Source organism: Microchirus variegatus (assembly GCF_963457635.1).
Source record: "Microchirus variegatus genome assembly, chromosome: 11".
In the NCBI taxonomy this organism is placed as follows: Eukaryota; Metazoa; Chordata; class Actinopteri; order Pleuronectiformes; family Soleidae; genus Microchirus; species Microchirus variegatus.
Genome location: NC_139812.1, coordinates 19,367,614 through 19,509,302, shown reverse-complemented (window position 1 = coordinate 19,509,302; position 141,689 = coordinate 19,367,614). Strand labels below are relative to the sequence as shown.

At 42.1% G+C, this 141,689-nt stretch overlaps 11 protein-coding genes across 11 annotated transcripts in view; 6 read left to right on the top strand and 5 right to left on the bottom strand.

Moving 5' to 3' along the window:
• Positions 1-9,780, top strand: part of oga (O-GlcNAcase) — an 11,613-nt gene extending 1,833 nt beyond the window's left edge. The window contains exons 6-18 of the mRNA XM_083897704.1: positions 1-52; positions 444-728; positions 852-1,010; positions 1,269-1,459; positions 1,604-1,858; positions 1,965-2,168; positions 2,509-2,683; positions 5,711-5,796; positions 6,870-6,974; positions 7,276-7,367; positions 7,452-7,644; positions 7,746-7,905; positions 8,033-9,780. The exon at positions 1-52 is cut by the window's left edge and continues 47 nt beyond it. Of these exons, the coding sequence (XP_083753830.1) occupies positions 1-52; positions 444-728; positions 852-1,010; positions 1,269-1,459; positions 1,604-1,858; positions 1,965-2,168; positions 2,509-2,683; positions 5,711-5,796; positions 6,870-6,974; positions 7,276-7,367; positions 7,452-7,644; positions 7,746-7,905; positions 8,033-8,169 (2,094 nt within the window). The 3' untranslated portion in view covers positions 8,170-9,780. The remainder of the gene's footprint in view (positions 53-443; positions 729-851; positions 1,011-1,268; positions 1,460-1,603; positions 1,859-1,964; positions 2,169-2,508; positions 2,684-5,710; positions 5,797-6,869; positions 6,975-7,275; positions 7,368-7,451; positions 7,645-7,745; positions 7,906-8,032) is intronic.
• Positions 9,781-11,325: 1,545 nt separating this feature from the next.
• Positions 11,326-16,295, top strand: npm3 (nucleophosmin/nucleoplasmin, 3). Its single transcript, XM_083897668.1, has 5 exons — positions 11,326-11,462; positions 11,652-11,755; positions 14,218-14,337; positions 14,415-14,508; positions 15,870-16,295. The coding sequence occupies exons 1-5, from the start codon at positions 11,390-11,392 to the stop codon at positions 15,983-15,985; spliced, it is 507 nt and encodes a 168-aa protein (XP_083753794.1). The 5' UTR covers positions 11,326-11,389; the 3' UTR covers positions 15,986-16,295.
• Positions 16,296-24,612: 8,317 nt separating this feature from the next.
• On the bottom strand, positions 24,613-34,122 carry trim8a (tripartite motif containing 8a; the record flags this gene model as incomplete). Its single annotated transcript, XM_083897414.1, has 7 exons — positions 33,981-34,122; positions 32,705-33,307; positions 27,103-27,198; positions 26,738-26,971; positions 26,441-26,472; positions 26,217-26,332; positions 24,613-25,247 (listed from the first exon to the last, which is right to left on the bottom strand). Exons 2-7 carry the CDS (start codon positions 33,275-33,277, stop codon positions 24,613-24,615), a joined length of 1,686 nt encoding a protein of 561 aa, XP_083753540.1. The 5' UTR covers positions 33,278-33,307; positions 33,981-34,122.
• A 1,453-nt stretch (positions 34,123-35,575) lies between these two features.
• On the bottom strand, positions 35,576-43,044 carry sufu (suppressor of fused homolog). Its single transcript, XM_083898151.1, has 12 exons — positions 42,736-43,044; positions 41,993-42,127; positions 41,468-41,604; positions 40,352-40,494; positions 40,039-40,124; positions 39,772-39,844; positions 38,821-38,977; positions 38,587-38,689; positions 38,145-38,279; positions 37,242-37,380; positions 37,074-37,142; positions 35,576-36,975 (listed from the first exon to the last, which is right to left on the bottom strand). Exons 1-12 carry the CDS (start codon positions 42,882-42,884, stop codon positions 36,886-36,888), a joined length of 1,416 nt encoding a protein of 471 aa, XP_083754277.1. The 5' UTR covers positions 42,885-43,044; the 3' UTR covers positions 35,576-36,885.
• Positions 43,045-48,047: 5,003 nt separating this feature from the next.
• mettl18 (methyltransferase 18, RPL3 N3-histidine) lies at positions 48,048-51,510 on the bottom strand. The gene is made up of 2 exons (XM_083898006.1): positions 51,341-51,510; positions 48,048-49,067 (listed from the first exon to the last, which is right to left on the bottom strand). Exons 1-2 carry the CDS (start codon positions 51,443-51,445, stop codon positions 48,099-48,101), a joined length of 1,074 nt encoding a protein of 357 aa, XP_083754132.1. The 5' UTR covers positions 51,446-51,510; the 3' UTR covers positions 48,048-48,098.
• A 309-nt stretch (positions 51,511-51,819) lies between these two features.
• zdhhc16a (zDHHC palmitoyltransferase 16a) lies at positions 51,820-56,671 on the top strand. Its single transcript, XM_083897542.1, has 11 exons — positions 51,820-51,957; positions 53,420-53,677; positions 53,770-53,964; positions 54,045-54,133; positions 54,238-54,266; positions 54,345-54,478; positions 54,686-54,772; positions 54,875-54,960; positions 55,666-55,789; positions 55,892-55,962; positions 56,061-56,671. The coding sequence occupies exons 2-11, from the start codon at positions 53,426-53,428 to the stop codon at positions 56,161-56,163; spliced, it is 1,170 nt and encodes a 389-aa protein (XP_083753668.1). The 5' UTR covers positions 51,820-51,957; positions 53,420-53,425; the 3' UTR covers positions 56,164-56,671.
• Positions 56,672-58,890: 2,219 nt separating this feature from the next.
• On the top strand, positions 58,891-67,575 carry ubtd1a (ubiquitin domain containing 1a; the record flags this gene model as incomplete). The annotated part of the gene is made up of 5 exons (XM_083898224.1): positions 58,891-58,942; positions 59,456-59,542; positions 64,445-64,672; positions 65,322-65,507; positions 66,682-67,575. 5 exons carry the CDS (start codon positions 58,891-58,893, stop codon positions 66,894-66,896), a joined length of 768 nt encoding a protein of 255 aa, XP_083754350.1. The 3' UTR covers positions 66,897-67,575.
• Positions 67,576-68,014: 439 nt separating this feature from the next.
• rrp12 (ribosomal RNA processing 12 homolog) lies at positions 68,015-80,387 on the top strand. The gene is made up of 34 exons (XM_083897276.1): positions 68,015-68,194; positions 69,594-69,823; positions 70,028-70,111; positions 70,202-70,278; positions 70,391-70,496; positions 70,584-70,700; positions 70,804-70,942; positions 71,040-71,167; positions 71,272-71,370; positions 71,732-71,823; positions 71,902-72,013; positions 72,393-72,493; positions 72,579-72,693; positions 72,775-72,917; positions 72,989-73,110; positions 73,196-73,260; positions 73,904-74,066; positions 74,153-74,307; positions 75,314-75,381; positions 75,482-75,575; positions 75,672-75,830; positions 75,953-76,033; positions 76,109-76,214; positions 76,820-76,927; positions 77,011-77,168; positions 77,269-77,360; positions 78,113-78,268; positions 78,363-78,526; positions 78,634-78,744; positions 78,833-78,882; positions 78,997-79,072; positions 79,555-79,622; positions 79,716-79,798; positions 79,887-80,387. The coding sequence occupies exons 1-34, from the start codon at positions 68,056-68,058 to the stop codon at positions 79,987-79,989; spliced, it is 3,864 nt and encodes a 1,287-aa protein (XP_083753402.1). The 5' UTR covers positions 68,015-68,055; the 3' UTR covers positions 79,990-80,387.
• A 1,228-nt stretch (positions 80,388-81,615) lies between these two features.
• On the bottom strand, positions 81,616-110,057 carry antxr1d (ANTXR cell adhesion molecule 1d). The gene is made up of 18 exons (XM_083897278.1): positions 109,733-110,057; positions 104,770-104,841; positions 104,592-104,663; positions 103,749-103,830; positions 102,530-102,560; positions 102,371-102,444; positions 101,757-101,825; positions 100,909-100,989; positions 100,713-100,773; positions 94,438-94,536; positions 94,000-94,069; positions 90,152-90,230; positions 89,752-89,847; positions 88,417-88,455; positions 88,176-88,274; positions 87,914-88,078; positions 87,733-87,813; positions 81,616-82,321 (listed from the first exon to the last, which is right to left on the bottom strand). The coding sequence occupies exons 1-18, from the start codon at positions 109,909-109,911 to the stop codon at positions 82,007-82,009; spliced, it is 1,764 nt and encodes a 587-aa protein (XP_083753404.1). The 5' UTR covers positions 109,912-110,057; the 3' UTR covers positions 81,616-82,006.
• Positions 110,058-112,491: 2,434 nt separating this feature from the next.
• Positions 112,492-114,400, top strand: znf488 (zinc finger protein 488; the record flags this gene model as incomplete). The annotated part of the gene is made up of 3 exons (XM_083897413.1): positions 112,492-112,704; positions 112,933-113,161; positions 113,343-114,400. 3 exons carry the CDS (start codon positions 112,492-112,494, stop codon positions 114,398-114,400), a joined length of 1,500 nt encoding a protein of 499 aa, XP_083753539.1.
• Positions 114,401-118,048: 3,648 nt separating this feature from the next.
• gdf10a (growth differentiation factor 10a) lies at positions 118,049-121,200 on the bottom strand (the record flags this gene model as incomplete). The annotated part of the gene is made up of 3 exons (XM_083897186.1): positions 118,049-118,240; positions 118,326-119,434; positions 120,960-121,200. The coding sequence occupies 3 exons, from the start codon at positions 121,198-121,200 to the stop codon at positions 118,049-118,051; spliced, it is 1,542 nt and encodes a 513-aa protein (XP_083753312.1).
• Between the last annotated feature and the right edge of the window lie 20,489 nt (positions 121,201-141,689).

Genomic DNA, 141,689 nt, shown 5'->3' with positions numbered 1-141,689 from the left:
CTTCATACAGTGGGAGAGAAGCTACTGCCTGGCATTGATGTGCTGTGGACAGGTTAGTCTGATTAAACTATTTATACCCATTTGTTGAAAAGATTCCACAGGTACTGCTTTGATTTCCTAAAACACGAACCTAACTCATGTCTGCCTCAATCAATTAAATGGTTACAAACACCTTCTCCCTACATCTAATTTTTCTGCATTGCAGTAATTCCACTCAAAGTAACTAAACTGTTTTTCAACAATGTATTGGCTCCTTCTTAAACATGATGCACCAAGGTTCAGTCACCATTGTTTATTGTACACATAGTGGCATCATAGCCTTCCAATGATAAGTTCTGTTGTACTCTAATTATTGACATTTAACGATTGCAAATGTCAAAGAAAGCCATTCACAATGAAGAATAAATCAAATGATTAACTGGAATATGTTTTATTTTCTCAAGGTCCCAAGGTTGTTTCCCAAGATATTACCGTGGAATCAATCGAGGAGGTGTCAAAAATCTTGAAAAGGGCCCCCGTGATCTGGGACAATATTCATGCCAATGATTACGACCAGAAGAGGCTTTTCTTGGGTCCATACAAGGGCCGCTCTACAGAGCTCATCCCTAGACTGAAGGGAGTACTCACCAATCCAAACTGCGAGTTTGAGTCCAACTTTGTTGCGATACACACGCTGGCCACATGGTACAAGTCTAATATGAACGGTGTGCGCAAGGATGTGGTCATGAGTAAGTATATTGCTATGATTGTGCTCTTCTGTAAAATGTTGGCATGGGAACAGTGTGGACCATCTGTCTCTATAGGAGTTTATTCTTACCCGTGGTTTGATTCTCCATATTTTCCTTTACCAGCGGATGGCGAGGACAGCACGGTGTCCATCCAGATCAAATTAGAGAATGAGGGCAGTGATGAAGAACTGGAGACGGACATGCTCTACAGCCCACAGCTTGCTCTGAAACTGGCTCTCTCCGAATGGCTGGGCGAATTTGGTGTGCCTCATCAATACAACAGTACGAGCAGTGCCATTAATGTACCATATTGTTTAGAGCTGTAACTAACGATTGTTTTCGCAATCGAATAATATGTCGATTATTTTCTTGGTAAATCGTTTGGTCCAGAAAATGTTAAAAAATGTTGATCAGTGTTCGTCAATGTTTGATATGACGATGTTCTCGAATGTCTTGTTTTGTCCACACACCAAAATGATTCAGTTTTAATGATCAAATGCAAACAAAAATACGATGCAGTGAAATGGTATTGTCTTTCAGGCCGTCAGGTGCCTCAGAGTGGTGCCAAAAGCACAGTCGTAGATGTGTCGTCCATGGCTGCTCCCTCTCTTTGCTCCTCCACCACAGTCACAACTGTGTTCCAACAGCCCATCATGTCACCTGCTATGCCACCTCTCTGTCTGGATCCACTCTCACATCCCATGGTAAAAATACCTCAGGAGGTAGAAGAGGTGAGCTTTATGACCTAAGTAAGAACTATAAAGTCCTACATGTTTAGACTAGGAATCAGGCTTTCTCTTTGGGGGTGTTTTGTCATTAAGTTTTTAGTTTGGGGAAGAGAATTTTAAGTGTGCTTTTTATGTGCACCTGTCTAGGTGGAGGTGGAGGCGGAGAAGAAGGATTCAGAAGAGGAGCCAATGGAGATGGTGGTTGAGAAGCAGGATGAGCCAGAGCCGGAAGTTGAAGCTGACCCAGAGGAGAAGGATGTTGGTCCACTTTTGACCGAGGACCTGAAGCCCATGGATACAGACAAAGAGAGTCTTGCAGAGTTAAAGTCCCCTGAAGAGTCTCTCCAGGAAGACTGTGGGAGTGATATCGCCCCCATGCAGACAGATGATCTGCTCAAACAGGTGCAGCAAACATATGTGGCTTTCTTTGTTTCCCTAATGCCTGAAATTGTAGATGAAACCATTCGAAATTTGCATAGTTTTCATCTTTGCTTATTTGTGCCCTCAGGATTTTTTTTTGCCCGGGCCCGACGAGAAGACCCTGTTCACAGCCGAGCCTCTCACTCTCGAGGACCTGAGCCTGCTCGCAGAGCTCTTCTACTTGCCTTATGAACATGGACCCAAAGCCGTGCAGATGTTAAAGGAGTTCAACTGGCTACGTGCAAACAGCAGCGTCGTCAGTGTCAACTGCAAGGGAGAGGAAACCGAAAAGGTGGGTTAGTATGTTACAGTGTTGCTGAAAACAAAATGGTGGATGTGTACTACCCATACTGCCCATTGGGTGGTGTGGTTATGACATGATTGTTCTTTGCTTCCCTTACTAAACCATCAGCCTTCTCTTGCTCATTACAGTCAGAGAAGTGCGGGCTTAGAAAATAATAAAACTGTTTTATGTCTTGTCAAAATGACTACGGTATACTGAGACATTTGAATAAAACTTTCATAGTTGTAAATAACAACTTTCTAAATGTTTGTTTTAAAGAAAATACTTTTGCAATATAAAAAGATTGAGTGCTGTTCCTTAATCAATTTATTCATCTACGTGGTGGCAGGTAGCAGAATGGCAACTAAGAGCGGAGAAGTTTGAGGAGATGTGCTGCTCTGTCATCCAGATGTTCACGCGACTGTCCAATTCAGCCAACCGCACCATCCTGTACGACCTCTATACTTACATCTGGGACATCAAGAGCATCATCTCTATGGTCAAGTCTTTTGTCCAGTGGCTAGGTATGTATACAGGGAATTATACGTCGCTTCCTCTTAGCGCACAGTAACGGCAGAATATCATAATAATCAGACTAGATCGAGTCTGGAAATCCTGACTTTCACAACTTTTAAAATGTACACATATTTAAAGAGAATTCACATAATATACAGAAAAATCACTTTTGTGATCAGTTGCGTAGATGCATGGATTATGACACAGTCCAGTGCTTTTATAATACATAATACACTCATGCTTAATTGTCTGCTTAACAGATGATAGCTTTACTGATCAAAGACTTAAGAGAAATATGGCTCCTAGTTGCCAACAGAGTAATAGTCCTCATTGTTAATATCTTAGCTCAGATGATTATCTGCCAGCACCACTTATGATGATTCTGTGAATTGCTCTTGTTTCATACATGTTGAATTTTTATTTTTATTTGATTTTTATTTTTTTACTGACTGAATGCCGCTTGCACTGCCCAGCATCGTACTTATTTATCCCGCAGTAAGCTGCTCCATCTTAGCGTTCTGTAATCTGGGTCTCGGTGGCAAATGTCCCAGCAGGGTTGCTGCTGCTTGCTGTGTATCCAGTAACATCACTGCTGCATTCCCACACAGACAAACTTGCTTCCATCTCTCTGTCTGTGGGGATGGGCACCAGGGGGACGTCCCCGACTCCTCCTCCATGTCCTAGCGCGCACGCGAGCTTGGAGAGCAAGTTGACTGTACAAGGCCATTCTGGTGCATAAAGTGACTCACATGTCTGAATCACTAACTGATTTTTAACAGCCGATTTGAGCACAAAATATTCAGACATAATTCAAGAAACTTCAATTTTAAACTCTCTGAATCATTTCTCAATCTGTATTAGGGTGGGATTCGTCAGCCTCAGCCAGGATTCTCTATCTCTCTCTCTCTCTCTCTCTCTCTCTCTCTCTCTCTCTCTCTCTCTCTCTCTCTCTCTCTCTCTCTCTCTCTCCCCTTCTCTCTTCATCTTCCTCTCATTCAATCTTTTGAGATGGTGCACTGTGATACAGTTTGAGTGATATTCAGCTCTGTGATTAAAACATCTCCACCTGCCTCGGAGTGTTGTTTTAAATAGTGTGAAGCACCAGCATGGCCTGTAGGTTACTCCCTATAATCCAATTTCATTCGCAGGTTTCTGTCCTGTCCGGCTATATGGTAAAGCTGAGGACTGTTGCCCACAGTACACAGCAGGCAGCACAGCCACACTGGCAAAACCACATCCAAGATCCATACTACTGCATAAATATATCAGGGAATCACTCTCACCACTTGTCAACATAGTGGAAAAGGAGTGTATAAAAACAGTTATTGTTGAATCGTCTTAATAACTGTTGACTTCAGTTGTTGCAATTCGGAGGTGTTTACACCAGTCCCAATGTTTTCCCCTAATTATAAGCTGTGCAGCCGGCACTTAGTCACAGCCTCCCTGGTTATTGAACTGCAAACACTTACTAATAACTATTTTCTACTGTTTTCTCCCTTCACTATGTACAGATGGAAGAATCCTCAGTACAAGTTTCTACTGCTATTGGATCGACAGTGGCCGATGTATGCACAGTGCAGGCGTCGTTTCTGTCTTCAAGTTCAAAATTGATCAGTTTAATTGTTTGTCGCAAATTAGGTAGCGCAAATTTAAACGATTGATTTAGGAGGAAAGGAAGCAGCTCTGCAGATGAAGTCACATTCAGGGCGGCGATTTAGCTTTGAAGTGTTAACTCCCACAATTTCTCCCTTTGGCAGCTTCTCTCTAACTTGTGTTTTTGTTTCTGTCAGTAGGCCCATAAAAAATGGCTCAAACCAGCAGGGTATGCACCTACTCAAGGGAACTTATACTTTGCTTTGAAATTTAACCACAGCTCATGATCCTCTTACTACACCGTGACGTGCAGTATTTGTGGCTGTGTAGTGAGGATCAGTGTCATTTGGACGATGCAAGAGCAAGAGTTCCTTCAGAACTGCTCGTGCCAAGGTCCGATAAGAAGTTTGTGTTGTTCATGTTCTGTTTGGGGCAGGGGTAAGCAAGTTCAGAGTTCCTTCCCATGGGTGCATCTGCCTGCTGAGTTTGAGTCATCTCATCAGAGGAATTGTATTAGTGTTCAGGATAAGCTTCATATGCAATGCAGTTATTGTGCCCGCGCGCTGCATTTGTCTGGTCACATGGCAGGACTCGTCAACCAGGGTTAGACTTTCTCGGCAGCGACGTTGCTTTGTACAAACTACACAACTGCCCCGAGTGCTTTATTAAGTACTTCTTAATTGCTGCCACCACCTACCGTGTCTGTGGTTTGCCTGACTGTGGCTTTTAACAGAAAGCTGAGAGGCTTTTTAACTCTGGGGAAACTGCTCACGCTTCCCGTCGCTCTCGCTCCCTCTCCCTGGTGTGACGATTCGGCCGTGTGACGAGGCAGATAAGATGAGAATGTGACTTCACACGAGTGCTGAGCTCAGTGGGGTGATGGCAGCTGAAGCTTACCTTTGTAGTCCATAGGCAGTGTGGGTCAGTAAAATATTTATGAAGTCTGTCATCTTATCAGCAAAGTATTACCCTCATTGAAACACAAAGGGGCCAAACTGCACTCAATTCTGTTCCGTCGTCCGTGTTTGGAGAGCTTACGTACGCACCACTGGCTCAGAGAACTTATTTCTGAAGACTTGTCCCCGTACAGTGTTTTGTGAAGCACTGTGTGTAGTTACATTGACCGTAAAAAAAACAACTCAATATCATGTACTTGATTCCGTCTTGCAGACACGTAAGCTTTAGTTGCTTGAGCCCCATTTAATCAGAAAATATTTCCTCCTAATATAATTAATCACTTCCAAAATTAGTTCCGGTTATGTTTTATTAATTAAAAAACAGTACTGTTATGCTTTATTAATTAAAAAACAGTACATCTATTTACGTGGACTATGCTATTAGATACATATGATCCCCTTCCTCCCCGTCTCCCCACTCCCATCATCTGTGTCAGAGAGCCCCATCTTGTGGTAACAATGTCCGCTTGGCTCTGCTCCTAACAGGGTGTCGTAGTCAGTCCTCAGCACAATTCCTTAGAGAAGACCAAGAGCCCTGGGCCTTTAGGGGAGGTCTAGCAGGAGAGTTCCAGGTATCTAATGCACTGAAATTACAGCAATCAAATGGAAAAAAGAGTGTTGTGAGCAAAAAAGGACAATGGTAACATGTGCGAAGGTATTAAGGGCTTTGGTCTGTCAAAGGTGAGCCAATTAGATTGGGTCAGGCTTCATTAATATTGATTCCATCCCCTTCAATTTTCTTCAAAGGGTTCTGATGTGTTATTTTTTCAAATTGTCACTCAGTGTGAGGGGAATGACTGACCTGAAACCCATCCTGGCCAAACGGGTTTCAGCCCATGTTTGGCATGGCAATCTTTGACTGATTATTTTTTTTTAGTTTTTTTCAGCAACTGTCCAAGGAGATGCTGCTTTTCCCTAGCGCACGCGGCGCAAGCGAGCATGGCTAGGTTTTATTTTCATGACATCTCATTTCTTTGCAGGAAAGCACAGCGCACAAATTACCAAGCCAGCCCCTTTGCAAGCGCACGCTCAAGCATCGCAAGCGCCAGCGAGTACGCAAGCATGTTTACAGTGGGAAAACTCCATGATCAAACACAGCTCTCCATCCTCAAAGTAGTGTCTCCATCCGCAGAGACTAGCCAAGAGTCACAATAGCAATTCATATGCTGTTGAATGACTCAGTCAGCTCACATTTTTATTTTACTCTTTGGTTTTTTCCTGGAGTTCTCTCTGTCTCTCTGCGCCAGCATCATTATTTTTCTCAACAGGAGGGTCCTGCGCAGCGAAATATTGCGATGCCTCATAAAAGGAAAAGAAGCATCTCCTTCAGCCAGTAAAACCTTAGTCAGACCAAAATACCACCCTTGAAAAGCAAATATGTGCGTGCTTGTTGTGCTACGTTCCTTAAGCAAAACTGAGAAAGTTGCAATGTTTGCTCCAGTTACTCACTGTCGGATCATCAGGAACATCAGTTTATGTAATTGGTTTTCATTACGAGTCATGAAAAAGGACATTTCTATCTCCTTTTAGTTCCTTTTGGTTTGACAGTGGTTCAGCTGTAGCAAATGCACAGTGAGGCTGTCAGCGAAAGTGACACACCGCCTGGTCTCAGGGTAACTAAGGCTGTTTTGTTTGCTACCCACAGAGGTTGTTGCCAATAGATGGGGCAAACGATCTTTTCTACCAGCCTCCACCTTCAATGCCAACCTCCAAAATCTATTCCATACGGCCATACTTTCCCAAAGATGAGGTAAGATGTTTTTGCACCTCTTTACAAGAGCTGAGGTCTTTTTTTTTTGGTTATTGCCAACAGTTTCTGCATATTAATGTTAACGAATGTATGGATGCTGAAATGACGTTGGCTAGTTGCAGATCTGACCTAGTTGCAGCAGGGAATGCTGTTTCTCACAATACTAATAACCCTGACTGCTGTTTTGCAGCAAATATGTGTGTTGAATGTAAATACTGTGTCATATCGAGTCTTGGGATAAATGTTACAGGGTGCCATGTGTGTTCATCTGCCGCATCAACCGCTGTACTCTGTTTTATAGGTTGCCGTTTACACAATATGTAAAGAAATGTACTGTGAGGGAATGGAGGATTTAATTTTCCCTGATGATGATCCCAACCTCATCGGAGACAGGTAAAAATGTTTGTTTGCAACTGAACTATGGTTTCTTCCATGGAGGGCACAACACCAGTATCCTTACTGCTCGTTCTTTCGCAGGTTGGTGGGCGGTCTCCTGACGCTGAGCTCAGACTATGGGTTTGTGCTCGAGGACGATGACGGGATCTGTGGTTATGCTCTCGGGACTGTGGACGTCAAGCCCTTCATCAAGACGTGCGAGTTGAACTGGATTCCCTTCATGCAAGAGAAATACCACAAACCCGACTGTGAGAAGGACCTCACCGAGGCTGAGGTAGGATCTCGGTGCAACTCTCTTCAAATTAGTAATATCTATCATCGTGTGGCATATACTTGGTCTGCTAATGATGAATTGTTTTTGTGTTGTCGCTGTAGAAGATGATGCTGAGTTTCCATGAAGAGGAGGAGGGTCTTCCAGAATCTTTTCTCTCCAACTTCCCCTCTCTCATCAAGGTTGACATTCACGCCAAGGTGACTGACCCCAGTGTGGCCAAGAGCATGATGGGATGTCTCCTGTCTTCTCTAAAAGCTAATGGTAGGTGGTGGAGTTGTAGCAATGTTTGTTCAGTGCTATTTTTGACTACTTACAGATGCACCATATTAATGTTATTATTAATAACAGGATCTGATTGGTCTGACTTGATTTCTGTGTACAATTCCAGGTTCTCATGGTGCGTTCTGTGAGGTCCGTCAGACCGATAAGAGAATGTTGGACTTCTATGGTAAGCTGGGATGCTTTGAAGTTGCCAAAATGGAGGGATTTCCCAAAGACATCATCATTATGGGACGCAGCTTATGAAGAAACATCTGGAGAGAACAAGTCAACATGGCCTGAATACGTTTGTTACCTTCATGAGAAAAACTTCCATGACGATTTTATACTACATGACCATCAAGGCCAGCCCCGGGAGACCTCTTTTAAGGATTTGATTACAGAAGCACAGCAGTCGCACATCGTTTCCCTGCGCTGTCCTTAGATGCAGTCGCTCTGTTATATTCATCAGATCTGAAGCTCAAAGGCCAAGGGGTGATCTGTAGTCGGTTGATTTGAGCAAACATAGGAGAGTGACACCCCAGCATGGATTTCTGGGGTCCCTCCACCCATATACCTCTGGAAGGCAGAGAGTATTAACTCCTTTAGCCTTTTTCTGATTTAATCCAACAGCCATTCACATGGATGTTGGCTGCATTGCCTAAGCGCAAAGAGTCTGTGTCTGAAATGGAGGCAGAGCTGTGAAATGAGGGCGTCCTGTATCTCAGGTAGTGTCTCACTGCCCACATGTCTTGCTTTCCCCCAGCTTTGACACAGAGAGCAGCACAGCTGTCGACATAAGTAGGACGGCTTTATACATGATTTAAGGTGCTGTGTGAGAGTTTGCCTTTCATCATCACATCATGAGATTTCCAGTTCCCCCACAACAGCCTTTTGACTGGTATATTTCCAACAAAGCCTGATGTGAAACAGTGAGTCTGCACACTTGATGGGTGGAGATAGGTAGCTTTTTGTGATTTCTGGCAGGAAATCATCACAAACCTCAGATGTAGTATGCGTTGAGACGGTTAAAGACTCAACTGGTAGATCCCTCTGAATTTCAGTTGTGTTCTGCCATTTGGAGAACAATAGGAAAGTTTACAAGCTTGGTTCTCAGCCTAGTTTTTGTTTAGGGCTTTGTTTTTGGCCCCCTCTTTTTTTACCAGTCAGCAGCTTTTTTTTCCCCTTTGAGCTGTTGCCTTTTGGTTCATTGCCTTTGGATTTCAGGTTTATATTGCAAAGCCCCAGTCTCTGGTGTCTAAAATAAGGAAAGGTTGACTTTGGACACTGGCCTTGTTGCTCAAATTCCAAAAACAGCCTGACACTGACAGTCACTTTTCTTAGTTTTACCCTTCGCACATGCCAAACTCCGTCACAGATGTCCTTCAGCAAAACAATGCTGACGGGGAAAATTCTGTCAGAGGAAGCTCAGACTGATTCTGCCTAACCTATTTATTTAGTAAATGCTGAGGGGAATTTTTAAGTTTTGTACATGATAAGTTTGTTTCAATAGTTAAAATCTGATTTGCCTTTTTTGAAAGAATTAAAAAAAAGTATATTGAAGAGAAATTCACATTCCCCCCTCCAGTCCCTGTGGGACCATAATCCTAACATATTCTGATAAGCTGTAATCATAATAATTTGAGGTAATTATAAAAAAAAGAAGTCCAAACACTCAGTAGGATTGTGTTCCCACTGAAGTAACACTGCTCAATTCACCCTCACCAGAAATTCAAGACCAGGGCTGCAGTTTCAGGTGTTCTGAACCTCGTCAGTCATTAAAATAGTCGGTTTACACGAGTCTTCAGTTTTCCCTCCCTGCTTTTGTTTTCAGCATTGCACGCTCTCAAACAAACGTCCTCTCAGCTGAGCTATGGCGAGAACATTAGGGGTCGCCAAGGCTGTTCAATTCTGTCAAAGTGGCAGTGGCTCCCACGCTGTTGAACTGAAGTGGTGGTGGGGTGATGCAGAAAATTCCTCTGCCTTCATTAGGTGCCCGTTGAATGTTTCATACTTTGATGCATTTTCCATTAGTTTTTGTACATCTATATAGTTAATAAAAACAAAAAAAGAAAAGCACTTTGACTATAGATAGGAGTGTTCTGTTGGTTACTCGAGGATCATCAGTTGCTCTTAAGTAGCTGCCTGCCAATGTGATGTTTTTGATACTGTGTACATTCTTAATGTGCATGAGGTGTACTGGATTTGCTGTGGCAGTCGTTGAAAAATAACCTTGTTTTACACAACGAAAAGGAAGATGCATGCCACTCACCTCTGTAAGCATATTTACTGTAGTGTGTGGAGACGGTGTGTTCACACTGTCGATCATAAAGTGTTATTATTTTGTATATCTTTACTGGGACTGTGGCTGACATTTTGGTTTTCTGTAAAAAAACAAATGCTGGCTTTGTTATAAAGCACTCTCCTGTACATTTTGTCCCTTTGGCTTTTTTTCTGAAGAAGAAGAAACCACCAGATTTGCTCTTTGTCTACATAAGCAACAGCGGAACTTTCACACTAGTTTTAAATGGTTCACTGTGCAGTTTGTAGATGCACAAGCTTTCTCCTCTGCCAACCAGGTTTAACAGATGTGGGCTGTGACGAAGAGAAAGGGCTCAGATTGTACATTATGATTATTTGAGTTTGGGGTGTTATACAAAAATAAAACAAAATAAAAAAAATGTCAGTTTCCCAATGTAAAATTTGTATGTAAGATACATAAGATTAAAAATGAATAAACCACAATGAGTAATTTTGTATTTTGTGTCTCTTGTGTTGGTTTATGTCTCAACAGAAAATGGAAAGGAATGTAGATATTCCTGTGTACATGTACATATACATGTGTTATTCCTTATATATAAAATGTTGTTTTTTTTCCAAATACTTAAAAAGTAAATTTGTAAAATCTTAAGTGCAGAGTCTCGGTTCTTGCATTGAAAGTCGGTTTATTTAAGAGTCCTAATGGGAATTGTTTGCTTTGTTTTACACATTTATTTTTTCTTCCATCCGCCATCTGTACTTTCTTATTTAGTTCCTCCATTTTAGTCATAATTATCCATCTATTCACTCAATAATTTATTAGTATTAACAGTATTAGATTTATACGCATTTAAAAGTATTTTTTGTTCCCCTTTCCTTTTTCATACAAGTTTATTTTATTTTAATTCTATTTCATTATATATATATATATATATACGTACGTTGTATGTTTCCACATTTATGTAGTTTTTTTTTTTTTTACTTTATTGTCTGTGGTAGTGTTTGTTTATCTCAAAATGTTCAGTGTTGTTAAATGATAAATTAAAAAAAATTTTTTTTAGATCCAGTCGCACAGTGATTACGTAGTGATGACGTAGCATAGACGCGGTATTGACGCATACACTCTGCGCCGCGCTTGTTATTTTTCATTCGAAGGCTCGTTTTGTAGTAACGTGTGGACGCTTTGCAAACCCTTGCTCTTGTTCACTTGAGGAAAATAAAAAAAAACATGTCTTTCCCCGACGACGAGTCCTCAGAGGTCGGAATGAGCGGCCAAACCAAGCTGGACAGTTTCCTCTTCAGTAAGAAACATTTACGTCGTTATAGTTTGTGTCGGTGTCCGCGCGCACGTGGGTCTCCTCTGTGACTCTGCCTCGGTGTTCACAGAAATTGTTCGAACATTTCACAGCCTTTGTGCGTTTGTAATGTTGAACAGGAAATAGAGTCGGTGTTTAATCGCGGTTTGGGTGTTTTTTTTTGGTTTGTTTCAGGTTGCGAGCTCTCCTCCAAAGTGCCTTTCTACACTTTCCAGGCAGACGAAGAAGAGGAGGACGAGGAGGAGCTGGACCTGGAGCATTTCCTGGAGCTCAGAACAGTATGTACTGCACGTGTGTCAAACTCAGAGGCGATTCTAGAGCCTGTAGGGGCCCTAAGTAAAAATTCCCAGGGGGCCCTTCCAACCAGTGTTCATTACCATTATGTTATAAATAATCTGACACCAACGAAAAATGTATGAGTTCAAAATATTTTTTTTTATTGAATGAAATAACATGTTAAAACCTTGTAATTAAAAAGTGTGTGAAACTATAAATGTAAAGAACAATAAAATACTGTAAATAGCTTTTAAAAAACTATATAAACTTAGTAAAAAAACATTGCACTGTAAAGAACCCACATTATAAAACAATATAAATATATAGAACAATAAAATACTGTAAATAACCGAAAAACATATATAAACTGAGTAAAAAAGTTATGCATTACACTGTAAATAATCCTCTTCATTTTCCAACTTGCAGAACGATAACTTCACACAGGTTAAAGTGAGGTGGGGCCCCTTTAGGGAGGTTTCCTACTGAGATGTCATTGCAAATCGCCCACTGTTGTTTAAGGGGGAAGGGGAGGCGGCTGCTCACTGCACATTTCAGTAAAAACAGCCCTCAGGCTCCAATTGTCGGGGGCCCCCTATCAGCTCGGGGCCCCAAGCAGTTGCCTGCCTTGCCTGTTCACAAACAGCGCCTCTGGTCAAAATCAAGGCCCGGGGGCCAGATGTGGCCTGCCATGTCATTTCATGTGCCCCGCCAGTGGTTAATTGGTCTTAAAAATGTGTGTTAAATAGGTCTATGCTGCTTTAAGGCGCGCATTGACCATAAACTACATTTCCCACAATGCATGACGATTGAGTTACCCGCAAAGTGACGGCATCACCACCGCGGATCAGGTTACATCTATAATGCATCAGATGTGTAACTTTAATAATTAATATATACAGAACGTTATTTAGCAATATGATACGGAGTAGTTACCTTTATTTTACATTATATTTGGTTACGTTTATTCTGTATGACGGTCACATCTGGCCCTTTGAGGGTAACCATTATGCTTATGTGGCCCTCAGAGAAAATGAGTTTGACACTCCTGACGTACTGTGAAACCTGTGTCGTCACATTATCACCACGTGGAAAGATAAAAGTGTGTAAAGTCCACACTCGAGTTTGATCAATACCGGCCTTTATTTATGGCTCATACTGATAGCGACAACATATGTTTGTCTTATTTGCTCCATGGTTCTCAGACTGTGGTACGTGGCCTATCAGTGGTACACGAGCTTCCTCTGATACTTGGTGGAAAATCAGTAATACAAATAATAATTAGAATGAAAAAACAATGATTTTTGGTGGTAATAACTGATAGGGATAGGGATAGGAAGTGATGCCATGGTGGCTCTGTTTCTAGTGGAGGGATAGGTTATCTTTTCATAATCTATTAATCTGCCGTTTATTTTCTTGAATAATTGAGTAATTGTTTGGTCCAACGAAAAACTATTCTGTTTTAATGATTTCTTTGTCTCATGGAGGGACATAACGAGAAAATATTGACCTTTAAGAAGCTGAAAAATCAGAAAACTTGTTCTAATTCCTTAACGCATTGGCTGCCAGCCATTTTCTGCGCAGAACTGCCAAGGGTTTTACAGCATTTTGAATGATTTTCCAAAACCCAGTTTAAAAACACTCCAACTGATTAATCAATTGTCAAAATAGTTGACGATTAATAAAGGATGAATCGAGTAATTGTTTCGGCCCTAGTTAACTTGTCTTTGTGATCTTTTAAGAGTATTTCTCGTTTTTCCTATCATCACGTTGTCATTTCATCAAGTATCCAGAATAATACCCCACGATATGTGACACATGGTCCTCGATACCAATAATATCTCTATTCTGTGATAGTCAATATATTGCAAGACAATCGTATAGCGATGCATCAAGATATATAACTAACTGAAGAAAACAAAAAGGTTCTGTGAAAAGTTAAAAGTGCAGGATTTCTCTATTTATTCACAACATGGAGAACGAAGTGCATAAAGTCTATGTGTCGACCGTGGATGGGGCATCTCTAAATGTAGATTTCTCTGCCATTATCCCGCTGTAAACTCCCTCTTCTTTGACCAGGTAACTTCCACCCAAGTTTCCTTCATTCATTTGAGCAGCGCCACCGTGAGGCGACATCAAGTGAAACTGGCAGGGACTGTTTACTTAAGTTTAAGCGTCTTTAATTTGTTAATTGTCGTATGGATTATCGTATTGCAAGAGGAAGGACGACGGTATATCACCAAATCGATATTTTGACCCACCCCTCTAAAACAGGTAATGACACCTTTTTCAGCAAAGAACACGTTTTAACTTGCATAAATAAGGAATAATAGACAATTGAGTTCTTGGCTGATGCCAATAAAAGTGTTTGGTCCTGAAGTCTTATGTGTTTTATTAATAATCAACAGAATGTATGAAGGCGGTAGTTTGAATAATCGGCCTCTAAACATATCTGTGGTTTGTGTAGGTTTGTCTAGGAGAAGGTGCCAAGGAGGAGAGTAACGTGGTGGAAGTCTCAGCCATGAACCACAAAGGAAAGACCATTTCAGTGCCCATCGCCAACCTTCATATCAGCTGTCTACCCATGGTAAAACCAACAAAAACATTCACACACAGGTTCATGTCACACACAGCAGAGGCTGGAGCTTACTCTTCTCTCTGCAGGTCAGTCTGGGAGAGTTTGAGCTGAAAGCCCCGGTGACCATCCGACTAAGGTCCGGGTCAGGACCAGTCACTGTCAGTGGACTGCACCTCATCGGTAACTAACGCCCTTTTTAAACCTCCATTGTTTTGCATTCTTCTGGCTGTGGTTTCAATTTAAAGCTCCCATAGACCTGGAAGTTCCAATAAGAGTTTTGGTGTGTATTTGCATTTACCTCGTTTATGAAGCCCTAAAGTTTAGAAATAAGCAGTTCAGCCATTGCTGAGAACGCTGGGTTTTATTGTATACTCGGGCTCTGCAAGCGGTCTGAGAAAGCCTGGAATCATGACGTAAAGGATCCCGTCTCCTGAACAGCAGATCCTCCTGCTCCGGATGTTGAACCGCAGCGTCTTCTGACGAGTCCAACTTTGATAATGAGTAGCAGTGCATCCACCCTTCCAGAGGGGGAGCTGCACTTCTGAGAGCTGACGTGCTAATTACGTCACTTCCAGGTATTGAGGTACTTCTCAGCGGCTCTGTTATTGTTGTAAATTAGACTGTGGCAGCAGGGCCTGATCTAAAGCCCAATTTATACTCTTGCGTAAAGTGCTCTACGTAGGTCACGCAGAGCCTGTCAGAGAGCCTCCGTCGTCTCCGACTGCACAAAATAGTTTTTAAGTGTCCGTCACTCCGTCAAGGGACAACGGAGACGGCAAGGGCTGCGACTGGTCCTCAGGACAGGCCGACATAACGCTGCTCTGTGCCGGCTCACAGTGCGCACCCAGTATCCACAGAGGCAGAGCTCATCACCGATAACATCGCTGCCAAACTATAAATATACGTCATATCTTAATAAACAAATGTTTAGACTCTAAATGGACAATTTCTCGCCTCAAATGATCTTAAAACTGCGTTCCGTGTCACAGAAAAGTGAGAAATGGCCACTGTTTCAACAATAACAGTCTTTCTCTCTCGGACGCCATTGCTCACTGTAGCCAAAAGCACAACAACCTTGCGCAGTGACCCCTACTGATCGGGCGGGAAATTGCAGCGCGTATCCATCCACGACGCAGAAGTATGAAGGCTCGAGGTGTCTCCGTGGTTACGCAGTCGGATAACGCATTATGCAGTCGGAGAAGTGTAATGTGGCCTTAAGCTCTAATCTCACAGTGCAGTATTTTTTGTGTGATTCATTAGGTTCGGAAATGCCTTATACCTTTATTTACTTTCTCTTGAATTTTGACCTGATGTCATGACATGATGAAAAGTGAGACATTTCTTTTGGCAATGAAAATCTCTTTTCTATGAAAATGAAAACAGAGACCTTTTGACATGTTTGAGGTGTACGTTTGTAAAAAAAACTTTTGTGATATGCACTTAAACCAGTTGTGAAGGGAAAGCTCTGCTCTGCTCTATGATTACATCTGCCACCAGAATTCAGATACTCTTATTTAACACTGTCTTTTGTTCCTGTGCAGCCTCACAAGCGAGAGACTCTGATCTGTCTGAGGATGAGGACGAGGATGATGATGACGAAGAGGAGGAGGAGATCACCCCTATTAAACCAGCCAAGAAGAAGCAGCAGCAGAAGTAGTGGGCAGAGAGGTGACTGATGGGTTTTTGGAAAGGCCTTTCTTACGCCACTGATTTGTCTTAAGAAAAAGCCGAGTTTTGTACCAGACGGACACATTTTTGCAGAGTCGTTACTTCTTCTTCTCACTTCCACGTGAATCTCACTCATGCGGCAGCTGAACATGTTGGCTCTGATGTTCTTGCCTCTCCTCAAAAGTCAGAGCGGTGTATTTTAACTGCTTTAATGAAAGACATTCACTTATCGAAAAAACTGTTTTTTGCTATCAAGTGATACCCAGTGTTTTATACTGTATGTGATACAGTGGATTTATGGCACCAGTGGTGGGAAAAATACACTGTACGTCGTTTGAGCATGTGTGTGTGTGTGTGTGTGCCCTAACCCCCCCCCCCCCCAGACAGGAAAGAAGTGTTTCTCAGCTGAGCAGTTCAGTCACATGACTTACAAACGCACAGTGTTTCCGTTTCCAGTTTGTACTGTTTCAAAAATACAGTTTGTTTTTTCTATGCGAGTCATAAATGTGAAGACTTTGTACACACAGTGAACGCTTGCTTTTCACCTTTTTTTTCATTTAATCTCTTCCGAATTCATATGAATCAATTCATTTCATTGTTTCCCAATGTCAATGACGACAGCAAATTCAAATTTTCATCAACACACTAAAAAATTCAAAAGGAAGGTGAAATAATAACTTAAAGGAAGACGCTCACTGAGAAAGTATCTGTGAGATTGTAATAACGTGACAGTAAAAGAGCTAAACAAAATAGCGCTGCCTGCCGAATGATTGATAACTCAAATATTATGTTGCCTAGAGCTGCAACTAAAGATTATTTTCACAATTAATCGTTTGGTCCATAAAATGTCAGAAAATGCTTTAAAAAAAACGCTGATTAGTGTTTGTCAAACCTGGAAATTATGTTCTCGAATGTCTTGTTTTGTCCACAAACCAAAATGATTCAGTTTTAATGATTTATTTGTTATGTGGAGCAAAGAAACAAAAGAAAATATTCACATTTAAGAAGCTTGTTTTAATCGATTTTCAAAATAGTTGACGATTCATTTAGTAATCGATTAACAGTTTCAGCTCTAATGGTGCCTTCATCGTCGTAGGTATCGCCAAACAATAGCTTGGTTATAATAATAGAAACTGCGTGTTTGGGTCAAAAGGTAGGATTCGTTTCAACTCGTTAACCCGATTGTCTTCATATCAAAAAGTATCAGAAGACGTTGCATTGTCCCAAAAAGTGAGTCACAACTGTGTCGCTATCATTTGTGCTCACACCTGACAAATGATGTATTGGTGTGTGCAAAATATACTCAGCAGAAGACGGAATTAAATGCATTTATACACACTTTTAACTGATAATTGATGCTCTGGCCACATACAATATAAAATAAGGTAAAGAAGTTGATAAAGAAAAGAAGTTGCGGGGTCTTGAAGAGTCTTAAATCCAATCATTTGAATTCAAGGCCTTAAAATGTTTCTCTCATAAAAGGTCTTAAATACAATTTTGAAAGGTCTTAAAAAAATCTATCAACGTTACCTTTATTTAAAACTTCAGTCTCTCTTTGAAATGTTTCTATTTTTGAGGATGCGATAACATGACTGCAATACGGAACTAAAGTAGGCCACCTGTGCTACCCGGTGACAATTTATCGAGCACCACTAGCTAGTGTGCTGTGCGCGCGCCGCGTTGTTACAGCTTAGCATAGCAGCGGAGAAAACCTAATGAAAGCCCACAACTAAGCCAAATTACAAGTTCAACTATTTGTGTCTTTTGTACTTTTTTTGCCAGTATGTCTTTGAAATGGGTTTAAATTGCATTATTATGATCTTAAAAAAGTCTTAAATTTGACTTGTTGAAACCTGCAGAGACAGTGGTTAATATGTTTTTGTAGTAATTACAAATAATCTATTGATTCCAAAACTATTTAATGTGAAGTTATAACTCTGTGACAATAGTGTACAGTAAGGTATTACTTTGTAAATAACATGGTTACCACAACGTGTTAGCATTTTTAAAACCAAGCTATTGCATTCCATAGCATTAGCATGATGCTATCACGACATTAAGAGACATTATTACTGCACTGCACGTCCAGAAGGGACAACTTTTGTCTCAACAACTCATTCATGCCTGCTGCTGCTGCCATGGCAACATGAGGAATGCACTACCTGTGTGTGTGTGTGATGCACTTGACAGTAGCTTTTCTCCTGGTAACAAGGAGACCGGGGTGAGCAAGGGAAGTCAAGGAGGACGGGGGGCTGCTTTCGTCAGAGAAAGCTTAAATGAATCTATTTTTAATTATTGCACTCTTAACTCTTACCCTTGAGAGTCTCAGCTGGTCGCTGCTATTGTGACAGCGAGAGGAGGGAGCTGAAACACCCCCCCCCCCCCGAGGAAACAGTGCAGTGCCTGCTCTAGATTTTTGATGATCCTCCTCCACAGATGACGAGAGTCTCTCGGCTGCCTTTGGTGCAGTGGGACAAAGAGTCAGGAAAAACCCTCGCGGTGCCATGTGGCCGAGAGAGCGAACCGCCGCGTGGCGATCCTCGCAAACGGTTAAAGTCACTGCGAGCAGGTGTCGCTGCTCCTTATTTTCTGACTCATAAAGCACATCCATCTGGCGAGTGTGCTGTGCGGCAGTTAGTGAACCTTTACGCAACTTTTATTGGGCATGAGGTTATTTTTTTTTTATGGTACAGTGTCGGCGCGACCTTCGAGTGGCTGAGGTTACAGCTGCGTCCCGGGCCGATGCCTGGGAAAACGAAAGCAGCGGCAGAGAGAAATAAAAACGGAAAAAACTGGAAGTGGGGAATCGTCTTTGAAGTCACTTTATATCAGATTTTTGTCATCGAACTGCACTGAACATTTAGTCGTAAATTCATTCATGTGGTACCATATGACAGGAAGTGACCAGCCATGTGATTGTTTTATTTCTTCTAGTGTTCAAGATGAGTAGCACATGGATATTTACCTCCACCGAGGAGGAGGAGTTTGTCTGTCCGTTAAGCCCAATTTATACTCCTGCGTAAAGTGCTCTACGTAGTTTACGCAGAGCCCTCTGCGTCGTCTCCGGCTGCACGAAATATTTTTGAAGTGTCCGTTACCCCCGGATTTCCACTGGAAGAGGACATAGGGTCACTCTGTCAAGGGACAACGGAGACGACAAGGGCTGTGATTGGTCCTCAGGACAGGCTGAGCTAATGCTGCTCTGTGCCGGCCACAGTGTGCACCGAGCGTCCACAGAGGCGGAGCTGATCACCGCCGACAACGTCGCTGCCAAACTATAAATACGTCATATCTTAATACACACAGCACATGTTTAGACTCTAAATTGCCAATTTCTCGCCTCAAATGATCTTAAAACTGCGTTCCGTGACACAGAAAAGTAAGAAACTGCCACAACAACCTTGCATAGTGACCCCTACTGATCGGGCAGGAAATTGCAGTGCGTATGACGGAGAAGGCTGGAGGGGTCTCCGTGGTTACGCAGTCGGAGAAGTATAATGTGTCCTTTAGTTAGCAATATGACTCGAAAGTCACGGACGGATTAGGATTAAATTTTCCGCAAATGTCCCCAATGGGACCAGGAACAAGTGATTAATTTTTGGAGCGTGATCCATAGACGCTATCACTGGTTACAACACTCGCTGTCTGACCCAGGCGTGCCGGCAGGGTGTGTTTTGTAGGCACTGAGCTGCCTTGGTAGGTAACACTGGATGATTCCAGGTTCATCTTGGCCAGAGTTTCAACATGAATGCTGAGGACTCGCTCGAGCTTTTCAACAGTTCAACATGTTGTGCGATAGTCACATTATTCTGTATGTACTCTGATCACATTAAAGAGGGACCTTATCAAAGCATGGGTTCATTTTGTATAACATACGGACTAATATTCTCAGTGTCTCGCGTACAAGCTTGCCGAATACAAAATGTACAACAGCTCAAGAGCGTTTTCACTGCTTTTTGTTGGACAACCTTTTGTGACCATTTAGCGTCCATAGAGAACGTTGAGAGTTGTTAATCCACTATAATAAAACTCACAAGAACGTAGGGATGTTTGGCTTTTGGATTTGTATTCAAACAGTCGTCTTCATCATCATGTTCAAATTTTCCACATCATGAGACCAAGACAACACTTTAAAATTGATCAAGTTATTGAGACTTTGAGATGTTCTGTTGTGGTTTTGCCACCACTGTTGTTAGCTCTGGTTTGAGATAAAGAAATGATTTTGCATCCTTCTACTTAGATGCCCTGCTTTCATGGTAGAATATCATTGTAGCATGAACATTTCGTAGGGACACGTCTTCACCTTGAAATGCAGTCATTTACATTATGGGGACTTGATTTTTTGTCCTCATAATGTAAGACAAATCCCCATAATGTGACTGTGTGAACAGATTGAGGTCCCCACAACATAAGGAATACCAGCAAACACACATACACACATACATATACACACCTCTCAGCAAAGTCAAAAGTCTATTTGCATTTTCCAAAGAAATCAGACATTTTCATTTACCAAAAGACCGCGTTTAACTTTTCATGTCACCGGGTCAAATTCAAGAGAAACTGAACGATAGAACCAATTTTTTTTTTTTTTCTCAGAACCTCATGAATCACAGCGGCACATCACACCAATTCCTCAGGAATGGCATTCATGTTTCCACATGTAGGGAATCGATTAATCCGCTGATCACCTTCAGTCTACGGGAAAAGTATGCGGACATGCAGTTCAATAGAAAAAAAAATCTCTCTATATATATATATATATATGGACTGAAAAGAAATATACATTTCATATCCTGGTATTTATATCCCACCACACAACACACACAGCTATTATTCTTAGGACACTGTGGTGGATTCCATTAAATTAGACGAGCATTATCCCTTACCTTACCTTAACCAGAACCAGTTAATGTCTAACCACAATTAAAACTAAACCAGTTCTACTAGTCCTAAGAAGGTCACAACACACACATTTGTATAGCAGTCATAATGAGGATATTCATAGATATAATACATTCTCTAACCCTAACCATAAAACCAGACCAAACCTTAACCCTGAGAAAACCATTTTTAGGGGTGTCCTCACTTCCTTATTTCCCCACTTCTTGGTCCTCACAAAGACACCTGTATAAGAACACAGACACACACACACACACACACACACACACACACAGACTTATTTACACAGGTTTTAAATTTGCCTGTTCACCTCTGGCTGAGAACTGGTTTGTGTTACATTTATTTCCATGAGCAAAAAATAGATCTGGAGATCAATAAACATTGGCCTTGCCTCTTTACCTTTGATGTGTGTGTGTGCGTGTGCGCATGTGCGTGCGCGTGTGTGTGTGTGTGTACTCATTATCCTGGATTGTTTTTGAGTTTTGGCACAGGTTTCAAAAGCCTGTTGTATCAGATGCAGGTTAGCATTCTGCGTGGTTGTTGAATAGCTGCTCTGTATGCATTAGGCTGTATATGTCCATGTAACTGTCAGCATTAAAGGACTGTGTGTGTGTGTGTCTGTGTACGCTCTTGTCTTTATATGCTTGTGTGGACCACCCCTGGCAGAATACCTTTTTTGTGCGGACATTTTTCTTTGTGGTGACATTATGCCCGGTCCCGAACGTGGTCCCCACAATGCAGTAAAGACATAGATGTGTGTGTGAGTACGCTCTTGTCTTTATATGCTTGTGTGGACAGCCCCCTGGCAAAACATCCTTTTTGTGGGGACATTTTTCCTTGTGGGGACATTATGCTCCTGGCAAAACATCCTTTTTGTGGGGACATTTTTCCTTGTGGGGACATTATGCCTGGTCCCGAACGTGGTCCCCACAATGTGGTAAAGACATGTAGACGTGTGTGTGTGTGTGTGTGTGCGCTCTTGTCTTTCTATGCTTGTGTGGACCACCCCTTGGCAAAACACCTTTTCTGTGGGGACATTTTTCCTTGTGGGGACATTATGCCCGGTCCGGAACTTGGTCCCCACAATGTGGTGTAGATGTGTGTGAGAGAGACAAACATCCATCCCTAACATCCTGTCATTTATTCATATGAAACATTAGCACAATAATACTTCAGTGTTGCCATGTCAGCCACCTCTCACACGCACCACTGAACTGATTGAGTCATTACTCAGATTTATGTTGATAATATTCATCAAAAGGCCGAGTTATCGAGGGGCAGGGCCGAATCTCATTCACTCACCAGCGTACGCATTATTTAACATTGGAGAACATGGAAAAAGTAATTTTTTAAAAATTCTGTGATACTGACACTAAATTGCTGGATCATTAGCTGAACATCATCTCATCTGTTGGCGTCAAACGTAAATATAAATATGAAATACTGAGAGATTTTGTGTGTGTTTGTGTGTGTGTGTGTGTGTTTGAAACAGACGGTTAAAAAACCTCCAGCCAGTGACTAAAGCACACAAACAACAGCTGCACAACAGCTGACAGTTCCGTATGCATTGAACCCTCACACACACACACACATACAGACACACACACAGCACGTTCTGCTGCAGGCAAGGGCGTGTTGCAGATACATATACAGCTTCGACACACACCTGCCACAACAGAGCACAGCTGTCAAGTGCATCACCCTTCACCCTATTCACAACCTCAGTGAACACACACACACACACACACACACACACACACACACACACACACACACACACACACACACACACAGAGTGAGTCTACTTCTCTATACATATTTGAGGAAACACACGAGCTGATTGTGCGCTGTGACACCTGAGCACACACGAGCTTGCACAACAGGATTCGACGCGCTCCAAGTCTGCACACGAGGCGGCACAAACCAAACACGCACAAAGCTGCACACTTTTAACTTTAACGTCTAACCCTAACCCTTACGGTTTTAAATGACTGGTCGATACAAATAAACAGCCGTCGTTGACATTATTTATATGGATTAAATTAACAGCATGGCCTCTTTTTGTGTCTTGTGTATGTTTTATTAATAACACAAGGGGACTAATAATAGATTAACACATACACACACACACACATTCTTAGCGAGGACACTAAGACATTATTCATTTTCTTGCCCCTAACTATTACAACCCTAACCCTTGACCCAAACTCTAAAACCAGTCCCTCACACAAACACACACACACACACACTGATGACACAGATGTTTGCGTCCACATTGTTGAAATCAGGTGAATCCAAAATCACGCCGGGGGGAAAAGTAGACAAGGGAGAGCGAAACAGGAGGGCAGAACATTTTATTAGCCATAAATAAGTGATGCGCATCACTTGCTCTCCGTCTCCCCCCTCCCCCCCCCCCTGCTCCTTTACCGCTCTCCCTCCCTCTCATCCCTTCACTCCGCCCCCTCCATCTCACAGTCTCACTCTGGGTTGAGGGAGAAGAGGGGGAGGGGGACGATGATGATGAAAAGCCTATGACTGACAGATGAGTAGATGACTATACTGTTGCAGCCCTCATTAAAACTCTGCGCTTATATCATCCGCCGCTCTGACCCTCCTCCTCCTCCTCCTCCTCCTCCTCAGCATCGAGCCCAGGCAAGTGATACGACGAGGAGAGGGGAGAGGGAGGTGCTTATTCATCAGTTATTCCTGTTCTCTGACCTAACTTGACAACCAGCTCCAATAATTAGATGAAAAAAAGGGATGAGACTTTGCCAGAGACCAGGATGTTGACAAGGGAGTGAACGGCGCACTGTCCAAACAAGCGCGTTCCGAGATTTCCCTCTATACACAGCAGATCCCAATCGTGCGGTCGCCCAGTCTCTGTCTATCTTTTCCATCTACGAGCCTTGAACTATGAATAGCCGCTTGGTGAATTTCAGGGTGGGATGCACTGAAATAACTTGTGTGTTTTCTTTCTTTCTTTCTTTCTTTCTGTTTTTACAGGAAGCTCTAGCATTTTCAACTGTAGCCCAGTGAGTCAAACCCGTAAAACCTCTTTCTTCAAACAAGTCACATTACGATGTCCTCAGACCTCAGACTATAATAAAATAGGTTTTTAAAATAGTAAATCTATCACCTGACATAAAAGGTTACATTCAATTCTGCGAGCCAATGCTTTAAATGCAGCACACAAGTATAATTCAATATGCTTGTTTATTCAGTGTTTTTCACTGGTTTTGGTTTATTTATTATCTTGTATAAAAAAAAAAAAAATCCATGAAAAACCTGACAAGCAGTCGTAGCCCAGTGTGTGTTTTTAAAAGCCACATGGACTTTGGAGCGCACAGGGAGGCTCCCTGCTCACTTTCAGCCGCAAACAGGAAATAATCAAGAGTCTTTTTAGGCACTAGAGTCTCTGGAATCCCATGTCGGGATTTGTAATGAAGGATATGTCGTGTTTTGAGTTCACTGCTTTCACATTAGCACTTCCAGTCAAATTAAAACACAAAATAAATACAATATAACAAAAAGAAAATACCAACTTTGCTTTCAAACGACTGCTGTGACAGTGATTCAGGAAGCTGCAAAACTTTACAGGGCATGGTTTCCCTAAATAGGGTAGTAAAGGGAGAGGGGAGGTGAACAACATCTGTCTTAACCAAAATGGAAATGAACAAAAGAGAAAATTCTATTTTTGTCTGGTTTATTACTCGTTTAAAACACCAGTCTGTCTAAAGACTGTCCATACGGACTGTAGAAGTCGGGGTGCCTGGCAGTCTGGGAGGTTTCCATCAGTCCTCTGATGGGATAATGCTGCAGTGGCTGGCTCGCAGATAGTGGGACATGTGCAGGAAACTCCTGAGAGGTCCTGGAGGGGAAGGAGTCCGACGCTGGGTACGGAGGCTGGACCCGGGCGGCTGAGGCCCTGGAGTAGCAGCAGTTATTCTGTGTGCACATCAGGACGTTGCGCCCTTCGTACATGGCTTGTGTCGAGGCCCCTCCACCGGGGAAGTGGGAGGAGGGGAAAAGGGTCCCTGAGTGTTGGCTAGAGGAGGATCCAAGAACCACAGCTGGATGGGCTGGAGGGTCAAGGGGCTGACTATGGCCAGGGCCAGCGTGAGGATTTTGGGAGAGGAATTCAGTGGAGTACATGGATAAAGCACGGTGGAGGAAGGGTTTTTTGCCGCTGGAGTGCAGATGATCCTGGGACGTGGAGTTCTCGGTGTCGCTCTCCACGAAGCTTATGCTGCATTTCCTTTTCTTTAGTACTGAACGGTTGTCTGTTTGGGAGCCAGCAGACCTGCTCTGAGGCTGGAAAAACTCAAGAATGGTAGCCTCTTTGAACGGTTCTGAGAATAGAAACCAGGAAAGGAGCAGATGGAGATAATGGTTAAACCGGATGACATTATATTTATATTATATTATATATTATACGGGCCGGGTCTTACTTACAAGCTAAGCTCTATATTTACTAATCGAACCTTTGTGTCACTCTATTATTCCATGCATGTGAGCTTTGCCCTCTTTTGTACACTACCGTTCAAAAGTTTGGGGTCACCTATACAATTTCTTTGTGTTTTCCATTAAAACTCACACTTTTATTCATCAAAAGAGTTGCAAAATGAATAGAAAAGATTAGAAATAAGGATTTAAAAAAAAAAAAATATTTTGCCCTTCAAGCTTTCGTCAATGAACCAGAATCAGCTGTGCTAACATAATTGCACAAGGGTTTTCTAATCATTCAATAGCCTTATAACGCGATTAGCAAACACAATGTACCATTAGAACAGTGGAGAAATTGGCTCTATACACATATGTACATATTCCATATTGCATATATATATATGCAATATATACTGTATATGCAACAATATATATTACATATTGCAGCTAGAATAGTCGTTTACTACATTAACAATGTATAGAGTGTATTTCTGATTCATTTGGTGTTATATTCATTGGGGAAAAAAATGCTTTTCCTTCAAAAATGAGGACATTTCTAAGTGACCCTAAACTTTTGAACAGTAGTGTGCGTCCTTGTAATATTTGAGTGTGCAGTTGTGCATGCGGCCCAGCGAACTTTCTCATATAACCTGAAGCTAATGTCCATGATTACTTCTATTTTCTGGAACTGTTCTGCTAAGCGGAGCAGGTGTACAGTGTGCGTGGATTCTAGCTTGTGGCGAGCTAGCGGTCTGCGACAGAAATGGACGAATGACACATAAAGTATAGCTCGGGCCCTAAAGAAAAAAACCTGTTAAATATCTTACAATCCGCATTCCTCTCATCTTTCGTGACTCTTTGCATTTCTTTCTTACCTTCCAGGGTTTTTCTCAACTCCTTCTCTCTCACTGAAAGGTCTGACAGCAAGTCATGAGAGCTGATCTGGCCCAGTCTGACCGGAGGGATGGCACTACTCAGGTGTGAGTTTGACCTGAAAACGAAACAGATGTTAAACCCTGAAACGCTTGAGAGTTTTCCGCGCACTTCCAGACGTGATAAAATGTTGTGCACTGAATAGAAAGAAACCAACAATCCTTACCTGTCTAGTAGCAGCTTGTACGGTTTTGTATTCTGAAAAATGAGACAATAAGACACAAGTGTCACTCCAGATGCAGCATCTGCACCCTTTTAACCTCCCACTTACAGCTTCACTTGCTTTGAGAAGAAGAAAAAAAAACACACACTAACAATGCTGTTGGGTGTGTTCACACGTCGGTGCAAATGAGATCTGTATATGAGAATGCAGTTTGTGTTCTTTCAAATCTGCTGAACGCTCAAACGCGACTTCCTAACTTCTATTTGTGTGACTGTACAGACTGTGCTTTTTTTTTTTTACCTTTACACAGTTGATGCTTTCTGCTCTTTGGAACAACGTCTGTATCATGCTCAGAAGCTTCTCCGTCTCGTGACGGCGGTCTTTGAGCTGCAGCGCCTGATGGGAGTTTCTCCTCTCGTACATGGTGCGTGTGCTCTCCAGCATCTGCATGGCTTCGGCCTGTTTGGCTTCCAGCAGCGCATGCATCCTCTGATACTGGGCTCTCACACGCTCCTTCAGTTCAGACACTGCGTCCTGTGCAGAGAGAGAGAGAGAGTTGCAGAATAAATCCTGGAGGCGCAACACTTCCTGTATTGTTGCACGTCACAGAGTGGCTTAGCCAAAAAAAACTGTCTCTCTGTGAGGGATATACGTGTGCGCCGCACCTTCATCATCGTCCCGTCCGTCTCCAGCTTGGTGATCTGCTCATCTATGATCTGGACACGACCCTCCAGTTTGCCTTGCTGTTTCATTAGCATGGCCTGCACAGAGATAACAAAGAAGAGAAAGTTTGAAGTCACACTTTTTTTCAGAAAAAGAGTTGCAAAACGAATAGAAAATATAGTCAAGACATTGACAAGATTAGAAATAATGATAATTTTGTCCTTCGTCAGAGAACCAGCAAAACTGTTAAAAACTAGAAAAGCACTCGGAGACCGCAGACCTCCCCCCCACGGATCACGCTCAAAATGTAATCACTTGTTCCGGGTCCAAATGCAAACATTTGCTGAAAATGTCATCCAAATCCGTCCATGACTTTTCGAGTTATGTTGCTTATGAAACAGACAGACAAACTCCGCAATAACATATAACTCCTTGGCGGAGATCAACCAGACGTTTGCAGCTAGAATAGTCGTTTACCACATTAACAATGTATAGAGTGTATTTCTGATTCATTTAATGTTATATTCATTGGGAAAACAAGTGCTTTTACTTCTAAAATAAGTGAGCTAATTGAGCCCGAACTTTTGACCGGTAGTGTAAATCTGACAACCATGTCCACAAACCTGATTAGCCAAAACAATGATCTATTAGAGGAGCAGTAGCAGAGGCAAAGAGAACGGCACAAATCCATCTCTGATTGTTTCTAAATTTACGCTCCCATCAACAGCCACCAGGTAGCTTCCTCTTTGGGCTAAATCAGACGACAACAAGCCAGTAAAACATCCAGGAAATACAATCCTCCATTTACAGCTATAACCAATTTACAGTCAGGGGGAGGTGCAGGTGTGGTTTTCATGAACTGTCTCTGATTACCAAAAAAAAAAAAAAAAAGCTCTCGTAAGAGAAAACTTGCTGTTGTGGCAACAAAGCCTCATATACATGTTTTTATACCATGTCTCGCGCGTGAGAACGATCGGGCCGCGGCGTCACACGACTCCTCTGCGCCTTAACGTTTGGCCACAAGCGTGACTCCCCTCTTTTGTTTGCCTTTGCCTCCGTGTCAAAGAAAGTTTGAAGCACAGAAGGGGAGAATGATGACATTCCTGCAGTCTCTAGTGAGCAACTTTCGAGGTATATACAGAGCGGTATCATAGCAACAGCGGCCCTCTCTCCGGCTGCTGACAACTTTCACGGAGCCTTATGTACAACAACTGGCTGGCCACGGAGTTTTTGGCCAAAGTGGAATTACAGCCTTTCTGGGAATACGATACGATACCATATAGTTCCTGAAACTAAACAATAAAAGGACACACATGGGCAACATAAGGCCCGGGGGCCAGATTTGGCCCGTGAACCAGTTTTATCCGGCCCGCGACGTCCTCACAGTTGAAATTACACTTTCTTTATAATGTTTATTAACACACCCAGACTTTTATTTTCAAAACAATGGGTTGGTTACACATCACAGCAAAAAATGCTCTTTTTAACAGCATTTTTACTTTAAAAACCTTGTTTGTGGCAGTTGTTTTTGCTTCAATTGGTAAAAAATGCTCCTTTATAATTCTGCCTCCATAAGTTCTCTTTCACAATTTTAAATGACTTTAATTGTGAAAGGAACTTTGGCAGTAATTAAACCATAAAGGGGAAAAAAAGAGTGCACTTTAGCATTTATACTGATAAAGCAGTATAAAATAAATCAGTAAAGCCAAAGTAAACATAATGTTAGTGAATGTGTTAGAAATAATGGGTCCAATAACTCACATGCCGCAGACTCGAACCAACATTAGCATTTGTTTGGAGACGTACTGTATCTCTGGCACATCCAATAGCCCAATATCACTCTCCTTTTTTGGTTCTACATGGAGTCCAATGTGGCCCAGTCCATGTCACCAACTAATCTATGTTTATAGCAAACATAAACATCGCTGTGTTGACTGTTCACGCTACTTTATTCTACCAGATTATTTATCTTTGGACCACATTTATTCAAACAGTGTAACCAAATCCATGCAACAACATGTAATGGGACGTGAGCGAGAATCAGCATTTGTATGTGTGGGCTGAAGACTCGTCTTAATCGAATCATCATTATGAATGTGTGACCTGTGATCAAACGTTGATGTAGCACAGGGTTGTTGACTGCATTTCAATCACCTGGAATCTCAAGTCTGTGGCGTCTCCCTGAATACCGAATTGTTTGTATTATGTTCGACCAGCGTGATGAATGTGTACCAAAGAAAGAAAGAAAGAGGAGGGGGAAGGACGGTCATTTGTCAAGTAGAAACATGTAGACACTGTTCAAATCATCTGATAGATTATAGCACTTAGCATTACATGCATTCACTTTTTGTGCACCTTAGGAGGTGGTGGTTCCTTCTAGAACACGTGTCAAACTCAAGGCCCGGGGGCCAGATGTGGCCCGCCACGTCATTTTATGTGGCCCGTGAGTGGTAAATTGGTCTTAAAAATCTGTGTTAAAATAGGTCTATGCTGCTTTAAGGCGTGCGTTGACCATAAACTACATTTCCCACAATGCATGGCGATTGCGTTACCCGCAAAGCGACGGCATCGGGTTACATCTATAATGCATCATATTTGTAACTTGAATAAGTAATATATACAGAACGTTATTTAGCAATATGTTACGGAGTAGTTACCTTTATTTTACATTATATTTGGTTACATTTATTCTGTATGACAGTTACATCTGGCCCTTTGAGGGTAACCATTATGCTGATGTGGCCCTCAGAGAAAATTAATTTGACACCGCTGTTTTAGAACAATGACAGAACTTTGTCAAAACGAGTCCCATTTTTGATCAAATCAGCAGTGGCACCTTATTCCTTTGGCACGTCCCACACCTGTAATACATCTCCACAACATTCACTGCATATAAAGAGAGGCTTCACAGCTCTTTTCAACTACTCTGATAATGTGCTAATGTGGTACAGAGGTTGCCCAAACTCACACAGAGCCTAATTAGTTGGCAGTGTTTCTTGTTACATCCAGTTTTTCACATATTGCTTGCTGCACATTACATTAATAATCACAATCGTACACGCCCTGTACACACCCTGTGCTACTATTAGGAGAACTTCGGTGTGACTGTTCTGGGTCACTGCTGTGAAGCATTACATGAAGCCCTCTATGTGACTTGGCTGTTCATAATGGCAGCAGCTTTGCTCTGCCAAAAATGCCTCAGCGCAACCTCGTTTTTGCCCGGTTTCCTCCAATTCCCCCCGTTTCAGAGGCGGCAGAGAACGTCGCATGACCCGCTGATCTCTCTCTGCAGCGGCATGAAAGCCTACCTTTATCGAGATTAAACCCACCAATGATCACTTTCCCTACTGTCCCGTTTAGGCATCCAGACGCCCATGGTGTGCCAGGAAGTTCGTGTTTAAATGAGGAGCCTCGGGGCTCAATGAACAGAGAGCATCTTTCACAATCAACTAACAACTATTACCCACGCCTGAAGTCAATGGACTGCCCTCAGCATTCTGGGGAGCTGACTCACTCCACCCCGGCAACAAGAAACTGCAAACAGCCGAGCCTCCATGAACGACCGTTTCCTGCTGAGATGCCTGAGAAAACCAAGGTGAGGTTGTGTGGGTGGAGGGCTCCTCCTCCTCCTCCTCTTGCCTGTCTCACGTACGACACTATCACTATCCCATTACTCGTCCTTCCTCATCCCAAAAATGACAGCTCACCTGCAAAGGGTTACTGCGAAAGTCTACTGTGAGAGCCAAAATAACCGTAGATAAGAACATGGCTACAGTCTCTGAATCTGAATCTGGCTTTTTGCCCTTTGTTTTTTTTCCAGAAAAAAACAACATGAGTGCTGCCAGGGGAATTTCAAATCCTTTCACCAAATAGACCACGGCTCTGCAGCGGAGAACAAACTCTCAGTAAGTCACATTGAGGAATTAAATGAATTTATCAAATGACCTGCAGAGACGGCTGCTGCCACGTTTATCAGTGTTACGGCGCACGAGAAGGATGAAGAACTCAGGAACTCTGACTCCTGGATAACTCCTTTTTACCGTCACACATACAGTTGTGAAAGAAAAGAAAAGTTGGTGTGTGTGTGGAGAGAGAGAGCAGCTGTGGAAAGGGCTGAACAAACATCTTTTGTCCCAATAATAGCTCTCCACCAGAGCAACAGTTTGCGTCAAAGACTTCCATCAATTTGAAACGTAGTGATCTACTCGCAGGAGAAAATGTCTCTGTGACTCTCCCCAACTGGAATAATGCAATCGTTGCATCCATACAACAAGGCACTGCTGCACATGCTCAAAATTCTCACTCCGCCCTTTCACAAATAAAACGGCAGTGTGGGAGGTTGTTCAAACCATGCAACTGACACACACAGACGTCAAGTGAAATATGAATTAAGTGTAGAACTGAGGGAAATGCAGTGGGTGGACAAAGGCATGACCGGTTTGCCTCAAGCAAGGCACACATCCTGCCGTTGGAGGCCAACGAAGGCAGGTCATAATTCACTTGTTGTCAGGTAGGCTGACACAAGTCGAATCTGCACGATTTCCCCCCCCTTTTTTGAACACTTAACAACACCTAGGAACACCATAAATTCAGAGTTAAAACTTCGAAACTGTGTTGAAGAACTTTGAACTGCGGGGAAGAAACATTCTCCCAGTAGAGGGCAGTATTTGCACCTGTTGGTGTAGAGCCTGGCGGAAATTATGAGAGGAGGAAGAATAACCGGTTCGATTCCTGTGTCGGACGTCGCGCTCATGACCAATAGAGCTGTAACATCGACGTCACATTTAAGTATCGCCTCAGCTCGCGTTGGAACCTCGCTATTGCTAACCGTGGAAAAGCCGCGCTACAACTGCGTGGTGGAAAAGCGCCGTAATATGTCGCTACACTGATAAGTCTCTGAATCCCTGAGTACATGTGGGTCCAAGCACACGTGCGCTCAGAGGATATTATCTCCGGTGGATGATGTGCAATAGATTACATCACAGTCACAGTACTTGCCCCAAAGCATGGGGTGACTCATGTGAAGGTGTGGCAGTATGGGAAGGGGGTGCTAGAGACAGGATGTTGCAATAGGGTTGGCAGGAGAGGCAACTGCCCCCACCACAACAAAAGAAGCTAGAAAAAGGCCGACTATGTTAGTCCAAAGCACTTACAATTGAGTGAAAACCCCCTTAAATTTTATAATCAGCTATGTACAGGAGGAGACTTGAACAACACGTTGTTTGAAAACCCCCTAAAAGGCCTCGCGTCACAAGGTTGCAACCAAAAGCTTCACAATTTCAGAGCACCAAGGTTTAAAACACGGAACGCAATTATTTAAGCTTGAACCTAAAGTGGGTCAACGTAGGCCTCTTTGGCCTGGAGTCCTCAAACGTCCCTCAAAACGTTCCAAACGTAAGCAGATAAAACAGTGTGTGACGTGGTCTGTCCGTCTCCCCTGAATGTCTGCCTTCGCAAAAGATTAAATCCTTTCTACTCTGGTGAACCAAAGGAAAAACAAATCTTTGCTTCCTTGAAATACAAATAAAAACCAGACACATTCTTTTGTCCGTCTCCTACAGATACAGGGAAGATACCGTAAAAGCGTGAGAGCGATTTATCTACCTGCACTTGTATATGTTTCGCATCCACATCACGGACTGGGTGTCTTTTTTTAGAGCAGTGGGAGATGCAGCACAGAGGACACAGAGCCACCTGCTCTTCCTCACAGTGCAGTATCCTGTACTCCTCGTGCGTGGGGCAGGTCCAGGCGCTCAGCTCGTCAGCGTCCACTAACAGGTGTCCCGGGGCCGCGCACGGCTGCTGTAGGTGCATGTGGACGTGGCTTTGGCAGCAGGGCTCCTTGCAGCGCAGGCAGACCTTCCTCACAGGCAGCGGGGGGCCTCGTCTACAGAGGACGCACTGTAGCACGGCGGGGGCCTTCTCCGAGTTCAGTGCGTTGAATCGATTGGCGATGTTGGCGAGCTTGAAGTTTTTGTCCAGCGTGGGTTTCTGGTTGTACTCATGGTTGCACTCTGGGCAGCGGATACCGGTGCTGATGACACCGGACCAGGCCTCCGAGATGCAAGTCTTGCAGAAGTTGTGCTTGCACGGCAGCTGGATTGGTTCTTCGAAGACGTTCAGGCAGATGGGACACAGGAGCTCCTCTTCCAAGGAGTTTTTCCAGCTCGCATCCATGGCTTCTTCCGTCTGGACTCAAAACGGATACTGCGTGATGACAAGGAGATCAAGTCAAGTCAGAAATGGCACAGAAGCATGGTACATGTTCAAGCTGAGAACCAAAGCTGCTTTTCAGTCATGCAATGAACTGCAGAGATTGTCCACAGGGGCTTAATGTGTGAACACAAATGTCCTCTGGAGATCCAACTCTGGATAATGTGAGGAAAAACTCCACAGTATCTTTAAAGACATGAACTCTGGGTAATATCCAGTGAGTTTTAGGTCCAGAACCCAAACCTAGACCACAATAATCTTAATCGACAGTTGTATTAAAAGGCTCAGAGAGAAGATTATACTGGGGGAGTTGGCAGAAGAATCTCTGGAGCTACTTCTGTGGACATTTGCGTTCCCACGGACTGGACAGACTCTCCGGACAACCCACGGAAACGGGTTCGGGCGGTTCTCCGTAGGCAAGTTCATCATCTTTTCATCAAAACGAAAAAGTGAATCGAGTCCTTTTCTATACGAACTGTGACAAACTCGAGGAACAAACGCAAACTGGAACTTTACTCGAGTCTTACTCTTATCTCATAAAAATGTCACACTGACATTTTTCTTTTCAGGGCGAGGACATTCTTGTCCTCTGTAAAGACAGCACTAACACAACATGGCAGATGTGTTATTTTAACAGAAACAACAACAACAACAGCAGCAATGTTACCTGTTATTATTCAATGTCCATGTCGTGGGCAGACTCTTAAATCCATCCGGCTCTTGTGCTTAGATTACGGCTGTGTGTGTGTGTGTGTCCTCCACACTGGGCTCGGTGCTGGTTAATAAAGACTCCCCCGGCTGTGTCGTCTGACTGGTTCCGCTTTCCCGTCAACTCTGACTAATATTCAGTCGAAAGTGCAAGGAGCTTGTGACTCGACGGGAAGGAGCTCAGTGAATTCACACGGACTCTCTCTCTCTCTCTCCTCGGTAACGTGACCCGGCACAGAGTCGGTGCACAGACGGAGGGGGAGGAGCTCCGGGGGAGGAGCTCCGGGCGAGGGGGTGGGCGAAACGAACGGTCACAGCGAACTCTACCGGAGAGACTGCGCATGTGCACCTGTCACTGAATAATATAATGAGTGAAGAAGAAAACACAAAGGCAAACAAAGCATACTAGGACATGAGAAAAGAGCAACAACGAAAGCTAATAAGACCACAAAAGAGTATATATTAAGGTGCATTTAAAGGAACTTGGCTTGTAAACAAGTGGGTTGCCAGTTAGTTTGGTCCAGCGCTGGCTGGAGTACCCCAGAGCAAGGCACCTGAACCCCAGTGACCCCCAAACCTTCTCTCTAAAATACATTATTGTAATTAAACAAAGTGCAAATACATTGTTACTGTATAGTTGGTAATGGTCTGTATTTATATAGAGCAGGGGTCTCAAACTGGCGGCCCGGGGGCCACATGTAGCCCCCCAATCTATGACATGCGGCCCCCCGTTATAATGATATAGTGTGTAACGGAGGCACAGCTGCCAGCGAGGTGATAGAATATAATATATGTTTGCTAGCAATGTTTTTATAACAGTAATAATAAGACATTTGGTCATTATTATCCCATTATTAAATGTATCATATACAACATTCAATTACATATATAAATACACTTGTTAGGGCCTAAGCCACAAATGGCAGTCCACACTATTTTTTATGTAATTTAAAATAAATGTCGTTTTTTTATATTAATACATTAATTTTGCTTCATAAATAGTATTAAGTATACGTAGGATATCATGATGCAATATTGTCAACAGTTGTTTTTTTTCCCCCACACTTTTTGTTCTCTCTTGACCACAATAGATGCGCATTGGCCCCCATACATACAGAGTAGTATGCTACTCTGTATGTATGCTAAATCCTAACTCCTCACTTTCTTAATACTTCTAAAACTGAAGTACATATGTCAGAAAAGTGTCCCTTTAATGTACTTTATACAGGACTACTTATAGAGGATGGGTTAAATGCAGAAAACAGAAATCCTCCTATGGGGATTAATAAAAGTACAAATGCAAAAAATACAAATAAGAAACCATGGCAACAAATTAGGAAAAACTCCCAATTGAAACATGAGAAAGTGTTTAGGCAACATATGAAATACAAATAAGTAAACAGCTGTGTCATTTACTTTTATTATTAAACTGATTATCAATTACTAAAGGGATTTCTAGCAGTCCACAAGGAAACCTTTTCAACACACTTTCACAAATGTACATCTCAAAACTTCCACAATCGTTCCGATAGCGTTTTGTGAAGTTAGGCATACTGTAAAGACAGATACAGTACTTTATTCTCATGGAAACCGTTTCTCTGTATTCCTGCATTAGTTGTGTTCCAGCTTTATTTGTGTAAATATCTACACTCTTTAATGCACTTGGGATTACAATCAACCAGTTCAATCAATAAGATAGAAATTACAAAAAAATACTTACTAAAAAAAAATAAAAATAAAAGTACACTTTTGAAGAAAAAAAAGAGAAGTAGTCTTCTCTTTGTTTTGGCGTTCACGTGGAATGCACTGACGGCGTCAGAAAAAGACAATGAATGCAGCAGAGTCCTAACAGTCCGGGATCTGAGGGCAAGAGTCGACAGAATGCGTGGTCCTTTTCAACACAAGGCACTGAAGAATTCTACTCCCAGCAGGTCCTACTTATCAAAAACACATTTTACGTTTCACTTTCCACTGGAGACGAGACATGTGACGACAGACTTGAAGGATGTAATTTCATTACTCTAAAACATGCATCATTCAGCATGAAAAACAAACAAAACTGTAAGAAGACGTTACACATATAGAGGAGCCATGTTCATGACACAAGGGAATAATGTGGTTATACCAGCAGCATTTGGCAAATATCTAAAAAAACAAAAAAACAACTCTGAACTGAATTGGTTATTTTTGAAAAGCCTGTCATGTCATTTATGACGGGTCCATGACACATTTAAGACACAGAGTTATAACTTTGGTATGACCACAAACGCACAAGAAGAAAATGTCCAGCATTTGCAAATACTACACACATCAGCTCAGGTTAAAAAGAAAAACCACAACAAAAAAAGGTTCGACGTGGATTTTCTGTCACTTCTAAGGCCACTGGAATAAATAGAACTAGTTTCTGAGAACTGCAGCGCAGCCATTACTCGGGATGTCACGTCTGGTGATCACAGGATGCATGCTCAAATGCATTTGTGACCTGGCAGGCCTTCCTTGCTTAAGGAATGACAACATCCTGTTTTGTCCAACAGCAAATGTGTCACCTATGATTGTTTTTAACCATTCAACCACCTGGACGAGGCTGGATTGCAGCTGATTTAACACTTTCAATAGTCTCTCGTATTGTAAACCATAGTTTTGAGAATGCAGGAACAGCCAAAAGGTCTTTACATCATCCAGTAGATCAGTTTCACACATGAATCAGTCTCAGGCCGTCCATGGTGGGAACTACATATCTGCATGGTTCCCTGGAGTTGCTGCATGCTCTGGGATTGCTCCGGTTCATGGTGGCCCACCTTGGAAATGTTGCAGTTTTTGGTATTTTTATGATGGCATTTGCTTCGAGATTAAACACCTCTGCTTCACTGCAATGGATTATCAAACACAGAATCTGGTAGGACAGAGATCTTCAGCTTCTTCTCCGGCCAACTGTACTCCTTTGGTAACTTTGTCTGTACAAAGTGAAAGGGTAAACCAGGTTAAATATATCAGCACTCGAACAGAACAGAAAGTGAAAAGTGGAGTTAAAAGCAGGGGTTTTTTAACTGACCTCCTCGCGAGTGTTGAGTTCCTGTAAATCCCCAAGCATCTGCTCCACAAACTCTTCAGTCAACAATATCTAAAATAGAAAGAGCAAGCAGTCCAATATGTGCATTAAATATGAAAGCCCTACATGGTGAAATCTGTGATTTGTGTGTGTGAATCTGTGTGTCTATACCTGGAGCCAGGGGCCGTGAGCTGCATACGGATGCTCTTCAGTAGCAAAAGCTCCTTCAACTCCAGTGGACACAAACGTAATGGCTGTGTCGCCATTGATACTTTTATAAGTGAAATGTCTCCCATGGAGCAACCGGCCCCTATTAAAGATTAAACAAAGAAGAGTATGATGTACAAATGGTTATTTCATATATTCATCTTAAGCTATAACTACTCTCCTCTCTCTCTATTGGCAAGCTTTTTCAAAGAATTTCTGTTAAAGATGACAACTTTAGAACACATTTTTGTGTTAAATATTATAATTAGGACTGCAATTTTAGAGATTATTTTCATAATTGATTAATCTGTTGAGTATTTTCCCAAATAACTGAGTCCAGATGATCGGTGTTTACTTAACCTGGAAATGATGATGCTCTCAAATGTCTTGTTTTGTCCACAAACCAAAATGATTCCGTTTTAATTATTTCTTTGTTATCTTGTTATTTAATTTAGTAATCAATAAATCATTGCAGCGCTAGTGATAATCAGCGTTAATTTAATGTTGCGTTTCCTCATTTGAATTTACAAACTAGCAACACTGACCACCAAATGGGCACACTATTTTCAATTTGTGTGGTCATGTTCATCTGTCCTCTCTGCCCTACATTAGGAGTGTGCAATACTGGTAAAAAATATACATTTTTGGGGACTATGGGAAAATTAAACATTTTACAAATTCCCGCTAAAATGTTTGTAAAAGTCTTCCATATTGACATAGAGGACAGTTCATATTATATAAGCTCAGTCTTGTTCATTCTGTTCTGTTTTATTTAGACATTTGGCCACATAATTTAGACTATTCTTTATCGGTTTATCTTACAGACATCAAAACATGAAGTGTGGGTGTGGGAGAGAGCGCCGTTACCGCAGGCAGAGCGGCAGCAATGTGCCCGACTCTTGGTTGAATTTCAGATGGACGCTCTCCAGCTGACGTGTTCGCACCAACTCATGTGGAACAATGGCCGCTGAACTCTCGCTCTCCAAACTGTCCTTCCTACTCCTGAAAAACGGACAAAGAAGAGAGAAGAAAGGTACAAGGAAAACGTAAGTAAGGAAGTCCCAAACAATACAATTGAGCCTCTTGGCTTTTGTCTTTATGTGCAAGATGTGAGGATTTCCAGCGAGCATGCAACAGGATAGTGACAAATGACCAAACTATACCGGTTTCCGAGAAACAATGGTGATAACAGTTCAGATGTCGATAGCACTGAGTCACTACCCTCAGCGGAGGGAGTTATCCTGGTGTAACCTGTGCTGGTGTGCTAATCCCCTGTTAATGTGTGTGTGTGTGTGGGAGGAAGACTCACTGAGGTCTCTCATGGCTCTGCCTCTGGCTGCTGATGGGTGGTAGTGTTGCTTTACTGTTAAACTCCAGTCCTTTCCTCAGAGTCTCCCTGATCTGCTCTGTGTCTGTCAAAGCACAAAGATCAACAAAGAGTTAGCTCATCATGAACTGCTGACACAGAGAATGTTTAACCCTTCTTAAATCCTCTGGGCCTGTAAGGATTTGACTATTTCCTTTCCTTTAGGACTCAGCCTACCTTTGTCTGAGAGCCTGCGTGGCTGCGATCCTATGCAGATGGAGCGGCTGTCCTCCTCGTCCTCTGGCGGTCGACTCAAATCGTCCCACACACACTTGGCACTGACGCCACTAAGGTTAGAACCCTCTGTCTCAATTCCCTGGTCCACTCTCTCCTGCTTAGATGAGCAAGACATATACGCAATCATTAACACTAACTCAGAGAACTTGCCTAAGGTAACCCATGAAGACAAGACATATCCATAAAGATGAACCAGCAGGAGGCACTAAACATCAGGTTCTGTATTTGAGTTACTTTGTCCCTTATGGCTGTTGATCATACTTTGTGGCTGTATAATGCCTGCAGGCCAGATGTTCTTCAGCCATCGCTACATACAGACAAAAAAATCCTTTCTTTATTCCATAAATCTTGTATTTGAATCGGTTTCCTTTAAAGAACTTAAACTTCCACATCCAGAGGTTATGACCACATTAACATGACCATAACATTAGCCAAACTGAAGCACTGTCTCCTTAACTAGAATCCTTTGCAGGCGTGAAAGTACTCGTTTTTCCCTCCAGGCCTCAAATTGCACATAGTGCAATTTTAAACATCGTAATCAGCAAAACACAAGAGCTGCAATTTAATAGTTTGTATTTTGGACTATTACATCATCAAAGAAACGTAGCATGTGTTGGAAACAGCTCATATCTGCAACTGCAAAGCTGAAAATCACCTTATTATGTACAAAACAATATAATCACACTCTCCAGAGAAAAATATACTTTTTTACTACACACAATGGGAAATAAACCCACTCTATTTTCTTCAACTTTGTATGTGAATATTCTTTTAGCCATCCACCTAAGATGCATGTTTGTGCCAAGTTTGAAGAGGGCCATACATGTGCTACTCACACCACCTTCCATTAATATACTCTATTGTGAGTGTGAGAAATTGATAAAGCCTTACTTGTAGGTGTGGATCAATGTCAAAAATTGTCTCTCCTCTCCTCATGTCTGTGATGAGCCAAGGGCCACCAGCTCTGTTGCACAAGAGGACCATCATCAACATTAGTTACCAACACAAAGTTAATACATGAACAACAACTCTCTTTCTCCCAACATGTTTGTTTCTCGTCAATGACATATAGGGTTAAGTTGTAGCCTAATTTAAGAAACAAATACATATGTATGCAAGTGTGTACTCATGTGTACAATAATACACAGATTTACTCACATTTGGACTCCACGCATCAGCTCCAAAATACCCTGGCCGTTCCACTGTTGAGCTGCTTGTAGCTCCTCCGTACATACACCAACAATCTATAAGATACAATGCAAAAGCATGAGGGGTGTGGTCTGCAGCCATTACCTGTTGATTTTGATTGGTGTGGTATAATTTGGGGCTGCAAGGGAGAGGTGTGGGATTGAAGGGAAATGTCTACAGAAGACACTCTGGACTTTCTTTTCCCTCAATCCAAGCACAGTATGGATGCCCAGTGTTGGCTTTAATTTAGCCGTCAGATATAGTAAGTTATATTTGAACTCACCTGGAGAAAGCTCACTGAGCCAAAAGGTGTATGAACTGGTTGGATCTGTGGATCCTCTGTGAGCAGCATGTGCTGAATACGAGATTCACTGTTGTCCAGCGGATTGTGCCACGATACATGGTCGCCACTACAAAATGTGTTTTCTGTCAAACAAAGATGAAACGGACAGATTTATTTCAGGGGTGGACAAACTGGGCTGTTTAAGCCGTGAATAAACACTCAAGAGTGCATTTGAAACTTCAACCAGTTGTTAAGAGGCACATCATTCCGTACTTTTCATTATTTGACTTAGTGGGGGGAAGACGCAGGAACAGGAAAGGAGAGGGCAAAGATCAGCGAGAGAATGCAACTGAGTGAGTGTGGGGGAAAAAAATATATATAAAATCAATATTTCCTTGTGAGGAAACTGCTTGGGAGGTAACATCCACCCAGCCTAGATTTATAACAGGAGAAGTGTGAGAGGGAAGATGGACTGGAATCAACATTCATTTAGCTCGAGGGTCCAGCCCACCCACGCGCAAATTGACCCCAGCTGGAGAATAGAGCGAAAGGCTGGGTGGAGAGAGAGGAACCAGGAGAGAAAAGCCTTCTTTTTGCTGTGTGGCTTTTAAATGCCTCCTCCCTTTTGAACCACATTTTGTTGTGTATGTTTTATACACAACTGAGGGGATTTGAAGTACTTAGCAGAACAGTGTGTACACATTACTCCTGCACTCAGTCACTGGCATACAGTGCCTTTTTAAATACCATGCATTTAAAAAAAGAAGTAAAAGACAAATGAAAAAACAAATATATCATTTTTTAATCAGTAAAAATCCCCACTATCTTTACAAAGCATGTATTCTTCTTAACCACGATGTGAAAGGGTGGCATTGTCACTAAAGATAAGATAGCTCTTCTATTAAAACCAAAACAGTTAAATAATTGACTCATTAAAAATATAAACAAATATTAACTAAATGGATAACACAAATCAATATTCTTACACAAAAGGTTCACACAAAAGGGTTGCAAAGATGTTTTTAACATGATAACACATCTAAGTGGCTTCTGATGTTAGTTACACATACATGCAAAACATGAATACTGCTTTGTTTTTTTTTTGCATTTTCTCACCTGACTGGAACACATAGCGAGCCAAGCCTTGCATGAGTTCAGCTGGCCAGGTTGGTGGTGCCGTCTCCCCCACCTCCCGTTTGAGTCGAAAGGTGAGCTCAAAACCAAACCCACTGGGTCCATCGGCCCCTGTGAATCTGACACAGACATGTTGTTAGCTCCCTCTTTGTGCAACAGCACAAGTCAAAAACTAAAGCATGGATTCATTTTCTGTGGATGAAGACTATGGATCTAAGGAAGAAATTATTGAAACTGAGAAGCTGAGCAGGATTAGGCGGAATGCCTTTGAACACCAACAACAACCCCAAAATACATGCCACAACATTAAGTTAGATTCATGAGGTGTTGATTAATAGGTAATAGTCTATTAATTATCCCCTGACATAAGCAATTGCATGTACCAAATAAATACCATTTTACACAGTTAATAATGAAGGGTGATCAAGAAAGCTCTTTGTATACAAGTGTATGTTTAACTCTTATGGGGAAGTGGAAATCAAGTAGTTACAGTAATAACATACTTACTCGTGAACCCGGTTGTCCCCATAAAGGTCACTCAGTCCAAAACTGACATAGTGCCAATGCTCCTGGATGTCCTGAGCAGGACAGCCCGCATTCCTATACATACTGATGTAGTCCAACGGGTCTGGTCCCCCTAACCTGCAAGAAGAATAGAATAAAAAACCCATCAGCTATATTAAAATGGATAGATCAACACCATTAGAGAATCACAGAAGCTTAAGGTATTTCTATTTTCATACACACATGTTTGAAAAATAGTCAATGATGGTCATGCTTCATGTACTACACAGTTAATATGACCATCAAACAGCAGTTGCAATATCTAGAATAAAAATCGCAGATATATTTCCTCCAAATCTTTCAACCCTAACAGATAGAACGATAACTTGATAGGTAAACAGTATAATCAGAACTGATTAAGAAAGTAGATAAAAAAAAGTTATATTGTTTAAAACTATAGTCAGGAATACAAAGAGGTAGATTAAGTATAACTTGTTGTAGATAGTTTTTTCCTCTTTTGTACTGCAGTAAACCGCCGCGTTAACACGTAATGAGATTAATTCAGACTTTTAACCTGTCTGGTATAAGATGGTACTGATTTTCCCAAACTTGCTAATTGCACAGCAGAACCTGGGGTAACTTGGCTAAGACGTTAGCTTTGAGCTAAGCTATCTGGCTAAATATCTGTAGCCCATTACTGCCCAAACTGATATGTCAGACCAGCAACAATAGGACGGTGGACCTACCAGTATTTAACAATGGCGGTTACTTGAAGCGGGTTGACTTGCTCGGGGTAAAGTCGCCGGCATTCCCCGTAGATAGCCTGCAGTCCCGGAGGAAACAGCGGCACCATCCCGTGGGCTTGAGCACCACTGCTAGGCCGTACTTCATCCATGTCACGACCTCGCCTAAATCCGCTTATTCTTTATCAAACAACGTAGAAGTAGTTATATCCCGATATCTGCACCCACTACAACTAAAAATACACAAAATAAAACATAAAGGCTTCCCACTGGAAACGCCGTCCTAAGGTAAACAGTTTTAACTTCGGTGGCTGTGCTGGGCCCAGCCTGTTGCTCATCCTTAACAGAAAAATATTCACCTATTGGCTGGACGAAGGTCCTGACGTCACTGACATACGGCGTTGGTACCCAATGAGAATTGACGTTTAGGCGTTGTGAGTATTTGTCGCTGGCTCTGATTGGTCGGTACGCTGTCAATCAAACAGGAGGCGGGTGTGGATTCGGGACATCCAGGGTTTGCAAGGGATCGTGAAAGAAAAGCGAAGTGAAGAGTAGTGGTTCAGAAACACAAGTACCATTACGAAAATATTAAAATGAATTTGTCTAGAATTTGTTTCAATATCAGAACATAAAATGTAGATCTTTATCATCAGCAAAATATTCCATATGACCAGTGTGTAATATTTAGGGTTTACAGGCAGAAATATGCTATTTTGTTTGCATTATGCGTAATGAATAATAAAGATTTGGGTTTTTTTAGCCTAAAAATGCCCATAATATGTACACAAGACAAGGGCCTTGCTTTATGGAGGCAGCCATTTTGAGCTGCAATGTTTCTACAGCAGACCAAATGGATGGACATTTTATGCCTTGGAGAGGAAGTTTACATAGTTTGGTTACAATTGTCATTCTCATCATAAGTTGTCACATTTTTTAATACTAGGCCTTTTAGGTAGTTGACCTAATGTATTCTATTTCCTTCATTTTATTGGTCCATGGTATTCTAAATTTATATAGAAAATAGTTTTTGGTTGCAAATATGATGCAATAGGTTGGGTTACTGGAAAAGCAGTCACAGGTTATTACTCACATTTTAGGAACATAATTCTCATAATTAATTATAACTAATTCCTCATATCTGAAACTCTGCAGATATTGACTCATGTAGGTTTCTTTGTAGCGTCTCTGCTATAGCATTGGGAAAGAACTGTATACAAAGTAGCTTTAATGAAACAGCCAATAGAAGCTGTGTGATTGGTCAAAGTCTCCCACCAAGCTACAGAATCACTGCAGAGGCTGTGAACAAAAAACAAAGGAATGATGCGCCTTTAATGTAGTTGTATGAGGTGGAAAATAATTGAAGGACCATGTTGTTTAATGTTTAGAATGGGATTGAATACATAATCGGCAAAGAGAAAGTCATGCATATACCCACTAAAATGCATGGATTACAATGCTGTAAAAAATCTAAATGCTTAAGACTAAGTACCTGATACAATCCAGTTATCACCAAGTATAGTGTTTTAATGTGTCATCATGTTATTATTCAAATCTGCCCTGGATTTAAGATGCCTGGTGCTCTGCTTTCCAGTTCATGTTTGCTTATTGAGGTGTTTATATGGAGCTGCAATCTAAAAAACATGAATAATGTTGGCTTGAGAGTGCTTAACTGTGCGGAATATTCACATACTCTGGCCAGCTTATTCATAACTTATGACATTTAAAGCATAGTTCTTTTCGCTGGAATTGCTCATTCTTTTTAATGATGTGTTATTTGCCCAATACTACCACACATCTTACACATTCTCCCCAAGATCGGAAATGTATGATTCAATCATGATGATGATGGAGAACGCAACTGCCGTTATCTTTTCCTGTCCTGTGGATATGTTCACATTCCCCAATCATGACAATCTCTGTGCCTATGACTTGTTTTCCACCGAAATCCAACATGGCTGCGGTCCCAGAACGTGGTCTGAGGCACTGACGGCAAACTGTCTTACAGGAGATTGGAAAGGGTGTAGTCCAGTCATAGAGTTAAGAGTTTGCCATTGCAGCTGTCTGTGTATAGTGCAAAAATCACTCTATATTCCATGATGCTGTAATTTGATTAGCGTTTTGGTTTGTGTATGGGGTCATATAAGTCTGTGTGTGTGTTTTGTATATTAACTCTAACAGAAAAAAAACAACAGAGGCAAATTATTCACTTTCATTATACTTTATTTACAACACACATACACTTAATTTAGAAATCGGTTTATTTTACAGTATTATGTGCAATCTCAAAGTAGATCATCATATATTCTAGAAGCGATCCATTCAGTTGTTTCTCACGGTGACGATTGACATTCGCAAGTCCTGCGCATTAAGGCTGACAAACCAGTACCATGCCAAAAGAACTGAGCCCATAGATGACACCTGAAGACGCCACCATCTATGGAATTCAGTTCTCATAGTATAGTTCTGATCAAAATATGGTCCTCCAGAGGCTCTTAGTCCTTGAATGGATTCATCCTCCGAACACAAGCCATGCTTCATTGTGAGAATGAATTGGTGTAACAAAAAATAAAACACAACAACCCCCGCAAAAAAAGCAACACTAATTCTATGGAGGTGACCAAAAAAGGTTGTGAGTTAGAAGATTGACACTGAGGAGTCCAACCCTATTTCTCATGAAATGCTAGTGATGAACTCATCCTTCCCACTCTTTCATTGGAAGATTGAGCAACACTTTGAATACAAAATACACACATTTACCTCAATTGGTAACAGATAGAGAAACAACAAACCTCTTAAATGGTGTTTCGCTTCAGTGGATCCAATTCTGTGGTTAGCCAGAGTGTAGTTTCAGGCTCATCTGAGAGAAAGTCAACTGCCTTTGCAGCCTAAGTATTCCTGGAAGTGCTTCACAACCACTGAAATGAGAGTCTGTCCACTGGGTTGATGATGCAAGCGGTGAATCAAATCATGGTTAATAGTGCTTTGATCTACGCACGAAATGACTTATCAATTACGGAAGTACACGCCCAGGAAAAGAACTTTGAGACAATGTGATTCCTGAGAAAATACAGCTGGTCAATATGTCTCCAGAACCCTTCCTAATAAGTTTGACATTAACCAACATCCTCTGAATCACAGGATCTTCACTGTCATTGAAATAAAACTCCCCCAGTCAAGGCCGAGGCTTGTTTTGACAATGACATTACTGTGTGTGGCGAGGCACTTCCTCGCTGTTATCTTAGTTACTGTGCTTCTTTCAGTTTTAGAGAACATTCTTTTCGGATATACGCAATACAGTACAATGAACTTTCTGAGGAAGGCCACACCTGCACACGTGCAGGAAGCTGCTATCTTTCTGCCAGTTGGACCTGGAAACAACCAGTTGTACAGACTCGTACTACATTAGAAATTCCCCCATGAAGACATTAACCCAGATTCAAAACCTGAATTCAACAGCTCTCATTCAAACATCTGACTGGTATGGCAGCGAAAAAAACACTTTTAAAGTTGGTACTGGTTAGAACTCAACTTTGAAAAACGTGTCACTTTTCCCCCCAACATTTCTTAATTATCATCATTATTATTATTATTATTTTAAAGTGTGTCAAAAAAGAAGTAATTTCTGCCTACATACATACCTAAGATTTCCATTCCAGTTAACAGGGGGGCAGTGCTCTTTCAGAGTCAAGTCCCATTTCACCAAATAAAGAGGTTTTAGCCGTGAGCCACAGCAGCAAGTCTTTCCAAGCCAAATGAGCATACAGCGAGCCATCCCTCCCCAGTTCACCTGCATGTTCTGCTCGCTCTCCCATGTCCTCCAAGTCCCAAGGAAGGATACAGCATACTGTCTGACATTCAGAGCAAAGAACCTTAAATACCACCACCTTTCACATCACCCATCAGCCTCCCTCTCCCTCCCTCCTCTGTTTTTTTTCATACGCTGCCTCTGTACGGTAAGCCTGAGTGTCACTTCCCAGTAAGAAGGAAACAGTGGGAGTGAGCAGCACACCCCCTCACAGTGAATAAACACATAATAGTTTCTGAGGAAAACCATCTGACTGGCCCTGCCCCCTGTTCCCATAAAGTAAGCAGGGGAAAGGCTGCGTCTACTCGAAGAACCAGGAATTCCCCCACAGGCCACGAACAGCTGTCGAGATGAGAGACGATGGCGAGGCACACGCACTGGAAGTTTGCCGGGGCCGGGCATATGCAAACAGAAACTGCGCTCGGTGTTTTGTATGTGCACAACAGTGAGACAGTGTCGAACTGTGTGTTGTGTGTTGTGTGTGTGTTTGCACAAGATGTAATAGGAAATTCTGTCTCCACGCTGCGGGTGTCAAAATGTCATGTCAAGAGTGGCGTTTGAGCTGGTTAGGCAGTTTCCTTGAAAAGGGTCCGTCTTTCTCTAAACTGTACTTATCAGCAGGTCAGTGTCTATTACTTGCGTCACGAGTTTTGGATGAAACTGAGTCATGAGATTATTTATGTGGCTGAGGTGTGACAGTGTTTTTTTTTTTTTTATTACAGCCTTCTTAAAAATAACTCCGGTCATAGTCCAGTGTTACAGATCATTCTCAGTGAGAAGGACGTGACAGGAATGGGTAGGCAGGTTAAAACCACTATATTTAAACAAGCCACCGGTGCGTAATGTTCAAACAGTCAAATAAAAAAACCTCTGGTTTCCTCATTCCTTTTAGTCAACTAAAATACAAGAAGCTCTCCTGGACATCAGGTACTGTACTTCCTCAGAAAAAACCCTGTGAGAATATTTCAGTGGATTTCCTTGACGAAATCGGGTATTCACTCACAATGCGTCAGGACTTTTTTATTTTGTAACACTTCAGATTGTGTCTGAATATAAAAAAAAATAACGAAATTTTCAAGAGGAATTAAAATGTGTTACAGAGACCCTATAGAGACCTGATGTGCAGTGACTGTAGAATCCACTTTCAAACTACATCCTTGGGCTGGTGGGATAAGTTGCAAATGACATTTTGCGCCAGACTTCAGAAACAAGCCTGGCTTTCATGCTGCTGTTTGAACACTGGGGAAATGCACTCACAAAGGTCACTGAGCCCATTTCCCTTCGTTCCTCCCCGTGCATCTAAAGACCTGTAACGGCCCTTTTCAACTGCACTTCAATTACTGACCGACATATTCAAATGTCTACATAGGAAGTGAAAGAGAGTGTACATAACCAAAGAGCAAATAGGAGATGAGACAGTATTTTTTTTATTCGGGTTATTCCATGTACTGCCAACATTACAATGACATAGAAGCTGCATACTCAGGACGAGATCACTTTTATTTCAGTCAAATCAATAAATCCACCATTGCCGAGTACAGGAGCCTGTGACAGACCTCACTTAAGAGTCTTTTTGCTTTTGAAAGCGTAACGCGACCACATGCCTCTGTAGTCCCTCGTCCCCATCCCACAGGTGATCCACAGAGAAAACACTCCTCTGCTCCACAAAGGTCTCAAACAGGTGGAGTCCACCGCCGACACCAAAGTAGTGGGATTTGGTGGCGACGTAGACAAGTCCATCTGGTGCCAGCAGCTTGTGGAGGGTCTCATGAAGGGCAGGGTAGTAAGCCGTGTTATAGATAGTCTCTGAGGTGACAATGATGTCATATTTGAGATGTGGGCTTGTTTTTAATACCAATGGAAGAAATGTGCTCCAGTCACCAGAATAAAAACGGCACTTAGTGAGTAGTGGGTGCTGGGATAGGTCTTTGGCTTGCTTCTTTGGCCGTGGACTGCCTTCTTCTACCTCTTGTTTCCTTATCAATGCATTTTTACTACTATCTTCCTCCTGTACGTTTCCCTTGCCCCTCCCTTTATTGTCGTCTTCACTCTCCGTGTCATCATCTGCTTGACAGTTTAATATTACATTTGGCACTGTGAGCTGCTCAATAACCGTGCTGTTATAATCTTGAAAGTGGACGTGCCTGGCTCCTCTCTTCAGTGCCAAAATCCCCAACAGTCCAGCACCGCAGCCCAAATCCAAGACCGCTTTCCCCCCAAAGGTCTCTCCGTCTCTCTCAATGAGCTCCAGAAGGTCATAAGTGCACTCCCACACCTTCAGCCCTCCCTCGTACATGCCGGAGATGAGGTCAGACCTCTGCTCTATTGTGCGAGAGAGAATTTTCTCATCATCCCCTCTTTCAGAGGCAGTCTTCTCAAAAACGGTCTCGTTGAGGAAGTGAAGAGGAGGAAGAGTTCCAACGGTGACGGTTTCAGAGACAGCGTCCTCCAAGAGGAACTGTGGGTCAGACGGTGGAAGGTGCTCTTTGGCCTCTTTTACTGGCTCTGCTGGTCTGCTCTTATCCTGCGTCTGAAAATAACACAAAGCAGCGTGCACGGTTAGGGAACATAGGTTTTTCCCTCCTTTATGTACATACCAGCAGTTTCAAGGTGACGGCATCTTGTTCTTGAGGCACATTTGTCATAACAGATATGAATCAGCAATACAGTTTGACACGAAGTAGATTTTTTATTTATTTATTATTGTGCATTAGGTACTTGGTATATGGGTTTTTCTTAGCTGTAAGCATTTCAGTGAAAATAAAATGGTCAGTATCGTGTATTGAAGCATTATTATGCTTAAATTTACTAACCAACAATACCTCTACTGGTAATGTTGACATTACTTTGATATTTACATTACATATTTATTTAGAATAACTTTTAAAAACTAGTTCCATCTGTTTGTATTTTGTATTTTATTAATTTCTTTGATTTTGTGTTTATTTCTTAGTTACGTAAGGCTATATATTATTCTTAAAAAATAAAAATGACTGGCTGGTTCGCTGATGACTTTAGACACCAGCCGATACAAACCGTAACGAGTGGACTGGTGAGACAAACGGTTGTTGCAACAGTGCAGTCATGCTGACCACACCACAGCAGTAAAAATACCTGACAAGTTTGTCACATGTTGGTGAGCTTTGTGGTGAGAGTGATGGAACAAAAACAACTCCTACGTTTATGTATGTCAGTTTAAAGGTGTTCGATTACCGCAGTGACTCTCCATGGACATCATGGATTTGAGTTTTTTGTTCAATAACGCACTCTAGTCGTTGCATTTTCATTGTTGATCATCTATGATGCAGTGGAATTATTCACACAGTGGAAATAACTCAATTAAATGCACTGCTTTTATACATAGTGGATTTACAGTATTAATGCCCCCTCAGTTTTTCTCTACGCTCCATTCAAGAGGTAAACATGTTTTGCCTTTACCTTATCAACAAAGTTAAGTCTAGTGTCCATGAAACAAGATTAAAAAGGAGGAAAAATTGTATTTATAACCTGGATTAAAGGTCCAATATGGAACATTAAGCCCAACTGAAGGTGATCCTTTTTTTCATTAGAGAATTGGGCCCTTCATCCCGTGGACTTAATTAAACTGATGAATTCATACTGTTACATGTCTGTTTTTTCAGTCTGACAACTTGCAAGCAAGATCACACCTGTGTTTTTGGTCAGACAAGCTGCCACTCAGTTTATTTCATGCCATTTAAAACCACTCGAATTTGTGCTTAATGCAAACAAAGTCAGAGAGAAGCTTGACTTCTTGGTTCTGCCAGAGATTTCTTCCTGTTAAAAGGGACTTTTTTTCTCTCTCCGCTGTTGCCAAATGCTTGCTCACTGTGTTCCTGTTGAGTAATTGGTAATAAAGGTCATGACCTGACTATGTAAAGTGCCTTGAAATAATGTATGTTAAGAACTGCGTCATCATTTCCATAGGTCTCAGTTTCAGCTCACCCAGACTTAAACACTGCCCCAGTTTTCAGACAAAAAACCTGAGCCAAACTTGTCCAAACCCTGTCACTACATGCCAATGTAATGTGAACAGCAGGCAATTTAATTGAAATGAATGTGGAGTTCACAGATCTTACCCAAGTCGTAAGACAACTAATCACCTGCTTAGTGCCCCATTACCACCAAGGGGCCTCATTATTCTTCATGCATGATAACAGTGAGTCTTTTGCACATTTAACATAGTTTACAACGAGTTCTTAACACATCTATTTCCATTTCGTTATCTTGTTAAAGTTCCATCTCCTTATTTCTTATCTAAATATTTGTTTATTTTATAGACCTTTAACAGAGGTGCTGTAGTTTTTATTTTTACTTCAATATTTTAATGATAATGTACTATGATTATTTATTATCGTCCATTTATGTAGTTCTTTAATTGTGCTTGCACTTTTGCACCTTGCATAAAAACTAGTAAAGTCATCATCATAGTTACAGTAATCGTTGTATTGTGTCAGGCTGACATTAAGATGATGCAAGCAACACATTTACTATTATTTTGCTTCGGGCCCCATGGAAGCTTGGGCCGGCCCTGCTAGTTCATTTTTTTAAAATATTCAATACAGATTGCTGCCACCTGCTGGTGTTTACCTGGCCAATGTTGCTATTTTTGCCCTTACAGTCCCCAAACCTCACTAAGTTTTTCACGCCAGTGCATGCACATACTGTTTTTTAATAATAATAACAACATTAATAAAAAAATAACTGCACGTTTCAAGTCACAAACACTGTAGTCTGACATTATAGCCAAACTTAACAAATCTTTAGTGAACTGACGTTACTTACACATGTAGCAGCATTATCTTTCTTTTCGTTTTGCACTTCAATTCCATGAGCGTCGTCTTGCTTAATAGCTTGTATTGGAACATCGAAGTTAAAAGAAAATGACATGGTAACAACAATATACACTAGTGAGTAGATTTAGAACGGAAAGTTACTGTCACCGTTGGCTTACCCACACATGGCTGTGTGGAAGATTAGCATTAGCAGAGCCGCCATAAGTAAGAACTACATATCCCACAATTCAGACCTCCAGGAACGCCGAAACAGGTCTACTGTATGTATTTAGGTTCATGAAAACATTATATCCGATTATTTTATAGTGATGTGGTAATTGACTTCAAACACAATGAAAAAAGAAGGCTCATACATGAGAAAACGTCTAATTTTTACTCGTTTCCTGACTCAGAGTACCATGATGCTTTTCGCCGACAATCTGGCGCGTGCGCACGTCTGTCTGGATCTGGATTCAGTTGTCATGGAAGAACCTGTCCTGCTTTTTTCCGCAAGTATGTGCTTTTAATCCCGTTTTGTATCTCGTTTTTGTTTTTTTCTGAAAATGCCGACGAGAGGACTGCCGACGAGAAGACTGCTCCAGGTAGCTTTCGTGCCTTTATAGAATAGTAAGTAAAACCAACAATAAAATGCATCACAAATCAGTCCAATCCAAATTACGATGCAGCGCATAGAGTGTCTTCCAAACAATAGGGATTTATGATCCTGTGCGGACTATTCACTTTACAGCCGTTGAGTGTCGCGTATAAATAAAATGTACAGCTAAAGCTAGCTCGTCTTTGATTCAACCAGTGATGACGTGAAGCATCACCTTCACTTCTTCAGGTCAGGTAACCCTCATTTTAGCTCACTGCCATTCCAACCCTAATAAAGGAAGCTACCAACCGTTAGCCTCCACCCAGACTCCACCCTGCTCTACCTAACCCTGGCAAGAATGCAGCAGGACAAGACTGTTGTCTTTCTAGACATTTGGCACGTTTTCTTTTTTCTTTCTATCGTTTAGCCCGAACTTCTTTTCCCTATAGCTGTGTTCAAGAGTCTCGTGAAGTCTTGTCAGTTGGCACATACTGACATTTGGAAATTATATAAATAGCAATAACAAAACCATCCCGGTTAAATACAGCGTACGGTAAGTTTGATATCATGCACTGGATTAGTATTTTTTTTCAAGCTAAAATGCCAAACACTGTCTGATTAGATCCACGAGTTTATGTGTTTTTACGTGGGAGTGAATTGAACATACATGTGGTGTTTTGTTTTGTATGTAATCGATGAAACAATGGAGTGAACAAAAATATATGTGGCAGATTGTATGATTTAATCATTAATTAAATATATATTTTAAAAATTATTTATGCATGAGCACATAAATACACTTTACACTACAGTTGTCCACCATCCATTCACATTTGCTACCTCACACGTTTCTCGCTCAGCTGCCAGGAGCAACTCTTTTGCCCTGGGACACAACTGCATGTACACTCTTAGAAATAAGGTTTCCAATAGTGTCCTTCTACAAGGGCTGAGGTTCTACCTGGAACCATTTGCTTTCCCGAAGAAAGGGTTTTTCAAGGCTTCTTGGTAACACTAATGGTTCAAGTAAGAACCATTTTGATCCAGAGAACCCTTTAAAACCCCTTTCCCGAATAAAGGGTTTTAAAATGGTTCTTGGTGGAACCCTCCAAAAGGGCTCCAGGTGGAACCTTTATAAAAAGGAGCTAAAATGGGTTCTCCTATGAGGACAAGCTGAAGAACCTTATATGGTTCTACTTAGCACTTTTATTTCTAAGAGTGTAGACGAGAAAAGCCAGAGAATGACCCACTCTACCACTGATCCAAAATTGCCCCGCTATTGTTAACTAGGCATGGGATACTGTATGTTATAATTGCACAAAGTCAGATGTGAATCAAATAAAGATAGAGTGTGAACTGAAGGCTCATGAATTGGAATTCAGACGTGACAGAACATTTTCCTATCTAACTTTGAACTGTAGGACTACATTTTTCTAAGTCTTTCGTCTTAGTTTCAGGTGGTAAAACATCTTGACAGTGTGTTCCCGTCTCTTGCAGGTGTGTATGTGTTACAGATGCACAATGCGGTGGTGTCCTACCTCCGTGCTCCACCTGCTGCGCTCTGCACGCGTACGGTTATGCACCAGGAGAGGAAGGAATAGGTTGCCTCTGTGGATTAGGGAAATATGGGCCTACATGAGACTGCTGGTGCAGTCGCTTTACTTCAACTCCCTCACTGACTCTGATGTGGTCTTCGACTCAGTCTTTGAACCTGTGTTTTGGACTGTGGATTATGTCACCCGCTGGTTTGGCACGGTGAGTGTGTGATTTTCAGTGGGCTAGTTAATTACAGCGAGTAATGGGGCAGTTTTAGGTTTTTCTCTAAAGAAAGCTCTTTTGTCTTTCAGGTGTTTGTTTATATGGTGGTGATACTGACCAGCTCCATTGTGGGGATAGCCTATATGATCCTGCTGCCTCTGGTCCTGTACACTTATCCCCCACAATGGACAGCATGGCACCTTTGTTATGGAAATTGGATTATCGTCATGATTGCTTTCCATTACTACAAAGCTACAAACACATCACCTGGGAGTCCCCCGACAGTAAGAGATGAACTCCAATCACTTCATTAATCTGTACCTGATGTAAACTTATACCAACAAAAAAATATTTTTTCAACCAGGAAAAAAATGAAACTCCATTTGTGTCAGTCTGCAAAAAATGCATTATGCCCAAACCATCAAGGACACACCACTGTGGCATCTGTAACAGGTGAGTCAAACTGTAGTTAAGTTGTTCAAATTAAAATAATTAACCTTTTGGGACCGGAAAGAACCTTGTGATGGCTGAATGAATATAATTTTTTTGTGTTGTAGGTGCATCCTGAAAATGGACCATCACTGCCGTATCCTTTGGGCTAACATTATTACCTTTTTTGTATTGTAATGTAATCACGTGGTTTTCCTTAATTTCAGCATCTTAGCATGGCTGAATAACTGCGTGGGCCATTTTAACCATCGGTACTTTTTCTCGTACTGTCTCTTCATGACCTTGGGCTGCTTTTACTGTACCATCAGTGGTAGAAACCTGTTTATCGATGCATACAATGCTCATGAGGTGAGATTTTCCCGCACATGCACTGCACTGTTGAAATTAAGTTGCCTGCAACCCTGCTTTTTTTTGTCATCCTTATAAGGCTTGGTGGGTTGTCTGTTAATTTGCTTCCTTGTTTGGTGTCTTTCTTTGCCGGGATTGACTGCCCCTTACTGTAACTGGATGTTTCTGTCTTTAATGCTCGGACTTATCTGTGTGGCCTTCTACTAGCACTTTAAGCATTTGGATACAGAAAAGCCAGGAGTGCCAGTAACAGGGGACTTGGGACTTCTCGTAGGGCTACTCCCCTCTGTTCAGGTACAGTGGTAGTGCACTCACTTAACAACACCAGTAATCTTAATATTTGTTTATTTCCTGTTTGTTTTATAATTATCCTCTTTTTTATTTTTTTTTATAAAGACCAACAATCAGACGCCTGCGCCAGTTTACAGCTTAAAGGATAAGATGGTTAATAAGAGCATCATCTTCATGTGGGTGCTTACCAGGTAAACTGCATTCTATGTTGCCATTTGTCACCTATCATTACTCAGTACATACTAAAAACATGTCCAAAGCAGATTCTTTGTAATAGCCTTGCCCTGCCCTACCTCGCTGAGCTGCTACACCCTCACACACCTTCTCGCTGACTCAGGTCAGCGGCTCAGCTGCTCCTGACTGTGCCAAAGACGAAATGCAAGCTCACAGGGGAGCGTGCATTTGCTGTTGATGGCCCTGAAACAGTGGAATGATCTGCTTGTTGTTGATGTTATTTCTATTTAATTTTCTATTTTGTTTTATTTATTTTATTTGATCTGTTTCTTTATCTTATCCACGCCTATTAATTTATTTTAGTTGTTTTATATGTATCTTATCGCCTTTTATTTGTTTTTTCTTTTTTTCTGTGTCTATACAGCACTTTGGTCCACAAGTGCTTTACAAATAAAGTTGGATTGGATTAAGATTACAAACGCGTACATGCATAGTTGTTTTAAATTTGTCTATGCATATTTAAACTTTTGTTAAGAAGTTTGCTTGAGGGGTCACTCTTGTGATTATTACATTTTTGCATATTTCATGTTGATTAGTTAATAAGTGATGGGCTTTACAGCACACAGTAACAAAGTTGGCAGTGAATGGCAGTGGCTTACATGAGGTGTTTTGGTGTCTTCCCCTGACAATGGCTCATAGGAAGTGTGGTCTTTTTCTCTCAGCACAGTGGGATTAGCCCTGGGAGCTCTGACAATATGGCACACAGTTCTCATATCCAGAGGGGAAACCAGCATTGAGAGACATCTCAACGGCAAGGAAAGAAAGCGAATGGCAAAGGAGGGAAAGGTAAGCATGTTTGACAGGTGATGACGAGTTAAACTGTGTTTTTGCTAGTTTTGGTTTAAGTGTCAGTGGTATTTAATGTTTTTTATTTAAAACCATTGACAGATGTACAGAAACCCTTTCAACTACGGCAGGCTGAACAACTTGAAAATCTTCCTTGGTGTAGAGAAGAGAAGGTTTGTTTCTTTGCTGGTTGTAGAGATATGTTTTGACAGATTCAGAGGTGGTGGTGGTTGTTGTTTACTTTGTTTTTTCTTTATTTCTTTGTTTCCAGTCATTGGCTGACACGTGTTCTCCTGCCTTCTGGACACGCCCCGTGTGGTGATGGGTTGACGTGGGACATTTTCCCAGTTAAAAAGGATTTGATACCTGTATGACGGACCCTACCTAGGAATACTTGTAGCATTCTTCACCTTCTCTTTATCCCCCCTTGTTCAGCCTGGTTTGCCTCAAGGATTTATTTATGGCGACTCCATACAACTGGAGAAACAGGTCACGTCAACCTCCAATACCTCAAAAATATGCTTGTGGTTCGACATTCCTCATTTTTTAGCAGTGAGAAGACCATGTGTGTTTTTTTTACGTACAGACTTGTGTTACTTAACTGTGAGTTTTGCAGTAGCAGTGATAGGAATGTTTTTGTTTTTTTACAAGGTGTGCACTGTTTGACATATCAATGGACTGAAGAACCTTTAAAAAGAGAATTTTGTTTTTAGACAGGCTCTGCTTATGAAGGGGGACAAAAAGGTTAATGTCAATGCATACCACCTTCCTGTATCATTTTCACTTCAGTCCAATATTATCATCCGATTAATGACAATTCCGAGATAATGTGTTATTTATCTGTATTTTGTACCTGTTAAGTTAATAAATCTTTATAACGTGGTTTATTTTAATACATTTACACTATCGATATTTGTTCAATACCTAACAGGCAGATTAAGCTTTAACATGGGCAGATTAAATGTATTTATTTTAACTATATTATGATATAGGGATCTATGCCCACCTTTAGTGTACTGATGTAATGTTTTCCGGGCCAGATCTCTAGTGTTATGTCATAGAGACACATTCTGCTGTTAGAGTTGGATTAATTCAGATTTGATCTGCAGATTATATGAAAATATTTTATCACATACACACACGCAGAGACAGAAGTGAAGATGCACAGACGTTAAATCAAATATGAGGATATGAACGAGAGAAAAGGGTGTTGGTGTTGTCGGTAAAAAAAAAGAGAGGAATGTGAAAGAAAGTGGCGAGACAAGATAAGAGATTAAGGAATGAAAACAAAATTTAGCCTGATTTCAACCCTCTTGCTGTGCTAATGCTCACTGTGCCCACGGCGTCCATAATCAAGCTTCCAGCAGATGTCAGTGTCCTGTTTGGTCAGAAATGAGTTCTTAATCATTCAAAACCATGGATAAAAACAATGAATTTATTTATATATAAGATTATTATTGTTATTTTATTTTTTTTAAATACTTTTTTATTGACTTTTATCAAAATTGAACATAACCAACATACAAGTGCTCTCTATATTCACAAAAATATCAAGACAGGAAGGAAAACAAACCACCATCCAAGCCAAAATAATTTCAGGTAGCTCATGACTGTCTTTAAAGATTATTTTTAATGACTAGGAAGCACTTGCATTTAAATCATGCGACCAGTCGTATGCTGTGCACAGCATTAACGTAAACAAAAGCTGCAAAAGTCTAAATATGTCCATAGGTTAATCAGGGCTCTTGGTTCAATATAGTAGCGACCCTGTGCACACAGTCGTGTGTAAACAGCATCAACACACACACATGCATGCACTGAAAACTCTGCAAAAGATTGTCCTTAAAACGAGTATCAACCTTCGACTCTTCAGTTCATGTTAAGGTAAAGTGTCAGTTAATCAGTTAAGATTATGTTTCTCCCCAGAATATAATGCTACATAATCCCAAATAAATTCAAATTTTGCATTATAACGTATCACCAATTAGGGTCAAAGAAGAAACAGTAAAAATAACAGCATTTTTTTCTAGTAATATCTGTGGCCTATAAATAAAACTCTAGTGCTTGAGTGTGTTTTTTTTATTAAGTATAGATTTTATAAGGATGGGGTCTCAAACTCAAATGACCTTGAGGTCACCGAACATCTAGTCAGGTTAGGAGGGGGTCAAACAACTGAAAAAAAGTCTAACGTTTTTTTGGGGAAAAAAGCAATTTTCAGTACCTATATTTGTGATGATAGATATTTCACAGAATTTCAAAATAAAAGTATCATAGTCTGGTCTTAGTCATAGTCTATTACTTAAAAAAACATACAGAAATAACTCAAATGTCATATCACCATAAAATCCTGCCCTACATGACATATTAAAACACTTAAGAGCTACATAGAGAAGCTTTTATTTTGAAATGCACATATTTTTCACCAACTTTGTGGCAAAGTCTGACATTTATAGCCTTTTAAACGTAAACACGCATTTAGTTTTCGGTATACTGTATCACCGCACTCTTTTGTCCAAACAGGTTATGACATTATAAAGGTATTTTAATTAATTAATTAATTAATGTATTTTATTTTATTTTATTTTTAGGAAGAAGCACAACAAATGACATAATTGTGTGTCATATAAATAAAATGCCAGTGTTTGTGTGACTTTTTAGGCCCTTTTTAAAAAATGTATTTATTTATTTTAATTTACTACAAATGGTCACTATTATTGTGAAGGAGTCATTTTCACACTTCCTGCTCTTACACTTTGGGGAGCATGACAACTAAGGATGGGTCCATTTATCTGAACTGCGCATGCGTGTAGGGCAGGTACTGAAGGATTTAATTCGAGCTCAGTGCGAAGGGATTGTGCGTGTGAAGTGATTTTATGATGATGATTCGGGGCGAAACTGGATAGTAAGTTATTGCTTCTTTATTATTATTGTTTTTTTGTTTTTTTTTAAAGAGAGACAAATAGTGGATTTTCCCTGGAGCCTCTGCAGGACCTCAGCGGTCCGCAGCAGCAGCAGCAGCAGCAGCACCAGCAGCAGATCGCCTCTCCCTCGCATCTCCTGCCCGATCATCCAGTTAAAACTTCTCTTGGAAACAAATTCGGATGAGGCACGCAAACTGCGGACGGATGCATAAATTAACACACTGGATTTCCGGTAGGCAGAATGAACCCATCCATCCACGCATTAGTATTATTGTTTTTAAAATCTACTGATTTCAATTCATCTTTGATCAAAGTATGAGTATACAATTGAATGAATGTGTATTTAGTAACAGCCAGTGTAATATTGCGTAAGCACTGTTTGTTTATGGAAAAACCAGAGGATCCAAGGCTGACACAGGAGGCTGAGCCGCGTGTCACTGTCAGCTGGCAGTGCACGTGACATAAACAAGGATGAGGAGCTGCCATTAGTAATCCGTGATGATGAGTTTGACACGTATATGTTAAGTGAGTAGTTTGTGAATGCTGTGCAGTGTAAGTGATCGCAGTATTGAAAAGGTGTGCTTTATTTTGAAATGAAATCTGACACCTACTGTGGCATCAACAGTATTTGCTTATTTCTCCCTACATCAGCACATTAGAACATTTAGATTGAATGCATTTGCATCTTGTACATATATATACATATATACATATATATATTCCTCTATGTGTTCATGTGCTGTAGGCTCAGTGATGGGAGGCTGTGTGGGGAGGAGAAGGATGGATGGACAAGGGAGTGCCCGGAGCTCGACAAGGAGCAAAAAACGTGTTGGTGAGTATGTGTCTCACACACACACACACACACACACACACACACACACACACACACACACACACACACACACACACACACACACACACACACACACACCAGACTGCAGACACACACACCAGACTGCAGACACCCAGGTGTCACATTAAGAACATGTTTTAGTGCCATGGTTCTTTTCCTCTGATATAAAATCAACTGTTCTCCACTGTATATACCAGGGTATGTGATGGGAGTGTGTAGATCAGGGGTCTCACACTCAAATGACCTGGGGGCCAAGGAGCATCTATTGTGGTCAAGAGGGGGCCGGCCTAGAGAACAAAAAGTGGGGGAAAAAAAACAACTGTTCATATTATTGCCTGATGATATCACATGTATACTTAATAATACTATTTATGATGCAAAAGCAATGTATTAATATCAAAATTTATTTCTAAGAGTACCTGTACCTCATGTACCAGAAAGCATGTCATTCTTCTTGAAGGTTCTGCCTCAAAACGCTTGCTCAGGCCTACTTCATCCATTCAGTTTGCTGTAGAGAAACATGATGCCACAACACGGCAGACTCCGTAAAAAGCAATGCCCTTGTCTGTATGTACAAAAGGCGTACACTTATACAAAAGAGTACAAATGCATACAGTATATTCAGTGTCTGACAGTAAACCCTGCTGAATGAGGCAGTTGCTCTACATGTTTGTATGTTTGCTGTTACAGGAAGTCAGGTATGTGGCGTTTATGCAGGTCTAGCACTTTAACATTGAAGTATTATTCTGATGTTATGCTAAATGGAAATTGCTTCTGAGTCAGTGCAGCTCATAACTCATAACCACTGCAGGGAGAGATACAGTTTTATTTGTCAGATGCACAAAGATACAAAGTGCTCAGATCAGATACTGTAAAAACAATGGTTTATATATATATATATCAGTCTGTTCAGTTCAATCCCTGCCTAAAGAGCAGCTCTGCTGGATTGTCATGCATTATGTATTGAGCAACAGAGCAGAGTAGATGACCTACTTGGTGCACGATACCTTGAGTCAACGTCCTGGAATATGCAGGGATAATGTACCTGACAGACAGACATTCCCTCTTAGATTGTGTTCATTGTCTCAGAACCTGTTCTGTCTGTCAGAGCTCTCTCTAAGACTTGTGTCGTTAGGTGTTGGCATGCAGCACGTGAAACACATCAGCGTTGTCATCTCGGCTTGAGAAGCCACGAGACAAAAACAAGACAGGTACACATTGCAACTACAGCCGCAACTGGATTAGGACTGCGTGGTTGATGAATCGATGAGTTGTTTAATCCATGGGGTAAGAGGTCACACACACAGGGTCACACACAGACAATCAACCATAGACCATCTCACCTGCGGTCAATTTAGAGAGTCCAATTTGTTCAATCTCTAAATCTGCATGTTTTTTTGACTGCGGGAGGAAACAGGAACACCCGGAGAAAACCCACGCAAACACACATAAGGAAAACATGCAAGTTCACGCCGCTTCACCTTCAAACTCCCCATAACCGTCTGACAAGGGTTTATTTTCTGATAATAGGTTTAGCGTGTTGCCTTTGGGTATTTCTATCCTGTCTCTAAATAGAGCTGATAGGATTAGGCCTCTTGAGCAAGAGGAGCAATCTTCTGTCTCGGACACTCACCTTATTATTCTGCCCCTCTTTCCATGAACTGATTCTGGGTTATTTTTTGGGGGGGATGCTGTAGTGTTTGTTATGAGAATGGATTTATGTGGAGGGAGCGTGGTCATTTTTAGGCATCTGGAGAAGTGTGACGATCGCTAACTGAGCATTAGATCTGCACCTCGTTGGTTGTTGTCGACATCGACTTCGCAGTGTTTCTTCTCCAAGGATCTGTGTCTGTAGCTCATTGTTGTAGACTTCTGGAGGACAGACATTTGAGAGGCAGACGAACTATGGGAGTGCCAAACTCCAGAGAATACAGCTACCATCATGCTCCAAATACACCCTTTAGGATGTTGCTGAAACGTAAGTCTCTGAGTATTTTCTGTAGAGGTAAAGATTGTGCTGTTGATACTGAGGTTGATGGTTTTTAATAGATTTCTGTCAGTAATAATGATAGTATTAATTCTTTATTGTCTACAGATGTGGACATTTTTCTTTAATTTAAAAACATCACATCAGTCACGATACAGTAAATAGATAAAAGACAAATACACACAAAACAGATAATGGGGACAGTCTCACTGTGAATTATCTGTGAAGGTACGAGTACAACTTCTAACAGTACACTCTTAGAAATAAAAGTGCTAAGTAGAACCATATAAGGTTCTTCGGCTTGTCCTCATTGGAGAACCCCTTTTGGCTCCAGGTAGACCCTTTTTATAAAGGTTCCACCTGGAACCCTTTTGGAGGAATCCCCAATAAACCTTTATTCAGGAAAGGGGTTTTAAAGGGTTCTCTGGGTCAAGATGGTTCTTACTGGAACCATTAGTGTTACCAAGAACCCTTGAAAAAGGTTCCAGGTAGAACCTCAGCCCTTGCAGAAGGACCATTTTGGAACGCTTATTTTCTAAGAGTGTAGTGTATGGAAACAGAACAGCAAAAATAAGAGAGCACATGATTTGTTGTAGTTACTTTGTGGTAAAGGTTTTTAGGAACAAAAACAAAAACAGTCAATTTAGTGACAATTATCGATATATGCGATTTAAAATGAATCATAACTTTGACTCGACAACACATAAGAAGCCTGAAGATATGACCTCTAAGCACACACACCCAGGATGTCCATATAAGGAGTTGCATATTATTCCCACAGCAATTTACCAAAGGTAGCACCTGCGGCATTGATCTGTGGTTATGTTATTTGTTTTCAATTTGCTACACAGTGTTACAAGACACTTGTGCATGTTAGGCATTTGCATCTGTTTAGCTTCTGTGTTAAGATTCTTCTTTGCAACCTTGCAGCTGCATGTCAGTTTAAGAAAAATAAGCAATAATTCCCCTTTTCCACGTACATTTCCAGGGACTTTTATGAACAGGAACTTATTTACCAGAGCAAAATAATTGCCGGTAATCTGCGTGGTTTACATTTTTCCACCGCACCTCAAAGTCCCGGAAAAAAATGTATTCAACTCAGACTGATGACGTACGGGAGGGAGTGGTGTAAGGGAGTTGCACTGGCTTAAACACCTGCAAAATGTGTTCCATCAATCAGTGTTCTTCAGCACACAGCCCCGCCCCTCTAGAGTTTCTTGTAATCTGAAAAAGTCCTAGTTGTGAAGGTTTTTCCCCGGGAAATTTTGCCGTGGTTTTTCAAAAATCCTAAATACATTAGAAAAGTTCCTGCAGCGATAGAGAGTTACTGTCACCTGGGTGTCTCTCTGCCTTATTGTAATTAAGACTTGTAATCAGGAAAAATCTATTCACATAGGAATCGCGTTTCTAATCATCCACAATTCTGAATCGATTCATAAACTTCAAAAATCGATTTTTTATTTATTATAATAATATTTTTTTTATGCAAATATTTTGGATGTACTGTTGTTGTTGGTGAGTTCAGTTTGTTATATGAACATTATTCCTGAGTCTCTGTGACATATTAGGAGGATTTTATGGTCAGTTGCTTTAGATTTATTACATAATGCACCATTAACTTTTGTCTTAAGTTTGCCTTTGTGTGATCACATTATCACATTATCGTATACAAACTGTATTGTTTTTATGCCATAATTTGCCTTAACACACTATGCATTGTATCAATTTTTGAATCGAGAATCGTATGAATCGAATCGGTTGAATTGAGAATCGATTTTGAATCGAATCGTGACCCTAAGAATCGGAATCGAATCGAATCGAATCGTGAGCCACCCAAAGATTCACATCCCTAGTGTCAAATTTGTCCTCATGCATTATGCGTCAGACAGTTGTTAATGTTGTTATTCTCAGTCATAGACACACAGGTGTGTGTGTTTTTGCTGCCTTTCACTGGTCAACGCGAGGCTCATCTCTCCAACCAGTGCCTTATGTGATAGTGGAAGATAAAATCCTGTTATGTGAAACCTGATTACTTCCTATAATCCATGGCTGTGTGTGTGTGTGTGTGTGTGTGTGTGTGTGTGTGTGTGTGTGCACATGTTATTACTGTTGCTGTGTTACTAGCCACTGCAGTAATCTGCAGCACTATAAATAATCACTTTGATATTCCTCCCTCTGTGGATCAAATTGTCTTTCTTATGTCGGCACAGCGGTGGTGGTGGTGCGGTACATGGCAGCGTGGAAACACCTGCGGTATGGTATGTGTGAAACTACTGCGAACTGGGTTTTTACGTCGCCAGTTTTTGCAAATTAAGAAGTGCTGAATGTCACAGTTGACAAATAATTCAGTTTAGCACCAAGTGTGTTTTAGCCCATTTTAAGCTTTTGGCTTTTCTCGTGACTATTGTTGCATTTCCAGTTGATATTATTTTGTCAAATGTTCGTTTTACCCACACGTCAAGTCAAGTCAATCGTGTTTATTTATATCATGCATGAATTTATTTACAGAAGCAAGGCAAAGGAGGACAGAACAGAGGACAAATTAACAAATTCAAAACAGTACATCAGCAATAATAGACTTTAAATGGCATAATTATATATATTACTACAACTATAGATAATAGCAGAGCAGGACATGATGTAAGATGGGTTTTCAGAGCTTAATAATAATAATAATAATAATAATAATAATAATAATAATAATAATAAAATTGCACACAAATATTGACTAATGCCCAAGGTAAAGTTAATGTGGTGAAGAGTTCAGTCCTTTCCACAGCAGTTGTGACCATAACCAACCCATCAACTGTCTACATACAGGTTCACCACCACATAAACAAATTTAGTTTAGATTGAAACCACCGTCTTCTCTTTTTTTTTTTCCCCTCCCCAAGGACGTAATGAGCCCCTGAAGAAGGAGCGGCCAAAATGGAAGAGCGAATACCCGATGACGGAGGGTCAGCTGAGGAGCAAGAGGGACGAGTTCTGGGACACGGCGCCGGCCTTTGATGGACGGAAAGAGATCTGGGACGCGCTGAGAGCAGCCGCCTTGGCTGCGGAGTGCAACGACCTGGAGCTGGCACAGGCTATAGTGGACGGAGCCTGCATTACTCTGCCACATGGTATGAACCACCCCCCCCCCACACACACACACACACCCTCATCCACATATCAGCTGGCACAAACTCATAACTCACTGTAATAAATCTCAACATGTGAAAAGACATTTGGTACAATCCCGTGCATCAGATGTCCAGAGATTATTGTAGTAGTAGTTACATAAGAGTGGCAGTGCTGCGTGATGCTCTGCTCATGCACATTTACCCTACCCTTCAAAAGTTTAGGGTCACCTATACACCTATTTTTTGTGTTTTCCATTAAAACTCACACTTTTATTCACCAAAAGAGTTGCAAAATAAATAGAAAATTAGCAAACACAATGTACCATTAGAACACTGGAGAGATGGTTGCTGGAAATTGGCCTCGATACACCTATGTACATAAAAACCAGACGTTTGCAGCTAGAATAGTCGTTTACCACATTAACAATGTATAGAGTGTATTTCTGATTCATTTAATGGTATATTCATTGAAAAAAAGTGTGTTACCTTCAAAAATAAGGGCATTTCTAAGTGACCCCAAACTTTTGAATGGTAGTGTCTATATATATATATCGTTGATAGCGTCATACTTCCCCCAGCTTGCAGGCTGTAGGTCTTAATTGTATGTGTTTCAAAGTTGAAGTTCAATACCTAATTCTTCCCTCTGCAGGATCCCTGACAGAGAGCTACGATGAACTGGGAAACCGCTACCAGCTCCCAGCGTACACTTTAGCCCCGCCGGTCAACCTCATCTCTGAGACGTCCTGCGATGGCAAAGCTTGTGAATCCACGCAAAAGCAAGCTCAACCGCCTCCATGCAGACAAGAGTTCCAGCTGCGGGTGCGTTTGTCAACAGGTAAGAAATATCCGCCGTGGCCTCTAAACGTAATGCTCTCCCTGTGTGTGCGCGCAGGTTTTCTGTCACAGTCCAAAAACAATTAAGAATCGGGGGGTCCCAAATCTCCCATTTTTTGCACAATACTGTTTCACCACCCCAGGTGCCGCACTGCAGTATCGGCTATCTTCCCTGTCAGATGTGGGCTTGTGCATTTGAGGCTTTCAGGGGGTCTTGAATGTTAATCGGGGGGGGTCTAGCCCCCCCAGACCCCCCTGTATTTCGCACAGTGGGTAGAAGTAATAGCTAAAATAAACGTTATTGCACATGATGTAGGTGTGATTTTTATCTTTGAAAAGTGAGGAAGGTGGCGCCACATGCCAAAACATGATTTCAAAACATAAACATGATTTGCAGTCTGCAAAATATTTTTTTTAATGCAAATATTTTGGCTGTACTGTTTTTGTTGGTGAGTTCAGTTTGTCATATGAACATTATTCCTGAGTCTCTGTGACATTTTTATGGCCAGTTGCTTTAGATGTATTACATAATGCACCTTTAAAGGTGATATATGTAAAATACAATAAAATCGTTACTGCACTCCCCAATTCGAAACATTGCAGAAACATGGTTACCACATGTTCTAAAAATGCGTGTTACAAGTGCACAAACTTGAACTACTTTGGTTGAAAGTGAAGCGAAAAGTGTGCGTCTGTGTGTGTGTGTGTGTGTGTTATGAGCAGCAGCAACAAGATCAGTAGAGATTTATCACATGATGTGAGGAGACGACGAGGTCACAGCGACGGACTGAAACAACATTGTATAAGTTAAATATCCTCTGTGAGAAAGTGCATGAGAGACAAGGACAAGAAAGAGAGCGTTGACGAACCTCGGCTTGTTCCCTTTTTCCCTTTTATTTTTCCCTCTGGTTGAGATGTCATCATCCCTTGTGTTCAACTGTTACGAGCCGCATTATTTTGTGAATAAACTGCATGTGCTGTGATGACATACTGTATTTCTTACATGTAGCACTTTTAATACTGTGTTGTGCAGTTTTTCCTCATGCATATATGTATATATCACTTTTTGTCTCCTCTTAGCTGGAGACTTAATGCATAATGTATAGCGTTTAAGTGTCTCACATTCTCTTTATAAAACGTCTCATCTCTATATTAATGCCCTGCGGTTTTCTCAGGTAAGGACGTGCGTCTGACAGCCAGCATTGCAGACTCCATCGCTGAGCTCAAGAAACAATTAGAGGAGCAGGAAGGAATAGACGTGACGCGCCAGAGGTGGTTCTTTGCTGGGAAACTCCTGACCGACAAGACTCGACTGCAAGATACCAAGTTCCAGAAGGACTTTGTTGTCCAGGTGATTGTGAACGTGAACCCATCAGTGACGGCAAACTAAAGGAAAATAAAAATAAAGGAACGTGCCACAGAGAGCTGCAGGATTTAGGGTTGAAATTGCTTTTTTAGTTGGTACTGCACTGGAGTTTTGTGTACATTTTTATATATATATAAATATATATATATATAAGATATTATTGCTTTTATATTGCTCCTTTTTGTATTTTCCTTTTTCCAAAGAAGAAAGAATACTGAAAAGCACTGAAACACTTTAGAGGTTTAGAAGTAGAGTCCTAATATGCACATCCAAATGTCTGTCTCTGTTTTTGTGTGGACATTAACTAAGCTTTTTTTAAATTTATTTTATTGTATTTTTTTTTTTTTACAAGGATTCCTCTCCTTTTCACATGTGTTTGTACCTGTGTTTACTTATGAATCAAGTATGGTTCACCTCTGGGATCCAAATAAGGAAAATCCATTGTCCTCGTCTTTTCTTTCTTTACTTTTTATTTATTTCTTTACTTTTTATTTATTTATTTATCTAATATGCCATATGTCTGTCGTGCGATTTGAGATGTAGGCTAAATTGAAAGATGTAAATGTCAGTTCTGAAAAGTGTTGTTTGTTCATGTAACTGTGCACACGTTTCCTTTTCAGTTTCCATGCGTTTGTTCATAATGAAGTCACAGAATGTAATGAAGGCACTTTCTAAAAAAGGTAATAAGAGTTGATCCTAAATGTTTTTTTCGTTTTCATTTCATCACTCCAAACAAGATGCTGTAGTTTACTTTATAACATAATACTCCACTGTACTTGAATCATTTTCCAATAAATATTGTACATTTCAAGTCATTGCAGTGTTTGTGATTGTATTCAATAGAATTTTTCAAAACCAGGACTTATCCTGGAACATTATATATATCTGTGTGTGTGTATATAATTTTAATAATCTCTATTGTCATAACAGCACATCAGAAGCTACTGTAATAATCCATCCATCCATTATCTCCTAATCTTAATCACTTTTCCCTTTAAAACCCTTTGTTTTGTTTATGTGATGGTTCTGCATGTGTACGGTGAACAGCGCCCTCTAACGACAAAACAACAACACGACCAGGCCGAGCAGCAGTTGAGAAGGCCCGTGACGTCACTTGGTATGCGACAGAGTCGCCTGCAGCTGCTCAGCCTGTTGGGGTAACGTGATTGTTTTCACCCCGAAAATGGTGAAATCGGGGAAACTGCGGTCCGGCACCGGGTCGAAACTCAAGCGGTGGAAGAAAGGACACAGTAGTGACTCCAACCCGCAGACGAGTCGCTTCCGACAGGCAGCAAAAAGCCGCTTCTTCAGCCGACCCTCCGGTAAGTCTCCCATTGCACGTGGGTCACTGTGGCTAGTGACGGCTAACGCTAGCTAGCTAGCTTTGAGCTGTTTAACTTTGGGTAGTCGTGGAAATGTTGGTGCGTTACGACGTTAAATATGTATAAAAACGCCATTCGTGGACGTCTGTCAACTTTCAGTTACTTTAAATATGATGTCAGTCCGTACAGTTTATTATTTCTTTGGACTTGTGTGTGTGTGTGTGTGTGTGTGTGTGTGTGTACACACATGTCTTAAAAAGGCTGTGGATCAATTATCGAACAAACCTATCTTTGTGAGGACATTTTGACCTTTTGAGGACATTTTGGCTGGTCCACACAACTTTAACGGGCCTTAAGTTAAAGTTAAGCAGTGGTTTTAGCGTCAGGGTGAGAATAAAGTTTAGGTTAGGGTTAGGTTATTTAGTTGTGATGGTTAAGGTTAGGGTAAGGGGCTACAGGGAATGTATTATCTCTGCGTTTCCAGAAAAATAATGCAAAACCAGCGTATGTGTGTTAGTGAGAGGGAGAGAGCCAAAGTTGCTCCTTGTTCAAACTTGAAATGTTTTGAAATGATTGCTGGCATCTTTTAACTACTGTGGTATTCAGTGTAAATGTAAATGTTTCAGTGTAATATTTAAATGTGTGCACTAGGAGACTGATATGAATTAATATTGGAATACTATTCATTTGATCTGTAAAATAAGCACTGGAAGAAAAACTAAATCCTATTTCCTTGTGTCAAATTAAACAAAGACAGAGCTTGGTGTAATTATAAGTAGCCAGGGATGAGTTTAGTAACTTATTCATAAGCAATTAATCATTGCAGCCCTACATTTTGTCTTACTGTTGTATTGTGGCACAGCGTGTCATGAAAGTGCCTTTAAATTAATATATTATGATACTGATGACTTTCCTTTAGTTACTTTCAGGTATGCATGATATTATCGCCACAATGTTGCTATCGGCAGATATCGGCATATCACACCAAAATCTGTTGACTGAAAAAGCTGCGACCTCCTTGACTTCTATGCTAGTGTCCCCTACAGCTATTATTTTGCACAATGAAGATATTTTATATCCACATCTTCTGTGACATGAGTATTAAAATATTAAGTTAATTTCACTACTAGGGGAAACTCTGCAGTAGGAGAAGATCAATCAAAAAGTTACTAGTTACTTTTGAATGTGATTGTAAACCAAATCCATCCAAGTCTTCAACACACAGGAGTAGGACTGTAGTTGTATGGTCCATATCTGATATCCTCACTGTTTTGTGTATATTATGTATTTTGTCGAGCTAGAATACACCATGGTGAATTTCAGTTAACGTTTTTCAGTATTGCTGTAACACAACATGGAGGGGAGTTTAATGTACAGGAATCTTTTTTTTCCCGCTCAGGAAAGAGTGACCTAACGGTTGATGCCCTAAAGCTTCACAATGACCTGCAGACGGGTCCGCTTGAGCTCAGTGCTGGTGGCCGTAAAGATGCCTTTATGGAAGAGGAGCCTGATCAGGCGATATCGGAAAGAACCTCCGGCACCTTCCTCAGCGGCCTGTCGGACTGTTCCAACCTGACCTTCAGGAAAGTGCAGCGCTTCTGGGAGTCTAATTCAGCTGCTCACAAAGAGGTAAGAATTACTATGGAGGTAGATCCTTTATCCTCAGTAAACATTATGAACAAATATTTACATAGATGTTAAATTTGAAGATTGCCATTTTGCATAAGGAGCAAATGAAAATAAGAGTTGTTTCCTCAGAGTTGATGCATGGATGTTAATCTGATAAATTTCATTTTGAGTGCAGCTGTAGATTTCACCTGATATGTGTCATAGATATGTGCGGTACTGGCAGCTGTTACCGAGGTGATCCGTAGTCAAGGTGGGAAAGAGACTGAAACTGAGTACTTTGCTGCTTTGGTGAGTGACGCCTTATTTTTGTTCACTAAAATAGTTTTATGCTGTAAAGTGATAATGTGCTTAAGTGCTGTGTCTGCGTTTTTTTAATAGATGACCACCCTGGAGGTTGTGGATTCAGCAGAGTCGCAGGCTGCAGTCGCATATCTCCTCAACCTAGTCATGAAACGGTAGGATTTAAAACACTTTCATACCTTTTCCCCTCTGAAACAATAAGCCTTTATCACGTCAAACAAAATAACATACAACAAATCCATCTAACATGTGTATTGTGCTGCCTAGGGTTCCTGCTCCAGTGCTCATATCAAAGTTTTCAGACACCACAAAGGCTCTGATGGACGTCATGTCGAAACAGGCCACAGCTGAAACTGCCTCGGCTCTTAGATGGGTAAGGAGGTTTGGGTCTACACTGCTTTTGTTTCTTAATTATTCAGCAGCAAAGATTAAGAATTTTTTTTTCTTTTTGCATCTTTAGATCCTGTCATGCTTGGCCACATTGTTGAGGAAGCAGGATGCTTCTGTCTGGACTTACCCATATACCCTTCAGGTTTTTCACGGCCTGCTCAGCTTCACGGTTCACAATAAGCCTAAGGTCAGTATCATCCTCCTCAGTAGTGATGCACATTTAATTCAACATAACACGACTCCCTGAAATGGCCTTTTAATGTAATTTAATGCAACTATTTTCCTCTCAGGTCCGACGAGCAGCACAACAAGGGGTTTGCTCCATTCTTAGAGGCAGTGATTTCCTGTTTACAGATAACGCCCCGACTCATCACCCTGCTGCAGCGACCACCGCCAAGTTCTGCATCAAAGAACTGGAGCAGGCAGGAGGTAAAACACCAGAGTTATTGGCATTCTTTACTCATGTATCCCCCCCTTTTAAACAAATAACAGTTTGTACTTCATGCCTGTGTTTTTGTAATGTCAGGCAGCAAAGAGGACACGACCACACTCCATGTGCTGGGTCTTTTGAAGGAGCTGATTGGGACTTTTCCTCTGGCAGCTGTCAAGTCGTGTTGTGAGACACTGCTGCGTGTGATGACACTGAGTCACGTGGTGAGAACTCATATTATTCAAATATTCACAGATGCTCTAAGTTTGTCAACATGCTTTTTTAAAATTCTGGTTTCTAATTGATCTGCTGTTTTTGGTCAATGTAGCTGGTGACGGCGAATGCCATGCAGGCCTTCCACAAGCTGCTCAGTGGGAAGCCAAATGCTTCGACCCTCTCACCAGAGCTCAACGCACAGATCATCACAGTGAGTAAATACACATTTTAAAAAGTGTGCAAAAGTTGTTTTACAAAGTGTGTTTTTCTTTCGTGTCAAATGGCTCTGCAGTGCGTGTGCATTTTTCATCTCAGGTGAATGTGCTAATTTCTTTTTCTATTGCTCTTTTTTTGCAATTTCTGGCATCGCGCTATTACGCTAAACGCACAGTATAATTTATTTCGCCAATCATTTGATGAAAATAATCGTATTGTATCATCGTATTGGTGAAAGAAACACCACTGGCAATGGTGTTAATCCCAGTGTATCAGCTACACCTGGATTTAAAAATCCAGGGTTACCCTGCTAATATCAGTATAAAAGATGTTTGTTCTAATTCCTAACCCCCCAGGCTCTATACGACTACCTGCCCAGTGAGAACGACCTGCAGCCTCTGCTGGCTTGGCTCGCTGTCATGGAGAAAGCACACATTCACTTGGCAAAGTAAAGTATCTGCATTTTCTCACACTGTTTTTAATCAAATGAGTTATCCATTTGTTGATCAGTAGTCTCTCTGTGTAGCTTGCAGAGTTCTCTGAGTTTGGGTCACCTCCCTCGCCTCTTCTCTGCTGCCATGTCTTGCCTGTTGTCGCCTCACACACAGGTGGTTTCTGCCGCCACCAACACACTAAAGGTAAGATGATAATCTTCTGGTAACTTGATTGATATGGTTTGAATAGATTGCTCTGCTTAGATGCTGGGTTGTAATTGAATATTTAAAGATGTATTAGAACAAAGGAAGTGTATACGTTTTTCTCGTGCCGTGAAGGAGTTCTGCACTGCGACTTACAAGGCGATTGTGAGGAGAGTGTCATGATGCTGATCCATTTTAACTTCATCTACGTTTGGAAGTTGTGTCACAAACAAAAGTTATTTACCGAAGCACCCCATGCAGATCGATTAGTTATGTCTCACTTTCTGTTAGTCACCCTGCTTTAAAAGATCTGATTTGAGGAAAAAGAATCTGATTTGCTTTCAATTTAGTGAACATGGACTGCTGTATTGGTTTTCAGAACTTGTTGACTGAGTGTATTGCTCCCTGCTTGGATGAAATGGGCCTCATCAGTGCCACAGCATCTGCAGGAAATCCTGGTTATATCTGCAAAATGTTTAAGTAAGTTCCTTGACACTGTTCTCAATCCACCACTTTTTGTAGTCAAGTGCTCATTGTAACCATTGTGTGTGTGTGTGTGTGTCAGAATCATAGAAGAAGGCTTGTCGTATCGCTACCATGCATCCTGGCCATTCGTGCTGCAAATTCTCGGCTGTTTCTATCAAGTCGCTGGGAAAAAAGCTCACCCCATCATGACTAAGGTATAGACGCACAACACTGACGATAACGAGGTGAGTAAAAATGGTAAACATTTGCCTGATTCCGTGTTGTATACTCGACAGTCCCTGCAGTCTCTGGCAGACCTGCGCTCCACTCCTCAGTTCCCCTTCAGTGGAGAGTTGGACATGGCTGTAGGAGGAGCAGTGGAGAGCATGGGGCCCGATATAGTGCTTGGTGCTGTGCCACTCAACATCACAGGCTTCAAGTAAGAGCACAGGAACACACTCTTTTTTTAAATTGTTTTCAGTTTAACTGACTTTTATATTGTTTCACCAGTGATGACTTGGAGTTCCCACGAAGCTGGCTGATCCCAGTTATACGGGATCACGTGAAGAACGCTCGTCTCGGTTTCTTCGCGTCTTATTTCCTCCCTCTGGCCACAACGCTTAAGCAGAGAGGTAAAACAAATGTGGTAGTGTTGTATGTGATGGTCAGGTTGCTGTGGGTGTACTTTCTTTGATGACACTGTTCTTTTGTTTGCAGGTGAGGAACTTGAACAAGCAGGACAGAAACTGGAGGCCAAAGTCTACCAGACTTTACAGCTTCAGGTATCCTGACAGACCTAACTTTAAAATGTTTAACAGCTCGATATGGCATTCCTGTTTTCAAGATAGTAAGAGGGGGTTAGCAAACTCAAATTTAAATGACGATAATGATGTGGACAGAGGTTTATAGTCCCAAAATAGCTTTGTTAGCAAGTAATATTGGTAACACTTAAGGTTTGGCAACACATATTTACCATTAACTAGATGCTTACTAACATATAAGTCACACACTAGCCCTTTATTAGTAATCTTTAAGCACGTATTAACACCTTATTTCACATAACCTTATTCTGCCTCTATTATGACATGAATTAAGATTTTTCCTACATAAGGTGTTAATACGTGCTTAATATTTACTAGTGAATATGTGTTCCCTAATCTAAAGTGTTACTGTAATATTTACATTATTATATTATATATTATTATTTTTTATTATATTATATATACATATTCTAGTATTATTCCAGTGCCTTTATTGTCTGGATTAGTGGAGTCTGGAGCAGTTTTGTCGTCCTCTTTTTTAGTCCGTTGTATAATCTTTTAATTTCATGCTTAATTATGTTTGTCATGTCTGTGCTCTCTGTAAGATGTAGATGCTGTGCGTTAAGTAAGTTAAGATGCTCATGTCTGTGTTCCCTCTTCTCAGATTTGGACAATGCTCCCCGGCTTCTGCACATGCCCCGTTGACCTGCTAGCATCCTTCAAAGGCATCGCACGCACACTTGGTATGGCTATTAACGAACAGCCGGACTTGAGACTCACAGTGTGCCAGGCTTTGCGCACTGTGATCAACAAAAGCTGCTCCACAGGTAGGAAGGACCCACACATGGAGAGAGATGCCACATTCTGTTAAATCAAGACATCTTAAAAAACATGTTGTGCATTATGTTTGCAGAGGAAGAAAAGGTAGAAGTGGGCCGCTTCTCCAAGAACTTCCTGCCCATCTTTTTCAACCTGTACAGCCAGCAACCTGCAGCTGGAGAGTCTGGCACCTACAGGATGACAGTGCTGGACACCATCAAAGTTTATCTCGCCGTCACTGAAACACCGGTCAGTCAAAGCTTACCGACATTCTGCTTAACTGTGTTATAATGTGGTTCAGAGACATATTCGTTTGTTGGTTTGCACAGTTGGATGTTTACAGTAAACTTGTATATATTATGTGATACTGATGACTTTAAGCTGACTGTCTTTCCAGTCGTAAGCTGTATTTCTTGTGCTGGTACAGTTTTTCCTTATGGAATCAATTGACTCTAAAGGAGGCTTTTAGTGCTTTAGTACATGCGCAGCAGAGAGAAGTTGTAGAATGAATTACAACACATGCCACAATCAAATATGTGCATCAATGCAGCTGAAAGTATGAGATTTGACTGCATGACAGGTTAAAAACTTACAGAAAAGACAGATTATGCGGTGAGCAAGCACAACGCAAATAGCACAAGCTCGACTTAAGTTATACACTACCGTTCTAAAGTTTGGGGTCACCTTTACAATTGTTTGTGTTTTCCATGAAAATTCACACCTTTATACATCAAAAGAGTTGCAAAATGAATAGAAAATACAGTCAACTGTGCCCTTCAAATTTTGCTTTCGTCAAAGAACCAGCAAAACTGTTTTCAGCTGTGCTAACATAATTGCACAAGGGTTTCCAAAGGTTTTCTAATCATTCAATAGCCTTCTAATGCGATTAGCAAACACAATGTACTATTAGAATACTGGAAATGGGCTTCTATACACCTACATATTCCATTAAAAAGTAGACTTTGCAGCTAGAATAGTTGTTAACAACATTAACAATGCATAGAGTGTATTTCTGATTCATTTAATGTTATATTCGTTGAAAAAAAGTGCTCCTTCAAAAATGAAGACATTTCCAAGTGACCCCAAACTTTTGAACGGTAGTGTAGATCTCTCTTGTTGGTATAAGAAGTGCAAAAATGTTGCAAACTTGGTGCAGCTGTGGTGGGACACATAAGACCATGGCGGACCACCACAGTATAGATGGTTAATGAGAAATATTGTGTGGCCTATCACTAAAACAAACAATGATCCTCAGATGACCTGCACCTTCCTGCAAAAAGCCACTGACAAACTGAGCAGCACAGACACCACCGAGTTCACACGGTAGGACATGAATCCAGAATATTTATTTGTTTGCCTTACATATGTTTAAAAAATGTATATCACTATAATTCTTTCTCTTATCTTGTTTTCTGCCACTCAGGCTTGCAATGATGGACCTTGTGGTTGCCATGGCTCCCTTTGTAGATGAGGTCACCATGACTAAAACGTTTGAGCTCATCAGGCCGTTTTTAGAGGTAACGGTACAGATTGTGTGCTGAATTCAAAAACCTATTGAACCTAATGTATATTAGTTTGTTAACTTTGTGTCCGTGTGCGCATTTGTTTTTCAGACCAAACAGCCGGCCATGCAGAAGAAGGCGTATCGTGTGCTGGAGGAGATGTGCGGAGGAGAGAGGGAGGAGTGCAGATCGTTCGTTATGGCTAATCTGGAAACACTCAAAGTCGTCTTGCTCGAGACTCTGAAAGACGCTTCTTCACCAGCAAAGCGGGTGAGAGGAGGTTTAGTGCTGTGAGACATTAATAAAGAAAACATGAGTGGGTGCTGTGTCTTCATTTAAACACAGCTGTCTGATGTATTTTAATAATGATGTGTCCTTTTTTTCCCTCTCAGCCGAGACTGAAGTGTCTCAGTCACATTGTGAAGAGACTTGGTGAAGAACACAAAGACTTTATCGTGGCACTTCTTCCAGAGGTACGCTCACAAGCAAACACTGTTATACACAATGGTGTGTGTGTGATTTTCACGAGACTACTCTCTCTCGTTTAGGTGATTATATGCACAAAGGAAGTGTCTGTTGGAGCTCGTAAGAACGCCTACAACCTGCTGGTGGACATGGGAAATGCTTTTGTTCGCTTCTGTGGGAACACAAAAGGTAACACACGTGACTTAAGGCCACATTATACTTCTCCGACTGCGTGATACGTTATCCGACTGCGTAACCACAGAGACCCTTCGAGCCTTCATACTTCTCCGTCGTGGTGACGGATACGCACTGCAATTTTCCCACCCGATCAGTAGGGGTCGCTACACAAGGTTGTTGTGCTTTTGGATACAGTGAGCAATGGCGTCTGAGAGAGAAAGAAGGTTGTAGTTGAAACAGTGGCCGTTTCTCACTTTTCTGTGTAACGAAACGTAGTTTTAAGATAATTCGAGGTGAGAAATTAGCCATTTAGAGTCTAAACATGTGGTTTGTTTATTAAGATATGACTTTACGCAGGAGTATAAATTGGGCTTTACTCTGATTATGGGTGTGTGTGGGGACCAGTGATGGTACGATACCACTCTTTTTGTGTCCGATACCGATATCCCAAACTCGAGTATTTACTGTATTAGTCTGTTGCAGTCATTTTAGAAAATTCATGAATGTATGAAGCTGTTAACATATTTGTGCCGAGTCATTTCAAAGACATTTGTAGGATATTTGGATTGTATTGGAATTTAGTATCTGATCCTGTAATTTTAAAATCTCTGATTCAGAAGCCATGGAGCAGTATTTGGTGTTGGTGTACGTGGGACTCACCGGCTCCGTCACCATGATCACCTGTACGGTGTTGGCACTAACTCGATTAGTGTTTGAGTATAAAGGTAGGCCCTGTTGATGTTGCACTATATTCTGTTTAAAGTCTTGTATGTGAGTCTGATTCATTGTGGCACCCTCACCCTCTCAGACTCTATAGAGGTGAGCACCATGGAGCAGATGCTGCACAACATTTGCCTCATTCTGTCGTCTCGTACGAGAGAGATCGTCAAAGCCGCTTTAGGCTTCATCAAAGTCATCCTTTTCATCATGGACCCCAAGACGCTGGCTTCACATGTTACTGTCATGGTAGGTGTGGCACTCATTTCAACACTGGGTCCAGAATTGAAGCATTTAGGTTGTTTTTTGTATTTTTCCTAAAACCGATTCTTACTCCTGCGCTGTGCAGATGGAGGGCATCGGAAACATCAACGACGACGTAAGGAGGCACTTCAGGACAAAACTGAAGAATATCTTCACGAAGTTCATCAGGAAGTTTGGGTAAGTGTTTTTTTTTTTATTTCTTGCATTAGACGGAGCCATCAATTTGTTATGTCTCTGAAAAGAGACTGTTTGGTGTAAGTGATGATTTGTTGTTTTATTTTGCCTGTAAAGTATTAGATGCGTTACGGCAGCACGGTATTGCTCCCTAACAGCAGAGAACATTGTGATGTTGTTTATCTGGTCTTTCCTACATTTCAATATTCTTTACATTTTCATGTGTTTTTTTTACGGCAAAAAACGTTGAGGATTGAAGATTGAAGATGAAGATTGAGGTGCAATCTTCATCTGCTTTATTCTGTTATTTATATTCTGTGAATGTATCACCATTGTTTGCCGTTTGTTGTCTGTCTTGCTGTGTGTATCTCTGAAGCTATAGTAGCATTTTTGCCCAAGAAATATTTCCCTGCGTGTACAATTAAGTATGTTAGGTTTGATTGACTTGAACAAATTAAGTTACATATCAACCTTTGTGATTATATATGTAATATGCGACTGCCAGATAAATATTTCTCTGTTTCCAATTGGATTAATGGTTCCTTATCTGGTTGTGGTAGTTTGAATAATGTCGAGTTGTTTTAGATGCATGTGTACTAATTATAATCAAACACTGTCAAAAAAGATAGTTGGAGCTCATTGCCATTTTTGTTTTAACCTGCATTTACTTTGCAGGTGTTTTTTCTGCCTCTTTTTCGTCACATATTCAGACTTGTATAATAAAACATGTTTCTGATCGTCTGCTGCGTTTCCAGTTTTGAGCTGGTGAAGAGCATGCTGCCTGCAGAACACCACAAGGTGCTCGTGAACATCCGCAAGGTTGAGGCTCGCTCCAAAAGACGCAAACAGGCCACGGAGCAACCGGACGACTCTGAGAGCGAAGAGGAGTCACCTAAAGCAAAGACTGAAAGGTTAGACTGCTCTCCTCCACACAGAAAGACATAAAGCCCTGTTTCTTTCACCCGTGTCCTTCGTTTATAACCTTCTGTCTTGTCCTCTTTAAAGCATTGAGGACATTTTGGCGGAGTCGGACAGTGATATGTCGGAGGACGAAGGAAAGGCTAAGAAGAAAAAAGGCAAACAGCAGAAAGGTCGAGCCTGGCTCAGAGAAGGAGAGGAAGATGACCCTCTTAACTTCCTGGATTCTAAAGTATCACAGAGAGTGCTAGGTAACAGACAGAACCTACACTTTAGTTCTAATTGCAGTACGTGTTTAACAAGAAAATAGCGTAGTATCTTCTGTGGAGTTAACACAGGTTTGTGTTGTTGTTCTCAGCCACCAACCCACAGCTAAAAAAGAGCAATAAGGTCAATCATGGCTTTAAAGTGACTTCAGATGGACGACTGATCATTAAAGACGACGAGGAGGAAGGCGGTAAAGAAAAAGGTCAGAGGAATCCTCCATGGTCCTGTGCGTTTGCTTTATCTCTAACAGGCTGTGACAATAACATCATTTACTCTTACTGTTCCCACAGATGAAGAAGAAGAGATAAAAGATATTCTGGAAGAGGCTGGAGTCAAGAGTGTCAGTACTTGCATGTGTGACGCATGTGGATGTCATTTTCTTGGCGGTGTAAAGACTTATTAGGTTATTGCTGTTTTTCATTCATCTGTATTTTTCTTCTTCTATCACCCTCAGAAAAAGACACAGAAACGGAAAATCCAAGACGACAACTTTGACGACATGGATGTTGAACCCAATTTAAAATACAAAGGTATGATGACTAGAGCTGCAACTAACGATTATTTTCATAATCGATTAATCTGTCGATTAATCATTTGGTCCATAAGTAGTCAGAAAATGCTAAAAAAATGTTCATCAGTGTTTGTCAAACCTGGAAATGATGATGTTCTCGAATGTCTTGTTTTGTCCACAAACCAAAATGATTCAGTTTTTAATGATTTCTTTATGTGGAGCAAAGAAACCAGAAAATATTTACATTTAAGAAGCTAAAACAATCAGAAATCATGTTTTAATCATGAAAAAAGCTTGAAACCGATTAATCGATTATCAAAATAGTTGACGATTAACTTAGTAATCGATTGATTGTACCAGCTCTAATGATGACTGACCTGTAAATGGTCAAAATGGATTAACACCTGTCCTGCATGTCTATGAATAAACAGCCAATCATCATGCTGTCTTTTGAGATATTGCGATTGAAGAGTAAGCAACACCTTTTCTCCTTCCACTCAGCTGGAGGCTCAGGAATCCACAGATCCCTCTCTGGTCGACCGGACACGGGAGCCGATTACAAGTCAAAGGTGAGTCTGGCGCTGTTACACACTTAAACTTGACAAGTTGTTGTGTCGCAACTATAATTCTGAGTGTCTGCTCTATCGTCCTCCGTCTCCCAGAAAGGAAAAGGAGACGTGAAGAAAAAGGGAAAGCTCGATCCTTACGCGTACATCCCTCTGAAGAAAGACCAGCTCAATCGCAGGTATGAGCAACAACAAACCACTGCAGAGTTCTGTGAAAAGACGAGGAATCGTAACCCTAACCCGCTAACACTTTTATGTGTTTTACAGGAAGCGTGCCAAACTACAGGGCCAGTTTAAGGGCATGGTGAAAGGAGCCCAGAAGGGGGCGCTGTCTGGAAGGAAAATGCAGAAGAAGAAGAGGAAAGCTTGAGAGCCTTCCCTATAGAACTCAATGGACTTTAAATGTGTGATGGTGTGCTCGTAGCCACCTTGGAGGTGTGTGTGTCTGTGTGTGTGTGTGTCTGACACACTGCCACTGAAGGTGAAACCAGTTTGTTTTTAAACTGATTTCTCGAAGGCAAAGTATGTGGCGAATGTGCTCCACCTGACGTCAAATAAACCAGGCAACTATACCTTAACGAAAGCATCGGTTAAAACTTGTTTCATTAAGGCTGTGTTGTACGCCTTTGTTATTGTGATATATGATCTCATGATGGCGCCGTGGAATTTTTGCAGTAATAACAGTGAATTTGTGATTAAAACGGCGAAACGTTTTTTCAAAACGACCCACTGCTCTCCAGCTTACAGGTACAGATTTATTTCTTCTTTTCTTCCAGCCAGACATTAAGAATCTCCTCAAGTGTTATACTGTTAGTCTTTTGTGATTCATTTCCCCAGAATGAAAGCAGCTAAATGAGTCATGGAGTGACTGACTGCTCTGCCAATCACACGTCGAGGGAGTCGAGGTCCACCGCTGATTCAGGACATTCTCAGACTAGCCATCATCAACCCTGATTTATGTATGTACGAACACATCAGGCCCCCTATTTTCTTATAGATTTTTTACTTCATATGTTTATAATTTACTTCCACGCAGGCCTTTATGGCAGAGTGAGAATCTGTTTTTAGAAATTTGGTTTGAACCGATTCCAAAGTCCACTGCAGGAAAACTGCACTGGTTATTAAAATGGGAAGGAGTGACACAAAGATTTACATCGGTGCAATGTGCTCCAGAAATATGACTTTGAATATACTTAACAGCAATTGAAAATCTTCAAATTTAATTTTGTAGACGACCCATATAAATGTCACAGATAGATTATTAGAGTCTTGACAGCGACGGAAGTGTAATTATTTTAATTAAAGAGCATTTCCTTAAAGTGGAACACCGAGTGTTCCTGCAGTATATTCACTTAACCAATAAATATGTCATTAGATCTCTGTTGCAACAGTCGCTTAGAGATGTTTCAGCACAAAGACTCCCAACTAGGTCGAAGTTGATTTCACAATGACTGTGCAAAAAAAGTACTGAAGTTTCAAAACCGCAGACGTAATCACTTAATTTCTAAGGAAGAAATCACAGCCTAGTAGCACGTTATATAAAAAGAAAAAAACATTTATTGAAAAACACTCACAAAAAGGTGTTAATAAAGAAACGATGCAAATGATCATTTCAGTCGGTAAATGAAGAACTCAGAAGATACTCGTATTCAATGCAACAACCTCGCATAACCCTTCCCGTATATCCATCTAAACATCGACCTTCTTTAAAGACCCATAAATCCACCTCACACTAAATAGAGAACAGATGCAGACGGGGCCTGAGTTGAAATAAATAAAACAAGGTGAAACTGCCCTGCAGTTGCTATTTGATTCATTTTTAACATTTGCTCTAAATTCTTAACCAGGATGTTTAAAAAAACAAGGTTTTTTTTGGGTTGGAAGGATCATGCTAAAACTAAAATGCATCTGTGTGACAGTATTAATAAAAAACACATCTACATTACAATCATCTTTCACTACTTGCTGTATTTCCACTTCCTCACTCAACATTGTCATTCTTGATTATTTATCACCACTCGTATCAAGTTAACTTACATCACATGAATCCTCTGCTGGATTTCCAAAAAGAATTGCACTTACTCTGACCACTCCTACTTCTGTACATACAAGCGTAACCAAGTAACTTCATGCCTTTTACTTTTTTTCCTATAACGTTTATGTTTTTTTAGTTTAGTTAATCTGAATGAAAGTCAGTAGCTGATTTTATTATATTCAGATAAATATTTTTGCTGTCCAGCAACAAAGCACTGAGCTGCAAACGAGAGCTCATGGCTGAAGAGATTTCTGCTGCCTCGGAGTCTTTGACGTAAAAAAAAAACAACCATTTTTTGTTGTTGTATATACATATAAAATGAGATGATGTATGAGTGGCCAAATTGTGATCATCAGAGCCTGGGTGGGGGTCTTGACGGTGGAGGGCCTGGAGGCCCCGGGGGTGCACGACTTGGGGGTGGACATGGAGGCAACTGTAGGTTTGGAGGGGGTACGCGGGAGGGCGGCGTGGTGCGGGGCCCTCTTGATGGAGGCTTTGTGCGGGGAACGGAATTGGAGACCAGAGGTCGCTGTTCCGCAGGCTCAGGAGGAGGAGCAGTGGACGGTGGTGGAGGAGGAGGAGAGGGAGAACGGTGTGCACGAGGAGCGGCCTGGTTGTTCGGGGTGGACGCCCCGTTTTTGACCCGCTGGAAATTAATACAGCGACCCTGTAAAGAGACACAAGTCGAAGAAGAACATTTGTTATACCCCATTCCCAGTGGTTTAATCCCAGGTTTAATGTAGACATATTATACCCTATTTCTCCAAGTGAACCTAGTTCCCTGGTGTCCTAATGAACATGTCTGTGACATGCTTTGGTTAAATACCTTAAGGATGAAGCACCACAGCATTTCAATCACTCTGCCAAAACAGCCCTGTTCAGAACGCTCAGTTTTGAGTGTCACTGAGGCTCCGGCAGCTAACAGCAGTTAGCATTTGGAAAAGCGATCCATTGCTGACATTGCCGTCATATATAAAATGTATCCACTGGACACGTAAATCCTCTGAGGCTGGAAGTTTGTGTAGAACTCTGCGCTGCACTGTGCAGCCAAGAATAGAACACTTCATGGAATTCCGCTTCTCCGGATACTATTGCCTGCACGAGGGCAATAGTTTTTTTTCAGGGACAAAGCGGAGCTCCGCGAGACAATTCCAGGAATGTCTCATTGTGACGTAGTGTGGAAATCAACATCGCCTGTTTTATCTCCTGTACTTAGACTGAGGCGGACCACAAAAACATGACCAAGTCATCTTTTTTTCACACTTTTCCAACTCCTAGGGCCTCCAGAGTCCCACATACAAGGATTAAATAGTTGATTTAATATGTCTCATTTAAATGTTTTTGTGTAGTTTTTTTTTTTTTTTTTTTTTTAAATGTGTGTTATGTGTTTTAATCTGCATTCAATCCCAGGCCAAATGACTCTTTAATGCCTCGGCTCTGCAGCTTTAAACCACAGATGCGAGTCGTCATTTCATGGCAAAGCACTGCAGATCAAAAAAGAGGCAGTGCATCTTTGTGCTTCATCAATGAGTCTAAGATCCACCAGCCAGAGTGATGTGTGAGTCTTTGTCCCAGCTCGGCTGACAGAGGCATGTGTGTGTGTGAGTGTAGCGCACAGAGCTGCTTCTGTCCACACCTGGGCTACAATAGCTGCGATGCTAACGCACACACACACACGCATACACACTTTTGCAGTGCAGAAGCGTTCCCTAGTTCCCCTCCCGCTCTGACTCGGGGGGGCCTCTCTTGATGCAGAACAGAAAGTGGTTTATGTCTCTCATGTGCTTGACTTGTTGGAATGTAAAGGCGGCGATTTCAGTATGCCCACAATAGTTAACAGAGGCCCCTTAGCATTTAACATAATTTACAAGTCGGAGAGAATGGAACGCTTCTCTTATTGTTCTCATTGATGTTTCGTCTCTCCGCGCCCTCTCTGTTCTCTGTGTAGCATCCTTCTACACAAACACACACACATTCTTGTAGTTGCTGCATATTGAGGACCAGGTAAAAGTGCTGACAAAGTGAGGACCAGCATTTCCACTTTGTAAATCAACACAATTACAAATATCTACTTCATGAATGACATCTATAAAGAACTACAGGGTGCAGTACAATAAAATGTCTGCAGTTGGAACCCCAGAGCAAAAAGTGTGTGAAACACCAGGGCTGGAAAACGGGTTTTTGTACCAAAGTGAGGCGCTGTGTTAAAAACGGAGTATAGCATGTTTACGACCTGAGGTAGCGATTTCAATGAAGACAAAGTGAGGACCGGCCAAAATGTCCTCACTTTGTAAAAATGACCTCACTCTGTTGGTTAAAAACCCCCACTGGTCCTCAGTATGTGGCAAGTACAAGAACACACACACACTTTTGCTCAGTCTTGTATGTGAAGGACGCAGAGTGGGTCTCAGATCCTTGGTGGTCTGATTATAACACCTTATTAAACAGAGAGGCCCTAAAGTCACACTGGGGCCATTAAGAGGGCCCCCAGCAGCAGTAGCTTTGTCACTCGGGGGTCCATTGTGTGTTTCTATAAGGGCTGCGTAATTGATAGGGGGGGGGGGGAGTCCGGTTTGCGGGGGGGTTAGCACTGACTGACTGCTTCAGTCTTGTTGCCAGGTCATGGTGAAAAGGCCAGTTTGAGAGCAGCAGAGCAGCAGCGAAACACCAGCGACAGCATACGGACACAATGAGAACACAAGCTCATGAATATGTGTGTGTTTGTGTGTGACTGTAAGAATGCCTCCACCAGAACAGAACAGAACATATGGCCTGAATGAAACCTCATGCCTCATGAATAACAGAAACAAGTGGGACCAGGGAGGTTAGAGGGCCTCGCTGCAAAGGAAACACCCCCCCAAAAAAACAGCACAAGGCTGCTGCTGAAACGGCAACATGAACACAAACATTGTTATGTGAGAGGCAATCTGTCACTCGCGCCACTTTTGCTGTAATTTTTCTTCACCTCTCGGGCGATTGTTTACTCCAAACTCTCAACCCCTTTTTTGGGAGGAAAAACAAAACCCTCAAACACCTCCAGCATTCCTCCTCACACCACTCCTCCTCCGTCTGGCCTCTGTTTCTTTTTATCTGAGCCCCGACTCCTTTGCCCTGTCCTCAAAAATACACTCACGAAAAAGCCTCCGTTTATGGGGAACTGATGTGCACAAGTATTTCTCGCCATTTATAGTCGAGAAAAAGCAAAAAACAAAAAAAGAAAGACGAGAGTGGAGACGCACATTTGACCCGACAGCTCTGTCTGTTCCCTCGCCTGATATTGACGGCAATAGAAGGAAAATGTCAACACTGTGCTTTGAGACAGAGTTTTGGGAGATCAGTTTTTTCTTTTTATGAAAACAATGGAAGTGAACAGAGTTTGGTATTGGAAAATAAGGAAATTCAACTTTTCTTCTTTAGTTGTACAAGATAGTCAGTCATACAACTACAAACATCTACCTAACTCTACAGAAGAGGATTAGGGCCACACAGGAAAACACATATTTGAATTCTGACTTTATTCTAAGAATTTTGACTTTAAACAGAATTCTGACATTTTTTTTTTATTTAATTTATAGAATTCTGACATTTATTTTTTGTTTTTTAATTTAATTTGAAGAATTCTGACTTTATTCTCAGAATTCTGACTTTAAACTCTAGAATTCTGACTTTTTTTTTTAAGCAGTTTATTTATTTTGCCGTCGTTTCCAACGTCTGTGCTTTTATTTATATTTTCAGTTATTCATAGAACTCTCCATGCACCATGCTGGGAATCATATATCTCTGGGTTATATATATATATATATATATATATATATATATATATATGTATATATATGTATATATATATATATATATATATGTATATATATATATATGTGTATATATATGTATATGTATATATATGTATATATATATATATGTATATATATGTATATGTATATATATGTATATATATATATATATATGTATATATATGTATATATATGTATATGTATATATATGTATATGTATGTATATATATGTATATGTATATGTATGTATATATATATATATATGTATATGTATATGTATATGTATATGTATATATATGTATATATATATATATGTATATGTATATATATATATATATATATATATATATATATAATATCTTGAAAATTCTCACTAGAATTCAGTGGATATATTTGGTGGGGAAATTTACAAATTTGATGAACGTGTCCTCTTGACTACTACTAGATGTGCTCTCTCAGGACAAATACCTTTTTCAGAGCAGTTCAGCATACAAAGCATACTGAACTGTTGTTTGAAAAGGTCAAACGTACCACAGTGAGACGGTGGACCTCCTGTTGCCAACTATAAACTGTACATTATGTTGTGAAATAAACTATAGACAGAAAATGCTGTTGATTTTCTTTTAAATGTTGTAGCAGAGTTAAGAGAGCAGAGCATGAAGGAGGGGGAGGCGCTGGTTGGTGGCCACCTTCTGCTCTGTGTGACGGGGCCATCGGTGCCATCAGCTCTGGGGACAAAAGAAGGGGGGAATCTCTTCTGTCACAATATGGCTCGTGGCCTTTCAACTCCCCATCTGTTTGTGTGACTCTCGCTCTGGAGAGATGACACGCACGTTACAGTGACACACACACACACACACACACACACACACAGCTGAGAGTTGAAATGCAGACAGGACGTGTGGCAGAAACTGGCAGCCCACTCCAGTGATTGTTTGCAGAGGCAACAGAGTGGGAGTAATGTGGGGAGAAAGCATGACGAGTTCCTCCTGAGCTGCTGAGAAAAGGAGAATTCTGATCCATGTTAGATGTCTAATTGTGCTTTTTTTTTTTTAATGTAATCTGACTCTGCTGTTTATCGTTTTTGAGAATCTGGATGTGTGCCTGTTGCTTGGCAACATTTAATATAGAAACAAAAAGTGGATTTTTTATTTTAATTTTTTTCACCCTCATTTCCTTCCATGTGAGACGCATGCGCAGGAACTTTATTTTCCTCAGTTAATGGTGCGTAAAGAGAGTTGAGGGGGTCATTGTTGAGCTGCTTTGTGAACCTACAGAGAGACTCGCACACAAACTTCTGCCCTGACAGACGAGAATTGTGTTGCTTTGGATGCAAAAAAAAAAAAAAGAGTCCAATATGGGAGGAAGGAATAAAAGCATTGATGGTGAGAACTTTTATAGACTGCAGATACAGTAGACAGACACACACACACACACAGACAGTCATACTTGTGATGAATCATGTCACTCAAAGAACAAATCGATAAATTCTTGCAGCGATGTGACCTCGGCGACGCGGCGCCACAATGAAGCCATTTACAATGGACCAGATGTTTCCCATGACAACCAGTGTGATGATGAAAACATGTCTGTGGGGTGATGGGATGGCACATACAGGGTCAAGGTTAGATAAGAGGCCACTCTCTGCTCTCTCTTGTTCTGGCTCACAGTGATGTCATTATGTTGGACGTTTCTAAAGCAGGCAGCGAGGACACAAAACCCTTGTGACATTGTGACTTCTTTCTTTTCTTTTCTCTTCTTTCTTTTTTTTTTTTTTTTAACTATAATTATCATTTGAAAGCAGTGAGAGAGATAGTGTGTAAAGTGAGTGTTAGAAACTCAATAGAAATCCAGTCATTTTCCTCACACAGGACAGAGTACAGAAGATACAATATTCCTTGTGTGCGAACAATGGCGGCTTTGATGAACAGAGTTTTATCAATAGCTGAATGACTCACTGTTTGTGTGTGTGTGTGTGTGTGTAGAAAGTGAGCACTGAACTCCTGTGGCGAATGTTGTACATGTTGCTCAGTGACACGTGTTGACTCTTATGCAGCGTGACAGACAGAGAAAAGGAAGCAGATGCTCACAACGGAGGCTCGACACACACACTTTCTGCAGTCTTCTGTACCACGCAGCTTGCTATTAACAGGCTTTAAAGTGGCTGTTGCACTCACAGAGCCCATCTATCAAATTATACACGGTTACCAAATTATAGTTTTGGGTCTCCCATAATGCCTGTTTAGGATACATCTGAGTTCATACTCCAGCAGAGAGATGTGCTCACCTGGTCTCCAGCCTGCGGTCTCATCAGAGAAACCTGGTCGTAACCTCGTCTGAACAGAGCCCACAGAGCATCAAGCTTTCCCTGGAAAAACCAGGAGAAAAGGAAATCAAATAAGGAGAACCAAAAAAAAAAACCTTAACTGTGTCTTTAATCTCTACAGACAATGACGTTGAGGACTAACCTGGATGGGTGTGTACCATCTCCGCTGCTGTGTGGGACGACGAGGTGGTTTTCGAGGTTTGGGCTCATAAGGTTCAAATTCCTGGTCAGGCATCTTCACGACAGCATTTTTGGGTTTGTCCAGCTTTGCACCTTCCTCGGTGGAGCCCTTCTCCCCCCAACGCACCTGAGAAAAACCAGTAAGAAAATGTTTATTCCTTTCAAGTGTTACAGTTGTTGAAATGCGTGCGTGCGTGCGTGCGTGCGTGCGTGCGTGTACGTACCTCCATGCGTTTGATACCACCCACTCCCCTTCCACCATAGTAGGACGCATCCACCGTGGGCCACCTCTTCTTCGGCATTCCATCTTCATCATCCGACTCCTGTAAATGAGAGCCTCAATTCATAAAAAAAAAAAAAAAAAAAATCCAAATACATTCTTTAAACTAACACTACTATATTGACGGATGTGTGATCATGATGAATTGGAGAAAGAAAGTCATATTCATGTAGCCGGTGACTTACTGGCTCTGGAGGTGGAGGCGGTGGATGCTCTTTGATTACCTAAGATAAGAAAGACATTAATACAAATAAATATCTAATATCATTTCTAAAATTGTGGTGGTGGCGACCGAGTGATGATGTTCCACCATTATACAGAACATTATTTGGCTTTTGTAGCTTCAGTATAAGTCTTCTGAATTGCTTTACAGAGGCCGCTGTCTCGCGCTGCCCTATTTCTGCTGCAGCCTGAATGGACAAACCAGCCATGAGCATGTGTTTTTGTGATTTGAAGTGGAAGCTTAGAACGTAAACGTAAAGATGAACAACAACAACCTATCTGGTAGTTCCACCGTAGTTCCCTGCCGCAGTTGGGAAAGGAAGTAGTGAGAGGTTTGTTCCACTCTGAAGTCTCACTCAGTGCGTTTACGTTCTTATTAACAGTCAGATTTTTGTCGGACCAAGGCAACAATTCGGTTTTCTTTATGTCCCGTAAACATGTTAGTCTGACTAAAATCGAGCTAGTCTTAGTCAGACTAACACACCTGGATAATGCCTGGTTACTCCTGCATGTATACGCTTAGTCAGACTGGAGTCGGACTTGGTGTTCAACAGAGGCTTTTGACCTACACAGCCAAAAAATTGCCCACATTTTTCAATTGCCTGACTACAGCCTTAGCTTGATTGAACAGTGCATGTTAACATGCTGACCAATTCTTACACACCGGCCCTTTGACAAATTTCCACCAAGCTGAAACACATCAGCATAGTCCGGCTCCAGACTTCAGAATCACTAACCTCATCTCATATTTGTTGAGCAGTACAAACAGAACAAAATCAGGCTAAAACACTGATGTTTTTGAGGTGTTAAAGCTCACCACAGTGCAGCAAAGAGTAACCGTAGTTCCCTGCCGCAGTTGGAAAAGGAAGTAGTGAGCAGTTTGTTCCAATCTGCAGTCTCAATCAACGCGTTCGTATTAAAAGTCTGATTTTAGTCGGACTAAGACAATAATTCGGTTTTCTTTATGCCATGTAAACATGACTAAAATCGAACTAGTCTTCGTCAGACTAACATACCTGGCAAATGCGATTCATAGTCAGATTACTCCTGCATGTACAGTATGCGCTTAGTAGGACTGGAGTCGGACTTGGCATTCTACGGAGGCGGACGTACATGGCCAATAAATCGATTTTCTCATTCTCCTAATTTTCCTCACTACAGCCTTAGCTTGATTAAACTGCATGTTAACGCTCTGATTCATTCTCACACACCGGCCCTTCATCAGCACATCAGCATAGCCTGGCTCCAGACCTCAGAATCGGACTAAAACACTGATGTTTTCGAGGTGTAAAACTCACCACAGTGCAGCAAAGAGGCCAGAACCACCACATCAGCAGCACGGCCAACAGCAGGAACACCACCAGCAACGAAATCAACACGATGGTGCCGTCAAACTGCAAAAACAAAGAACGACGGGATCAAGATTAAACTGAATTAAAAGGCAACGGACAAAGAGGGGGGGGGAAGGTGAAATTAAATAGCGTATAGAGTACTCACAGCCTCCTCTGAAGACAGACACAACAGAGGAGACCTCAGAGGAGAAGGAGAGAGGACGACTGGACAACAAAGAGGAAATAAGAGAAGAAGAAGGTTGAAAGGAAATGTGTTCAGATAAGACGGCATGCCAGGAGGAAAATCATCATCATCATCATGGGTTGTTGTGAAATTGCGGGAACAATTCACACTGGATGTACTCACACATTCAGTAGTTGTGATATGAACGGAGCTGGTGATGTAGGAAAGGCCCTCGTTCATGCTCACTTGCAGGTAGATCACCCTGCAAAACAACAACAACTCATGACCAATCCTGACGATAGAAATCTGCGGTGCACATCTGCTCGCGTGCACCCGTCCGTGGTCATGTGTCGAGCTACTGTAGGCCCCGCCCGAGGTTGTCAGATCATGCATTCCTCAATCTATTCTGTCCATACTTGCTTTAAATGCATCGCAAAAAAACCCCCAAACATGCTGAGTCTGACACAGACACAAAAAAAAAGTCCAAGTCTTTTACGGAGGTCAGGGAGTTCTCCGCCCACAGAAAGAATCTCTTGTGTTTGGATCAGTCCCAGAACTCTAATGTGGAAACCACAGACAGTTAAATGACTTTTTCTTCCTTGGACTTCATTGCTGATATCTGCGGGAAAAGTACAGGAGAAGAGGATGAGACGAAACAGGACGGCGTTACACAAGCGATAAACACTGGCGTCCCTGAGGATTGAGAGGTAGTGAAAAGGACAGTGAAGATTTAGTTGACAGGTTATTTAGAAATATGATGGCAGATTTAGCCACTGGGATTTTACTTTTAAGGTTTTTTTGAAAAAAAGAATGGACAAAGGCTACTAGTTATGGTTTGGGGGGGGGGGGGCACGGAGACAAGGGGGCCATTGAGCTCTCGCTGAAGATTTGAGGAGGGGGCGACAAAGAGGAGGTCACAGAGGGAAGAGAGGAAACAGAGTGGGGGATGGTAGAAGGAGGGCCCTTCCTGTTCTACATCCCCTCAGCACTGTCCCTCCCTTCTGACTCCTGTTCTTGCCTGCTCACTCCTCCTGTATCCTCCACAAACCACTGTAGCTCTTCTCGTAACTCACGTCGGCACTGATTTCAGAGGAGAAAATTGACATTGCAGGTGCCACTCATCTTTTCTACTTCTTCCCTTCCCCTTTTTTTTTTGCCCCGGCTTCCTTTCAGGCAGGCAGAGGCACGGTCGGTGCTATCAGCTCCTCTCTCAGCCCTATCAATCATCAATCTGCACACTATATATGTCTTTGCCCTATGTGTGTGTGTGTGTGTGTGTGCATGTAGGGAGGGGAGGGAGGCGCTGCATCCGGAAGGTTCCCCCAGTCAACACAGATTTGTGTGACGGCAGCGTCAATGACTTCATTATAAGCGACAAGGCTCGAGAGGAACAAGAGGTGATTGAGGATCATTTGGGTTTGGATGAGAAGACGCTGATGCTGGCAGCCGGAGATTGTCCTGTGTAGCACCCCACAACCTTCAATGTGATCTGACATGGAAGGGTGATTTGTTTTAGGTCGGCAGCAAGTGACTGATCTCATTATTGCTCAAGTTTATTGTGTAAAAATGACAGAAAAGAGTGACACGTCTGCTATGTCATCTGTGTTAGGAGGCAATCAGAGGTCAGAGGAGAACGGCCAGAGCAGACGAAGACGATCATCACCTTTAAAGCAGATGGGCCACAGCTGCACACTTAATGAGATAGATGTCCTGTGTTCCTAATAAAGTGGCCGGTGAGTATACAAAGTTTTCACCACCACAGGTGCCACTGCCAGCCTGCAGTATTGGCTATCTTCCCTGTCAGATGTGCACCTTTTCCACAGTGCCATTTGGAAACCAATGAATTAAAACATGAAAATATAAAATTACAAATAAAACAGTTTACATTTTGTCTGGTTATAAAGGATAAAAAAGCAGGCAAAGTGTATTATGTATGTCGATCATATATGTAAATCTGGGTCTTAGACTAGGGTCTTTAGGGTCTAGCCCCCCCCCCCCAAATCCCCCCGTATTTCGCACAGTGAAAATACACTACCGTTCAAAAGTTTGGGGTCACCAATAAAAAAAATTTCCCATTAAAAGTCAGATTTTTATTCATCAAAATAGTTGCAAAATGAATAGAAAATATAGTCAAGACATTGACAAGATTAGAAATAATGATTTTCATTCAAAATAATAACTTTGCCCTTCATTAAAGAACCAGCAAAACTGTTTTCAGCTGTGCTAACATCATTGCACAAGGGTTTTCAAGGGTTTTCTAATCATCCAATAGTCTTCTAACGCCATTAGCAAACACAATGTACCATTAGAACACTGGAAATGGGCCTCTATACACCTGTGTACATATTCCATTAAAAACCAGACGTTTGCAGCTAGAATAGTTGTTTACCACATTAACAATGTATAGAGTGTATTTCTGATTAATGTAAGGTTATATTTATTGAAAAAAAGTGCTTTTCCTTCAAAAATAAGGACATTTCTAAGTGACTCCAAACTTTTGAACGGTAGTGTAACTATGTAAAAGATTAATTGTGTAAAAACCCAAGAACATACTGTACAATATTTTATATGTTGTCATTCTAAAGTTATTCAACTTTAACTAAGATATATATATAAAAAAACTCCACATCTGAGAAGACTTGCATAACATCCCTTTTGCCCCAGTGTGGCCCACAAATGATAGTCCAGTAGCACAAACACCTGTCCAGCCTGTCCAGTGGCACCATCAACCTCACCACACATCGTTCCCTGTATCTATTTGCCATGTCATTACTCCACAGCCCAGAAGTCATCAGCCAGCTGTTGGCCTCCACTTTGAGCCCTTCAGCCATTCACAGCTGACTTCCTCCAGCTCTCAGGATGTTCGGCGCCACTGCCTCTGCTCTAATGGTCCTGTGTTACATGGACGCATGTCTCCTTCAGGCACCGTTGCGATGTGTAATGATGCTCCAGAGGAGCAGCTAAACCTGCCACACTGTCAGACACAAAGACACACTGAGGAGCGGCTAATGGACATGTTTATCTTCCTTTACGCTCAGGTATCTAAGATAAATGTATTTTTGATGAAACCTTGAGTGTTTCATAATTAACCTATTGTTGCCACTGCTGTCATCACAGCCTTAGAATAAGACTTTTATAAGGACCTTGCTTTGCAGAGACGGCCATCCTGTGCCACCATGTTTCTACAGCAGCCAAAATGGACAAATCAGGAAAATTACTCTGTAAAATGAAGAAGAACCATCTACTTTCTAGTATGTGAAGTCCACTGTAAGTTCTCTGATGACTCCTCCATATTTAACACAATTTGCACCGTCACTGTTCGTTGTCACTGACACACTGGCTCTTTAAAGCCAGTGCATGAAAGCAAAATTCCTCTTTTTCGGCATCTCTTTTCACCGGTGGACAAGACGAGCTCAAATGATGCTCGAAATCTGAGTGACAGCAACAAGACAGATGATGACTGGAAGGTGTCTGAGGCCGCAGGCCTGAGTGTATAATTATGCACGGGACTGCAGGCAGCGGGGGGGACAGGAAGGCCGTCGGGGGCCTTGGCTCACTCTGAGCTCAGCCCGCCAGCACCCCTCTCTGAATCTCCAGGAGCAAAGTTAGAAGCCCGCAGAGGAAACTTTACACTGCTTAACCGGCTCCACTCACACTTCCTCGCTCCCAAAGTGTCAGACTGAGATTGGGAAACATCACATGCACGCAAATACATGGTTGTGAAAGTCCTCTCCAGCAGGCTCTCATTAAGTCGTGTTCCTGGGCTCTACTCCTGTTGTCCCCCTCGTGATTGGTGTCTGGCTTCGTTAGCTGTGACAAACACTGATTGATCACAGACAACTCGGTGACTTTGGCCCTAATTTGTTCAAGGACGGCGGTCTTTCTGCGTCCACACGCCAAACTCGCACGCATTCCGGCAAAAGGATCTAAGTGCATGGAGCTCAGAGCGGCAACTCGAGGCAAACGGCAGAGGAACGGCGTGGGGTTAAAAGGTGGTGAGAGTTTAAAAAGAAAAAAAAAATCCAGCTTACCTCCCAACCTCCTCTACGACTGGAGCAGGACAGAGCAGGAAGGTGTCCTCTATTTCAGCTGGTCTCTCATCTGGACAATTAAAACAAATACATCACACGGCATGAAGGAGAAGTTTAAACATCTGCTGTGGAGAAACACTTCCCACATGAGCCCAACCAGAATCCTATGATCACACTTGAGTGTGCACATTAATGTATCGCAGCATTTGCTGTAATAGGAAGCACATTAAACACATCAATCTATTTCAGTTTTCTCCACAGATGATCTTTTTTTTTTTTTTTTACTTTAGATGTATATTTACAAAGGACATATTCAGAAGATGAGGAGCGGAAAGTCTTTAGTGTTTAAATCCCAAACTTAATCAAGGACAGTCCTTGCCTTTGAAAACGACTGTTGTTATTATTATTATTATTGCATGTGCAAAATGCAGAACATACCCACACTGTGTGTGTCATTCAGTTTGAAGCTGCAGAGAACCTGATCGATGTTTCTGGCGTGGAGAAATCCGTTGCCCCTCACCACCACCTGGAAAGTCTCTGTGAGAGAAAGAAAAAAAAAGACTCAAGGTGATGTCAAAAGTGACAGAGATTAGGCTCAGGTGTGTATTCTCAGCTCCATCACACGGTCCATTCCTTAACGTGGTGTGGTGGTTTGCGTGTCTCAATGACCCTAAGAGCTATGCCAGCGGGAGTGTATACTCCTGGTAGGGCTACCCAAGATGGACAGGTCGAAGGGTAGAGGCCAGACAAATATGGACCACCTCACCTCGAGGCTAAGGGGTTTGCTTCGGGCCAAGAAGAAGTTACAGGAACATCAACGATAATTCAACCAGGACATGACGTGGGAGAGGAAGGGCGTTTACCATGGAGGAATATAAACAGAGCAGCCCGAGATCGTGACCGCTGGAGTAATGTCGTGGATGGTCGATGCTCCAGGAGGAGCGATAGGCCTAAATAAGTAAGTATTTTCAGCCGTGTTTTCCATTAAAACTCACACTTTTCTTCATCAAAAGAGTTGCAAAATGAATAGAAGTAATGATTTTTATTCAAAATAATAATTTTGCGCCTTCTAACGCAATTACCAGACACAATGTACCGTTAGAGCACTGGAGAGATGGTTGCTGGAAATGGGCCACTATACATCGATACACCTGCACTCTTAGAAATGAGGGTTCCAAAAGGGTCCTTCTACAAGGGCTGAGGTTCTACCTGGAACCATTTGCTTCTGAAAAACCCTTTCCCAAAGAAAGGGGTTTTTCAAGGGTTCTTGGTAACACTAATGGTTCCAGTAAGAACCATTTTGATCCAGAGAACCCTTTAAAACCCCTTTCCTGAATAAATAGTTTTAAAAGGGTTCTTGGTGGAACCCTCCAAATTGGTTCTCCTATGAGGACAAGCCGAAGAACCTTTCATGGTTCTACTTAACACCTTTATTTCTCAGTGTGTATGTACATATTCCATTAAAAACCAGTTGCAGCTAGAATAGTCATTTACCACATTAACAATGTATAGAGTGTATTTCTGATGAATTTAATGTTATATTCATTGAAAAAAGGTGCTTTTCCTGAAAAAATAAGGACATTTCTAAGTGACCCCAAACCTTTGAACAGTAGTGTACACGATTCCCCGTCTCCGATACTCAGAAGAAAGCGTGTTCATGCTTCATTACTGCCTGTTTAGATCTGTGTGGAAAGGCCATAATATGCTCCAGTGGTGCTAAAGCTTCAAGTGTGGCTCTTCGCAAATATATCTCTCAGACTCTGCCGTAGCCAGGAGGTTCTCGCACGTGTGTGTGCATGTGTGCGTCTTTGACCTTTACGTTTCCCGGGGCACTGTCAGAGCACAGTGACAGCGGCTTTGCCAGCATATGCTGGAGTGTCTTTGTGGCTGCTGCACAGCATATGTTAGAGGGTGGGGAAAAACACTTGGTTAAAAACATGGCTGCAGGGCAGAGGGCGGCAGAGCACTGTCAAAGTAGGTCTGACCTTACCTATGGCATCATGGCATGGACTTCAAACATGTGTGTGTGTGTGTGTGTGTGTGTGTTTTCTGAGGAATACATGTCTTTAGTATGTGCTTGTCAGGACCAGTAGTCCTTATGGGGACCCAAACCTGGTCCTAATGAGGCAGAAGCTCACTTCTGAGGAAGTTAAGTTTAGGACTAAGATTTTAATTGTGGTTAAGGTTAATGATAACACTTGGTTTAGTCTGTGCCAGGGCTATTATAGTTAACTAAAACAAAGTCAAAAACTAAAACTAGCAGTGAAAAAATAATTGAAATCGAAAGAAAACGAAAGAAAAAAAAAAAAAACCTGAATTGTGGATAACTCAGCTTCATTTTCCAAATGTGATAATCCACATTTGATGTCACACATTTTTTCATCCTTTTCAGTGTCTACAAATCGAGGCTTTCTTTGAATACCTGAAAGACTAAGACTAAGATTAAATAAAAACTAAACTGAAACTAGTCAGTTTCTCAAACTATAAACTAAACTAAAACTACTAAATCATTTGTTGAATTAACTAAAACTAAACTTAAATAATAATAATAAAAAAAACTGGAAAAAGGAAATAAAAATACAAACTAATGAAAATTTCAAAACTATAATAACCTTGGTCTGTCCAAATGAATGGAAGTCAATGCAGTGTCCTAAGAAGAATAGCTGCACAGTCCTGGTCTGTGTGTGTGTGTGTGTTTATGCTCCCTGGCTGTTCATCGAGGTTTCCTCTAGCATTATTCTGGCTAATAGAAGTGAACATTTGCCACACCTTTTACATTTAAAGCGGCAGCGTGAAGATCACTGAATAAAAACGCGGCAGAGTGTGTGTGTGAGTGTGTGAGTGTGTGAGTGTATTATGTGACGGTGTTTTCCTTAAAGGTCAAACACGCAGCCACGAAAAAAAGCCATAAATATAAACGCACACAATTCGCTGCCGTGTCTTTTGATTCGCCGCTTTCTTTTCTGTCGTTTGCTGTCACGTTTGTTGTGTTTTCTTATCGGTCATTATAATTTGCACTTCAGGGCCTCTGCAATAGTGCACACACGGGACTTTGTGAGTGTGTGTGTGTGTTTACGCTTGTTAACGAATGTTCTACGACTTTCAGCTTGTCACTGCAGTTCCTGTCATTTTGTCAACAACACTCAAATTCTACATGGAAACATCCACCACCCAATTACCAACCAATTACCCCGCACAGCTCATTATATTCATTTGCTGTGCATCTCGCCTGGTGTCATCTCCCTGCCGCTGTCCTAGTTTCACTGAAAACCAACAACAACGATCAAAACAACACAATATGACGATGTAATATATACAACATCGTGTTTGCTGTGCACCAAAACACAGCACAACAACCCCATAGCATGAGCTGCAAGTGTACACTAAAAGGGAAATGTATAGTATTATTTAAAGGTGCATTATGTAATAAATATAAAGCAACTGGCCATAAAATCCTCCTAATATGTCACAGAGACTCAGGAATAATGTTCATATAACAAACTGAACTCACCAACAACAACAGTACAGCCGAAATATTTGCATTAAAAAAAATATTTTGCAGACTGCAAATCATGTTTATGTTTTGAAATCATGTTTTGGCATGTGGCGCCACCTACCGCCGTCTACCAATCATTGCAGTCAGTAGAGTCTCAGCTGCAGAGCAACCACGGGGTTGCCAGTTACGTCAGAAAACGAAACCTAGAAGACCTCGGTATTTTGAATTTGAATGTAGTAACCGTTTTTTGGTCACATTCTTACATATGGCACCTTTAAAATCTATGATATTAACAAACTAAATATATCGTTTAAAGTCTGTCATGGCATTTGATTGACATTCACGTCTCTATCTTTTTTTTTTTTAAATCAGTGATCACGTCCTGACCCGGTGCACACGCCGATGCTTGACGGGCTAAAAGGTCAGCGCTGTCAGACGCATGGTGGGCACAGACTGGTGCCGCCCTGTCGACGCGTACCACACGTTATGCTTCTGCCCTTTCCTTTCTGTCTGCTGCCCGCCTCTGTGGCCACGCGTCCATTTACATCTGCACCTGAATGCCTGACAAGGATTACGTCTGTACCAGTGTCTGCCTGTGTGTGACTATACTCATATACGGTACATGTGTGCGTGTGTGTGTGTGAGAGAGAAACGAGGTACAGCTTGTCCGAACAGTGGCTCTTCAATCACGTTAGTGTGACAGGACAGTGAAGGGCAGGGAGGGGCGCAGCAGGACGGGAAGACAGGGAGAAAAGGGTCAGACGTTAATGAAAGCAGCAATCTCTGCTGTCATGTCAGATCTGAGGCCCAACTCTTGGTGTCCTCCTCTCAGTGTGTGTGTGTGTGTGTGTGTGTGTGTGTGTGTGTGTGTGAGGGAAATCAGTGCTGTCATGTCTGATAGTGTGGCCCAACGTTCACTGTCCAGTCTGATGGCCTGTTTGCAGGCAGCTCGGTCTGGTCACTTCACATCAGCGTGAGGGATATGTGCACACACGTGTGTGTGTGTGTGTGTGTGTGTGCGTGCGTGCACACTGATTAAAGAACATGTGTGTTTTGCCGTGTATGGTACGTGACTATATGCAGAGAGAGCGACTGTCATAACACCTATGCAACACGTCAAAGTCCATTTAATATGAATATTTAAATGCGTCGGGATAGATGGACGCAAGCAGATTGTTGTTGTCAAACGTCTGAAGAATCTGCTGCGAGAATTACGGTAAAGCTTTCAGTCGGCAACACACGACACATTTAGTTTTCTAGCGCGAGGTGTAACCTTTGGATGTCTAAATTAAGCTCTGTAGATTATATAACCTCAAGGGCTTCTAATTACTGCTCGACTGAGAGTGATTTAACATGCTCAATTTGGAAATTTCCCCACTGCAGGACTATTAAAGGACTATCTTATCTTATCTTAACACACAGTGTATCAGCACGGTATGCAAAAACCTCCAGGCAGTTCTAGAAACATACACTACCATTCAAAAGTTTGGGGTCACTTAGAAATGTCCTTATTTTTGAAGGAAAATCACTTTTTTTAATGAATATAACATTAAAGAATCATAAATACACTCTATACATTGTTAACGTGGTAAAGGACTATTCTAGCTGCAAACGTCTGGTTTTTAATGGAATACGTACATAGGTGTATAGAGGCCCATTTCCAGTGTTCAAATGGTACATTGTGTTTGCTAATGGTGTTAGAAGGCTATTGGATGATTAGAAAACCCTTGTGCAATGATGTTAGCACAGCTGAAAACAGTTTTGCTGGTTCTTTGACGAAGGGCAAAATTATTATTTTGAATAAAAACCATTATTTCACAACAAATTGTATAGGTGACCCCAAACTTTTGAACAGTAGTGTAAAAGAAAAAATGGAAAAAGGTGTCTTCTGCGTCCACAGATCCGACCACATCCTTAAGGAAGCTTTTCTCACTGGTAACATCTGGGAGGTTGAGAAATTGCTTCATAGCAAGAGCTGAATTAAACTCTATTAGACACTCCTCCCCTTCCTACGAGCTGCTTATCAAATTAGAATTAGAATTATTTTTGCACACACACACCAATTAGTGGTACTGAATTTGACCTCTGCATTTAACCCATCCTTATTACACACCAGTAGTGAACACACACACACACAAGCAGTGGGCACATGAGCAGTGGGCAGCACTTATCTGCGCCCAGGGAGCGATGCAGCCCGTAGCCATACCCAGGATTTGAACTGGCGACCTAGAGGTTATAACCCCCAATTCCTTTCCTCTTGGCCATGGGCTTTCTTTCATTTATTTGTGTTTTTGTGTGTTGTTGTTGTTGTTGTTGTTGTACAATTTGCTGCGATGACACAACTGAGCGTTCAATTCGGTTTCCCGTCACGAGCCAAAAGCAAACAAAGCATGTGTTTGGCACATTGAAGTCCCTCATTAATTAAGTGGGTCCTTGGTTTTCTTAGTTCACTGACCATTAGGTCTCTCATCAATCGAATAATAAATGACGCTGGAGGATATTTGCCCACATGTCGACTGACAAACACCCATGCGGCTTTGGCAAGAGCCCAGACACTGTAATTATCACATGGGTGCAACTGTGTTTTATCTTTATTTATCATTAGTATCATCTTTTCAGCGCTGCTGCTGCTGATGCTGATGCTGCTGCTACCCCCCTCCCCTCACATCCTTCTCTGTCCTTTATCTCCTCTAATGGACATTAATCTACATGGGCTGTCTTGGTAGTATGGCTCCAAATGCACTCTCATATGTGAGTCCTAATAAGGTCATGTCAGAGCTCATCCATCCAGCTGGCCACACATAAAGTCTCTCTCTCAGCATTTTTCTTGGCTGCTATTCCGCCTCTTAATTCCTCACGCTGCTGCAGCCGTCCGGAAGCAAGGGCACGAGGAGAGGAGGTGAGCTCGAAGAAGAAAGGGTTGTCCAAGCGACTGTGTCACATATAGGATGTGGCAAACTAGGCCAGAGAATCATCCATGCTTAAACATTCGCGGCTAATTCGTGCAACCAAACACCCGCCGCCCTCCTTCTCCTCCTCCTCTTGTCTGCACTCATGCTGGGGCAGCAGCGGCTATGCTAATTTTCCCCCGGCCGTGACTGACAATATGCTCTGTGTCACTCCGCAGTCATGAGCGTCCGCGCCTCGCGGTTCCTCTCCGCAGGCTGCGGACGACTGTCGTCTTACACGGTTGCACACCGTGACTCGCAATACTCACCTCCTGCGCACACGCTGGACGGCTCTGCTGCCAGAATTTCAATACAGGACTTCTTGATGATCTGGAAGTGGAAGTTAAAAAACACACACACGCAGAGAGAGAGTCGGAGGCTTTAACAACAATGATATCATTTCTTGTTTTTCACAGTGCGAGTGTTTGTATGAGTAAACATGTGGTATATGTACATGTGTCATACCGAGTCAATGATTCCCCTAAGGGCCTGGAAGCCGCCCCACACAGGAAACACATGTTCCACTGTGTCTGCGATGGTTGCGAGCTAGAAAAACAAGCAGACAGACAAAAAGGACATAATTATGTTTTTTGTGTGTTTTTTTTTTTAAAGTAACATGTTCAGAATCATTCTGTATATCAGGGGTCTCAAACTCAAATGACCTGGGGGCCACTGAGTGTCCAGTTTGGTCAGTAAGGGGCCGGTGAATTCAAAATAAGGCCAACTTTTTGAGAAAATAACATGGAAATAATCATATTTATGAAGATATTTCACATAATTTCAAAATAAAAGTGATTGTTTTGATATGGAACGAAAAAAGGTGACAATATAAACGTATTTATGACATAGTAAACATAACATAATAATAAAAAACATACAGAAATAGCTCATTCAGAGCTGCAACTAATGATTATTTTCGTAATTGATTAATCTGTCGATTATTTTCTCGATTACTCGTTTGGTTCAGAAAATGTCAGAAAATTCTTTAAAAAAAAACGTTGATCAGTGTTTGTCAAACCTGGCAATGATGACGTTCTCAAATGTCTTTTTTTTGCCCACAAACCAAAATGATTCCGTTTTAAGGATTTATTTGTTATGTGGAGCAAAGAAACAAAGAAAATATTCACATTAAAGAAGCTAAAACGATCCGAAATATTGTTTTAATCATGAAAAAAGCTTCAAGCCGATTCATTTAGTAATCGATTAATAATCAATTAATAGTTTCAGCTCTAAACTCATTATAAGTTGATATTATTTGGTGGGCCGCGAGTTTGAGTTTGAGACCCCTCAAACTCCCCTGCTGTAGATCCTACCTGGGTCTGATTGAACTCTTTGACCCCTACACAATAGACAGTCGCCCCCATAGACCTGGCCCTCTGTGCCTGCAAGGAAAGAAGATAGAAACCAAAATGCAGTGCAGCAAAAAAAAAACATTAAATCAATAACAGCAAATCTTGCCGAAGTTTCACCTCTCGTCTGAGAGTTATCAGTGACCTGATGTAGCATAATTAAGATGCTGCCACAAAGGTGGATCGTACTTAAATATCGATTCACGTCAACTTTGAAATGTGTCTTGTAATGAACACTAAAAATGCTTTCTTTTTCTTTTTTTCATAGGAATGAGTTTTTCCCAGACACGAAAGGCAAATTCTGGGTAAGTCCCAAATCTTGATAATATGATATAATAATTTAGATATTAATAATTAAGGTACAGTGTGTGACATTTACGAAGGTTAATGGGCAGAAATTAATTATACTAACGCATACGTATGTGTGAATAATCACTTTAAATTGTTTGGTTTTCATAGATTAGAAGAAACCTTTTTATGCCAAAAGGCCACCGTAGTTCCCTCATATCACAAGTGCATCAATCAAAAAAACAACAACAACAACACATCAAGTGTTGACAATAATTTGAACATCCTACCTCTCGCTGAGCTGTGTCAAACTGCCACTCATTAAGTTCTCCATCAGTGAGAGCGATGATGACACTGGCAGTTCCTGAAGAGCACAAAGGTTTCATATTCACTGACATTATTCATGAATTCTAAGCATGTGTGCGACGAGCCGATCATACAGCGCTTACCATACTTCTCTTGATCAATCTGTGTATTTGCCTGCAATTGCAAAGAGGATATTGGTCAAGCGTCTGAACCACTGAAGTAAACTGAGAATTTAAGACAATATAATGCCCTTAAAAGGGAACTATCACGTATAAAAACATGTTTGTGTATGGCTCAGTACACATTAGTTTGGGCTTAGTGTTATTTTTAGTTTGCACTGAGACTAAAGATTGATGCAAGCTTTTTTTAGGATGTCAACACGAACCCTGTCAGGATGTTTCATTTTGGTTAACCCTTAAAACACAGAGCATTTAGGCTGCTTTTTTTTTTACATCACTATGTTAAAACGTATATACAGAGGCTATACGAATGTGCGATATAGAGTGTCTTATATCCTTTTTTTTTTTTCAGCACAACAAAAAAAACGTACTCAAATTTTAAATCGCATTGAATTTCTGAAATTTGGAAATACATCACAGTTCAAAGTTCGCTTGGCTCAAAACGAACAAAACAAACAAAAACAGTATATTTTGTGACTTCTGCACAATAATCGCAACTCCTGTTTATTTAGAAGAATATGATATATAAAATGTGTCATAACTTAAACTCAACAAATGCATTAGAAGACAAAAAAGTGCATTTCGTAAAGATGTGACATGTACACCAAACACCACAGGATGTCCATATAAGGAGTTGGTTTAGAAGTATGCTTAAAGCTGTAGTGTGTAACATTTAAATGCAAACGTGTACGTTACAATTTACGTCAGGACAGATGGAGGCAACAGTAACGCTAAAACAAAGAAGCTCACACAAAACTTTAGTATTAAATTTGAAAAAACCTAGTTGTTCAGCGCTTTGAAGAGATAAATGCTTCGGTTATAAGCACAAACGCACCCTCAGTCGCATATTGCTGATAGTATTGCTTGACGGCGCTCCTTTTCAGATGCAGGCTGAAAATAATGTTACATTGTCTCCAAATAGAGGCAGAAAAGTAACACCAAGAATAAAAAGAGCCAAAAGTTGTGCAACTGTCGCTTTAATTTCCCAAAGTCTTTAATATTTGTTTAGAAAGCTCAGCAGTTTCACGAGGCCTCTCAAGAGGGCCACTCCTCATACCGATCTAATTCAACCTAGTTCCAGCTGCCAGGGTCAGACGATCCTCACTGGATGTTTTGAGTCTTATAGCAAAGACTATGCTCATGTTAGGTTGCAGATTTGTTGAGTATTTAAACCATGCCTTACCATCTCCAAGCCCAAGTTCATAAATGTGTCTCCTCCGGGGATGACACCTTTCAGCGCCCTCAAGCCTCCAGTAATGGCGTCTCTGTGGAGTAAACGTAGCCAAATGAAACACACACGGGGAGACATTTTCTCTCAGGAAAAAAACAAGATCGAGAATAATTCCCAATAGAGAGGATAAAAGGGCAGTGCAGCAGAGAGTGGTTTGGCACTTTGGCGAGTAAAGTGTTCGTCCCCAGCCAAAGTTGTCCTCAGTGGACTGCGCTGGTTTGAGCATGCAGTCATCCAGCTTTCTGCTGCCTACAGCTGGATGAAATTTAATGAAATAAAATCTAATTTAAAAAAGCATAAAAGATATAAAGCCACTGAAGACATGACATCCCTGCATTCTACATCGAGTTTACATTAGTCTTGTTTCCATCAAGTGGTACTGTTCAGTTCAAGTTTCAGTTCAAGTCCCACTTTTTGGCACCGTGCTATTGTGGTACCTAGCGCAGTGTTCTGCCATCTAAAGGGTGGGGCACAAAATGAGCATTAAAAAAAATAAAATAATTTTTTTTTAAACAGTATATATACCCTTCAGAGAGGGGGTTCAAGGCTGCTTGTGTTTCTCAACAAATAATGTCAGCACATTCTTGTTCTTCACATAATTTATTGGCTGGCTACAGTGTATTCTGCTTGTATGATGTCATGCTCTTTATGTAGCTGATGTAGCCATCTGGCCTACACACACACACACACACACAAACACACACACACACCCCACAGTGGAAATGCACACCAGACCAGAGATGTATCCTCCGCAAACGCAAGCTCTTAACGTCTACACACAAACTGAACTGTTACCTGTTCTCAGTCAGTTTCATGATGATCTTTCCTTGCGTGGAGAAGACGATGAAGGACATTCTCAGCATTGGGCTGCAAACACACACACAAACACACACACGCAGTGTTGTTGTTTCTCATTAATACACAACAGGAAAATGTTTTGAAAAACATGAATGATGATCAGTTCTGTTTGTACCTGATAAACTTCTCTGCCAACTGCTTCACAAAGGTGTAAATCTCCAGCCAGTGATGCTTAACACTTCCAGATCTGAAAAAAAACAGAAACAAAAACACAGGGACTTTAGGGAAAGATGTCGTCGTAACCAGTGACATCATCGTCCAGCATATGGGACTCTGTAGGATTGTGATTCAAAACGTCACCGTCATGGACTGCAAAATGAACTCCCATTGTGAAGCCTTGAGATTCTTTGATTTTGACCGATGACATGATAGCTGCCGGACAATTATATACAGTGCTTTATGGTCTGTTTTCTATATAGATATATATATTTAAGGGCCACACGTTTGGTGTAGTAGTTAGCAGTCTTGCCTGTGGAGACCGGGTTCGCGAACCGGTTGGAGCAAGCGACTTTCTGCATGGAGTTTGCTTTGTGTGCGTGGGTTTTCTCCGGGTTCTTCAGTTCCCTTCCACAGTCCAAAAACATGCAATATTATGGAGACACTCTAAATCGACCGTGAGTGTGAGAGCGGATGATAGTTTGTCTCAATGTGTGTCCCTGTGATGGAATGGCAAACTGTCCCCCTATTGCCCTGCTATGTCAGCTGCACAGCGCCCCCCCGCAACCCTCATGTGGAGGATAAAGCCATAGCAGATGGATGAATGGATAGATAGATATATTTGTGAACATTTAACTACTTAGGAAGACAAAAACAAAGAAAGACATTTCCCCATAGAGTTCTATTCAAATGGAGTTGTTTTTGCATCTGTGCTACTTCCTGGGCTACACTTTTTTTTTTTTTTACAATTTTGTGTTCATAGACAGTCACATACACTTACTTACTTTGTGCTGTAACCTGTCAACGGTGAGCGCTGCTGGTTAGCTCGTTACATGCGACTGAGGACACGATGACTGTCTCCTTAATGAAACCCAGTCCCAGGAGGCTGCTAATGGGGGCTAATTGCTGCCGGGCCAGAGGGCTGAGGTTAGACGGGGACAGATGTAGCAGTCTGCCTCTAGCAGGGACCATGTAGCAGGCAGCTGCCCTTGTGTCTGTGTGCGTAAAGTATCAGTATGTGTGTGTGTGTGTGTGTGTGTGAGACTGTGAAGGGGAACAGATGGTCCCAGTGAGCACAGCCAGTCCAACAACAGGTTGGGCCTTCACAGAGTGTAGAGGCTGCGACATGGACAACACAGAGATGCCAGAGTGACACTCAGCAGGGGTAAGAGTGAGTGTCTTTTTAAGGACATCAAACAGCTCAGACACCACTCTCAGGCAGAGAATGTGTGTGTGTGTAAGAGGGTCATAAACGGGGTGAAAAGTGGGAGCTGGTTTAGATTCATGGCTGCTCTTTTGTCCCCCCCCCTCCCCCCCATTTAACCAGTCACTTTCTTGCTCCATTACTGTTGTGCTCGCAGGAATCTCCAGGGGGAGCTTGCACTTTCTTGCGAGGTCATTCATTCATTTATTGTCGACCACTTTATCCTCCGCACGAGGGTCGCAGCGAGATGGAGCCGATCCCAGTCGACATAGGGTGAAAAGGGAGGGTAAGCGCATAGAAACGAACGACCATTCACTCTACGTTCCTCACCTACGGTCAGTTTAGAGAATTAACCTCTGTGTGTTTTTGTGCAGTGGAAAACGTAGAACCCACAACATGGAAACGAGTCACTATACCACCGCGTGGCCCTTGCTAGAAGAAGATATCAATCTAGACTTTCACATTGTTTCTGCATGGACTTTGCAGGTTCTCCCCGTGTGTGCATGGACTTTCTCTGGGGTTCTCCGGTTTCCTCCCACAGTCCAAAGACGTGCAGATTTCAGGATTAGGTAAATTGGACACTCTAAACCAGGGGTGTCAAACTCATGTTCTCTGAGGGCCACATCAGCATAACTCTCAAAGGGCCAGATGTAACCGTCATAGAGAAATTAATGTAACCACATATAATGTAAAATAAAGGTAACTACTCCGTAACATATTGCTAAATAACGTTCTGTATGTATTGCTTATTCAAGTTACAAATATGATGCATTATAGATGTAACCTGGTCCGCGATGGTGATGCCGTCACTTTGCGGGTAACGCAATTGCCATGCATTGTGGGAAATGTAGTTTATGCTAAACGCACGCCTTAAAGCAGCATAAACCTATTTTAACACAGATTTTTAAGACCAATTAACCACTCGCGGGCCACATAAAATGACGTGGCGGGCCACATCTGGCCCCCGGGCCTTGAGTTTGACACATGTGCTCTAAATTGAGAGTGTGAGTGTATTGTCGATTGTTTCTATGTGGCCCTCTATCCGGGGTGAACCCTGCCTATCGCCCTATGTCAGTTGAGATTGGAACTTAAAGTGGTAGAAAATGGATGGATGGATGGATGGACTTCACATTGTCTCCAGACAAGTGTACAAAGAAAAACTCATTCAATCCCGTTTGTAAGACAGACGGCACTTTCAAACTGCCGCCATCTTCCAGCAGCATCACTCAGCCGTCTACCTGCATTTCAAAATGTGCATACTATGAAAGCACATTCTCTTTTAGCTCACTAATAATAAGTCCTCCCTGAATCTGGATATTTTGTGCCAAATTCTTGCCAATACACGGCCCCACTCCAAAGCAAAGTATCTGTGAAAACAAATTGCCCTCTTCTGAACCCTGTCATAAAACACAACACCTATTATTCTATTTGCGGGGAAAACCAAAAGGAGAGAGGGGAAAAATGCAGCGTGGTATGGGGTGTGGGTCAGACATGGAGTGCAGGAATGCTGTGAGCCGTTGGTAGTTTTTCTAATCTCCATTCCGTGTCTACTGAGATGCTCCCAGAGGAGTGCGCGCAGCACGTCTCTGCCTCTGGACATCAAAGAGTCACAGTCAAACACGAGTCACTCAATAAAGACAAGAGACGGACACCAGTGGAGACGTGTAAAAATATCCCTAATGTACATTCTTCTCTCTTTCCTCTAACACTGAAATCCTAGACGAGATCTGCCGACAAGTTGATGCCATTTTAAGAGAAAGATCAGCAGTTTTCTGAAGGCCTGCTGCAGCATGCAGCTCCAGACAGTCAAACAAAACAGAGGCGTACCAGAGACTTGGCCATGTGTGGATTCACAGGCTTCTCCTGAATGTTTTGAAGCAAACGTTAGCCAGCAGATGTTGCTGTGGACATCATCAAATATACTTGATGTGTCCACCTTGAAGCTCATAAGATCTGAGCACATTGAAACCAAAGACGGCCATGCATTACATCACCAACATGGTGTTGAGCTGTGTTTGAAAACCCCCCCAGCACTCGCTCATTCTTTTGAATAACAGCTTGGTTTCCTTCAACTACAAATTCAGCGTTTGCTCTGCTCCTGTAAGCATGTTTCGACGTGTTTGATTGTACTGCGTCCGTGTGCATTATCTCGAACCTGCGGCTCGAAGCCCAGATTTGACAAAAATGTCAATTATCATGTCTGAGCAGACATAAACAGCACAGTCTGCAGAAAGATTGCTCACTGATAATTAGTGGCGCAGTCCAGCTCACGCAGCAAGAACGCAAACACGACTGTGATCATGAAGTCTGCATGAAAGATTACGCCGTTATGTGAAAAAAAAAAAGTCTAATGAGTCACTCTTGCGTCCAATAAGTTACAGATGATGATATTTGTTAAAATGTGACATTTCAGCTAAAAGCTGAAGGTTGGTAATGATGGTAGAAATGGGGTCAACGGGTTCCTGGCAGTCTTGACGTCCGAGAGGCGTAAGTAATCAAGATCTTGGAGTTAAATCAGGCTCTGGAACCTTTGTTGCACATTCTTCCTCTCATCATGCTCCATTTCCAGTCAGCCTTCAATGGACTCCTATGAACTCCCACCCTCTACCCCCCTCATTTTTTGCATGCATCAGCATAAGATCAAGTCTAGGTGTAGCCTATGTTGTTTTTTTAAGATATAAGATGGAAAGGTAACATCATATACAGTTATTGTGTTGCCTGTTTCTGATTCAAATTGTGTTGAAGCCAAATGTTGTTCTCACAAATTGTTCATCGGTGTCAAAGCTGCACAGTAATTCAATAATATTGGGGTGTAATTATTCAATTATAATACAGCAAGGTTTAAATATGTAGTGACTGGATGTTTATGCATTGCACAAACACATGTTAAGGTACAACTCAAACATAATCCCTGTGAATGTTTGACCTCAGATGTGTAAAATATGTCTACTTAAAACTATTTCTGTCCATAAAGACTTCACTGATTAATCTGAACATATTTTTTACAATAATAATTGGGCATAATAGTCCAGCCCTAATCCCTGATCTGTTAAAAAAAACAACGTATTTCTTAGTTCATTGTATCAGCAGAGAAACAATAAACAATGGGTCGGTGCTTCTAATGACCGGCACAGGATACATTCGCTCTCACTGTGGATGGAGGGAGGAGGAGGAGGAGGAGGGGGGACTGTTAAAAACATCACCGGGGAATATGTTGCCACTGCGGGGCAGCTGCTGCAGCTGTGTCCGCAGGCGTCATCGGCCTGAAACTCTATCCATCCTGCTCGCCCTGCCCACATCCCGTGGGTAAAACCTTCAGCCTCGCCGCAATGAACCGGACGAAAAGAGACACATGGAGAATAAAGTGACGATCTAACGTCACAAATATTATCGTTTACCTACAGAAATACCGGCGCTCAAAGGCTCTCGCTCTCTGGGGGCATAGTCATCATCATCCCATCAAACATGTGACTGCTTTATTACTCCACGTCGTGTTTGTGATGCTTAACAACACACCGAGCCACTAAGTTAAAACCTGATACTTTTCTGTTAACAACAACAACAATAACAACAATAACAACAACAACAATCAGAGACGTGCAAGTCTGGGTCAACACTGACGCGTTCCGCGTTTCCAAACAAACAACTACAGGGCGGTTGCATGGCAGCGCGCAACGATGAGAAACTAACAAAGCCATAAATAATAGCGGACACTCACTTGTCCAGGACAAAATAAAGGTCGAAGGCTCCTTGACAGGACCTCTCCTCCTCCTCCGCCGCCGCCGCCGCCGCCGCCTCCTCCTCCGCCTGTTGCTCCCCTCTCACCGAGACATGGAGAAAGAAAATTCCCAGCAAAGCCAGCAAGGCGAGGAGCATGCGAGTCCGAGTCCTCGCCATCTTTCCCGGTTACAGTTTGACTGAGTCCAGCAACTGTGGCAACTGCGGGTCTTCACATTATCCTCTCTTTCACCCGCGTCTGGATCGACTTTGTGCGTAAAAGCGGGTTAATTCTGTGGCGTTCTTGTCCTTGTTTTTTTTTTTTTTTTTTTGAGTTGAGTGAATGCAGCTCGCACGAGTCCTGCTCAGTTTGAGCCGGCCTCTCTTTCTCAACTGAGAGAGAGAGAGAGAGAAAAAAAATCAGAGCAGGATGGAGGAGAGGAGCGACACCCGAGGAGACACACAAAACTCCACTTTTCCACAGAAAAAAAGATACGATCCACAAATCACACAAAAAAACAAAAACGTTGGAGCAGATGTTATCTGTGTGTTAACTCCAAAATAACAACATACGGATTAAAATTGGGAACTTATATATATATAAATGAGTTATTTTTGTTTATTTTCAAATAGCACACAAATGAATAATTAAACTTAAAAATTCAAGGTTGATGCAAAATGTATGATTTTGATGTTCTTTGGCTTTGTTCCAAAATTAAAACAAGAAAAGTACAAGGATTTACAACCACATTTAACACATTTGTCACCACACACCTTCATCTGAACAGCCAATCATTTCAACACTTATATTATTATCATTATTATGAGAAATATTTTCAAAATCTCAGACTTTTTTTAGCACAGACAACAGAGACAAAAGCATGAGCTGTGGCAAATTCAATCATGGGCATATAATGCAAATCGACCCATGAAAGGATGTGGTGATGCTGAATGTTTCAAAGTGTTCCAAGGATTGATATTTAAATTACAGGAAAATATTATCTAACACCAAATAACGCCCCCCCCTCCAGTCTGTAGTATAATTATACTGTAACTAATGCGCCCGAGGACTCCCCATTCTCTGAAGTTGGCTCCATAACCACCAGGACATTTAACCAAAGCAGAGCGTTTTGATGCAGAATAATCCATTAAATGCTCATTAGACAGAAGCATTTAGTTAATGAATAATGCATTCACCCGATGGCAAACGCTGTGGATCGTCGTACCCAAGCTGTAATAGTGGCCAAATTCCCAATTTCCACATTGCCCATAGTAGCCAAGACAATTTCCAACCCTCGTGTGAGTCTCGTGCAGCTGTTTCCAGAAACGTGACCGAAATTGTACTCGGAATATTGTGCAAAGCGTAAATAGAAGTGAGTGCAGTGTGGAATGATTCTGTAGCCACAATTAGATGTCAAAAAATGCATCATAAAGATTTTTATTTTATTTTTGAATGACTAGAAAAAGGCTTGATGTGATGTCTGCTGCCTCAGATTATTGTGTCCCTGTGTTCTCTGTGTTTTGGGGAAGTTCAGGCGCACGAAACCTCAAATAGTACCAATTACGCAGCGAATCTGAACATTAAAACCTGAAAATGTTTACTACACATGTGCATGCGGTTGACAGTGTGCCCGCACCGACCAGCTGCATGTTCCCGTGTTGTCATTCATCACGTTACATCGACCCCCAAAATCTTCACTACAGCCAAATGATCGCTGTTCTCTCTCCATCCTGACGCCCACATCTCTCTCTCTCTCTGCAAGGACTGTAAATCAGACAAGGCAGCGCATTTTGCCAAAGGACGCGTGTGTGTGTGAGTGTGTGTGCGTGCGCGCGCGCGTGTGTGAGTGCCGTGACCGCGCCTGTGTTTATATCAATGCGCAACGCTTCAGTGCGCTCTCTGAGGGGAATAAGTGGGAGTGAAAGAGGAGAGGGGACGACAGATACACGGAGGAAGACTCACTAACTCGTCACCAAGAAACGAGCGGGCATCACTGGCGAGGTCCACTGCACCAGCTGCAACTACCTGCTGCCACACGGCACAACACATCCTCCCTCATGTCCGGCGGGTGAGTACAAGTGCAACATTATTTTCTACCGTTGACATTTATTTCCTTACAAAATACATATTTAAAGAAAATATTATTTCCACGTTGGCACAAAATCACTATGACGCGATGAGCTGTATACATTGAAGCTAATGCAACCCCGTTTTATTGAGGTCCAAATCAACAGTCTGTGTATTGATATTGTTCATAAAAAGGCAAAAAAAAACGTATTGAAGTTCTCCTGCGCGCAGACGAGGCAGTTGGTCTCCACGGCAGATGGGGAGACAAAAGGAGAAACCGACTGAAAAACTCAGACAAAGGACGTTAGAAATCATTTTTGCCTCGGCACCGGCTGCGCCTTCTACAGTGTTTCATAGTGGAAAAAATAAAATTCTGTTGCAGGAAATTATATTTTCAAGATCACACGCGAGACAATTTGGCTTCAGTTTTGCGCATCTTCACCCAAACAGGCTAAAACGGCATGCGAGGTCAGGTCAGAACACAAATATCAGCAAATAATTGTCTCTTTTATACTTTGTTGTGACTAAAAAACGTTTATTACTTGTTGTAATTATCATTACTTACATGCGTTTCCTCTGCAAACGCCATAGTGTTACACCGATCTTGGAATAATATGAACTCTTGTCTCAGCGTTTTGTCTTTTCTTTCATATTTACCCCTTGTATTTTTTTTTATTTATTCCAGTTTGACGATGGATCACACGTTTCTGTCTCGGTCCATCTGGACCAGTGACAGCAAATACCTCCAGCATCCAGCGGATCTGTACAGCAGTGTGGTCGTTACGCGCAGCATCCCCGCAGGCACGTGCTTTGGTCCATGTGTGCTCCAAAACACTTTCTACGATACTATCGCCTTTATAGCGCAGAAATCCTGCGACAGGAGTACGAAATCCTATGTGTTCAGGGTGAGTTATGGTCGCTTTTCGTCATACATTTGAACCTCATGTGGCAAAAGATTCATTTGGTTCACTTACGTTGAGTTTTTCATGTGCCAATTTTATTGACCAAATTCACGCACATTTATTGTTTTCTTCCTGAAAAATGACCAGCTCGACTGTTATTGTTCATATTATAAAGAATTTTAACACACACGGACAGTATGGAGATGTTAAAATAATTCCCCGTGTGCACAGGTGGACCCCGAGGCAATGCGTAATTCTGCGCTGGTGTTGTCCTGGCTGCGGCTGGTGCAGGCTGCGCGCAATGGAGAGGAGCAGAACACGGAGGCCTTTCTTAAAGCGGGTCAGCTGTATGTGCGGACCACCCGAGACATCCGGCAGGAAGAAGAGCTGCTGGTGTGGTACGACCGGGAGCTGTCTCACCTCCTGGGCTTCACTGACATGAGCAGAGGATCGAGTGAAGGTGAGGCATCTTCTTATTTAAACAACGAAACAAATCCTCTGTAAATCTTTATTGTTCCATTATGTATGAATCTAATCAAGGATATAAACTAAAATCATGTTTTATTAAAATACACGACTGTTGTATGCGTCATATTTGTGCGTAATCACAAGATGTCCTTTTTTTTCTTCCTCTCTTGCAGAATTCAAATGTGGCAGGTGTGACCAGGTCTTCAACAATGAGTATCCTTTCCTGGCCCACTGCCGATTCCTGTGCACTCAGGCCAAGAGTGACACCTGGAGCCGCGACGTTTACGCGCACAAGCACGTGGAAATTAAGAGGCAACACAGAGTGACGGATTTCCACAACATCGCCAGAGATTTGGAACACAAAAAATCCAGCGGCAACGAGGACGCGGAGATTTCTCCTAAGAGACGGAGATGCGAGGAAACGTATCCCAAAGAGCGGAAAACAGTTCTGTTAGAGAAGACAAACATTTCAAATGACGACAATATCACACAGCTGGTTAAAGGTGCTGACCAGGCAGCAGCAGATGCGTCTTCCTCTGCAGGGAAAGTGAAAGCTGATGAGATCAAAGCGGATCATTTGGGATATAAGAATGACGTTGGTCTGAGGGGAACCAAAGAGACTTTTACGCACAGCAGAGATGCAGGAGAAATCTCTGATGTGCGCTCGAGTGGCAGCAGTGCGTTTTCTTTGGTTCTGTCCAAAAGTCAAGGCGAACAGAAAAGCGCTTTCTGTAAACCGAGCAAAAGAACTTCTCCCATCGACTCCCAGGCGCATCTGAGCAGCGCAACAACAGCGCCCCCTAACCGTCTAGAAGAGATCACTGCTGTGTTTTCCCCCAGAACTGTTGTGGGATACAACAACCTTGTGACACCCAGCGTCCTGAGCGGCGACTTACAAAGCGCGCCGATTGCATTGAACGGTGCTTACCATTACGCACCGGAGCACTGGTCCAGGTCCACTCAGCAGCTGCAGACCGCATCTTCTCTCACCATCCTCCCGCCCACGTTCGCCTCCTTTGGCGTGTCGGTGCAGAACTGGTGCGCCAAATGCAACCTGTCCTTCCGCATGACCTCCGACCTCGTCTTCCACATGCGCTCCCACCACAAGAAGGAGTTCGCGGCGGAATCTCAGGTGAGGAGGAGGAGGGAGGAGAAACTCACCTGTCCCATCTGCCACGAGTACTTCCGCGAGCGGCATCACCTGTCCAGACACATGACATCCCATAACTGAGAAGGAATCAAACATAAACTCTATTTATTTCTTTGGTGATGCTCGTATTTAACACGTTTATACCCAGGATGAGGTGTAAAACAGCGAATGTAAAGACAATAGCGAGGTGGAGGAGGAGGAGGACATGACATGGCCACCACGAGATGGCGCTACAGGCACGTGTATGCTGAACCCACTGCAGTTTGATGTGTGACCTTAAGCTCTGTAAATAAGGTTGATGATTATTTTTTTTGTGCCTTATGGAACTCAGGAGAGAAGAGAGACAGAGGAAGGACAGCCCATGATTGTCATAAGTGTTTGGACGCAGCAGCTCTCTCCCCCGTCAGCTTTTCTCTGCTCTGATTGCTACACACCACATGGTTGAAGTGTGTTTGCACATTCTTTTTTTTTCAATTTAAAATCATGAAAATCAAACAGATGTGTCTCGTATTTCTTCCTCCACTGTCATCTAGTTCTGTCCCAGTAGGCAGCTTCCTGTCCTGAATGGCACCAGGAAAGATGGTTTTCTTTCATCCTCACACATGGATTTAGACCACATGAGCCCCAGGTCTTTAAATGTGTGATTTAATGTTTCTCCAGTGTGCAGCTTTACATCTTTCTTTGGGTCAGGCTCAGGACGGATGGACATACTGTAAATGGCCGTCTCTGTTGCAAGTAAATGAGGCGGGAAGAAGGCATGAAGTTCATGGGAAAGTTAAGCCCCGTTCTGTGCCGTTCTGTAACATAAGCAGGGATGTAAACCCACCCACACTGCTTTTATCTGCTTTTATTTGAGTAATAGAGTTTATGCACCCAAACGTCTGCATAGCAATCTGATTAGACGACCGGCAGGTGCCTTGTGGGAGTTTTCTGTAAAATATAAGAGGTTTCGTTCAACGGTGTTGATCGGTACTCAAATCTTCTGTTATGTCTAGGCAAATGCCAGGGAGATTTATTCTGAACCTTTCTACAAGAAAAGCAAGATTTAAAATAAAATATCAAGTGTCCCACATTATTAAATTAATGATTAATAGGTACCGTGTGTCGCTTTATTAGAAGCAATGGCTTTATGAAGAGAACCATTAGTTTGCTCTGTAACCATGTGAGGAAAGAGCAAATCCAGCCCAGACAGAAAATCCTCTGTTGTCTAATAATGGCCGTATTGCTCTCCTTTAATTGAACAGTCATCATGTGGAAAAACAAATATTGTTTTTGGTTCCCCCGCTTGCCTATTGGCCTTTGAGAATATACTGGGCTCTGTACACGCACCGACTACTGTGGTTTTCTTGACTGGAACTGACCATTGTAAGTACTCTCCTGTGACTCTGATTGTGGTTGACATGGGGTTCACTCTGTAATAGCAGACTCTGGGTCCAGACTGTATGAGGAAATTAATGGAGGGGGGGAAAAAAAGGAACTTGGATGTGTACATTACAATTGGCACAGCCCCTTAGAAGCTTAAAGACCTATTAATGTAAATATGATTCATAAGACCCCTAATTATAGTCATCATCACAAATTAAATGCGGGTTAAACCTCATCAAAGGTGTATTTGTAAAGAAAAAAAAAATTCCACTCGTTCAAAATGGAGAAAACTGAATCATGCTTTTTTTTCCTTTCCGTTCATCTCTCTCATCCTAAAATATGTTGTCCATACTAAATCATTTTGCAAAACTCATTTCATTTCAAAATGACACATTATATGAAAGCGCTTTCATTATCAGGCCACATAAGTTTTATTGTCTGCTAAAAACAGAATCAAAGTAGAGTTAGTGTTTTTTTTTGTTGTAAATATCTAATAAAACATTGTTGGTTTTGGAAGCTGTGCACACAGAAGAACAGAGGTCAGTGTGTGTGTATGTACAGACCTTGGTTTCCAAGGTCGTCTTCTGATGATCTATGTTACAATCCAAATTGAATCCCCTTTTTATTTATTGCTGACAATAAAACGTGAAATGCCTCATGTCTTCGTGTATTGAATAGACAAAAAAAAAAATGCAGGCAGCGGGAGGGAGAAGCTATTTCTTTTTTTCGAGATAACAGCAGCCAAATAACTCCACAATTGCATTTACTGTAAGCAAGCCAGAGGTCGTACATAGCATTATCCTTAATTACATTTGTTCCCTGTTTTTTTTTTTTTCTACGACTGAATGTCTCTCTGCGTTTGAGACCAAACTCTAATGTCCATTCTTGGCAAACATCAAAGCATTCTGTTGTTGTGAAACAGATGTGGCACTCGATGCCAACATTTTACATGCTCAAGGCTAAAGCAACCACATAGGAATGGATTAATAATCATAACGTTGTCTCTGTCATTTCACTGTTTAGGCAGCACGAGGGTCATCCTCCTCCTCCTCCTCCTCCTCCTCCTCCTCCTCTTGTGAGACGGGTAAATGGGTTAAGATCGTTTATCTGTTATGTCCACTGTTTTTTTTTTTTTAAGCTATAGAGAACATCCTGCACTTGGATACAATCTGCTTTTAAATTGGTAGGGGGGAAGTAAATGGGTAGAAGAGGGGAAGTGCACCATGTTTTGAAGTTCAAGTGGCTGACGTCTTAATAGGTGCATACCAGCTTCCTCCAGCAGCCATTAACGCATGGCAACCGCATCAGTCACACTATTTGCCGGACAGCCAACGTCCGAGCCTTGAGTGTGGGGTAATGATGACTTCAAGGGTGGGGGGCGACGGGGTAATGTTGGTCATCTTCAAGTGGAACTTTCCTGCTTTTGTAAGTTATTTCGGAAAACACGGCTTCAAGGTTTTTACAACAACAATAATCCAGCAAAAAAGCATCGATTGATTAAATTACTGTTTTATTCTAGCTTACAGAAGGCTACCTTTTCATAATTTAAAAAATACACATGTACAACATCTCATCTAAAATATATAATAATACATAACCTAGTAACAAAAATTATTTTTTTTAACCAAGTGTCACATTCATAATTGAACCATTATCCTGGTTTGAGCGTTAACGAATCCCAGATGTGATTCACCGGACACTTCCTCGAGAGCGAGAATGTACGACAACAATCAACAATTGCATATATTGTATGTACACTGTGGCGTATGATTGGCTTCCAAGTAAGAACAGCTGTAAAAATGTCCAAAATATGTTTCTCAATCTCCCATCTCTGTGTTACAGTGTGAGCTGCCTGATGACACATAGATAAAAAACTTTACATCTATAACCTTTGTGTGTCCAAAGAAAACATGAACACAAACTCACAGTGAGCTCACTTTAAAAAAAAAAAACCCCAGTATATTCAGAGATAAAAAAAAAACAACAACAAAAAAACAACAACCCAGAAACATTCTCCAAATTCTCCTGTCCGTGAAATCGACAGTCAGTATTATCTCAAACACATAACGAGTGGGCTTCTCAGGCACGTGGATCCCTGCCTTTACATGTGTAACTCTGCTCCTCTCGCTAAAGCAGATGCCAGACAATGTGTCTCTTCAAGTCTGCTGCCGCAGGACAAGAGAGAGAGAGAGATGGAAGTGATTTCTCTACAGCCTATGTTCCTCCAGGAATAACGACGGCCAAAGTGACATTGTTTCTCGGGATCGGGAAACCACTCGACTCGAGCAGATGTATGGTTCTGTCTCCATTAAGTCCTGTTTTGTTTTCACGTGTCTCTCCTCGCATCCACCCCTCCTCCACTTTCTATCTGCAGGAGCACGACTGGATGGACATATTGGGATAAATCTTCAGCACCGGATTCCTGGATTCGTCCTGGTAGAGCACGGCCAGAGGACTCATCTTTTCCGGGACACAACAGGGCTCTGGAACCCCGGGGATGATCCCGACTGCTCTCACTATGCTCTGGATGGTGGCGTGGTTAGACGGCCTCGACACCTGGGAGAGTGGAGAAGCAGAAAATAATTTAAAAGGAAGTCGAAAAAACACACAATCAATGTTGCGAGGTGTTTGCACTAACTACCTTGGGCATAGGAAACCCACATGTACCAGCGCAGTAATAAGCTTCAAAGGCTTTGGGTGCTATGACCCACTCGCTCCAGCCAATGTCAGCGAAATCCACTCTGAGGTTCCTCCTGGAGCAGCCTTTGTGCTGACTGTTGCTCCACAGCCGCCTCCTCGCATTACGCATTGTTTCTTCATCAAAGCTCAGGACAGGCGACTGAGCGTTAGAGCGACCCTTGTGCTTTTTTACGTCCTTTCCCTCGTTCTTCCGCTCATGCTTTCGCCCATCGCTAATAGTCCGCGTGCGACTGTCCTTGAATAGCTTCACCGTTGAGTCGTCGTGTGGTGATGTTCTTCCTCCGTCGTCTTCTCCTCTGCTCTCCGCCACTGCTTCTTCATCTTGGCTCGTTCTCTTCTCCTCCTTCCTTCCCGATTTAGGCTTAAGTTTGAGATACCACGCGCTCTCCCAGAGGTCATCCTTCCTGTATCCATCAGGTTTGTAGTCGACCTCCGGCAGCTCATTGTTCTGGATGAGGTCAGAGGTCAGAGCTGCTTCCCTTCTCACACGTTCTTTCGACTCTGGAGAGATGACGGGTCTGCGCAGTAGCTGAGCAGTCTGTGTGATCTCTCCTTCGTCGTTGAAAGGGTCGTATCTCTGAAGGCTTGCAGCGACGCTGTTGGGCTCTGCCAGCGCTTGATCATCAGCGTAAACTAACAGGTAAGGCAGGTCACCAGCGGACAGCGCCTCCTCTGTTTTCCTCTTGTTGTCCAGCTCCACTGACACGAGGCGATGACCCTCGTCCCATGCCTCCTTTATGACCTGGGTCACATCTTTCATCTGCCACACCCCTCTCCTGTGGGGGTGAAAGGTCACATTGCCTAGAAATGACCCCTGCGGCGACCGAGATCTAACCTCTGACCCCGAAGAGATAGAGTGAAAGAGCAGGCTGACGGAAGGGTGGCCGGCCGAGGGACGACAGGACGGGCTCCTGAAGCGCTTGCAGAGCCAGGGTTTTTGGTGAGGGCGCCGTTGTTCGTGCAGGAAGTGGAATGTGGCGGAGAGGATGACCTCTGAGTCTGGGAGGGTTGTTAAGTTGAGCTGGTACACGGTCCTGTGGTCAGAGGAGGCTGCAAAGACAGATCAGTGTCAGTCAAACAGGTGAACCACAAACAACACTTATCATTCTTTTGAAAACCTTCCAAAGCAGAAAATATTGGGACAACTGAGCAGCTTAAAGAAGATTAAAGCTGCATTGTGTCATTTTTTTTTTGAGGCATTTGCTTTTTTTTTTTTACTTGAACGAGGGAGCGTTTGTGTGCTTACACCAACTTTTTGAACTCTTCTTCTTCGTCTATGTCTTTTTCAGTCACACCGGGTAAAGAGGTTATGTTTTTAACTGCGTTTTGGATTGGAAGTGGAGAGGAAATGATAGGGAATATGATTGTGGATCTAAATTCAGGAATATTTTAATCACAATTTATAACCTCTTAAGATATGGAAGTGCATTGGCTCTGCGGGGAATCCTTTCTCTGAGTGCTTTCTCTATTATATCGGTGACTTTATCAGAAGTGACACGGAGAAGGTGCCGCTACAACACACTGTGAAATTTATTTCCTTTTCCTGTTCTGTGTTACATGACGAGGCTGCATGCCTTGGTTGTATTTCAGAAGGTGCCCTATAAGAGGAACCAGACTCTGGGGATGTGACTGGTTTGGGGTGTGTGTGTGTGTGTGTGTAGTGTGGAGAGCTACATATTCATGATGAACATTAACTTCAACAGCAGAGTTATTGTTCATTGTGTAAGAGTTCAGCGGAAGTATGGACCGACTCGAGAGATATACATTACCACAGATTCAGCCTGCATATGGAAGTGCTTACCACACTTTTCTCTTATAGCTTCCCCTTAAGCCTAATACAGTGGACACTGTCTACACAGACACACCGAGACATTATAACCAACTGTTTTCACAGATCTTGCATTGTTGTGAAAACTCCCTCACATCTCTCCTTGTGTTACACGCGGACTCTGCAGTAAAAATACACACGTGTTATGATATGCCACCTGAGAACTATATGGGATATAAATGCCTATATGTGTTGTGTTTATAAAAACAGCCTCTGACAGGAGGAGCGACTTTGAGTTTAAGCCCCTTGACTCCATGGACGTGGAGTCACACATGTCATGTAGCCATAATAGGAGCCACGACAGAGACTCTCTGCAGGATCGAGGTCCTGAAGCTGAGACATTGCTCGCAGGGAATCTCTCGCGCATTCTTGCGCGTACAGTACAGTGCGCGCAGTCTGTCTGCGGTAAAACTGCGGTCAGACAGACTCTGCGCGGAAGGAACGGGCACAGCTGTGGTGCCACAAACACACTGAGCCCCGCAGCGTCCCAAGAATCGTTTAAACGCATTCTCAGACTGTTCCAAAACAATCCCTCACTATTTTGGAGCGCCTGGCTGAGCCGCGCAGCTCAGCGGGGCGCTTCCACCTTTAATAACCACCACTGGAAAAAAGATCAGGGAGCTTTCTGCACACTCCACTCATGTTTTCATAAGTTTCAGGTACATTCATGTTCCGAAATGAAACATTTTTATTTTGCAGCGTGTGTTATGCAATTATTGATACATGTTGGTGACTGTGTTTACGCACCTTGGATAGCTCTGACACTCCTGACAGTGTTTCCCTCCCTGAGGCGGTTTTCCCGGTTGTATTTCTCGTACAGTTTGGACATGTGCTGGAAGACCATGCCCTGATCCAGGTCATCTGAGAGCGGCTCCGACGCGGACAGGGGGAAGCCTCTGTCCTGTGTTCTCCCCTTGGTGACCCTGACCGATGAAGCAGCGCCCAAGAAGCAGTTTAACACCAGCAGGCACAGGTGCGAGGGCATCATGCTGAAATGAATACTTAAAACTCCAAGATGCGAAGAACACCGGGGGCAATGCTGTCCAAAAGAGCGCGCGCCGAGACAATCCAGAAACAAAAACAAAAAGCTGTGCGTAAAAGTTCAAGCGCTCCACTCACTCTCCGACTCGCTGACTGAATCGTGTCGCTCGTGGATGCTCAGTGGGTTAATCCGGGCATATACATTGGAACTGGTACTTCTTCTAACACTTGCGTCTGTGTGTCACCGCCAGAGGCTCGAGGAAAGGTTTTAGTGGAGCAGCGATAGGTGCTGACGTACACTCGTGTCAGCCAACGAGGTCTCTGCAGAGGACGAAGTTTAGGTCATGATGCTGACACCCCCACCTCCCCCTCCTCCTCCTCCTCCTCCTCCTCCTCCTCCTCCTCCTCCCTCCCTTACTTTGCTGATGAGGATGTTGTTTGTATGTTGTGTGCACTTTTGAACAGATGGAGTGACAACATTTATCTAGTGGCTTCAATGTTCCAGGGCTGATCCAAGGTTGCCAGGTCTGCGTATAACCCCAATGGTCAATCAAAACCAGGCCAAGAGGAACAAAAAGGAGCCCAAAAATAACCCCCGACACCTCAACTCAACATTACGTAAGTGCTGTCACACTGATTTTAATGTCCAATAGATTAATAGGAGTGGTAACATCTACAAAAACAGCACAACCATTTGGCACATTGTGTTATCATAATACAGCTTAGTGAATGTGGTGCCCAATCCACTGAGAAACTAAGCTTTTTTCTCCCCCCCTCCTCCTTCTTCCATTTCTCCTCCACCCTGCCTGGGCGTCACTGTGTTGCAGCCATTCACTGAGCAAAGATGAGATAAAACATCCAAAGCAACTGCTGATACTGTATATGTGTATATGCTATGGTTGAAATTAAAAAAAATATCTCAACTACCATGTGAAGTTACAGCAAAACCAAAAAAAATCTTGAAACACGACTTTTGTTTTGCAATTTTCAGATTTGGAGAGCTCCCGCTGTCTTGGCCCTTGTCGTCCATGCAACACAAGTCCACTCACAACTACACAAAGGTAGGCGATTCCGCAGAGAAACAGCAGACCTGGCAACCCTGAGAAGAACATGTCTTTTTTCATTTAATACTGGTCACACAGAGCCACTGATAAAACCTAGTGATAAACAACATTATATCCATGTAGCTGCTTTTGCCGCGCTCTCGGTCACACTTAATCAACATAGAAACACCGACAATAAATAACAGTCCGACCAACCACCACCAACGGCTGTTGTTTGCTACGGTGAGTGTGAGACGTTGATGTTGTAAAAGGCTGCGGTGAAGCAGCGAGATGAGACTTTGTTCATAGCCTCTACTTTGCTGGGTTCAAACTCCACGCAGTGTATATAGTCTGTGGTGTGTGGATGTCTTATTTTGTCTGTATGCATGTGTGTGTATCTATATGTGTGTATATGTGTGTGTGTGTATGTCAAGTTGTTTCCACTGTGTATGTCTCTGATGTCGAGAGCTCTGTACCAACAATGCTTGTTTTGTGGAAGTGGTCGTCTCCAGCAGAGAGACTATAACTAGCTGGGCCTCTCGGGTCACACTCTTCCACTCCACACACACACACATAAACACTCACACATGCACATGCATGAACACACACACACACACACACATACACACACATACACACACACACACAGGGAAAGAGAGAGAGCTTCTTAGTACATTTCTGGCCCCCAAGGGCCCCACAGGATACTCCTTTTCACTGTGTTCCACACCAGCGACAGGTCTTAAATATGTGTGTGTGTGCGCTTATGTGTGCACATGTGTGTGTGCGCGTGTGTGTGAGAGAGACAACGGGGGAGCATTATGAAGGAGTTGGCTGAAATGGCATCCTCCATGGTTTTGTCACAGCGCACAAACACATCAATGCTTTTGCCTTTTCCCATACAACGTTGAGTTATACTCAGTTGGTCAAAAACAAGCTATGATTAATAGCTGTGGTTATTTATATTGGATACGCACACACACACACGCACACACACGCGCGCACACACACTGATTAAAGTGTCATCTTTGAAAAAATGCCATGAGAAATCCAGCGAGAATTCGGAGTGGCATTTCGGAGTGACCACTCTGTAAATCAAAACCCGTGGCGGCGCAAACAAACAGCGGGAAGATCTACAGTTGCTTCCTTTCGAAAGCAATAAAAGTCGAAAACACCCAACAATAATTACCCAACAGTGAGCTGCCATTCCCTGTTATTAACTAGCCATTAAAACCCTTTGTCATCACGACAACATGTTGAGTTTCTTGTTGCCGCTCTTTGTAGAATAGCACAAGAATACCTTACACAGACGATGCAGCTTAAATCATCTATTCAACAAAATTCTAGAGTTTAACACAGGAATGTCTCCAAAAAAAAAAAAAGTTTAAACAGACCCAACATATGTGTGTAAAAAAAAGGGAGGGAGAGTCAAAGTGATATCTGAAACCGTGGCATTAGGGTCCTAATAAATAGTCCTGAGGAGGAGACAGCCCAATACAGAAATGGCTCTGACCTCTAACCCTGAATATGTAGGGCAGTGTGAGATTAATGTCGGGCATTATCCACAATAATGCTCCGCTCTCCGTTATGAGTGTGCGGACAGCAGCAGCAGCAACAGCAGCAGCAGCGTCAACGTGACCAGAGCTGAGATGAAGAGGAAAAACAGCGGGGCAGAGAAAACCACTGGTGAATTCTTCAGGGATCTCTGTAGGCACATAATCTGAGGCTATGGTTACACACACACATGTCATTTCTGTGCCACTTTTATGTTTTTTTTTTTTTTTGCCTGAAGCGTGCATGCATTTAAGTGACAGGTCAGATGCAGATGAATTTTGTTGTGTTTTTTTTCTTCTTTCCTTTGCTTCTTCTTCTCGCATTTTCAAAGCCACACATGGAAGTCGTCACGGCTCGCACAAACATCGGAACCTCGCACGTTTTCATTGTCAAAAAAAAACAAGAAGCCACATTTGATGAATGTGGCAACCACATTCAGGCCAAAAATGTGGACGTGCAGTAATGTGAACTCAAGATATCGCACAAATGAAACTTCAGCCATGACGGTGCACAGCTGGAATCAGTCCAACGGAGCCCACACTTTAGTGCATGAGGTGACTTGTGATACACTACCGTTCAAAAGTTTAGGGTCACCTATACAATTTTGTTGGGTTTTCCATTAAAACTCACACTTTTATTCATCAAAAGAGTTGCAAAAAGGAATAGAAAATATAATCAAGACATTGACAAGATTAGAAATAATGATTTTTATTAAAAATAATAACTCTGCGGGGCCCACGGTTGGTGTAGTGGTTAGCACTCTTGCCTTTTCCAGGTTCCTGGGTTCGAGTCGTGTTTGGAACAACTTTGGAACAAGGGCCTTTCTGCAAGGAATTTGCATGTTCTCCCAGTGTGTGCGTGCGTTTTCTCCAGGTTCTCCGGCTTCCTCCGACAGTCCAAAAACATGCGATATGGGGATTAGGTGAATTGGTCACTCTAAATTGACTGTAGGTGTGAGAGTGTGAGTGAATGGTTGTTTGTCTCTATATGTGGCCCTGCGATGGACTGGCGAACTGTCCAGGGTGTACCCCGCCTATCGCCCAATGTCAGCCGCCCGCGATCCTCTGGTAGAGGATAAAGTGGTAGATGATGGATGGATAATAACTTTGCTTTCGTCAAAGAACCAATAATACTGTTTTCAGCTGTGCTAACATCATTGCACAAAGGTTTTCAAGGGTTTTCTAATCATCCAATAGCCTTCTAACGCGATTAGCAATGTACCATTAGAACAGTAGAGAGATGATTCCTTGAAATGGGCCTCTATACACCTATGTACATATTCCATTAAATACCAGACGTTTGCAGCTAGAATAGTTGTTTACCACATTAACAATGTATAGAGTGTATTTCTGATTCATTTAAAGCTGCCATATGTAAGAATGTGGCCAAAAACGGTTACTACATTCACATTTCAAAATACAGAGGTCTTTTAGGTTTTGTTTTCTGACGTAACTGGCAACCCGTGGTTGCTCGGCAGCTGAGGCTCCACTGACTGCAATGATTGGTAGACGGCGGTAGGTGGCGCCACATGCCAAAACATGATTTCAAAACATAAACATGATTTGCAGACTGCAAGAGATTTTTTTAATGCAAATATTTTGGCTGTACTGTTGTTGTTGGTGAGTTCAGTTTGTTATATGAACATTATTCCTGAGTCTCTGTGACATATTAGGAGGATTTTATGGCCAGTTGATTTAGATTTATTACATAATGCACCTTTAATGCTATATTCATTGAAAAAAAGTGCCTTCAAAAAATAAGGACATTTCCAAGTGACCCCAAACTTTTGAACAGTAGTGTAAGTGAGGAAGAATATGGCAAATATTGTCATTTCCCAGAGTGAATGCTTGTTATATGATCCAGGACGTTTACCTTGCGTGGGGGTTATGCTGCCCATTGATCTCTGCAGCAGCACTGGACTGTGAAACGTGTTGTATTTGACCACTCAGGCTGTGTTACAGGGCCACAGTGTGTTATAGTTTGTTCAACATGGAGGTCCCCTCGCAGGGCCGTCCAAACCAAACACCAGTTGTGCCGAGCTCTCTGTGGGGGCACGGAGCAGTGCGAGGAAATTAACATGGCTCGCGTAGTGTTTGTCTGTGTGTGGTTTGCAAGGACTTGACGGGCTGCTTCTGGAAATGCTCCTAATTTAACACCTTTCCCTTTCCCCGTGGTATTTGGCTACAACTTTTCCGATTTCCAGAGCTCAGCTGTAAAAGTCTGACAGATGTTTGCGTATGAGCACGAGGAATTTAGCATGGATCAACGACTGACCAGCCATCTTCTATAGAGAGTGACGTCGTCACGCTTCGTGCAAAAAGAACCGCGCCGACGTGCGGAGGACAGACTCACCGAAGATGGCTTTTTTTTGCCTCATAAAAATAAAGAAGGGGGAGCTGGAGTTGAAATGTTGTACATGTTGTGTTCCCTTCAGGATGTTTACAGCCGCTATCAGTGAATTTCCTGTGTACCTCAGGAATATTTATGGGTGGCCACAACAACAGGTCACAATCTAACGCAGAAGAGGTCACTGCAGGAACTGAAGTCACTTTAAAGGCTGTTTTAATGGCCAGGTGAAAACGGCTTCTACATCAGAATCACTATGTTAAAAATGTTTTCTTTAAAATAATTTGTTTAAAGCATAAACACTATCGTTCAAAAGTTTGGAGTCACATAGAAATGTCTTTATTTTTTTCAATGAATATAACATTAGATTTGATTAAGATTAAACTTGGGAAAAATCAATGCAAAATGACTCAGTAGCTCCCCCACAGGTCAAGCGCCTATGGAGCTGGCTGAAATTTAGGTGCGTCGAATTTCGCAAAATTCGGTGGGAATATTGTTTTGGCCCAAGACAAACAAAAAATACTATTGACACCATGACTTCAACTCAACAGGAAGTCGGCCATCTTGGATTCGGCGTATATCTTGGCGTTTCGCAAGTTTCGTAACTGAGCTTGCTCGTCTGAGGGCGTTTATCCTAGAAAGATGAAAAACACGTCAAATTGCACTCGACCCATCCGAGATCAAATGTTATCAGAATGTTGCGCTGATTCAAAAGGGCGTGGCCACGGCAGCCATCGGAATTTGGCGAATTTGGCGAAACATGAAATAACTTTGCCATACATTGACCGATCGGCATGAAACTTCGCAGGTCACACGAGACCCCGCCCCTGAACATGTCTATGAACGCGAATTTGACCCAAACGCGATGTCAGCCATCTTGGATTTGTTCTTCTCCCACCCAAAACTTTGACATGTATCTTTATTGTACCTGGTATTGTGTTTGCTAATCGCGTTAGAAGGCTATTGGATAATTAGAAAGAGCTTGAAAACCCATGTGCAATTATGTTAGCACAGCTGAAAACAAAGTTTGAAGGACAAAATTATTATTTTGAATAAAACAATCATTATTTCTAATATAGTCAATGTCTTGACTATATTTTCTATTCATATTTGTTACTCTTTTGATGAATAAAAGTGTGAGTTTTAATGGAAAACACAAAAAAATTGTATCGTAAACTCAAACTTTTGAACGGTAGTGTAAATAGCAAGATTTATCTTTATATTCAGTGAAGCCAAGTCTGTTAGTATATACTTTGGTCTCTGGACAGACATTTTCAACATTTTAATCACCCCAAACACATTTCCATTGTCCTTTGCCGTCCTTTTTTTTGAATGCACATTTATTGGAAACCACAGAACGGGATGCAAATGTGAAACAGAGACAATGGATTTTGGTCAGATTTGACGAGACACAGGTTGGAGGTTAATGAAAGAACAGAAATCTCACTATGTGATTATCATCCACTGTGTCTGGAAGGTAGATGTGTGTGTGAATGTAGCGCAGGAGTGAGGTTTTCTGTGTGTGTGTGTGTGTGTGTGTGTGTGTGTGTGTGTGTGTGTGTGTGTGTGACTATAGAGACTAAAGCTATGCTCCGGGTTGTAACTCTGTGACCCATTCACATGGTTAATAAAACATTCATAGAAGCAGAGGAATGTTATGGTTTTTGTGTGCGTGTGCATGTATGTGCGAGCAAATGTGTGTGTGTGTGTGTGCTTTCATGTGTGTGAAAGAGGGTGAGTTTGTGTGTGTTTCCTTGTGTCTGTGATGTTGGGCCTCCTGCAGTGACCCCTCGGAGTGCACCATTTTGTTCGCAAACAAAGGGCTGGCTGTTCCCCCCCCCTCCCCACTTCAACCATGGACTGCTCCAACACTGGCGACTGTCCACTGCTGAGCTAACCAAATATTTCCCTTCCTGCTCTGAATTTGTCTCGATAAATAGGTTGGAGTTTGAGGTTTGCTTTCACCTCTGGCTTCTTTGTTTTTTCGCTAGAGCGCTCCTGAATCCGCAGGTGGTCGATGCCACTTCTTGTTTTTACCTGAGGCTGAAAACCGTGGCCGTGCAGAAGCTCGACGCCTCCGCGGGCGGCTTCACCTCATGTGACGTTTTGATTCTCGTACGGGAAAATCCACCCCCGCAGCACAACAGGCTTTTGTGGGAGAGCACTATTTCATGTTTAATTGACGTCCGATTGATTCGGATCCATTTTCTTCACTCCTTGTCCATAGCGCGGTATAGAGAGATGTATTGTGCGAGAGATTACGCTGACTGACAGAGTATTTTCATTGCTGCTTGGCTCCAACCCGCTTGACAGGAGAGCTGCTTGGTGATTAAGGAAAATAAATGGAATATGTGTGTGTCTCTGTGAGCGTTTAAAACACTTGGAGGATTGATCTTCTGACATACAGCTTTTGGTTTTGCATTGGTCATGTTATCCACTGACAGAAATGTCAAGGTAATGGACCTTGAGTAATTGCTAGATTATTTCTCTTGGTTCACATTGGCTTAGTTAAGATGGGTTTATGTGCGGACATCAATTTCCATAGCAGCTCTAACGGCTTCCAAGAAAACCTGCTTTTAGTGCCATGCAAACGTTGTTTGTCAGTTATTGCTTATCCGTTCGTAAAAACACAGTCGCCAGGTGGAATTATGGTACAGAGCGTAGTAAAAGAGCTCTAACTCTGCGCTCAGACACTTAAGTAAGTGCGTGCGCGGTGTTAGCCGCGAGCAGAGCGTTCAGTGTGTGATTTGAGCTGTGACCGGTGGTGCAATGTTTACTCTGACGCCCATGATATTCATTACAGGCTGTGCTGTGTGCTGCTACTTCCTGAACAAGTCCCATTGGCCTGTGACCTTCACCTTCACAGGCTTTTCCTTAAAACCCCATTGGGCCTGAGAGCCAGGAGAGAGAGGAAATTGCACTGGGAGATTGATTGGCTAAATCCTTAAATTATTTGGATTTCTGAGCGACTTTGCCTTTGGTCGTGGACTGTCGGACAAAGATGGGAATGTTTTGCCTTCTTGACAGGCCACAGTTTAAAAAAACACTCCTGAATTTAAGGGAAATCTGAGGTTTTTTATTTTAGGCCCGGGGATTGCGGCAGGTTTCCATAATATTGACAGAAACCGGAGACAAAACACTTGAGTATTTGAAACTGTAAAACAAATCAAAGGGCTCTTATTTGTCACTTCCTCCTCACTTCACCTCTCTTGCTGTTTTCTTAACCTGACTGGTGGGAAGCATAGACAAAGTGTGTTTCTTCAGTGGGAGGTGATAATGGTGTGTGTTTTTTATCACAAACGCGATATGCCCGGAGACGTTCATCACGATATCCTGCTGAGATTTACACCAGGTTTGTTTCTGTTGGGCTGACTTTCACCCGACGAACTCCAGGCTGTCGTCCCAGAGCTGCAGCTGCCTAAAGAAAGCAGATATGTCATTTGTGTTGGGGAATATGACGGCGGGGCCTTTTCATAACTTGACGGATCTGTCAGACTGACCCTTGCTCTAATTTGCTTCTGTCTCCATCATTTAGCAAAGCTGCTGTGTGATATTTCCCAATAAATTGACCCTCATGACAGAGTAATAACTAAGATATCTATTTCCCATTAGTGGGGGGGGGGGGGTTCAAGCCTTCTGTCGCCTTTCTGGCCTCTAATTGGACGTGACTGACGCTCCGGTGATGTCATGTCAACAGTTTTTTGCGGAAAGCTGCGATAGTGGTAAAAACCGATAAGTGAAAAGTCAGGAAAGCAGAGTTTCTTTATTTCCCGGTCATGTTGAATCAGTTTGATATTTCACCACGCTGGCAGTCGCTGATGCAAGAATAAACATCTCATCCACTGAGGTCCATTGTCTCTGTTGATGTTACAGGCAGGTCAGTCCACAGAATAAATACACAGTACGAGAGAGTGAGATCCATGGACATCGTCAGCGCCAGAAATCCCGCTTTAAGGTCAAGGCCGGAGCAGTTTGGATTAATTAACCCTTTGTTTGATGACTTCCTGGTTTCGGAAACAACGTGAACGTTCAACTTCCTCCGCTTTATTGCTTTTATTCTGACATCAGACAAAAAGACGAGGAACAACCGCCAACGTATATCACACCAAGAAAGAAGTTTTAGTTGGACACGTTGTAGAGCCAGCTGCTTTAGAAATGAAAGGTGCTATATAAGTAAAAGGTATTATTATATATTACACATTTTAAACGTTTGTTATTCGTCTTTATTTTTGCCCTTTATTTTTTGATTAATTTCATTGCAAAAGATTGTTAGATATTTTAAAAACTGCGGTTCTACACATTCCCTCCAAATTCTAATGTAACTGACCTAACCCTAACCCTAACCCTACGCCGAGATTTGATTTCAGAACAGAAATTAACACATTTTTTAAATGATTAATTACAAGGTTCATGATACTTATGATATTTGTTTGCGAGTTATGAGAATGCACAAAATAAGATATTGGCCGCTAAAGTGTCAAACTTTATGATTGATGGTCCCGCTTCCTTTTATTACAGCCTTTGCATATATAATATAAGCGTTATTTATTAATGGCTTTGGATATGTTAACACTCGCGCGTGTTAACATTCAGTCTCCGTGTAAACCGACACCTCGCTTAGTTCCTTCTAATTCACGGGGGCATTTTTTTTTTCCCTTCTCACTGAAATGTGTGTGTGTGTGTGTGTGCGTGCACGTTTGTGTCTGTTGTGCACTTGCGCTGCACTCATGAATGCCTCCAAGGCCATGGCCGTGGACCATGAGGTCTCCACATTATGTCTGCAGTTTGGCACAACACAAACGGATCCCACAATCCAGCCATTCAACTTAAAAGCATCCAAGCGACAGGAGTCAAAGAGAGAGAGGAAAAAAAAACACTCCCATCAATCTCAAGGGAAGAGGAAGATTTTCCCGAATAACACTCGCAACATACGAACACTCTGGTTCTCCCCTCTACCTCCTCTAGGTGAGGACACAGAGTGAGGTAGCGTCAGGTGATAGATTTGGATAGACGTCGCCTGATGTCATGTTTGGCAGTTAAATAAGACAAATAATCTGTTAGTAAAGTCATTAATACAGTAACAAAATGGGAAATAAGCTAATTTGTTGAAAGTAAAATACTGTAAACTCGTATCCTTTACCTTTTGGCTCCATTAAGTGCTTTCACCATTCATTTTTCCATGAGATTTTCGCCCTGGAAAAATCATTAAATATCAATTAAATCATAGTTACGCGTGTTACGTGTGTTTGCAGCAGCGATGAATGACCTCACCAACCTGCTTTAATGGAGTTGTGGGGCCATATTAGGGAGATAAAGCTGTAACTGGGGGTGCACATTGGGTCATGACAGTGTCAGGGGTGAGACATGTGGCACACACCAGTGTGCGTGTGTCCTGCTAACACCCAGACGTCTGCTGTGCCACACAGAGCTGATTGTTCCACAGCTACAGGCCCATTAATCCACGATCCAGCCCATCTCCAGTCCCATCCTGGGTCCAGAGAGGACTCTCCCCTCTCCTGGGGTGACTAATGCTGAATGACAGGCAGACACAGATCAAAGCTGCTCCTGGAAGCCCTCCTGTCACAATTTGGAGGGGGGCAGAGAGGAGATGATAAGTGGAGAGACAGGAGCAGTATGCCTGGTCTGGACTAGGGCCAAGGATCAAGGATCAGACAGCATGGCTGGACTTTATTAGCTTCATCACAGACAATGCACTCTCCATGGTCGACCTCCGCCACTGCCAGATTATCTCGCCAGAGTTCTGTGAGCAGGAAGGGATGTTTGATAATGGATGCTAAATCTGGACTGTACACTTTTCTTCGTTGGGCACTGTTCTTAAGTTTTTTAAAGTGGACGCATTATGCAAAATCCACTTTTTAATCATTTAAATACTTATATATGGGACTCTGGAGGCCCTATGAGTCGGCAAAGTGTGAAAGAAGATGACTCACTCATGTTTTTGTGGTCCTCCTCAGTCTAAGTACAGGAGATAATACACGCGATGTTGATTTCCGCACTCATTGCTACGTCACAATGAGACATTCCTGGAATCGCTGTCTGGCAGAGCTCCGCTTTGTCCCTAAAAAACGCCAGAGTGCAGGCAAGGGCGATGGTATCCGGAAGAGCGGAAGTCCCCAAAGTGTTCTATTCTTGGCTGCACAGTGCAGCACAGAGTTCTACACAAACGTCCAGCCTCAGAGGATTTACGTGTCCAGTGGATACATGTTATATATGATGGCAATGTGACTGTTAGAGTCGGCAAATGATCGCTTTCCCAAATGCTAACTGCTGTTAGCTGTTAGCGGAGCCTCAGTGACGCTGACGTAGTTTCCTGTCTCTCATTTGCATTTAAAGAGACAGGCACTCAAAAGCGAGCGTTCTGAACAGGGCTGTTTTGGCAGGGTGATTGAACTGCTGTGGTGCTTCATCCTTAAGGTATTTTGACCAAAGCATGTCACAGACATGTTCATTAGGACACCAGGGAACTAGGTTCACTTGTAGAAATAGGGTATAATATGTCTACTTTAAGATATCAATTTTATTGAGCAAAAACCATATAGGTCAACATAAAACGCCGTTCCTGTATTCCCCTGGAGGTGTTTATGTTAGTTTGAGGTGCCGAGAAAGCAGCAGGCATGAAACGTAACAGGACTGAGTGAAGATCTTTGGCAGTCGAAGGAAAAATACAGTGTGTTTGTGTGTGTGTGTGCTATAGAACATATGAAGTGAAGTGAAACAAACTCGTCTTTAAGACGAAGTGTTTATATTTGGAATATAAAGTTAAGCACAATATGTCACGGTATATCCCGGGGAGCATACATTTCTCCCATGTTAACCATTTTAACCGACGCCAAAGAAAACACTCGGTGCCTCCGAACTTCTCTCCCTGTGGTAGTACACATGAAAAGTGGGGGCTTTACAGCGGGGGGGGGGGGGGGGGGGGAGGGGGGGGGTGGTAGTCAGGAAGCGTAACGGCAGGTTTTTGTTCATCTGCTGCTGAACTTTAAAAAAAAATCAGGAAACGTTCGGCTGATGACATCTGTCACATCTGTATGATGAAAACCATAGTTGTTTTGTGTATGATCTGTGGCTGATTAGAATAAAACTCTGTGGGGAGTTTATGAACTTAATCAGCCAGCTTTATCTTTGCTTTGACACTGCTTTGATGCCGGGCCTGTTGTTTCCAATACAAGAGCGAGGTTAAGGTATGGGAAGTGCCTCGTGACCTCCGCGGTCTTTGCGCCCCCGAGGCAGTCTTTACACTGGAGCTCCGTGGCATTAATTGCTTGTAGGGAGCTCTGCGTCCAGAAAGCCCTTGATGTGATGGATGAATGAAGGGCACAGAGCAGCAGCACTCATGGGCCTGATTGTGTTTCTCTTCAGTCACCACGTTGCCAATACAAACCTGGACAGGCAAAGACAAACAAGTGAAAGGGCCAATAAGTCACTCTCCTTTTTTTCGCTCAGAAGAACAGACTCACCAGCAGTTACATACACTGTTACAGCTTGTTATGGTATGGAGGGACGTGGTGCATTAAAGAAATTAGCAAACCATTTCTCTTATCAGTCAAACACAGTGGTCCACTGAGCCGTTTCCCCAAACAACAGGAACTAAAACCGACTGTCATGTTCTTGTACGTGTGAAGTGGATGAAAAAGCCCCCCCCCCTCCTTGACTTCATACACCACTGGCGAAAACAATCGCATATTCTGCTTTGCATCTCTCATCATTAAACCTGTTTGGATTTGGGTAATTATTTTCTTTATGGAGCCAGAGGAAGAGTTCAGTTTTTCTAATATTGCATTTGATCTGGAGCTCTTCAAACATGTTCTCATAAATCCTGAAATGCAAATCACAGGCCCGGAGGATTGCTGTGGTGCCTCGAGGTCTGAGCGCAGTTTTGATGGGGTGAAATTCAAAAGAATAATCATGGTTTTTTGGGGGTGGGGGGGTGGGAATGAAAACTGAACCCGTAGCCAGCCAGGATCCACTCTGAAGTGCTTCCGTATGCCTCCTGAGTCAGAAGGCGTATGATTTCATTGTTTAGCCAGTACAGTATGTGTTCCGAATTCATATCGCTCCAATCATTACCCATCCAAGTCCACCTCATTATGTCAGCCTCTCCTTGTTCAAATTAAATGGTCTGTGTGAAGCTCAAAAGTGGCTTGTTTAATTTCAAGCTTCATCCACAGCAGTAAAACAGTGTTTTTGTGGCCCCCAGGCCTGCTCCCGAAATAGAATTCAAAGTGTCTGATTTTATGGCTGAGATCAGGCTTTGAAAATAGATGTTGGTCGACCACAACAAATAGCTTTAACAGAATGTGGGTTCTGATCCTATGGAAACCAAAATGTGTTCAAGACATTTACTGTATGTTGCATGTCTCCAAATGTCTGTCTGGATGTGTCACGCACGGCACATGGCCGCTCTGATGAAAAGCAACACATTCTGATCATTTGTAGGAAAAATACAAGTAGAAAAGTGTTTTTTTTTGTTTTTTTTTAAACACAGGAAAACATCTACTTATACATTTCACTTCACCAGTAGCTGTGGTGCAAATATGTTTTTGTTGTGATAATAATGTCATGAATGACATCAAGAACACACCAGAAAACAAGTTTAGTAAACAGTGGAAAAAGCAGCAATGACGGAGAGCCTTCATTGCCTCCACATGTTGAGCAGTGGAGAAAGCTGTTGTCAGATATGAACCCCAGGATCTGGACATCATCTGGACGCGTTCACATCAACTGGAGAGTCTCTGGAGGGTCCAGGTTTCTGACTTTCTCCTGCTGCATTCTGACATGAGCTCACTCATGACATTAAGCACCCATTATACAATGGAGCAGAGTCCACACAATCTCAGTGGGATCTCCAGAGTTTATTGCAGGCCTGACAGCAGCTTTAAGTGTCTTCTGTGCTCAGTGGAACAAATACATGCGCGTGAATTTCACTTGGAGATTTAATGCAGATTGTTCCCACTGAAAACAAGAGCAAAATCAATGAGTTTTTCTTTTGTACACTGACCACAGAGTTTTAATTTAATTAGGATGTGGTATGTTGTTGCATTGATACAAAACTTTAAAAACTACGCCAATACAGTGGTATTGGATGGAACACTTACGTAAGCTAGATTAAGATTTTATATATATATGTATATATATATATATATATTTTTTTTTTTTCAAATCATTTTTAGGGATGTGAATCTTTGGGTGGCTCATGATTCGATTTCCGATTCTTAGGGTCACGATTCGATTCAAAATCGATTCTCAATTCAACCGATTCGATTCATACGATTCTCGATTCCAACGGATCTCGATTCAAAAATGTATACAATGCATAGTGTGTTAAGGCAAATTACGGCATCAAAACAACACAGTTTGTATAAGATAATGTGATCACACAAAGGCAAACTTAAGACAAAAGTTAACATTTATTCATTCAAAACAAATAAAAACTTACTTACTGTACAAAAACATAAAAGCTTAGGCTAGCTGCCTTTATCTCCCAGAAGTTACACAAATAACACAAACTGGTGTTTTGTATGGTTTTTCAAAATAGAAACAAAAAATAAATAAATCGATTTTTGAAGTTTATGAATTGATTCAGAATCGTGGATGATTAGAATCGCGTTTCCTATGTGAATCGATTTTTCCCCCACCCCTAGAAATTTTTAAAAAATTTGAAGTTTCACAATTTAAATTCAGATTGTATTCACTTTTTACATTGGAACTTAAATTAATACAGTTAGATAGATGAACAAATATCGTCATAGGGAAAATGTCATGAAAACGCTCGCACACGCCTGAGCACATTGAATTATAACAAACAAACCAAAATAAGTACAAGAATGGCAAAAAAACAGGGAGAGGAAGACATGAAAAGATGAGGAGAACAATGAAGCAGCAGATTTTGATGAAGAGCCAGAGGATGAAAAACACTGCGGTTCACTCTATTGTGTCCTTTATGAAGCCACGCGGTGCATGACCAGTCGTTTTGACAGCCTCGGAATAAGTCGTCTTGATTCCTTTTGGCCACTGTAACTGTCTTAAAATCCGTCTCTCGCTGTCAATCTGGCCACAGTCACATCTCAAGCGGCTCCCTTCGCCCTCTGCAACATTCCTGTACTATTATGAATAATCATAGGCATGTGTGATGAGCACCAGAGCGTCTTTCTTCTGGAAAGTGGCTACCGCATGATGCCCTGCGAGGAAGGAAGTGGACTTTTTTTTTTTTTTTTGGTTGACTGAGAGACTTTAAGGAAGATGACAGCCGACAGATGCATCGCTCAGCGGCCGCCGGTGCAGTTGGAGGACTTTGACTGGACTTGAGCGTGATGCTCATCGACCACTTGTCATTGGGCCGAATCCAATTCCTATCTTAGCCCTCAATCTTAACCCTTAATCTTAACTGGCCCTCAAAACCAAGTGTTGAGGGTTATTTTGTCACTTAGAAATGGGACACCCCTTAAATGCAGATACGTCTTCAGACTGTGGGGGGCAGAATAACGCGAAAGCTGCGTCCAGTCTGTCAACTCCAAAAAAGAAGAAGAAGAAGAACACGTTTACGTCCCGATTATTTATTACGATCCGTTTGTCAGTCAAGTTATTAGGTTGTCACTTAGTTATAAGATGATACTCATACAAATACCACAACCACGGACATATTCAGCTGACAGTTACCACACACCACGGCTTATTGACAAAAGATCGTAAAATTAAAATAAATGTTACGCAACAATGACGTCAGTAATCTATAATATGGGCCTAAACTAAGATAATACAATGGTTTTCATCATTTTTATATCTCTATTAACAAAGAAAATACTTAATTTGTAGCGTTCTCGTTTGGCTGCTTTCGGCGCCATCTTTGTTATGTCAGAACACGCAATGCATTCTGGGTAGCCCTTGCTCCCAAGGGTGGTCTCGAAAAATCTCAATATTGAGGGCGATACAGCCCTTAAACTTGCCCCTCAACTTAATTTTTATGAGAATCGGGACAGCACTTGCACTAGAGGGAGCGCGCATTTTTGAGATTGAGGGTTAAGCAAGGAATTCACCCATTTTCTCTTTCATGGAGTTACAACTTAGACAGATCTGGAGGGGACTGCGTCGTGTAATTTGGCCTCAAGGGAAACCGAAACTGTGTCCTTCATTCTCACACTCCTGCATCTTTTATCTTGCTATTCTTTTGCTTGAGAACTTGTATGTTTTCTGTTGAAGGCTTTCATAGTGGGCGGGTCCTCTGGACTTTTACGCGAGTTCCCATGGGAATGGTTGATCTGCCCGCTGCTCCAGAAAGGTGATGTAGTTCAGCCATTTGGTTTTCTCGCTCTCGCCCACAGCAAGGCTCTCACATGACATGACCCACAGTTAATTTGGATTCCTGAAACCCCAAAGCCACAACTTTATTCTTTCTTTGTGTTTTATGTGCTTTTTTTTCCTCTTCTGTGGAGCTGCTACTGAGTGCAGCTTTATCAGCTCTGCTTGCCTGCTGTGGACATAAAAAAAACCCTATAGAGCCGGGTGTAATGAGTACAGCTTGTTGATTTATTCCACCTCGAGATCCAAGTTCTTGCGTGTCTTTCTCTACGTCTGTTCCCTTTATTTTCTTTCTTAATCATAAGGTCAGTGGCCAGGGAGGAGTAGATAAAGTTGTTATTTGTTGTTTTCTGTTTCTCTCCCACACACATACAGACTTTCTCTGGCCACTCTCACCAGCTGGCAGTCTTGGATTGTGGAAGAAGAGGGCTTTGTGATTGAGGGCGGCCCTGCTGAGCTCCCTCTAAACACACCCACAGTGCTTCAGGGGAGAGGAGCTGGGAAAGGAGAGGCCTACGAGAACACAGAGGCCTCCAAACAGCAGCCAGTGACCCAGTCGGTTTGCTAACACTTTACATTATCGCCCCCAACACTATTACAATACACAAGGGAGGGAAAAATCCCAGTCACAGGTTTGCACACTTCTAAGAGGTCCTACTGTTAGAAATAAGTGTTAGAAATACTACTCGGACTTGGCTGCTGCAGACTTGGCGACTGCCGCACAAAGTCAACTGAAGAAAGTTCCGAAAATTGCACGTGCCGTTATTAAAAAAAGAAAAGAAAAACAAAGCGAGCTGGAGGTTGAGGTTTGACAGACTTGTGTAATGTGCGCGGCACCTCAACATCTAACAGCAAAGCCAAATAAACCCAGTGTTAGTGCCAAGTGTAGAACAGGATTTTTTTTTTTTTTTTTAAAGGGGGCTTCATGCATTATTCACAGATAAAACATGTCAGGAGAGAAAGAATAATAAACTTCCTGCAGGACGAGGCCAAAGCACAGCAGAGACAGGCCTGTCAGTTGTCTTGAGTGTGTTTGTGTGTATGTGTGTGTGTGTGTGTTAAAAGACAGCGGAAGATTGATGAGGCTGTCATCTTTGGTGGGCACGGCGGTATCATGGTAATAGTCAACTGATGTAATGGAGTGGAAACTTGAACTGTGGTAACATCACCAACAGGTGTGTTTTACCCATCACCTCATATTCTCCCGTTTGAAATTCATTAGCACAAAGTGAAAAATCCCTCATAGCCACCAGGATCTACTGGTGGTGGTGCATTTTAACGTTTTTATTCAAGCCTCAATGTGTTTCAAAGTCTCATTTAACATGGTTACATGTTAAATATAGAAAGAAATAGGCCCTAAACATATGGAACTCTACAACATGGTCATGAATATAAAAATAGAGATGATTAAATTATTTAATGCAGATGCTTTAAATGCAGCATCTGGTTTCACAACCATTATATTATATTGGTATTTAGAGATGAAACATCATATTCACTCTTGAAGATCCAGTGTGTAATACTCACTTATGGTTTATTTATTGGAAGAAAGTGAATATTCTGAATATACTAACCCATAAGTATGTTTGTATAATGACTTCAGATAAAAAAAATGCCTTTTCATTTTCATATGTCTAGGCCACCATCTTGCACCACAATGTGTCTACAGTGGCCTGACTGGTCCACCCTGCCACAGTGTGTGTTTTCTGTCGTGGAAAGTTTGTGGTGAGTGGAGTGTTTGTTGGAATTCTTACATAGTGGACTGTTTTGAGAAAGTGACTTAAAACTCTTTATGGAAGTGGCAGTGAATCCTGGAATGACACATTCAAGTGACTATTCAGTTCTTGAAGCTCCCATAGACCGGAAGTTCCAATCAACGCTGTTTTTTTGGTGTGTATCTGCGGTTTTATTGTATTCTCGGGCTCTGCACGCGCTCTGAAAAAGCCTCGAATCGTGACGTAAGGATCCCGTCTCCTGAACCGCAGATCGTCCTGCTCCGGGCACTAGTCCGGGCACATCTGGTTGCGTACATTGAACCGCACAAGAAGAAGAACGTCCGTTGTTGTGTTTCACGAGCGACAGTGTCTTCTGACTCTGGGTCCGACTCCGGGTCAAAGGTGCAAAGCCATTTAAACATTGTTAAAACAATGTTTTGATAATGAGTAGCAGTGCATCCACCGTTCCAGAGGGGGGAGCTGCGCTGCTGAGAGCTGGTGTGCTTATTACGTCACTTCCATGTATTGGCCAATCACAAGACAGTTGGGAAAGCTCTCGTTGGCTGGCCAATCGCAACACAGTCTGTCTTCTGAGGGTGAGATTTTTGTCTGAAAGAGGGCGGCTGACGAGAGCTTCAGTGAGGAGAGATTTGGATCGGCAACTAGGAGGTTTTTGACCATAATAACAAGTTAATGTATGTAAGTAGACCTCCAAAACTCACATATATGTGTCATAGTACCACTCTATGGTAGCTTTAAATAGATGACATGTCAAAATGTTCCTTTTCCACAGTCACATCTCTTTAAGAATTGGAATGATTCGTCTATCCTGAGATGCAACTGTGAGAAAAGCTATTCCTTTTTGATTCGTCACCCATTACATCAGCTGGCGAATGGTCACTGATATTCCATGACATGTTTCGCGTCCTGCCAGTAGCGATCAGCGCCTTGTGCTCTCCGCCTTTGTGTGACACTGTGGGAAAAACGACATTGTGGAGATGCTGCACTTCAAGTTTCGCTCCAGAAATTGTCCATCACGAAACAGCGGGAGCGCCAAACTTTCTGTTTATCTAAAAATCACACGTTTGGAATGAGAATCGTTAAATGCTAACCTCATCGCTTTCTCCTGCCCTGCGAGGTCAAAAGAAGTTGTGTTCCACTACCTCTGGTGGTTTCCATATGCTCCATAAGGCCAATTCTTTTTTTTTTTTCTTTTTTACTCACAATGTAAAATCAAATTGCAAAAGCTTTCCTCTACTCTCTCTCTCGTTAAAACTGGCTCCCTCGTTTAACTTTCCACCCTGTGTTCTCTCTCGGGTCTTTACCTGGTAAACAGCAGAAACATCAAAATCAGTGGAAAACTTGCCTCATGGAGTCAAGGAGTGCTGCCCCCCCAACCACCACCCCCCCTATTTCCTCGCTTTTATGCAAAGGTATTAAACATTAAACAACCACACATTAGCCGGTCACCACCAGACTGAACAACAGCAATGAAACAAGGAGCAAAGTAATGACAAGGAAGAGGCACCGGTAAAGAGAGGGAGGCTTGTATTTAAAAGGCTGACACTGAAGTGACCCGGCTGAATGTTAGCCTCGGACTCACAGTGAACACTGGTGCCGCTCCACACTCATACACTCCAGATAATCTTAATGAATCCAAACAAACTTGTCCACTTCCTACACGTTTTTTGTCTATGTCCAAGACAAGCACGCTTCCCTCTGACTTCACGCACGCCCTGTCACTGTTTATTAGCGCGTAGGTGTGCTGGTGCCTGTGCAGGCTAAAAGGAAGAGAGGACATGGAGGAAAGCCCTGGTGAGGTGTTTCACGTGGAATCCCCCTCCGCTTTAAACGCAAATCATAAGAGTTTCCATCCAGTTCAAGGGGAACCACTGTTGTTTTAATACGACCACACATTCCTGCTCTGTCACACTCGCCAAACCATACATGACTGATGTAAATAAGGTGTTAACATCCTCTACAGAAATGCTCTCAGATCATGGAGTTAAGTCTACGTCGAGGAGGCTGTTGCCTAGTTTGCTATAGGATCGTTCTGTGGAAGGGAAGTAACAGCCTCCTTATGTGTTTTACAGCCTCTGTTATAAGGTCACACACACACTGGAGTCTATAAAAACCCGCGCGGCTACAGTTGATTTCAAGCAAACTGATTGATGCTCTCCAATAATGATCTTCATGGCCCCATGCTGTGAGGTTCACTAATTGTTTAACAGAGTGAAATATTGGTTTGCGCTCAAGCTGCAAAGAATGACGAGTGTTTTAACCCAGGACCATGTGTTCGTTTCAGCAAAAAAATGTGACAGAAATCACAGGAAGCGAAATTGTACACATTTTACGTTAAGTAACCGGAAAGCTATAACATAGAGTTGATTGATCACATAAGTGGGTGGATATATGATGACGTCTTTTTTTTCTTTCTCTCTTTTCTTTTTGCTGTCAGCAGGCACCTTCCTTGATGTGTGTGGGAAAATGTCAGGAAGGTAGGCTAAGGTCAAACTCATGCA

What these genes read in the sequence shown, in the direction of transcription:
- npm3 (XM_083897668.1), top strand. Translation starts at nt 11,390, where the DNA reads ATGTCTTTCCCCGACGACGAGTCCTCAGAGGTCGGAATGAGCGGCCAA. An exon ending in GCTGGACAGTTTCCTCTTCA is followed by an intron (nt 11,463 to 11,651) that starts GTAAGAAACATT and finishes GGTTTGTTTCAG; the next exon opens with GTTGCGAGCTCTCCTCCAAA. An exon ending in ATATCAGCTGTCTACCCATG is followed by an intron (nt 14,338 to 14,414) that starts GTAAAACCAACA and finishes TTCTCTCTGCAG; the next exon opens with GTCAGTCTGGGAGAGTTTGA.
- sufu (XM_083898151.1), bottom strand. Translation starts at nt 42,884, where the DNA reads ATGGATGAAGTACGGCCTAGCAGTGGTGCTCAAGCCCACGGGATGGTG. An exon ending in GCTCAGTGAGCTTTCTCCAG is followed by an intron (nt 40,125 to 40,351) that starts GTGAGTTCAAAT and finishes TGTATCTTATAG; the next exon opens with ATTGTTGGTGTATGTACGGA. An exon ending in TTGCTGCCGCTCTGCCTGCG is followed by an intron (nt 37,381 to 38,144) that starts GTAACGGCGCTC and finishes AATCTTTAATAG; the next exon opens with GGGCCGGTTGCTCCATGGGA.
- mettl18 (XM_083898006.1), bottom strand. Translation starts at nt 51,445, where the DNA reads ATGTCATTTTCTTTTAACTTCGATGTTCCAATACAAGCTATTAAGCAA. An exon ending in AAGATAATGCTGCTACATGT is followed by an intron (nt 49,068 to 51,340) that starts GTAAGTAACGTC and finishes TGTTATTTTCAG; the next exon opens with ACGCAGGATAAGAGCAGACC.
- zdhhc16a (XM_083897542.1), top strand. Translation starts at nt 53,426, where the DNA reads ATGTGTTACAGATGCACAATGCGGTGGTGTCCTACCTCCGTGCTCCAC. An exon ending in ATGCATACAATGCTCATGAG is followed by an intron (nt 54,479 to 54,685) that starts GTGAGATTTTCC and finishes GCCTTCTACTAG; the next exon opens with CACTTTAAGCATTTGGATAC. An exon ending in CTTGGTGTAGAGAAGAGAAG is followed by an intron (nt 55,963 to 56,060) that starts GTTTGTTTCTTT and finishes CTTTGTTTCCAG; the next exon opens with TCATTGGCTGACACGTGTTC.
- rrp12 (XM_083897276.1), top strand. Translation starts at nt 68,056, where the DNA reads ATGGTGAAATCGGGGAAACTGCGGTCCGGCACCGGGTCGAAACTCAAG. An exon ending in CACAACGCTTAAGCAGAGAG is followed by an intron (nt 73,111 to 73,195) that starts GTAAAACAAATG and finishes TTTTGTTTGCAG; the next exon opens with GTGAGGAACTTGAACAAGCA. An exon ending in CTTCTTCACCAGCAAAGCGG is followed by an intron (nt 75,831 to 75,952) that starts GTGAGAGGAGGT and finishes TTTCCCTCTCAG; the next exon opens with CCGAGACTGAAGTGTCTCAG.
- antxr1d (XM_083897278.1), bottom strand. Translation starts at nt 109,911, where the DNA reads ATGGCGAGGACTCGGACTCGCATGCTCCTCGCCTTGCTGGCTTTGCTG. An exon ending in GTGGTATCAAACGCATGGAG is followed by an intron (nt 88,079 to 88,175) that starts GTACGTACACGC and finishes GGTTTTTCTCAG; the next exon opens with GTGCGTTGGGGGGAGAAGGG. An exon ending in GACCGCAGGCTGGAGACCAG is followed by an intron (nt 82,322 to 87,732) that starts GTGAGCACATCT and finishes GTCTCTTTACAG; the next exon opens with GGTCGCTGTATTAATTTCCA.